General features: G+C 42.6%; 4 protein-coding genes across 9 annotated transcripts; 2 read left to right on the forward strand and 2 right to left on the reverse strand.

Moving 5' to 3' along the window:
* Positions 1-3,297: 3,297 nt before the first annotated feature.
* robo4 (roundabout, axon guidance receptor, homolog 4 (Drosophila)) lies at positions 3,298-24,421 on the reverse strand. Of its 3 annotated transcripts, none has more exons than XM_036525848.1 (19): positions 24,073-24,421; positions 16,360-16,686; positions 15,037-15,194; positions 14,098-14,218; positions 13,869-14,007; positions 13,149-13,276; positions 12,938-13,053; positions 12,303-12,534; positions 11,937-12,058; positions 10,979-11,150; positions 10,255-10,443; positions 9,595-9,637; positions 8,932-9,047; positions 8,503-8,820; positions 8,265-8,372; positions 8,004-8,142; positions 6,762-6,983; positions 5,886-6,244; positions 3,298-3,909 (listed from the first exon to the last, which is right to left on the reverse strand). In XM_036525848.1, the coding sequence occupies exons 1-19, from the start codon at positions 24,266-24,268 to the stop codon at positions 3,728-3,730; spliced, it is 3,387 nt and encodes a 1,128-aa protein (XP_036381741.1). In that variant the 5' UTR covers positions 24,269-24,421; the 3' UTR covers positions 3,298-3,727. The 3 variants fall into 3 exon arrangements, with proteins under 3 accessions (XP_036381741.1, XP_036381740.1, XP_036381742.1); XM_036525847.1 differs by having other exon boundaries at positions 10,249-10,443; XM_036525849.1 differs by lacking the exon at positions 24,073-24,421 and adding an exon at positions 20,297-20,703 and having other exon boundaries at positions 10,249-10,443.
* A 7,101-nt stretch (positions 24,422-31,522) lies between these two features.
* On the reverse strand, positions 31,523-38,023 carry tmem218 (transmembrane protein 218). The gene is made up of 4 exons (XM_036525600.1): positions 37,952-38,023; positions 35,824-35,993; positions 34,953-35,055; positions 31,523-32,056 (listed from the first exon to the last, which is right to left on the reverse strand). The coding sequence occupies exons 2-4, from the start codon at positions 35,931-35,933 to the stop codon at positions 31,922-31,924; spliced, it is 348 nt and encodes a 115-aa protein (XP_036381493.1). The 5' UTR covers positions 35,934-35,993; positions 37,952-38,023; the 3' UTR covers positions 31,523-31,921.
* A 1,016-nt stretch (positions 38,024-39,039) lies between these two features.
* Positions 39,040-103,184, forward strand: pknox2 (pbx/knotted 1 homeobox 2). Of its 3 annotated transcripts, none has more exons than XM_036525172.1 (13): positions 39,040-39,111; positions 59,073-59,156; positions 85,998-86,106; positions 87,706-87,842; positions 94,246-94,417; positions 96,546-96,731; positions 97,083-97,133; positions 98,304-98,439; positions 98,814-98,911; positions 100,349-100,468; positions 101,012-101,088; positions 101,799-101,977; positions 102,878-103,184. In XM_036525172.1, exons 3-13 carry the CDS (start codon positions 86,020-86,022, stop codon positions 103,138-103,140), a joined length of 1,506 nt encoding a protein of 501 aa, XP_036381065.1. In that variant the 5' UTR covers positions 39,040-39,111; positions 59,073-59,156; positions 85,998-86,019; the 3' UTR covers positions 103,141-103,184. The 3 variants fall into 3 exon arrangements, with proteins under 3 accessions (XP_036381065.1, XP_036381067.1, XP_036381066.1); XM_036525173.1 differs by lacking the exon at positions 39,040-39,111 and adding an exon at positions 52,706-52,768; XM_036525174.1 differs by lacking the exon at positions 97,083-97,133.
* Positions 103,185-109,600: 6,416 nt separating this feature from the next.
* Positions 109,601-114,214, forward strand: panx3 (pannexin 3). Of its 2 annotated transcripts, XM_036523014.1 has the most exons (5): positions 109,601-109,784; positions 111,309-111,451; positions 111,834-112,048; positions 112,815-113,557; positions 114,153-114,214. In XM_036523014.1, the coding sequence occupies exons 1-5, from the start codon at positions 109,601-109,603 to the stop codon at positions 114,212-114,214; spliced, it is 1,347 nt and encodes a 448-aa protein (XP_036378907.1). The 2 variants fall into 2 exon arrangements, with proteins under 2 accessions (XP_036378907.1, XP_036378906.1); XM_036523013.1 differs by lacking the exon at positions 114,153-114,214 and having other exon boundaries at positions 112,815-113,649.
* The last annotated feature ends 29,965 nt before the right edge of the window (positions 114,215-144,179 follow it).

Below are 144,179 nucleotides of genomic sequence, written 5' to 3' on the forward strand. Positions count from 1 at the left end.
CTGAACACATCACAAAGACAGCTTTCTGCTTTAGTCGTCTTCTGGCATGTTTTTTCTGGGCCCTCCAGTAGGAGTTGGTTAATATGGTCATGCTGTCTGCCTGTTGTGGTCAGACCTTGAAGTCCGTGCTAACCCAGCATTCACTGTGTAAGAAAATAAGAAAACATAAAAAATATGTAATGTCTCCTAAGCACTAATTTTCTAAGTCACACAGCGGTGGCAAGTAGGACTGGAAACCACTTTCAGAACTGTCATTTATATTTGTAATGTCCTTGTGTAGCTGTGATTATTGCATTAATAATGACTTTGGACAACCATGTGTTCTGCATGGGGTTGATACCACAAGTTCAGTGACCTCTGGGGGCCCTGGAGAGACTGGGGGGTAGAGATAGTCCTGGCACTGACCCAAAGGGGCTGTGAGGATGGCCCAGACTCCCTCCGCTATCAAGAAGAACCCCTCGTACCCATAAATCACTGACCCATTCATCAGCCAAGTGTCAGCAGGGAAATGTCCATGAAAGATCAGCCATGGCCAGAGGGCCAGGAGGAAATTCATTAAAAACAGTAGCTGCCATTGCAATTACTCTGCCATTAAGTTCCGTGTTAAATACATGCACAAGGAGGCAGAGAAATGAAATCTTGCACTGTCTCCATTTTTATTAACCCAAAAAATATGGAGAGGGGGCTTTAAATATCCAGACCTCAACTTCCTGCTTGTAAAATCTAGTGAGACAGGAAGGTGTTAGACTCTTTTTAAGAGCATGATATCATTCTCTTCTACCAAACCATGCTTTCATATACTGCAGTGCAAGTCAGCGTTACACAACCCCACGTGGGCTCATTTTAGCAGTAAAAAAGTGATTACAGCTCTCACCTCAACCCTGTGTTTCCTGGGTGCTAAAATCCCATGTCTTTGTTTTGCACATTACCAAAGTGAATCACTTCAACAGTGGCCACTACTTCCCTCTGTGATGTAGCCACACACTATTCCAATATCATTGAATTTTACAGCAATTGTCTGAAGTGTGGTTTTAAACAATGGTATTAGGGAACTCCTTTACTTTTAAGGTTATAATAGTCCAGTACTTTGACCCATATGAGTGCTAACTATTCAAAATACCATTACCAGTTGGTATTTAATAATGTTATTTATGTAGTGCTTATTGCTAGCCAGAATGTGATCAAACTTCCTTCTGGAGCGCCATTCCATTTGAGCATTGCACCTAAGTGACCCCAGGTTGGGGGATGAAGGGTTCTGACCTAAAGCCCCATTGGTTCCTACGCTTGGGTGGGGGGCAGTTCTGTATTGGTTGGAAAACACAGGGACTCCTCTGTTTTATCTGGCCTTTGCAGGATCTGGGTCAGGCCAAGTTGACAGAAGGCCTGCTCTCAAGGGCTCCCACATCAGCCCTGACACCTCACCGGCCACACAGTGCAGAGGAAATACCACCAGCCACTCTGAAGCTTCCCAGGTAGTGGTGGTTTTACTGCCATTTGTTTTCATTTTTTTCCAAGGGAGACTCATTCTCTCCCTTTAACAGTAACCTACTCAGAACAGCGGACATAAATCAGCAGTTATTCACGGCATTTGTTTTATGGGTAATTGAGTAAGCCCTGGTTTACCATGGCACAAAAACAGAGGCTGTCTCTGTTTATGAAGGAGTTACTGGGAGCCTTTCTGTTTCTGCACTGGTAGCTGGTGATGGCATAACCTTTTAAGAGGATGCCATCATTGAAATGGACTCTATCTGTATCCTTCTGCATCCTTCAAGTGACATGCCATTAGCTTTCTTCCTCAGGGGGTAGCTATGTTGAAGCCTCCACAAAGAAAGTTCAAGAAATGGGTCAGAAGTGCTGTTTTTAGCAACGAAACGGCAGATCTCCAGTGCATGGATAGGATTCAGTGAAATCTGCGACAATAAATGGAGTCCGACTCGACGTAATCTGGGATGAACATTGTGAGGATGCAGAAAATCCTCTTTCTTCTATGGATTTTAGTGGCGTGAAGAAATAATTATAGCATTACGAGCCTTTCATGAAGGAATTTTACAAGCCTCCCATTTGCCTCCTTCCATGAAAAAGCAGGCAAATGCCAAGGGTTGAGGCGAAACGGATTTGAAAGATCAGAACTCGATTGTTGCGCGTCTGCATAATCCCCTTGGACGAAGAGCGGCTATGGCGTAAACGCAAATAAATCGAGGCTAAGTGAAAAACCTCAGAGCGGAGGGAGAAAAGAAGAGTTGCTTAGCTCTTGCTTGATAAAGTGGGTCAGTGGATTATCAACAGGCTATAAAAAGCATGCTTTTTGGACGTGGCCTAACACAGTGGTGCAGATGCCTGTGTCTGTGTGTGTGTGTGTGTGTTGGTGGGTGGGTGGGTGTGTGTGTGCGTGCAAGCATGCGTGCGTGTGCGTGGAGGTGGGTGGGTGCTAACAGGCATCAAGGGATGTCTTTTTTGTGCTGAGCATATGGCCAAGGGGAAAGATGGAGGCAGGGGATTATGCTTCAGGACTTAACGTGTTAAGTGAGGAGGGCACTGGCATGTGATGTGTTCTCCATATTTGTTTGGACCCTTTTTGAAGTGTTTGCACCGATTTATGTGCCCTTAGCCCCAACCCCAGCCGAGGACACTGTAACATTCAGGTACAAAAAAAAACCTGGATGGTCTCTGAGATTGAGACTGACCCAGCCCATATTTACAGAAAGGAGGTCATCCTACCTCAAACGTCACAGATATATTTTATTTGCATTGGTAAGGCCACAATAGGAAAACAGCTGTTAGTTCACAGTTAAACATAATAATATTCCAAATTGAAAGCAACACTTCAGCAACACTCGCCTCCTGCAGATCAGAACATCTAATCACAGCAGGAATGAGAGAAATATTAGCCCAGTCCTACTGAGACACAATCTATTCTGGTAAAACACCTTTACAGAATTCATTACACCTCTTACTAATTTTACATTTATTTACTCAGGTTCACTATAATATAATATTAGATTTTTTTCTAGCTTGATCTTCCTTTTCCCATAAACATATGCAGTTGTCTTGGAGAGAAAACATCATAAAATATAATATAAAATACAGCTAGCTTCAGATTTCTATTCCTGATCTGTTGACCAAGTCTCATACTACTCTAATGTCAAATAAACATTACTCAGACAGTCATTGAAACAGATAATGTACCCAATTCACTTCCTGTGTACTGTAGGCAACCAAGCCTGACAGAAAATGTGTTTGAAAAGTACATGATTTTTGCAATACATTAAATAAAAGTTTTATTTACATTCTGTTGCAAGGGAATGAAAACAGGATGTTCTCTGTCTTGCTCTTATGATTTCTGTTTACCTCCCCAGGAAAAAAAAAGATCTAAGAATGCCTGATTATTAATCAAATAAAGCAGTGAGTGAACAGTGATTCTAATAAAAAGAAGCTCTCTCCAAATACTCTTTCATAATCCATTATGTTCTTTTCTTGTGTTCTTAAATCTTACTACACTTGATAAGCCCCCCAATCACCCCATATTATAAAAACTCAGGTCAGCTGGAAAGAGTAAATGGAAGAGGCAGCCCTGAGGTATTCTGGGATATGCAGTTTAGCAACAGTGTAAGCATGAGGCAGGCACATGTTGAGAGAGCGGCTCTGGGTTCTCATCACTGGAGTGCTTCTCTTTGAAAAACTGTCCTCCCCTGAGCTCCGCCCTTCTCCTATTGTCTGAGCCACGGGTTCAGGTCTCTCTGGCTTTGTCTCGCCCCGGCACTCCACGAGCCCCTCTGGAGGAACGGTACTGCGCCTCGATCTCCTCAACCCAGGCCGTGCTCCAATCCCACACCGGCAGGGGGTCGAGCTCTCCAAAACACTCCCGCGGGGGGAACAGCGCACTCAGGGGCGAAGCGGGAGGGGAGAAGTCTGATGACAACGTCAAGCAAAAAAAAAGGGAAAATAGTAAACAGTTTAATAAAAATTCATACTTTATAATGAAACATTATAGCAAGGGTTCATTTTATCTCCATACATTCTCTGGTTTGAACTGACCTCTGAAACACTGCATTTCTTGATCTTTTAACTGTGTACAGTTCTGTACTTGTTTCTGAACACTCCCAGTGGGCTGACTTTAGGACACTGTCTGAGAAGTTTCAGCTTAACGAATGACTCACACACTCATGACAAGAAAAATCCCTGATTAGTAGAAAAAGACATCCTTTTCATTCTCACACTCAGACCGTCAGCTTTGAATGTCCAAAGATGAACACGTAATTATGTATGCATCTTAATCTTCCCCTTACAAACGTCTCTTGAATATGACAGGCAATTTATGTTTTGATCCCATTTCCCTGACAGGCAAAGGAATTGAGGCATTGAGAAGATCCATTCTTCAAATCAAGAGCTTTGCAGAAAGTGATTGATTAAGAGACGCCATGAGACAGATAGCGAGCTGGCCCTTTTCCACTCGCTGAGGGACACTGCAGGTCGCCCGCCTCCTCCCTCGTCCTGTCATGGCGACAATGTGACAGGGAGAGATGGGCTGTGACCTCAATCAGACTGCTTTCTCCCACGGGTCACTTTCACAGACCACACAAGTGCCGAGCCCCGAACGGGCTGACCCCATGCCCCACCTTCCTTGCTCCCCCCAGCAGACCTAAACATCAGACCACGCCCATCTGTCTTACACATTCTCAGATGAAAGCATCCTCACGAAAGTAACACCGCTGAACAAAATGTTCGACATGTTTAGTGAGATGCAATGTGCCTTTGTTGCGTGTCATTGGGAGGGCTGGACTGCAGTAACCTGGTGGTCTAGCTGGGGGGTTTCTCTGTGAGAGAGCTCAGACATCACTGACCCCGCTCTCTTCTCAGCCCTGACATCTGCACCGGCTGAGGCAGCTGTGGGTTGCCCTAAATGAAGGGTTCAGAATTGAGGACAGATAAAAAGAAACGTAATAAGCTTATGCCTGCACTTGCGGCCGCTGGAGTGAGTGGGAGAGAGAGTGGATGGAGACATGCCACAGCAGGGACTGCAGTGGGAACGGCATCAAACGCAAAGGCCTGCACACTAGAGGTCTGCCGCCATGGAACGGCTTTCAAAAATCAGTAGAAACAAGCTAAAGAGGTCACCAAAAAAAGAGAGAATTTCACCCTGTATACAGTATGCCTGATATAAGACCGAGCATTCATCCAGACTGCAGTACAGCTGTCAGTGTTAGAGAGGGACATCCTTCTCTCTGGAGGGAACGATACTTCCATGTCTGTGAATAGATCTTTGCATTTGGTCCCACTGATAGTCCCATGTCTGTGAATAGTCCTTTGCATTTGGTCTTGACCTTTGCATTTGGTCCCAATGATACTTCCAGGTCTATGAAGAGACATTTGCATTTGCACTGGTTTGTGGAGGCTGTGAACTTTGCCCGGTGTAGAATACAATAAAAGGCTGAAATATGGACTTCCACATCACTCTAAAAGACCTATAGATGTAAAAGCCTTCGTGAATCAAGGCAAGAAGATGCAGACTATTTTGAACATATTAGACTCCTTGGAGAAACAGATCTAACAAATAAAAATGCTATAAATTAAATACAGAAAAAATACAAAGATACACCATCAAAAATAATTGGAAAAATAACTACTGAACGGTGGCCAATGATATACTGATGGAAAGAGCTTTTCTAGTCAGAACACTCCCTCTAGTGGTGATGAATAAGAAGTGAAACAGAAACTGCTAAATCTCTCATTTGCAAATTAGTAGGCACTGTATTTTTTTACACAGTAACTACTCTTGACACAAATATTCCAGTTAAATCTCTTGAAATTTAAAGTTTAAAGCTGAATATACCCTTCAAAGCACAACAAAAAAAGACGCAAAATGACAGTTACTGTTTAAATCTCACCTGAGAAAGCGGCTCCGCCCATTGACTCGGCAGCCACTGCTAGGACACGAGCAAAGTTGGCGTCGTTCATGAAGGACCCGTCAGAGGAGCTGATGAGACTGGCGCGGGCGCTGGGCATGTTGCCCTCGGAGACGGAGCCCCACCCATTCCAGAGGGAGCCCTCCCATTCGCTGCCGCAGGACGAGGGTGTGCTCCTCAGCCGGCTCCGCCTGGAGCACAGCTGCTGTGACCGCCCCGCGTCCGGCTCCTCGCTCACGTCTTCTGTGTCCAGGTCCGACGGCAGGGGCCCGCAGATGTAGCCAAATGTGGGTGTCGGCGAGAAGGGGCGGGGTATCGAGGCAGGGCTATCAGGGAGGACACTGAAAGTGCATTCAGAGAGGGCAGTGTGATCTCATCTGTGAACACTGTAAGCATTTTACACAAATACATGCCTGTAACTTTTAATTTAGTGTAACTATGGTTAGCACTGTTTCTCTGTTTGTCACCAATGTGTAAACCTCTATTCTATGCTAATAACTTGCTCTTACTAAGCTAATAATATATATCTGTTTCTTGTCTTATGCACTCTGGATAAGAGCATCTGCTAGATGAGCAGTAACTACAAACAGACGGGTGTGAAAATGAGGGAATTATCACCGTGTATCAATTTACCTTTTTTTGGATTTGTTCAGGAATTTTGTTTGATAGCCATTAAAGCTATTGGATAGAACAGAAAAATGGAAAACTACTTCCTCGACTTCCTCAAAATCCTCAAAAAGGACTGCACACAGTTTAATCTGAAAGCACCTTTATTCATAAGGCCCACTTCCTCAGGTGTAAAATGCCTGAGGAGAGCACCCCTGGGGTGGTCTCTGCACAGCTACGAATTGACCCTACCTGCGCCTGTCCACCTTGGGGCTGAGCTCCAGGTACTGCGCCACCTCCTGGGCGGACAGGGCAGTGTCTTGCTCATCGTCCACAGACATGCAGAAGGAGGCGGTGGAGAGACGGCTGTAGGAGGGGCAGCCGGCTGTGGTGGGCGGGCCATGGAGGCCGGACACAGTGCCCATGGACCGCAGGGAGCCCCCATCCACAGTCAGCTTGGTGGACCTGCTGGACCTGGGTGAGAAAGGACACAGCTCCTCAAGCCACTGCAGGCCAAAGTTCACACTCCGATCCCTACTCATGCAGCGCTGAGCCCTGCCCTCTGATGTTGAAGCCACAGGCTGCCATTTCTTGGGGTGCATAGGCACTAATAACTAAGGCTACCAATTATGGGCTTTATGATGCTGCACCCTCTCAACATTTCTGCTAACCTGCTTCACTCTTATGTGCATTTGCTTACTAACATGCACTAAGTGTTAAGGGATTGTTCTCATCCTTGACATTACTACTAAAATGAGGCTTGTTGGCCATAGTGTAATTGTAATAAATTACTACTAGTTTCTAACATTGTAAAAGGACAGTGAGAATTTGTACAATGTACCAGTATGCACATGCGAAGTGAGAGTCATGGTGGCTTCAACAGCACTTAAAAGCCAGAGTCTCTCCCTTCTATCCTGTTTAGTACAGCTGAATGGTGAGCTCCAACTACAGGACTCCGCAGTCCCATTGATCTTATCACGTGTGGCCACAGGCCACAGCTTAGGCCCCTCTCTCTCTCCCGCACCAAACCACAAGGCCGGATGGCTTCCTTTGACCACTTCCTGACTCCGATTTACCCGCAAACCACAGGCTGCCACATGGCTCTCTAATGAAGAGAGTGGGCGGTTTACAGCCCTTTCCGTAAGCATTACTATAAGCCCCTGGGCCAAAGAGGTTTCTTGCCAGGCCATTTTAGGAAAACGGTTGCCTTTCTTGCCGTTTAGCTGGGATGACGAAGCTGAGCCAGGGATCTCTGAAACTGTTGAGGGTTAGAACCTCTCAGATACTTGTGCTTATACACTTTTCACACAGTTTGAGGTGATGACACAAGGATTACGAGTCTGACGGGGTCTCCTCCATTCTACATTAATCAGCCAATAAGCTTGTGTAAGCATTTATACAGATGGATTTTCAGGTTAAGTGCCTTGCTGGAAGTTACAATAGCAGTGGCCCCCATGTGCCTGGTCAGCTTTAGGGCCAAGTAGATGCACTCACTCCTCCTCCGAACTCAAGCTGTGGGTGTCGTCCAGTGGGAGAGGGGGCGGGGTTGGCAGCACGTCAATCAAGTGTAGTGAGGCAGAGTAGTGCAGGACCCTGGGCGAGCCGAGCGGCTTGGCGCATTCTGAAAGCCCACCTGTCAGAGGGGATAGCCACACAGCAGGAAACGAGGCCCGGGTCATTAGTCTGTTCTGAGCCCAACGAGGTCCCAGAGTCATCGTCTTACACAATATCAGGAGCCGGGGGCACAAAACTTACCTGGGGGCCGCTGGCCAAACCTCGGGGCGTGAGAGCTAGGCACACTCTGAACTGCCAGCGACTGCTGCCGTGTGGGAACTAAGGGGGCGCTGTTAACAGCGTGGAGCTCTACCAAAGAAACAAGAAACACAGACACGGTCCTGAAATCCGACGCCACAGCCAAATGGGCGGAGCAACATAAAAACACAGATATGTCTATGTCTTTTTTGTTGTGTGTCAAATTCGTTCAGCTCCTCACCGCGCTTGTAATTTTTTTCCCAAGACTCCTTGATCACGCCCATGTTGGGCTGGGCAGGGAGAGCCCGTTTCCACGGCAGCACCTGCCCCTCCCTGACGATGGCGGTCTTGAAGATGGGCTGGGAGAAGCGCACGGTCTCGGACATCCGCGGGCTGCTGGTGTGGGGCGCTTTGGGGCGTCGGGCTGGGCTGTTGAAGGTCTTCAGGCCGTTTCCTGTGAGGTCGACGTAGAACGTGCCGTACACCCCACAGCTGTCGGGCACTATGGGGACAGCTGTTTCCAGCGGGCTCGGGTCCTTCTTTGCTGCAGCTGGAAGCGCTGTGATCAAGAGGACCATAAAAAATTAATTATACGGTGATCGGACTTCCGCCATGTGTGCTGGGGAGTCGGAGTGCGTCAGATTGTGAAGGTGAGTGGGCGGTGACTCACTGGTCTTCCTGAAGCCGGGGTTCTCCTGGCTCTGGGCCCAGAGGCTGTGGTATGGCTCGTTGAAGGGGGCAGACCTCCAGGCACCAGACATCCAGGGAGAATCGGGGGCAGCCATCCTACAGACACCACCCCAGAGGAGCATGTTATACCTCTACCATCACCACACGATTCAAAGTCTTTGAAAAAGAATACCTGGGAAATTCCTAGATAAGAGCATCTGCTAAATGAATAGAATTTAATATAATGTAACAGAAAGTGTTAATTTTGATACACTAAGCCTACACCAAGTCAATGGCCCATATAGAGCAGTTTTATAAATGCTTAGTACAATCGACCAAACACTGTCTACTTGTTTTATTTAGTTACAAATCACCTCAGGGGGGAATCTCTAATGGTACGTACATACAGTACTTGTTGGACATGGTCCATCCTTTCTTATGATCATCTGAATAATTTTCAGCAAGGCATCTAATTACAGTCTTTAATATATAATATACAATAAGTCAAGTATTAACTGATACAACAATTAATTTCAAGCATGTTAAACACTCATCATAATCAGCTGTAATGAGAGACAGTGCAGAACAATCTATGCATTTATGCAGTTATGCTTCCAATAAGACTCATACTGCCGAGATTACACAATGCCCTTCTACCACTTACCTGTGTTTTATAATCAGGTCTTCGCTGGCCAGTCTGTACAATCCTGTAGACACAGGAAGATAAAGCAGAGACTGCAGGTCATCTCAGGTAAACTAAACACAGTACTATCATGTTAGGGAGACAGTGTGGATGAGTATTTGGGATATTAGATCAAACAGAGCCCTGAGTGAAGTCAAGCTGTCTACCTGAGGTAATCCACTTAAACTGAAGGAGTAAAAGTCTGTCTTCACAGACTTTGCTGTAGTCTTTACTGTAGTCTACATGTGCCCCACTGGCGTAAATATCGACAGTGCAACCGGTGCAGCGCGCTGGGACCCGGAAGCTGTCAGGGGCCCACGTAGGAAGGTGATTTTTTGCTGCTTTACTATTGTGGGTGGGCCCTCTCGCACATTGTCCGTTTCACGCAGTCTTCAAAGTAACCATTCAACGATATCACTAAAATTACTTGTGTGTGTGCATGAGCATGCGCTTGTGTTTGGGGCAGGGGCAAGAAAAAATATTTGCACGGGGGCCAATCACAATTATGTTACGCTACAGATGTGCCCTGCATAGTTTACGAATACTCTGGTAGTTTGCCGTAAAATTATCTTTCAGATATTTGTAATTGCAAAATAAAAATGAATTAGGAAAAAAAACAACACATTCAGTGCTGACCTGCACCTTTGCGGTGGCTGTGTCTTAGGTGGCTGGGCCTGGTATGGCGGCGGTACAGGCAAACTGCAGTGACCATCAGAACACACCACAAGAGGGCGCCCACACTCCCAATGAACACAGGGTCCCGCACTACAGCCAGGACCTGTGCCGGGATTCCAGAGTTCCTCTGGTGAGGGGACACAGCCTGCAGGGGCTCTGAGAGAGAGACAGACAGAAAGAGGGAGAGACAGACAGAGAAACAGAGAGAGAGAGTCATTTCACACGTACAATGGACTCATTCTTCTTTTGGTTGTAGAGGCATCTCTGTAGTCCTAACAACAAAACACTTAATGTATGAGGTGTATTTCGTGTTATGATTCTTGTTTTAAGCTATGTACACCTGCAAAGGTACAACATCCCTTTTGAACATCTCACACAGTGCATATGACTGTTAGCTTTCCAAGTAACGGTTCTTTTGTGTTATGTGGTGTTGAATGATAGTCACTTATATAAAAGGTAAATCAATTATTTCAGTTACATTTTCTAGACCATCTGTGTGTTCGGTTATCCTTTTGATTTAGATTAGAAACAGATCCCCTCTGTTAGCCTGGATAGACTGGACTAACTAATAGGCTTGGTTAAGATTCAATTATGGCCTCAACATCATGATAGATCCAGTATGCATATTAGTAGGTTTGTGTTTATATACATAGCATATGTTTACACCTTGCTGGGAGGCAGTGTTACCGACCTAAAATGAGTTTGTGAGGGTCACTCTTCACACCAATGCCTGCTCCATTGACCGCTGCCACTGTAACCCAGTACTGCTTTCCCGGCTCCAGAGAACCAATCTCCAGGCTATGGGTGCCACTGCCTATGGTCCAGTTGGGTGACCGCTGGTCCCCTGACTGTAAACACCACACCTGACACAAAACAGAGATGTACAGAGAGGGACCTCAAGACCTCACAGCAGGAGAATAATCAGTAAAAAAATATCAGTAGTTCACTTTATAGTTTTTATTTAATGTGTATCCAGTTGGAGCTAGAAATTATTATACATAATACATAATTTTTATGTTCCCTGTAAAGGGTAACCACATAATTCTAAAGTTAGTTTTTAGTGCACATATTATTTTTGTTTAGATGACAGTTCTGTGTAAGTGAATGACAGTTATTTATGTATCCAATAATCCCTTTCTCAGATTCATTTGTTAGGTTTCAGGTGTTTTATAGGAATGGAATACGTAATTCTGTTCCTGGGTCATTGGTTGGCTACCTCAGGCTTTATGGTATCCTGTTGTCCTGTTGTGATCACATGCTGTTGCCCTGTTTTTGGTAATGTACATTCTACTGTCTGTGTGCATGCTGATAATTTCCCATAAGGGGTTACTGAAGTTGATAGTGTTCTGTTCTGTTCTGTTATAAAATGAGACTTGGAAAGTGCTCTGTTCGACACACCTACCACACACCAAGTCAGTGAATCACAATGCTGTATAAATGATTGGAACATGTAGCAATTCCCCTTGGTTTTTTACTCTGATAGAATCACTCAAGGTGACTTGGTAGAATGAAAACGAGCCTCTGGACCCTCTAATAACGAAACATACGGAAAGGTTCCAAAACTTTATAATGGAAAAGCTATAATGAGAATATGCCTCTAGCTGCAGTAGTAAAGTCATAATACAATCATACAAGAAGAGAACAGTTACCTGGTAACTCTGAATGATTCCGTTGTGGGCCTCATGGGGAGGAGGGTCCCAGCTGACGTGGATCGTGTCATTCCGGTCCGCAGCCATTGTCACAGCAATGCCCTGAGGAGGGGCACTGGGGACTATGGGAAAAGCAGGTGTCCACCCATCATCAGCCTGGGATCGCCAGTCAATCCAAACCCTGACTTGGCACTCACTGCTGAACCTTTCATTAATCTCACTGCCACTCTGAATGGTGGCCTTTCTATTGAAATGTGAAAACCTGATCACTTTCAAGTTTCATTCAAATATTTGCTACTGCAATAACTTCAACAACAGATTCAATCACAAACTAAGCTGTGGGATAGAAGTTTTAATATTGCTCACCTAGCTCTGGAACTCGCAGGTGTTTGGTGTTGCTCTCCCGCCCATACAAGTTACCGCCGTAGGGCCGCACTTTGAGCTCGTACTTGTACCCTCTCTTAAGAGGGCCAATCACAGCTTGGTAATGGGGCAGGGTCACTCTCTGAGCTGCCCAATCAGAGCTGGCAGGGAGAAGAGAGCGGTAGAGGACCTCAAAACCATCCAGGTGATGTGGCTGGAGGGGCGAGGACTGCAGCTGGACACACAGAAAGAAAGGCATGATGGGATACCACTATTATTAAACACATGCCAGCCATTTTCAAACCCCATCCATGAGATGGATTTTCAAACTATTCCCCTTATTTAGGCCCTTGTGACCTCTGCAAATCACTTACATAAAGATTACTTAAAATGCATATAGTGCTTGTTGTGCAAAAAAAAAAAATATCTAAGGTAACGCTGAGTGTCAGCCAGTCCACGATAATTCAATGTATATGCGTATGAATATTATAATGCAAAAACTACATGCTTATGGAGGCTCTACTTTCGTTTTATGAAGGTTGCACACATGTTGGCTATAATGTGAAGTGGTACCCATGGCATAGTCCTACCACACTGAAAATGTTGTAAAAGTTGGAAAACGAGGCCAGTGTCCATACCCTCCACTGCAGCTGTAGTCTGTTTGAGGAGGGAGACAGGATGGTCACGTTCTCCAGAGCCACGCGCATCGCAGACAGCTCTGTGTGCAGCTCCTTCTGTCCGACATTCAAGGCATCTGCAAGACAACCAATCACAGCCACTCACAGTAACTCTCTCCGATCTGCACTGCAAGGCGGCCATTTGCTTCAAGCGATCCTGCAGCTCTCTTACCCTGCACCACCAGACTGGCACTGGCAGAGGACACGCCCACCTCATTGACCGCAGTGCACGTGTACCTCCCTGTATCCTGGGCTGTCACATAGTGGATCTCAAGACTGTGGCCCGGATTCACCTCATACCTGAGGATAACATGCCAAGGAACACACTCTCAGCTACTGTAATGAATTCCAGATTCACGCACCACCTAAATAAAGCCCCTTTTATTCATTCACTTATTTATTTATTTGTTTGTTTATTTGTTACGTATTTATTACCCTTTATTAAACCAGGAAATAGTCTCAATGAAATTTAAAATCCTTTCCTAGCCAAGAAGCAACACACATAGTTACACGTACAATCCACAGTGGTAAAGAACAATGAACAATAATTTAGCAGTGAAGAAAGAAAGCAGTACTATCTTTCTGCCTGCTTGCTCTATTACAAGGACCTTGACCAAGGAATTTAATGCCAATTCTGAGGGACCTGCGATATTTCATTCTAGATAGATACTTAACCGCCCAATTTAACCAATATGTGCCTTGATGGCACCGGCTCTGCTTTGCTCCCCAACTCTGAGAGAGTTAGAGAGCAGTGGAACCCGCCGACCGCAGCCCTCAAGAAGCAGACCTGCTCAGCACTTGCATACAAATGTCCATCCGTGTATGAATTGGTCAGCAATGCAGAACCTGCACCCGAGTTTTTGTGTTTGGCGATCCGCTGTTTGTGTCTGACCTTCCATGTGGCAACGAGCCCTGTTCCCGCGTCCACTGCACCAAAGGCATGGGGTCCCCCTGCGCCTCACACAAGAATCGCACAGAGTCCCCAATCCTCGCAGTCACGTTTAGGGGCTTCCGTGTGAACACCGGCCTCGCTGCGAGAAGGTGGGGGGAACGGAGAGCTTGGTTTTACAGGGACAGTGTTAAGTCAGATACGATTGTTTAACTTGGTGTGCTTTTCTTACCTAAAACAGACAATCTGGCTGCTCTGCTCTCGCGCACCCCCACAGTGTTCGATGCCACACAGACATACACTCCAGAGTCATTCTTCTGGGTGGGAGCAATTACCAACTTCCCATTGAAAACCTGAAAAAAAAACACAGGCTACAGAGTTACAGTGCTCTCTGCTGGGAATAAACAGCGGGTACATCAAAGCCAATGCACTGTGACAACATTACAGTTAGCAGGGTCATGAAATCCCTCTTCCAGTTGGACATAAGAGACCTGAGCTACATGCATTTAAGGTATACAGCTATGCGTCACTTAACGTCCACGATACGCTCTGTGAAATTGGACGTTGTGTGAACACCATACTATACACAGCATATGGTATACTATGTACTGTACCATTACACGCCTGGCAGCACAATTGCTTTATTTCCATGAGACATGAGATACACGTGTTGCATGCGGGAAGTGTTTCACTACGTCCGCTACGTCCCGTTCTGCGATCGGGATTTTTAAACTTTATTATAACCCTTAAGGGTCTACGGACGTACATGGGAACGAACGCTGGCCGAATGGATGTTAAGCAGTACTTTAAAGCTAAAAAGTTGAGCACTTAAAGATCCTTTAGTGTGAATGTTAGATTTCTCATTTGCAATGGGCTTGCATTACTGCTGAAAGTATTGATTTTTTATACTGATATTTATATGGTTATAGTACAGCAACCCCTTCTTATCTACACTTTCAGAATCCACCTCTTATCCTTTCATTGCCAGCACATCACCATAAAGTTTCATATTCAGGGTGTCAGATATGACTATTGTTTTTTTTTCTCCCACACTAGGTAATTCATTTAAGTGTACCAGTGGGCTGTAACATTCCCTTAACATTAAAGACCACAACCATGTCTAAGTCTCATTCCACGTGTTAGTAGGTTAGGGCAGAGTGTGTGCTCTTACAGTGTAGTGCTCATCTGTGCAGTTGATGGGCACCCCGTCCTTCTTCCAGGTGACATTGGGCTCCGGATGGCCAGTGGGTGGGGTGCAATTCATGACTGCCACCTCACCCACAGCCACCTCCACATCACTCGGCTGCACTCGAAACTCATCTCGCAGAGCTAGAACACACACACACACACACACACACACACACATACAAAACAAGAACAAAGAACAAAGAATGATGATACACCACATTGCCTCTGATACCATTTCAAAACTTTTGCACACTGTAAAATTATTGATTCTGTAACCCAAACCTACACTTATGTGCTTGCTGTTATGCTTGGAATTACATAATATGTGAATTTGAAACTACCAACTCCATGCTCTTTGTCATATATGTTACCAAACAAATTACCATTCTTAATTCTATGAAATCAGTGTATTCCAGTTATATAACGCTGACTACAGCACATACAAATAGTATCTATAATAAGACACCAGGAAAATGTTTATCCATCTAGAGTCTCTTAGATGTCTTTCTCTTGGCGATCAGAGGTATTTCCTCCCATTCATTCTAAACAGCAGCATAAACCTTGACTTCCTAAAAGCATGAACTGATTCAAACAGCTAATAACCTGGTAGACTACAACTTAAAAAGCCATCGATTTGTATGGATTATTTGTACCTAGAAACTGACTTAAAAACCATGCCACAAATTCAGCATTGTTTTCTAGATTATTCTCTTTTACTATGAAGCCAGCATCATGCTCTTGACACAAAGCACTGGGTACAAACAACCAAACTCTTAGGGACGAGCCTTGAATGACTCAATCAGATCTGCTCACTCCAGTGATCTCTGGAATTCTCCAGGCCGTAGGCAAAGGAAGGGCTCTGTTTTAAGTGTAAACAGTGTGTGATTTTGAAGGTTAATTATTGGTGTTTGTCTTGGGGGGAGGATCACAAACACTGACATCTGATCCCTGTAATCTGCCAGACAATCTTTCTCTTCTTCTTGGTCTCCTGATCAGCATGCTCCAACATTTCACCTTTGTGTGCTGAGTTTCAAATATTCCTTTTCAATCACTGTGAAAGTTCTTCAGTTGAAATGTTCTGGTGTTTTCTGTGTCTGTTTGTGGGATGGGCTGGGGGGGGCGAATCTAACTGTGCTGAAAACTGCACTTGGTGAATATATGCACAAGCAAAGCCAAAGCAAATGAACCTAACTGGCAAGTGCTTCTGACTAGGCAATGCTATCATCTACAGTGAAGCACATCACAGAACTAGAATGCTTGAAAAACGAACCAACCCCCCCCCACTCCTGTTTTGGATGCACTGTACCTGCGATGTGGAGCGTAGCGTTGCGGCTCATAGCCTTGCCGGCGCTGTTCTGGGCCACGCATGTGTACACACCCTCGTGCGACTGGCCCCTCCTCCCAGGGACCACACTGAGGAAGAAGAGGCTGCCCTCCGACAGGACTATGGGCCGCGATTGGCTCTCAAGCTTGTCCATCTCCAGGGGCAGCCCGTTGCGCAGCCACTCGATGGTGGGTTCCGGCGTGCCCTCGGCCCGGCAGGACAGGGTGGCGGGGCTGCCCACCCTCACCACCACATCAGAGGGGTGGTGGACAATCCGCGGTGGGACCTCATCTGGACGCTGCCTGGAACCTGGGGCACAGTCAGCAAGAAAGAGTGACGGAGACCAGCCCAATCTGTTCCACACAATAATCCAGTTCTCTCCAGTTTTTAATGCATATTTACATTTACATTTATTTATTTAGCAGACGCTTTTATCCAAAGCGACTTACAAAAGTGCATACAGTAGGTACAGTGACAGTACGGGGACAGGATGTGTACAGTTCTACAATGAGACAGTTCTCAGCTGAGAGCAAGGTCTGTTTGAGGACGCAGTACTATCAGATTTTTACAATTACAGCCTAAAGGGCAACTAGTACGATACACACACATACGCATATGCAGTAACATTACATTACAGTTACTTAGAGGACATGCTATCCATGTACAGCTGAATGTTTAGTGAGGCATTCTGGGTTAAGTATCTTGCCCAAAGGTACAACACCATCCCACTGTGGAATCAAACCAGCAACCAGATTACATGTCCAGTTCCTTATACTATACCACACTGCTGCCAATACTCCGAATACTCTAAAAATAAATGCACACTTTTGTTGGTGAATATGTATTAAGCAAACTCTAATGGAACAACCTCCCATGGGATGAGTAAGAGTCTTCTGCACTGAAGACCACATTCTTTTGGCACAGTCAGCTTGATCCATAAGTTTCTTCATCCAAATCAGCAATAATATTACACATCTGTAATGGATTTCTTCCCTGAGATTTAAATTTTAAGTTAATCAAAGTGACAATATCCTGACTTCATATTCACATTTATGATATAGTCAATGTTCTTACTGTTGCACTTAACTTATTGGGAGCTTTTTCTTTTCACCTACAATCAATTCAGATGAATTTCAACTTTCTGTGGGTTCAAGGCTGTAGAGAAGTGACTCGAGCAAACCTTGCAGACCACGACACTTGCTGCTCCTCAGTCCTTCAAAGATGGAGCCCTATGCACGCATATCCTGTGACTGAGCCGTTCACAAAAGCAGCTTATGAGTGCAGCCGTTTGTGGGTTTACCTGTGATCTTGTTCACATTAAGACGTAGCAGAGTGCTCACTCCTCTCATACTGGCAGAATCAAAAGTACACAGTCTTACATAGTCTCTCCCCCAACATATCACAAAAGGTGACACTGTGGCATTCCTAAATCAAAACTTAAAAAGGTCTCATAAAATACAATATTGACCCTTCAGACAAGACTAATACAATTTACTCGAGGTCTTCCTTAAGACTATTCTACAGAGTGTCTAGTGAAGGTCTCAAAGATTGGATTTTTGGGCAGTCTTGTTTTCCTTTAACTTATGAGCAATTCATGTGACACTTGGCCCAAACTCAAACACAACAGAACAGTGATGATGTGAGGAAGTGAAAATATAAAAATGTACATTCTTTAGAGAGAAAAAATAGGTTAAAAAATAACCTAAATCTGTGAGTAACAATCACCTCACTGGCACACACTTTTCCAGTAAGTGACACAGACATTGTTTTCTGTCTCACCCATGCCATCAGCTCACAGACAAAGTCAGCCCAGGGCCATGAGGTGAAAAGCCCACCAAAAACAGGCTGTAAGCACTGGGGAGTGCCACTGCACATCTTTTGTTTGAACGGTCGACCATATTGAACACTGAGTGGCAGCAAAGGGGACGACACCTCCTGCAGAAATCCGGAAGCCGCACGAGTTCGGGTACGCTCCCACTCGGCAGGAAACAAAGACTCCTTGACACAAACACAATCAAATCCCCGGGAGGAAATCCGTCACCTGGGCTCAGAGTGAGGGGCCATACAGCTGCTATTAATGGACCTGGGACAATGTCCTCATTGTCGGCGAATGTCAAAACATGGCAATCAGAGGTATGTACTAGGCGTCCATGGAACAATGACCTGCAACCGATGGCTCTCAGTCACAGCAGCTTAAGGATTTTTTTTTTTTTGCCTGGGTCCTGCTGTTGAGGACTCAAGGCTGTTCCCATTTGTGATGCAGGGAAGACATTGATGTGTTTACGTTAGCAATTTTGTACCCCCCCCCCCCCCCAAAAAAAAACCCCACTTCCCCCAGCCCCCACCCCTCTTACAGCGTTCAGCATAGCTGTTTGAAACAAGAAGCCAAACACTTTTCCACTGTGTATAGTCCGAGCATTCTTTCAGGTGCCTTGTGATCTACAGACACGGCACGAGAGGGTCAATCCAAAAAGGGCAGAAGGAATACAGATGTTTGGAATGTGATAAGCCCCACATTCTTGGCACAAATCACTCTCCATAAAAAGTTCCTATTGTTTTGGAAAGCACTATTTCCTTAGCAGCAAGAACAAAACGTTGTTAAGGTCCGTAAAGATGCATAAAGCTATCCCAAAAGCAAAAGAAATCATTTATCCTAAAGAGAACACCTGTGGAAGTAGGTCATACAATGGAATATGAATATAATAAGCATAGTTTAATATTTCCCCACTAAAATATCACAATTTAATGTGAGCTTCACAAAAAGTGTCTGCAAGAGAAACTAAATTTAACACCACAAGACCAAAGGAACACCCAGCTTTTTAACTTATGATCCATAAACCAATGCTGTTTTCTCATTAGTGCCTTCTTACGGCCATACCCTTAACCTTATGTGGCAGAAGGTTGGCAGATGGCCAGCATGAAGTTACACCAAGAAAAAAACACCATAATATAATCGGTCATTTTTCAACAGTACTGGATATCGTCCGAAAACAACAAAGCAAAGCAAAGAATTACTGCTTAATGTTTATGAAAAGTGCTATATTTCCGTCGTAACAGCAAGAAAACATACTATTAATTCCCTTAACGGAATCTAAAAGCCCATTTAATGCTGATAATGAGGATAACGGTTCAATTTCATACAGATGAAAATCCATTGGCTGTTAATATGTTATGGCTTCCTAACTCTACAGACGGGGGCAAATACTATGTTTTTATTCCGAACACTGTTTGTAATCATGTTCACAGGAAGAATATACTTTTTTCAATTGGTTCTCGCCAGAAGAAAGAAAGAAAGAAAGAAAGAAAAAAAAACAGGATATGAACCGCACTGAAGCACTTGATGAATCATAAATGACGAGAATTACTGAGTCACATTAAACAGCTAATTTTTTGTATGTCTATACATCCATTTTATATTACATCTATTGATTTGTAACACCTAGGACATGAACACGTTTTCACGGCGCAGATTCCAATGTTTTGTAAAATGTAAATTACACAAAATCGCCGGGTTCATTTACAGGTCACTGACAATTAAATTACTCAAATGAAGATTAGTATTTTTGGGGTGATTTTGCTACATATGTATTCATGAAATGTATTTCTGGCATTCCAAAAATTCTAAATCAACTTGTGTGACTCGGGATCAAATATTTATCGACGGTGATATCCGAATGACTATAAAGACGTCGGTTGAGGGTTGCCCTCAAAAACCTGTTCAATATGTTGCAGTAATAAATGGGTGCAATATGTATAAATTCTCTAAAGACAACAGGAATGCCATCATAATGTTAGAAAAACACCGTTAAAATAAAAATAAATAAATAAATAAAACAGCCTAAAATACAAATCAGTAGAAGCCTCATGACTAAATTATTGAGTAAACAACTTGATAACTTGATTAACAACTTGTCCTTACCTTCAATACTGAGCAGAACTCCAAACAATACGCACAGCCTCGAGACCAGTTGCCTTGCCATAATTTATTTGCAATTAAAGCAATTAAATCTTGTTAAAGGATTGATTTACTTGACGCGTCGCACACCCATCTGTTGCCAGGCTGCTCTCCGCGACTGGTGTCGCTCGCCTCTCAAGTTGACTACAAGTTTGACGTATGTAGCTGGTTATCAGAACAAGCTGGCGAGGTCCCAAACTAAATTCCTCATCTTACTGGATTTTTCTGTCTTTACAGCTTTAATTGTAACGTTTCGCACTGCCTAATGACTACAGGCCCCATTCATTAATTAACAGATTATTCTGATTTTTTTAAAGAGAGCTACATCCGGATTTTTGAGCACTCCTCTTCGACTCTAGCGTGTGAATTATCCAAAGCCAACTGATAGTGTGCTAATGCTTCAGTGACACCCGCGCGTACCGGACCCAGGCCGCTCAAAGGCAGGAAGTCGAGGAAACGCCGCGTTTGCTTCCTTTTCAGAGCACACCAACCTCAAAGATTATCCCCTTGAAATCGCCCCAGTCAGTCAGTTAAAAGCTAGGGGCCACTTAGGCGAACGCTTTGCGGAACTATTAAGTGGAAAACTAAAACTGAAAAGAGAACAAAAAGGAAACATTAGTCCTGATTTGTTCATATACTTTGTTATAAGTCTAGGCATGTACCGAAAACGTAACGTAAATCATAATGAAATCATTTACATATTGAAGTAATGCAGTTGCTCTAATTCCATGTATGAAACGTTATGCAAGACATATGCATATGCAATATGCAATACAACTAATTATACTAATTTATTACGAATCTACCCACACGCGCCTCACACATGCACGCGTCCACACTCACAAACGGGGCTTCAAGCTTGCAGTCAAGTTAAATCTCGTAAACAGAAAAAATCCTTTGATTCATGTGTGACAGTGTTAATTTGGATCTCTTATAATAAACATTCATACTGCTCGTGTCATTTTAATGTTACTGATGTAGTTTTAATGTGAACAAATGCATTGTTGAATTTACAATGTCAGTTCCAATGTTTACACAGGACACACAAAAACAGGAAATGCCCACAGTTTTCTACTACAAAACAATAGATGGAAATGATGGGTGTAATGCATGTAAGAGTCCTTGAAACCTTCCCTCTGACAATAAAATCAATTCAATGCAATGGACATATTGGGAAAGAGGGGGTTATTGTTTTCTCTCTCAAGATAAAAACACTGTCATCAAAACTTTTTTTGGAGTAGACATAACCAAATTTACAAAAAAATGCTATTTTATCAAATAATAATATGCTCGTGCCTTTACTGATGAGATGTATCTGAGGAAATGATTTACTCAGTAGTTTTTGGATCCCAGAACATCTGCTCTCTTTAAGAGTATGTGGAGTTACTTGCTGAAAAAGAAAGTATTAGTACAGATTGACTTGAGATTAACTCTAACTCCAGTCTGCTCTTGCCACCCTCAGTTAGTGTCTGCCATTGGCCAGTATCCCATAGTAGTACATCACTCAAGGTAAAACAACCAGGAGAAGCTGGAGCACAGCTGCAAGGAGGGAAAAAGAAAAAACAGTGAAGGCTATCGGCTGCTTATCCCGATTATTTCTGCGTCTGTGCAAACAAGTGGGAGCACAGAGAGAGAAGCCCCAGTGGCAGTTCATTCTGTTTAAAAGGACACATAAATAAACTGTTGTTTAGTGAACTGTCCATTGTGTCTGTGGAAAGAGCCGGCCCCTATGGTGGACGCCAATATTGATCCAACAACTCGGGCTGGGTGGCTTCAACATCGGCCAGCTTTCAGTGACCAACAAAAGGGTATAGAGCTGCTGAAGGACGGGTCCACTAACACAGTCCATGGAGATGAAGGGGACTCAAGATGTGTGTGTGTGCGGGTGCTTGTATGTATATGTGTGTGTGTTGGGGGGGGGGGGGGGGTCATTTAAATTTAAAATCAGCTCCTTTTAAGTTTTGGGGTATGGGCTGAGGGACATGTTAGATGGGGGGACACTGAGAAACAGAGAGAAAGAGAGAAAGAGAGTGAGAGGCTGTAAGGGGTACCGTATGTGGAAATGGCTGATGTAGAACGGAATGGGTTCTTTTAAAGGGACCAAACATGGCAGGAACATCACGTGAAAAGGAGAAAAAGAACCACGTATTCAGTCTCCATTCAGTAAAGATTAATCTACCAAGGATACCACCTACTCTTCCCATTTACACTGAGGCTGCTTTTTGAATTACTTTGGGGGACGTTCATTCAATTTGGGACAGAGGTTAATCTATGAATGCAGAAGTAAAGTTTCATTTGGAACAAAGGCAACTCACCAACATGTTTACAAACCACAATAAGATGCATATGGTCCAGAATAGACAGAATCCTGACCACCGACCACAGGTTAAGCCCTGACTACTGACCACATTATTGAGCATCATTGTCTCATGGAAACTCTGAGAGTAGGGCCCTCAAATGTGGGTTTAGAGTTCAGATGAAGGGCTAAAGGTCAGAGGACATTTCTGAGCTCAATCAATCCACAATAATCTCCTATTGTTTGCCCACAACTTTAAACTCCCACCAACTCAAACACCAGTTTAAACTTCAAAGACTCAGTCTATGAATCATGGACTTTATAACCTGACAATAGGGCAATAAAAAGGATGAATAAGAACAATCTGTCATTTTCATGCAATCACACATTTGAAGTGTCCTAATGAATGTGATCTATGAAGCAAACAAGGATATAAATAAGCAGATGTATCCTAAGAAGCACCATCTTATTGAGTTGAAAAGTACGGCAAGGTATACTGAGCTTTCAGTTTCAACAATATTACAGTATCCTCAATCACTGACACATTGTCAGCCAGCTAATTTGTAACAGAAGTATTACTAATTCAAACGGAAACATCATTCAATGTACATGTGCAAAAAAGATTAATGTGCTTTGAAAGTGGAGCACTGTGATTGTAAGTGCAATTTCTGAATTTCCGCCATTGTACCCTCCTTCCAGAGATAGATTACAGTGGCACCAAGATTTCTGGACAATTCCAACATTTCTTACAAATGGTACAGCCACGCCATATCAAAATCAGCTGAGTAAATGAATCGCTTTGAGTGCTATATTGCTTGGCTATCTTATGGTCAGTGAATATTACTAAGACATTCATCCCACAGTCATCACAGCAGTCATTGTAGTCTAAGCCATGGCGCATGTAACGCCTGTCGCAATTATTTTATGATGGCAGACTTGTGATATTTTCATGACATTACAAAGGATGGTTGTAATAATAGCAACATTTCAGACTCATGAATGATCAGTCTAGCTATTGTCAACATCAGTTGTAAGAGACAAATGTAAATATAATTTAGAGATAACGCTAATTTAGAGATCACTATCAACTCCCAAAACCTCAAAATGGCATATTAATGGTTGTTTAAAATGCGTTTTACAAACCAACATGTCCACACATGTACCACCCTTCAGTCAACACTAACATGCGATTATTTTCAGCACTGGTAAAAAATTAAACTGTTAGCAAAGTGGCCTGTACGAAATAAGCAACATGATATATAACTGATTATTCTGAGTTCCATGCATGAAATTGTAACAGTCTACATGATAAGAGCATACATAAAGGCACACAAAAGTGTCCGGCACCATATCTTATGGTGCACCAACAAGTAGCCAGCAAAAGGAATCTGCGTGGCGCAGTGGAGGTCAGGACCTGAAGGATGTGGAGGTGCGCGGGACTCACCTTTCCTCCTGTGGGCCCGGTGTCTGAGGTGCGGCCGCTGGTGCGCCTCGTGGTGGCCGGCGTGTCCTCTGCCGTGTGCCCGCGCGGGCGAGGCAGTCGGCCCTGGCAGGCAGGTGCACTGGCACTGGCACCGGCGCGAACCCTCGGCCCAGGTGCACAGCCAGGACGCCCAGAGCAGCCACGTGGCGACCTGCATCTTCAGATCCTCAATCCCTCCTGCTTCCCGTGGGACTCTGCGCTTCAGCGACACTGCAAGAGCTCCATCCCCACAGCACTGAGCGCCGTCAACCCCAACGGGCAGAGCTAAACCCCACTCTTTCACTGGCAACTCCTGGACCTCCCTGTGCTAAATTATTTGGAGATTGTTATAAAGAATGTTTTTTATTCTTCTTTTGTGTTTTCTTTCCCTCCCTCTTTCTCTTTTTTTGCTCTCTCCTCTGCTTGCTCTCTCTCCCTCTCTCTCTCTCTCCCTCTCCCTCCTCTTTCTCTCTCGCTCTCTTTTTTCTTTTGGGAAAGAAGTTGAGGGAAACAATGATTGAAAAACAAGTTTCAGGCACCATGCTGTGAGTGGAGCGCAGGGACCGGGACCAAGGGTCCTGTCTCCTCCAACAACATCTGTGTCATTCATTCTGCACGGACCAGGGCGAGAAAACAAGGCCAGGGTTGGGGAATGCGCAGGGGGCTAATTCACCGAGGATCACTTCCATTTATCAGACGTCTGCTGGCCAATTGATCAAACCTCCAACAATCACAGTTTTCCCTCTAAAATAAAAAGGCACATAAAAAAATATGTCGAGACGCACCACTAGCACTTGCTTTCAAGTCACTTATTAGAGGCTAATGGGAGGATGGGCAGCTAATACATAATATGTACCAACAACCCTCACTGCATACTCTTCACGGAAATTGATATTTTCTCAAAAGAGACATGAAAGTTTCAGAAAATGTGTATTTTCATACAAAACTGACCCTCTTCACATGGCTCTGGCAGCTCATCTTCCAGACTTTTGTTGGGGGGGGGGGGGTCTTCAGCTTTTCAGATAAGGAAAGAAAACAATATCTAAAGTACTGGGGGACAGGACTGGTGGAAAAAAGGCAGACAGCAAAAAAGGGAATGTTTTCATTAGACAGAGAAGCTGCTAATTGTAAATGGTGACTGTTACAATTAGACACTTGCGTTACAATTGCCCAGCGGCAAAAAACGCAGTGTCCCTTGATGGGCAAAACTTAAAAAGAAGAAGTCCACAAAGGGCTCTTTTTCCTGTGCAATTCCATTGGTGTGAAACTGTCCCCCCCCCCACACACACACACACACACACACACACACAGGCACTCAGCACACCAACCCCCACCTACCCCCAGTACAATTAGCCAGGAGAAATTTGTAGCGGCTTGCCTTCACAGAATGAGCCCCATGCATCATCTTGGCTCGGCCATCAGAGGGAAACAAAAGTTCAAAACAGCTTGTCTTGTACTTTCTGGCGTAATGTTTTCACATCCCCATCCTGCTGCTTGGTAAAGTACGCTCCCACAGAGGTAACACGCTGGGTCTACAGGCACAACCTGATCCTTGTTTTATCCCTACAGCCACTTGGTTTGTGGACTGCACAATAGAGACTCGTGGAGCCAGCTACCCCTGCCACCCCTGATATAGATAGCACACACCCGGCTTCAAACTGACGAGGGCGGTTACTTTTTTGCCTCAGCTCATTCGAGCATGCCTTAGGGCATCAAGGTGACGGCTGATGATTGTGCACACCTCTTTAGGTGTAATAGGGCATATAGTACACACAGAAAAATAACCCAATTATGATAGTTCACTTTTTGTGTGAACTATCATAATTGCTAGAATTGACTGTCATTAACTCTGCAGTTGGGCAGGCTATTGTGTGGTACCAGCAGGTGAACATGGTTCCAACCTAGGCAAACTTCAACACACCAGGAGACCCTCACTGTTTGCGGGGGATTTGTTTCTGAGATCCCAACAATTGGGAAAATCTTTGGATATTGTATTGTACTGATTGATACCTACCTAATTCTGCAATAACAAAGGTGAACAAATAATTTGCTTCAGTCCTTTTATAAGCTGGAAAAAATTTTAGTCCTTACACTGCTATAGCATGATGTGAAAGAATCTGAAACTGGTTCTTTTAACTATTTGTGGACAAACAAGAAAAGTGAAAGGAGTGGAACATATTGAGGTAAACAAAGCAAGCAGCTGCAGCGATCCAACAAGCAATAGCAACCAAGCTGCTAAATCTCCATTTACGTATATGCTAATGCATCACAACGCAAACCTCTGTGTATGCTATCTCTTTTACAGTATCTGCTTTAAAATGAGTTTCTGCACAGTCTGGTAGTAAGGGGACAAAAAATAGCAATTCTAGTCATTTGGACTACTAATTTGTCTACCCACATACAATAAACATACTGTATGTAATATGTAAAGTAAACGTGTAGGTGTTGGTGCAGCTGTCTGTGGCCCAGAAACAGAGAGAGAAGCTGAGAACATGGTGTGAATATGCAAAATCCCAAATGAAGACTCTGCAAACTTCTGCCTCAACCAATGAACTTTTGCCATTGTTCAGCGCAAGAAAGAGAAATATGGGGATGTACACAATGAAATTCTGCGAAAGAAGTTATATCTGGTAAGGTCATATTCAACAGGAAATAGCTAGCATGATTTAACAGGCAATTTACAGAGAGCAACACAATGTAACACTGCATCTTGATTCTCATGACGCCATTGTAATTCTGCAGTACATTGTGTATGATGGAGTTCTTCACAGACTGTAAAAGCTACTCATACAAAGAGCAATGGGCAACACCAACAAGTGTCACTCCTATATTTAGCATGAGCCTGCTGCATGGTCCATGTTGAGGAATTCACTTGTTCCTGTCATACTCCAACAGCCCCCCCCCACACACACTAAATCGACACAAAACCCTTCCCTGTCGGTGTGGCCGATCCTTTGTGCCCAACGCTGTACCCCCTGCCTGGGCGTGGACGATATTCGGACAGATATCCCCCCCGATCGCTGCGGGACCCCAGTGTGGAGGCAAAGAGCCACGCTTTGCCCCGGGATGGGGCGTCAGGTTGGAGCAGCGAGGGGCTATTGGAGTCCACTCTGACCTCTAAATTGGGCCTTAATCTTCCCAACAGGAGAACATGCTTCGCCATAATCCCCTCCTGGGCGAGGGGTAGAGGCCGAGGTGCTGCCTGGCTGGGATTTTGTTCCTGGGTGTGCGAGGGGCTGACAGCACCCTCTGGCCCCACACAAAGGGGGTAATGGAGCGGGACCAGGCTGCAGTGAGAAAATCCACACTTCTCTCCCTCGAATGCATCAGCCATCGCCCTGGTAACCCACACAGACCCGTCCAGCACAACACTTCTTTCCCACAAACAGTGAGGCCTATGTTGGAGTATTTATATTTTATTGCAATAACTTTTTTGTCAAAAAAGCAAGATTTATGTTAGAGCTCTTTTTTGACGTCCCCAACTCTAGCTCTTAAATCCTATTGGGGATGGTATCAAATTGAGATAAGAAGTGGCTGCAAACTGGCTGCAAATTTCAAGGATTGCAGCCTGCAGCCCTAGAAAATCACTAGTGACTCCATGACAGCCTGGCTCAAAAATACGGAAGCTGTAAACATCTGCAAAAGACATTTTAAACTTACCATGAATTAATATTAAATGCTATTACAATCCACACTAGTTCTGGATATTCAGCTGCTATGAAACCGTGCCATGCACGGATAACAGTATGGGCAAAGTCCAAATCAATGACGGTTATTGCAATCAGGAAGTGGATTGGTTCCCTGCCCCCATAACCTCTCCTGAAAAGAGGAAGGGGTCTGATCTGGACCAAAGTGGTAGGTTGGCGGGACTATGCAGAGATGGTCTCAGATGCTCTGTGGAATGTGAAGTGAGAGCTGAGGGGATGCTGTTGCTGGTCATTTTGTCCATATGATGAAAAATAACTGGCTGGATAGTGAGGGTATGATGATGGTGGTGGTGGTGGTGGAGGGGGGGAGGGCAGGCATTCTGCTTGGCTGGATCTAAATACTGGATCTAGTTGTCTAAGGAGTCTTCCCCTTTTACTCCCCCACAAATCCCCACCAACTCCCAAACTCCCCACATCCTGGGCCGTACACGCACCTCTCCCTTCTGTTTCTCTCTCTCTCTCTCTCTCTCTCTCTCAATCTCTCCTTCGCTCCCCATCTCTTTGTATGTCCAGCTGGCCGCCCCACAAAGGCGCCCGCTCAAGATTCCCAAAGAGCAGCCCCCCCCAAAACCCACCCGCCCCCCCCGACTGCTTTGTTCTGTCGATTTTCCCACTCCCCCAAAGAGGAGAGCAAGTTTTGGAAACCAGAATTAAGAAGGGGCGAGAGAAAGTGAGAAAACAGTGTCTTTTTTTAAACATGGGGCGAAAAAAAATAAATACTGTAGCATCTGCCAGAACTGAGGACGCCACATCTTCAGCCGCCTGGACCGAGGAGGACGTGGGACTGGCAGACGCCCGGTGAGGAACAGTAAGGCCGTTGTGTGACGTGCTAGTGGTGACCACTGGCATCTGCTGCGCAAAACACCACCTCCATGTTAACTGCTGCTGATGGAGACCTTCCCCTGGCGTTTATGCGCAAAGTTGAGGAAAAACATTAAAATACATCAAAAATGAAAACCACACAATGGAACGTGTCATTCTGAAACCTTCAGTGTTCCCCCTTTGAGACGATCTCTTCGATCTCTGTTGGTCCACGGCGTGGCTATTTAAAACAAACACAGCTGAGCTCGGTTATGATAAATGTTTCATAACTGAGCACAAAGATGCATGACGTAGCACATAGATGTATATCCCCCTCATGCACCCCATTTCCCAGCCTCAGTGTAATCTGGAGTTGATCGCCATGTAAAAAGCCTTCTGTGTAGGGATGTGGGCCGGAACTAATAGGATTGGATTTGATTCATTAGTTTCTCTTTCTTCGTCCTGGTTGGAATTTCACCGCACGTCTTGCCAGGCACCCCGATATTAATGGGGGGGTGGACTTCTAGATGAAGGGCGTGGGGGTGGGGAAGTGCATGTAATTGAGCTCCCCACTTCCAAAGGCTTCACATTCGACACCCCCCCCCCAACTCCCATCCCTCACAGCATTCTGGGAATTGGCGATGATGAGACATCTCCCAGGACACGCCCCCCCAGGCTTTACTCTTCTGATACCTGAGGCCGGGACAGCCAAACACATACAAGGCCTAGGGTTGGGGGTGTACCCTTATATCTCCATAGTGAAGCTAATCCGCCCCTCACCGGTGTGTGTAGAACAGCTAGTGAGACTTTCCCACCGTATGTGAATGAATGTGAGACAGGTTTGTGGAAACAGATGCTGCTGTATGCCGTGTTTGTACTGGAATCTCAGGCCTATAAGGATTCTGTTTCAACAGGCTATCGTTTAATCCAGCGTTTCCCCAACCTCTCCTGGAGGACCCCTTGTCCTGCACGTTTTAGATCTCTCCCTGCTCCAACACAGCTGATTCAAATGATGTTACTTGTTATGAACTCCTGAAGCTGCTTAATAACAAACTGATCATTTAAATCAGCTGTGTTGGAGCAGGGAGAGATCTAAAACACGCAGGACAAGGGGTCCTCCAGGAGAGGTTTGGGAAACGCTGGCTTAATTTTTCCCCAGATAGTGATGCCAATGAGCTCTGCAACACAGTCAATTATTGTTTCTTCCTCTGTTACCAGCAAGATTCAAATATTAAAACAGAGACTTTTTGGTAAATGTACATACTGTGAGAACATACATACATACGGATAAAACAAAGGATGTAGTTTGAACAAGCTGCAGCAAATTCCTGTGAAAAGAAGGCAGACCTCTACAAATGCGCAAATCCTCTTGCTTTTAGTTGGCGAAAAAGGAACAAACATGGCGCACAGGTTTGTTGCACAACAGAATAGTCAAATTATGCTGCTTCAAGTTTTGTGCCACGGCCAGCATTTGCTCTTTGTAACTTTGCCGTATTGTGCATGTGTGGGGGAGAGACAGTCTTTCAGAGAAAGCGCCCCTGAATCCAAAATTAACATCTGAATGTGGATGAGTGCAGATGTAATTTAACGGGTTTAAATACTGGCAAATGTGACACAACACAGGATGCGTCTGGAGTTAATTAACAGTCGTCTCTATTTAGCTGTGTTGCTGTTAGGAACCTCATTCACTTCGCTCTTTCAGAAGACAATGCTACATCGAGCTGATACACCAGCAACACTTCTGCCATCACACCATTACTTACGCTAGCTTCAAGTGCTGGAGGACCCTCTGGGATCTGACAGGAACCAGACACTTATGGACTGCTGAGATAACCAACAGCAGAGTTGTGAATAGCTCTTAGAAGATAATAAATCGGTGCCATCAAAGCTGCTGGGATGCAAAGTACTCCATTGCACTGCTATGTCATTCCTTGCAACCTTATTTCTGTATAGGACTATCCTCACTTGAGGAAAATAAAGTAATTCAACCTAACCTTCACTATTGCTATTGCTGAAATCTTGGCGGTGCTACAGTGTATACCAGTGCACAGATGTTAGCAGAGAGTGCATACAGAAAGAACTAGCCATGCACCGATGATATGAGCGATGTACAGTTCAGATGTGATTTAAAAAAATTTAGCTGAGAGGCAACTCTAAGACAATACAAGCAAGACTCCCACCCTGGCACTTACTACACTGCAAAAAATAGCCCTTCAAAAATAAGAAATAAAATAATTAATACAAGGTGTTTTTTGCTAGTAATAAGTGAAAAAATCTGCCAATGGAACTAGTGGAAATACACTTAAGATTTCTTGAAAGGGATCTTAAAATTAGGTGGAAAAAAACTAATTTTGATCCATTTTTAACTGGTATTAGGAAGTGTTTTTCTGTCATGCAGTTTAAAAACCTTCTGACTTGTCAAAAAGGCTTGCTTAATTTGATATACCACTCAAAGTAAGATGTTTTCAAGACGGTTTCACCAAACAAGATATTCAAGATGCACCGTCTAAAAAAAACAAGTCCTTGTAGCTCAAGGAAATTTTGCTTGTTTGGTGACTGTGTCTTATATTGTGTAAAGTGTAAAGAGATATTTTGACTTGAAAAGAGACAAATATGCTTGGTGAGATTTGGATTTTTTGCAGTGTATAACTCCAGAGCTGAAATTGAAAATGAAATATTTTTTTTATTAAATCACATTGTTTTCCAAAACAATTTCATAAAAAATGTATAAAATAGATAAAAAGGTGTAAAACATCACAACACAATAAATAAACCAAAAGATATAAAACAACAACTGTCAGTAAGAATGTATGCAATACTGTTGTACGCAAATGTTACATATTGAAAAAAGCATACAGAGAATATTACAATTAAAACCTTCATAATTGTCAGGATCACATAGTCAATGTGACTGCCAGTGGGGTTATTAATTTCAAATAATTCAAAGAATTTCATCCTTAGACACCAGTAGCCCACCACTCTCCCTCTAATAGCAGTGGTAGAAGTATGAATAGCATATGGTTTCTGTTATGACCTCCCAACAATAAGTGACAACATAAATACATGAGTACACGAGAATGACTACCAACATAGTCTCTCTATTTACACAGCATCACATACTTTGTGAGGGTATTTTGTATAGTAATTTGTTTTTTTCTGCACGTCTATACACCATATAGCTAAGCTGAAACTGTAATGACTACCGGTAGATAGCACCTACTTTCATACAATATTCATGATTTTAAGTACTAGCATTCTTACATAAACTGAAGACCAACATGGATGAAATTTGCTTTTATTTAAAATGTCTGTATATATAGCATCTAATGAGTCCTCAAAGGCTTGGCGTATATTGGCTCCAGGAAGTGCATGGGCAGCAGCATGAAGAAGGCCACCAGAAACACCAGGCTCACCACAGACAGGAGCACATAGCGGCCGATGAAAAAGCTGTCCACAATCTGCAACACCACACAGACAGCCATTTAGAACCATGCTAAACAATAACATGATTTGAAGAGACATGACTGCCCACCACACTGATGACACTCAAACATTATTTTCCCTCTCCTTTCACGTCTTTAAAGGAGATGTATCTGACACAATATGACCACAATATTACTGAATGACAAACAATATTACTGAATGACAAACATTACTAAGTGTAATGTTTCAAGAACACCGAGATCTATTATTCATTTCCTATTACATGCTTTCTCCACTAGGTGTCAGAAGAGATCCTCTGCGATCTGCAGTATGAGGGTGGAGGTAGGAGACTCCTGCTTTCCCTCTTCATTCTTCTTGGTTCTCAAACTTTTTCATCTACATCTAGAAGGGGGAATCTAAAGAGCACCTAGGGGTGTTCTCTAAATAATTACTGCGACTTACCATATAATTATCATTTAACATTTTAATCTGACTAGAGTTTGAAATGAATTTTCTGTGGGAAAAGTCCTTGAGTATTTGAAAATTAATGCCTGGTGAGGGAAGAAAAAAACAATAATAAAAATGAATTGGACCACTCTAAGTGTACTTTAACCCCCAAGGTGCTTAAATGCAACACTCCTTAATGTACAGGGACATTCTGAAGTGACATTTACTGTAATGCATGAACAGCATGATGGAGCTCAATATGCTATAGTTAAACAAACTGGAAAACCGAATGCTGTCTTTCTCTGTGCAGTTACACACTGTTCAATCACAACGATTCAAACATCGTTATGTTAACATGCAGATTCATGTGTAGGTTCACTAATAAATATAAAGCAAAAAATTTAAACTTGTGCTTTCCCAAAAAGCAATAGAAAGGTACCTATGGTTCTGCCCTCAACCTGGTCTAGTTATTTGATTAATCAAGGTCAAATTAACAGCATTAAAATTCCTGAAATTAAACCTCAGCGTGTACCAATGTGGTTATAGAATATGATAGTTGCATGCAGTATCTTCACATTACTGGACAGCTTCTGCTTTCACAGAGTGAAAACAAATGGGTTACATAGTACATACTAAAAATATATACCATGACTGGCACCATGGCATAATGTAAGAAATGCATCAAGAAAGCAGTTCAAGTTTGGCATATGCTTCCAAATACAATCTCTACAGCTGCAATTCACATTCATATTCATATACAGTTTTTCTGAGCTTTTCCTAAACAAGATTCCAAGCTGTATATGAATTATAGTTCACTTTGCGCCTGCATCCTCTTTTGCCCATCTAAACGGGTTTCCTGCAAGCACCAGCAATGGGCGCTGTCCTCCCACAGCACAACGACTGAGAGGGAGGGAGGATGGAGAGGGGGATGGAGGGAGGGAGAGGGGGAGGGAGACAGAGAGGGGGAAAGAGGTGGGGGGGGGGGGTGCAGGATATACACTCTTTTAAAAAGGATACAGCAAGTGAAGGTTAAACTTGGACAGTTGTTGTTTTTCTGACAGCCTGTTAAGAGAACAGAGCTGGGGGAGAGGGAAAGAATACTAACCACAAACATGCTCCCAAAAGACCTCGGCCTCCGTGAGAGGGTTGACCCGAATGTGAACGTGAAAACCGACTGCTGACTAAAGACAAGGCACAACGGGGGGAGGGGGAGTGTGTGTGTGGGGGGGCGTCTCCAGCGGATGCGATGTTTTCTCGTTTAACGCATCTCACTTTTTAATTAGCCAATTAGCCAGCCAGCGAAGCACAGAGCCTGGGCCATGTTTTATTAATGTGGCATCGAACGCTGTGTTCAGGGGCCCTGTCTGAGGCTGCTCTAATTGGCACTGTGATATTTTGCTTTTGTTTAACAGTGAGAGGTTAGCCATTGCTCATCCGCCAGCAGCCAGACGTTAAGGGACACACCCCATCCATGAGAACCAATTGGTTGAGAGTGCATTCCGATTCGGGCACAGAGAGGCAGGCGCTTTTTGGCCTTGTGGTACCTCTACTTCAAGATTTACAATTATCACATTAATGAATTTGATATCATGTGCCAAACACACCAGTATCACTTGGACGATAAAGCTAAAATTGTACATGACATCAATAGCTTTGTGGAATAATGGGTTAAGTGACAATATTTCCCATGTTCCACTATGTCTGGTAGTAGTGTTCCATGGATGGATCACTCTGCCAGAAATGAATAATTAACAGTAAATAATTAAACTTTAAACACAGGACTAGCATTTGGAAAATGCTGTTTTCTGTTCAATGTGATCTATTTGTAAAATGTGTTTTTCTCAGTATGATCTACCACAATCATTTCATACTGACCGAAACTGATGCAAGTGATAGATGCATATTATTTTAACACTGGAAAAATAACATACAGATGAATGCGAAATGATCAGTCTTTTAAAGCAGATATTCTCTGAATGTCACCTAACCGTTGACGCTTTTCATTAAAAGTGGAAAATGTGAAGCGCGCGGGCTTTGTTTCCTCTGGAGCACAGTCAATCTGGCTGACTCTCCTGGCGCAAGCTTGAGGGAGATCTGCTGTGGAGGGGAGATAAAGCAGACCTGGCCTTTTTAACAAGCACACCGCCGCGTGCTTCCAGGGGGGGAAACTGGGCCCTCTGTAAAACCCACCAGAAATCTCCTGCAACGACCCACAGAGATCCTAAAGAGCTCTTAAAAATCACAGGTACCGACATGTTGCTTTCAATTTCCTGATATTCGGGGGTAAAAACACAACTATTAAAACAGTCTGCATCTTTTGTTATGGGTTTGTTCCCACTGGTGGTACCAGTCCTGCGGTGGGTGACTGGAGGACTGCACGTCCTGTTCTCTCACGCTAACATAGCATGCTGACACACATGGGGGGGGGGGCATTATGCTGCTCACTGCACTGGTGCACTGTGCATACGCCATCGCTGCACTTACCTCTACCTCTCGGATCGGAGAGGGCATCTCGGCGCTGCGAGGGAAGAACACCAGGACGAGGGTGGTGACGAGCGCCAGGAAGAACACTGGGATGACAGTGAGCCTGAGGAGAGGGGTGCGCATTGAAAACAGGGGCAAGAAACACAAATTCAAAATCACAGTAAAACGTCACGTTCTGCACCACATTGTTCGATGGCAGTAGATGCCATTGTTTGAGCAATGCTATTAAATATGTTGAGAATATTGTTTCCTAAAGAACAAGCGGAGCATCTCAAGCTGTCTTCATCCAGGTGTCCAAGCCTATTTAAAAACATCTGGTCTGGTCATTGAACCGTGGGAAATTAAATACACTTGCCTTAATTCCTAACAAGCAGTATAATGTCTTTTCCAGTCTGTGTGGCTTGTATCCATCTTGTATCACCTTGATGATTTGGAGTTTTTTCTGACAGAGTCCTCCAAAGTACTTTAGCTTTATTGCTTATACTAATTTTACTTTGGTCATTTATTAATTTAATAAAAATATTCCTAGACTTATAAACAAAAATTATAGCAACTAGTTGCACCATTATGTTAGCCAAAGTTGACCGCAATGGCTAACTGACTTTGCACAATATTTCCAGAGATGTTTGTATATAAGATAAATTGTTGTAATTCAGCCACTGGAAAAAAAAAAACATGCCTTGTCATATCTTTGCCCTTGATGACATAGCAAACAGTATTTTATCAAGGGGCTGCTAGAAATCCAAATACCACAGGTCCTGAAATCAGTGCTGTGTACTTTGTGTTAGCTTTTACAGAGTAGTTGGATTGAATATTCACCTTCTGCCTCACATAATACATGAAGAGAAACCCATTCTAAGGCTGGACTTACTTTGTTGGCCCTGTGGCTCTAGAGAAAAGAACGCCAAGCACAAGAGCCACGATCCAGATGAGGGCGATTAGAAAGACCCCGGTGCCTACGCCGAGCACTGTCCCAGCCATTCTCCCCAAATGACAACTTGAAACCAACTCGTTCCTCCACTGTTGTTGGGTGGTAGCTTCCTGCAATCGATCAGAGACTGTAGGTCACTAGGCAGCTAGCTGGCTAAAAATGTGTTTCCCTCTTGTACCTCTGCTCCAACTAGCTAGACAGGAGCCAATAAACAATGGGAGTGCATGCCTTTTTTGTGTGATCTGAGAGAAACACAAAATACAAAAAAATGGGGCAAAACAACATATCAAGGGTTTACTATTAGGCCATTTGTTTGCTACATCAACAAATTAATAACCATTTCCTGACCAGATGAGAATATGCTTGGAGCTGCACAATATGTCTGCAGCTCAGTTCTCTGACCACAAAACAAGAAGAACACCTGAAGAGTGGATTATGTTGGCACACTAATATTTCTGACAGAAGTGCAGCGTTCTGAAAAGACTATTTATTGGAAGAGTGATCCAAGCCTGGTCTAGATCACACCTGTGAAGCAGTGTGCAAAGGGTAACACCAAAGACCATGGTAGCAATATTTCCAAAATGCCATAGAATGGTATGCCATATCCAACAGCTGCACACCAGAGCGGAGACAAAATCTCATGGTTCTCCAGATCCTGATCTGCTCTATTCTCCAGCCAAAAGGAACATTTGGAGAGCTAGCCAACTTTAAATAAGTTACAAATCACTTGAGCAAATGTTCACTAGTTGTAGAGTCATGCAGGTTCTTCTCGTGCAGGTCGTTAGCTTGCAAACTAAATCTTGGATAAAACAAATGACAAAAACATATAGCTAGTGTTCTTACATTTGGCTTCAATGATTAGCGCATTTGGTATTACCAAATTTTTCTATTTTCTAGTTACTTCTTTTAAAAAAAAACTTGCAGCTAATCTGAACCGGTGTGAATGTAGCAAGGGCACTGTTTGTAGGACACTTTATTTTACATGTTAAGAGTGTTACAGGTCAGCATGGCCTTTAAAAAAACGGAAAACAAACAGAGCAGGTGGTAGATAAGCAGATAATGAGCGAATTAAGAGTGAAATAATTTAGAAATAGTTGTTCTAATGATTTATGTTGGTGTGTGGGTTTTTTTTTTTTTTTTTTTTTTTTAGATTTAGGTTATTCAGCTGTTAAACATAGCAGGCCAAACGTAGACCAACCGAAAGCTAGCTTCCTAAAATCAAAATAGAAATCACATCTGTTTATTTCGCAAGTACAGTCAGCTAACTGCTTTAATTGATTATTGCTGTTTACTACGTTGCAGTATCCTTTACAACAGCAGAAAATAACGTTTCCATTTCGACGTTACCAGACTGAAAAAAAAAACAAAAACAAAAACAAGCAGAGATTATTTTCATCGTGTTTAGAGACTTTCACATATGACCCAATCATCACCGTTCACCTGTGGTTCCCAAGCCATAGCTCACGAAACTGCATCAGTTTCTGTTTTTCTAATTAATCTTCATCTGAATGTTGAAGGCAGAACTCAAACTGGTATTTTACGTTAGCTACTATATTTGACGGCATATGCCACTGATCTTCTAAAAGACGCCGCCCCAGCGATGCGCCCACCTACACTCTAGATTGCCTGAGAGACCAGGGTGCAAAGAACACCCCGCACTAAATTTAGATCTGCAAATTTTCCATCTCGTAAAAAGCCTAGCTGGCTAGCGCCATCCATCTAGCCTGCAAACAAGTAAGTTAGCTTACTGCCCAGCGAGCCAACTAGTAAGCCAACTGGTAAGGCTAGATGCTCGAGAAAAAAACATTTTCTCGAGACTTGGCTGAGGAAATCAAGTTTTATTAACTAGCGATTTTGCTAACGTTATAATTTCCATAGCTGGCAGCGACCTAGCTGGCTGGCAGGTGAGACGACTCTTTGTAACGTTAGCTTACATTTGCTACGTAGTTAAAGTTATCTTTTTACGAAGCTAGCCACTTTGTCCCAGGTAATTTATTTCTATCACATTGTGAGGATTGTTTAAAACGTTCCTAGATAAGTATGTTGTATACAGATAGTCTACCGTTACCTGACAGTCGTTTGGCTAACCTTAACAAAATTCCTTTTTTCTCCCCAGTCGTGGTGTGTGGCTTCCTTAGTTACCGGAACCTACCAATATCGTTCAATGTAACAGGCTAAACGAAGGAGGCGAACCACCATTCACAGCAGTGGATGTTAAATGACAGCCGCTTCTGGGAGTTGTAGTGTAAAATGTTGTCTCACGTTTCCCTCTGAGTCTGATCGCACAGGTTTTCTAATGCAGCTATACATCGTGCGGTTTGCCAACGTTATGTTAATCAGGAGACTAAGTTCTTTCAGGTAAAATATGTCCGTCTCAAAGTTCTGTAAATTTATTGCAGCGAAAATTCACGTCATTGAAAATTAAATGCTTTTCAAGTCATGACGATTGTTTCTCCGTATTCACGAAGTGCCACAATTATAGCTTGCTAGCTAGTTATTTAGCTAACTAGCTAAATTAAACTACATATTAGGCTACTTTGCTAGGGACGTTGATATCGTTATAGCTAGCCTACATGCACTACATACAGATACTCGAGAATTTTGCGTAAATCGTTTTAATCTGGTAAACATATTCTAGTAGTACATATGTATTAATTTTCCTTATGATTATCCGAGCTCATTAGTTTAGACAGTAAAGCGCAGTTATATCATATTCAGACTTTTTGTCATCACTATGGATCCTGCATTTATTTTACCGCTAATTTCTCTTATTTGAGCGGAGAGGGTCTACCTTAAATTGATACTCATTTAGATTTTTAGTAGATTGGCTATTCATCACGATTACTATTTAATTGTTTTACTTCAGATTGAATTGTTAGGCTATATTTCTTAAAATATATTTTGTTGGCAACGGTGATTTTACAAAAAATTAAGCTTCATCGCTTTACAGACAAGTTAAATCAAACAGCCGAGTTTTGAAAGTCAGTTACAAATTACGTCGACAGGGGGCCAGCAGGCACCGCAAATACATCGGTTGAGAAGCACAAGACACGGGGTTTGTGGTTTTTCTGAGGGGGGGGACCGCAGGAGGTGGTGGTGGGGTGGGGGGTGAGGAGGTAGAGGGGGGAGTGGTGGGAGGGGTTTTAGATGGCAGACGTCATTCGTTGTGCAGGGGAGTATAGGCTGTGTTGTCAACCCAGTGTCAGTCTGATGAAGATTGGCATTCAGGTAAGCTGTCATTCATTTTCAATGTCAGTGCAGAGACTAGCCGAACACTACGGCGTCTTTTTTTCTTCGCTCTCATTACAAAAGGCAGGACATTATTCATACAGACAGGGCTAGGGTAGAGAGAGAGAGAGGGAGGGGGGGAGAGAGAGAGTGAGGGAGAGGGACAGAGTGAGAGAGAGGGAGGAGGGAGAGATGGGAGAGAGTGTGATAGAGGGAGGGAGGAGGAGAGGAATGAGGGATCACATTTGAAGAGATAGCTACATTTTTGTACCGATGTGAAAAGGGAATCGGCGGATTTTGCCCGATGCGGTATTTGGATTAAGAAAATGTAATGGTATTTTTGCCATCTGCTAATGAACAGATCAGACAAAGTCGTCTTCACGCTTCCTTTGAAATATAGCCTATTCTGCATCGAAAATACTTTTTAAAGCATTATTTCGTTTGAAGAGAACATCTGCGGAGACCTGTGTTTTGCCGTTGTATTGGCTAACGTTACAGCGTGCACTTGAAAGTAATCTGTTGACTACATTTATGTGCCAGTGCTATGTAGAGGCAATTATTTATTTAATTATTCATTTATTTGTTTGTTTGTTTGTTTAACGGCCTAATTAGAAGCGCAGAATGTTGATATAACCGCATCTCTCCACATCTAGTCAGGCATTGAAATGTTTTTGATTAATACATGTTTCTTGCATTATTGCAGTCTGTGCGGTCTGTTTACGCGCTTTATAATAGGCTATCTGAAATCGAAAGGGTTATAATCGCGCGCCACTTCTTTCAAGTTTAGCTCATTAGACCTCACAGTAAACAGTTCGAGCCAATGGACAGTGTATTCTGGTTAATGCCAAATACTGACTGTTACGTCCTAGGACGTAGGAAACGTGTTGGCTAATGTTGTAGTGTTCAGTATTCAAATTGTCTCTGTCTTAATGTAGGCTAATGCTTTTTCTTTTCATTAACCATGTACATTTAGTAGGCTTTTGTCGAAACCAGTTATTTTTTTATTTAATCAATAGTACCTGTTAATGATAACGTTAACAAATTGCCCTGCAAAATGAAAATCGTTTTTTGTTGGCTTGTTTGCTTGCTTTTTAAAATAGGTCCATTAATCACAAGTTTGTTGCATTTTCAGTTTCCAAGAGTAGGCTAGGTCATTCATGTCATCAGTTGAAGTCTGGGAAATAAAATCATTTTGTGGAATCAATAGCATAGGCTATGTAGGGGTAAGTCAAAGTCGTCAGTATAAGCAGGTTCCTCTTTAAAAACCAGACACAACTGTTATCCCCTCACTCAGAGTGAAATCAAACGTTTCCAATCCGCACACTGCGTTTGGTTGCCGGTTTTTTCCGTTGTAATAAAATATCAAGTTTCGTTCGAAGAGGAGCAGCATCTCATGTAGGCGCATCAACTGTGGTTTTTGAAATATTCCTCAAGTAACCGTTCGGGAACAAATGAACAAAACTCTTTGTAAAAAAAAATGCCTAGACTGCGGATCCAGACCTACCGAGTCTTACTGATTATTGCAAGAGTGTTTTTCCTTTTTTTTTTTTTTTACCTTAAACACCCTCCATTTCAAAGGACTTCAGAGATAGATAGATTAGCATTGAAGCTACCGTGTGACAGTGATAGTCTGTTACGTCTGTCTGTAGCTCACCCACAGTATTGTATACACAACTTGAGAGTTAATATAGGCCCATGTTCAGTGTCCTCTAAAATATGTCTTTTTCCATTAACTGAAATATGGTGAAGTCAGAGCTGTCTCTATGCCATAGGAAAAACAAAGATATTATGTACTAATATACCTACAGCTCCATAAATACACAATAACATGTTTATTTCAATATGTTGGAAACAATTATATTAGGCTATATCAAAGCCTATGACCAAAAGCTGAAAGAGCATCTCTTTCCAATAGTACAGCTGACAAATCCAATCTAAACATTCAACAAACACTTCTAACCCTCTTTGACACGATATTATTTCTCTTTATTACTGCATCTGGTTAAGGTGGTGGAATTGGATTTTGCTGGACTGAATGACTCTTGCTGTCAGCGGCTGGTCCGTCCCAGTGTTTGCTTTTCGCGGCTGGGGCAAATTCTGTACTCTCTCTCCAGTCCACACATTGCTGCTCTTTGTGCGGAGCTGTTCGCTTCTTGCTAACTGGTTTCTATTTCGGTTTACGCGCTCCAAAATTAGACTTTTCTCATCTGACGCCCGCAGAACTTAGTTGTTAACGGGAGGCATTTATGAGGAGCAACATTTTAATAGACTTGGAAACCTTTGACTTTCATGGATTACTGAATATGTCCGTAACCACAAACATATTTGGTGAACATTTCTCTTAATTGACCGTGCATACGTTCCGCATACAAAGACACCGATACACACTCACAAATCACGCATACACACACTCGGGCAGCATGCGCTCACTTGCATATACGCACACTGTGTCTACGTGTCTGTGCTAAACAGATTTCATCTTAGTATTGAAATATTTGAACCATGTTTAAAACATATTTATTATGGTCGAATGGAAACGAGAGATACTATGTGTCTGAATAGGTTTGGATATAACATATAGGCCTTTTGTTCAGAAAGCCTAGGTAGTTATCAGTATTTGTTTTATATAACTGTAATATGTAAATATACTCCTCACATATCCAGTTTATACAATATGTGATACTGATCAAACAGTTTAGCCGATTGATTATCATTCAAATTTGTGTTACATGTTTTATGAGGAATGTTCTTCACTTAAGTCAGTTCCTCTTTAAGGTAGTCAGGTTTAAAAAAGTTTAGTGTCTCTAGTTTAAAGTTGTGGTTTTGTACCAATTTAGTTTGGCCTTTACAGCATACATTTAGAGAAATTCTTTGCTCTTCATTCTTCTAAGCGAGCAAACTGATTGATTTGGTTTGAATGGATTTTAATGACTTAATGTCCACTTAAAATGCACAATGAATAGTTGTAATTCATTTTACATGATATAGACTCAATGTCCCCTCCAAGTATTGTTCAGAAAATCACTGTAATATGTCAAGCGAACAAACATTTTCTTTGCAATCATGAGATTGTCTGTGAACCCCCAGCACTGGATAAGTAGAGTATTTGGATAAATATATTGCAAACGATAGATATACTGCAAATGTATTATTTCAGTCAAGTCTGAGCTCTGTCTGCCAGCAACTTGCAATTTCAAGATGCACTATAATGCCCAAACACCATCTCCTGATTTTGTATCAAGTTGAACATGAACTGAAAGAGCATAAAAGAAAATAGTGTTTGATAATAAGTGATTCGTGTCTTCTGTTGTGTAACTCTTTCATTTATATTTGTTCTCACAATCATCATTTAAAAACATACTTAAAAAAACTGTAGTCCTAGTTACATGTTAAAATGCATTTTTAATAAAAAGCATACATTATATTCGCACAAGTAGGCAATACTAGAAGTTATTTTTCTTATGAAACAACCATAAGACTAACAACAGTGACACTGTTATACTACAATATGTGTATTATACATATTCTAGAATGGGTAAGATTATTTTTGATGTTGAAACACTTGAGCCTACATGGTTGTAGTGTGGCAGATAGAGATAATGCCAATTTAAATGCAAGCCCTGCTGTGATCTTAATTGGTGATTTGTGTCATGGGACAACCAGCCCAGGGGCAAAACACAAATACAAAATACCCAGGCATCATTTGCATTTTTCAATTCCCCACATTCAGGGCAAATTACTTTATGAGGTGCAATTGCATGATTCCTGCAGCTTTTTTAGTCTAATCACTAATAAGGTGACTCTGCCTGTCTCCGAATGAAGGAATTGATCAAAGTGAATGTTTTAGGTTGATTGTAGTGTATCTTTATGGCCATAGAAGTACCTGGAATGTGTCCATTTTATAACCTTGGCACTGTTTATGCGAAATAAATAAATAAATAAAATACCGTTCAATTGCCAGCTGGTAGTCATCTCCACCACCTTTGCCCAAGATTTGGCGGCCTGGGACAGACCTTGATTGTTCCGTTCTCTTTTACTCCTGTGAAGAGGCGAATCAAGTTGGAATTATTCATTAGGCCCGAGTCAGCTGGGTCCTTCCTCGAGCGCTTCAAGGTCTCGTTACAGAAACAACACGCGATGGATGTCGGAAGCGCCGAGGCTGACCGTGCCGGCGGTTCTTGTTTTCTGCAGGGCCGGTGCCCGGCGTCCTCGCTAAGCTGCGCCGATCCCGATGGCTCTCTGAGGAGCAGGGGCCCGCTGTTGCTCTTGGACTACCCCCCCCCCCCCCCCCCAAAAAAAAAAAAAAAAAAAACTGCTCCTTGAATGCTGAAACTGCCTCACATGGTAAACTCACTTTCGCCCATTCAGCAGCCTTGGCATAGCTTCCACTGCACCACCAGGGAGCTATGAAGTAGAAATAAATTGCCTGATTTATACTTTGGGTGAGCGCCGGGCGTGTTTAACGATCAGCTGCCGCGGTTGCTTTGCGCCGCGCGCGCGTGCGAGCGGGCGGCGGGGCTGCAGAGGCGGGAGTAGGTGCCGAGATATACGTTTTTGAGGATTGCGCTTTGAGGCTGAGAAAGACAAGCGTTGAAAGGAGGTGGCACCCGCATGTGACGGCAGTGGGGAAGATCGTTTGTGGTTGTGCGCTCCCGGGTTGAAACAACAGCAAGGCGCTCACTGTGCCGATACAATGTCAACAAAACACTCAAACCTAGGTGTTCTGCCAGTGTGTAGAAGTATTGCAACGTTAAAAGCTAAACGCCAGTGATTTGTGGCATGACTGACACAAATTGCCTTTTTGTATAAAAATAAAAACACGATTCTTCCGTGGGATCTGTATAACTTCACCCCAAAACAAGAAAGCCAGTGCAAGTAGTAATGCATAAGAAAACAAAGGCTGCACAGCAAGACAACAGGCGTCCTGTATCTGTTTTACCATGTAAGGTAGAATTTGCACTGCCCTGATTCCATATGGGAATGTTTAATGGAATTAATGGAGACAATGTGGGTGTGATTATAGATGATGCATTGGAGACCTTTGCCACAGATGTGCATTAAAAGTGGACATTTTCAGAGACATTTAGGGTGAGCAAATGGAAAAGGTTAACGTGTTCAACCCATTTTCGAGGGAAAAAGATGTTGGTTAGTGTGGAGTCAAGGTTAGATCAGATGCAATAACAGAACAGATATTCAGAGGACAGCTGTTAGAATTCTAGACTTGTGGAAAAGCCTGTGTGGTATGACGTAATAGATAATGTAACTTATTTTACAAAAGTACAGAGGTTTCTAATGCAAAGAAAATATGTAATAATTGTGGTCCTATGAATATAGCACATGTTGCTGCTGTGGAGCTGTATAATTTTCTTCTGCAATAAACTACACTGTACAACAATGCCTTATATTTTCTGGTATGACAATGTTGATTTGGAAAAAAAAAACAATTTTCAACAATCAACTATTATTATTCTTCTTATTATTCTTCTTATTCTTATTCTTATTCTTATTATTATTATGTCTAAAATTAACATTGTCAGGAAAAAATAATTACTTTTGCACAGGGATCAAAAGCAGAATCAAATTAGCAACATTTGATTATTAATGCTGCATCTAAAGGCCTAGAATAAGGCAGCAAAACCTTCCTGCGTCTTTGTTCTTATCTCTTGTGGAATGCTGATAATCCCCATAAATTAATACAGCTTCACTGAGAGAAATATGAAGCCCGCCTGTAAATCCTGAATTTATTATATTCGAGAGCCTGGGTAATATCTGCACAGGGTGAGGTTAAAAAATGTTTGGTTTGAACTTGACTGGAGATCAAAGCGGAGGAGAAATCCTCCCCCTACAATCTGCATATTTGTGCCCCCTCCGAAAATAAATAAACACATAAATAGAAATCAAAACCTCCCAACTCCTCTCAGTTCTCTGCTCTGCTCGTGAGAGTCCTTGAGACGTGGATTAAAACTGAGTGCTGCAGAAGGTTACAATTCAGTTGATGTGTTTTGCGATGCGCAAGGCAGTTAACACACATTTCCAGCACAATTCAGACAGCCATGGCTGCAGTTTTGTCTATCTGCTGTGAACCTTGTCCATAATGTTAAGTAACAGATTGAAGCAAGGGTTATATTATGTTTTTCCCCATTTTGCTCATATGTTTGTTATTCTAAGCCTCCACCAAACTCAAGTTATGTGATGGTGTCTAAAAGGTAATATTTAGTTACATTTGTCAGTCAGAGTTGAGGGTGCACTGGCATTGCAGTAACAGTAGATTGAACAGAGATCTCTGTCATGTGGTGTCAGATCACACGTGGAGGAATGCGAATATTGTTTCGTCAGTGGCTTCCTCAGTGGCTACTCACTTTTTTTTTTTACATATGCTTGTCTGAATGAAGATTTAGCCACTATTTATTTATTTATTTATTTATATTTGACTAAAGGTAATGGTTTCACTTGTGATTTGAAAGAAATCAAGGTTCACTGAAATCTTATCTCAGGAATGACATTTTCTGCCAAAAAGTGATAGCCCTCCAGCGTGATCTGGCACGGGTGACGTCACTCATAGGGGTCTGCTGTTTTCCAGCAACGCTTCCTGTCTGTTTCTCAGAGTATTGTGTTACTGGACATCATTGATGTAGAACATAATATTTTTGCTCTGGTTCCTCTTGGGCTTTGTGACCCACACGCCGTGTTATATTTGGGCTTCCTGTCTTACAATGGCATCATTGCCCCTTGCTGCTGCGCAGAAGGATCTTAGCGGACACAGGGTCCTGCAACAGTGCTTCCTAACGCTATCAGTACATAAACTGACTACCGGGGATAATGTACAGTACGGAGGGAATTGCTATGGTAGTAGCACAGCACAGTAATGTTACTTATTAGGCACAAATGACTCCTTAATGTCTTATCATTCCCAGATTGTAAGAGCATTACAGAGCCACATCGACGCATATAGGGAGCACATTTTATTGTCAATACATTTTTTTCTTGTGTCATTAGGTTTTTGTTTTTCATATTTCATAAAGGAGAACCTCTGTTTTAGTCTTTATATACATTTATATATATATATATATATATATATATATATATATATATATATATATATGGTATAAATATGTATGTATGTATAAAACACATTCAGACATATTGAGCCTCAGGGAGATTGTAAAGCTTGTGGCTTTCCCTGTCTGTGACACATAATTTATAGTCCCTCCTGCTGTCAGCCCTGAGAAATATGGGCCCATCTCAGCCTTGCAAACAGTCTGCTGGTGAGCTCAAGCCAGGCTCCGGTGCACACAATTTTGTTTGTTTAATTTTAAGCACTGTTAAATCATTTTCCTCGTCTGTAGTAAAGTATTTTTAATCTGCCCGTGTGCGCTCTTTCTTCTAATTAACTCCCAACTTTGAAGTATTCCCCTGGTGATGCAACCTTGCACCGAAGATTTAGGAATATAGTGTTGGATAAATATTTTCTCTTTATGCTTTCGACACCAGAAGTTTCCATCTGATTTTTGCCCAACACATGCCCACATACTAGATTTCATTTTACAATGCCATTTTGCATGAATCTGTAAGAACACCTTTGCACACTGAAGCATATGGAAATGTAAACAGAGAATGTAGCGGAGGGCGTGAGCTGTCACCCCACCTGGCCTTGAACCTGGGTGTACGGGGTACCAAACTACAGCTTTAACCACGACACCAAAGAGCCAGGTGGGATGGTGGGATGGCTTGCTGCGAGGTCATCGGAGGCGTGTCCAGTGTGTAAGCAGTATGAGGGACCCCCAGGTTAGGTTGACCCTGGTTTGATGGACCCCAGAGATGGGTGAAGCACTAGTGAGTGGGGCACCCTGGGATGGGAGAAGTACGTTGGGGGAATGCGCGAGGGATGCCTTGGTGCGTGAAGTGCATGGGCACGCTTCCCGTAGGGGAGGGCAGTGTGACAGAGTGCTGTCACTATGTTAGAGTATGCGCTCTGACTGCCAAACCAACAAGCCAGGCTCTTTGGCATTGTGGTCAAGCTGCAGGTTTAGCACTCCGTGGACCTGGGTTCGAGGCCAGGTGGGGTGACTGCTCTCGCCCTTTGCTACAGAGAATGAATTATCATTTCAGTCTCTTTTTTGTCTTGATCAAGAGATGAATTCACAGTGCTGATATGAGCAGATATACAGATAGGAGCAGGCATAGATGGACGTATTGGTTTCCATGTAGTTTATTGTGGTTGGGACCCTGGTCATGGGAAGCATTTCCAATACCACTGCTTGATTGTGCCTCAGTGATGGTCATTGCTATTGCGAGCAGGTCAGCAGAAACAACCACCTTTTTGTGGGGTGATAAGTCTTTATTAATTGATGATATTAGCTGATCTACATGACAGCTGCTCTTCACGGCCAGGTTTAGGGCTCTGAATAATAACAGTGAAAATCATTTCACAGTGCTTCCATAAGAACATGTGAAGTTCTGCGAGACATGTGCTTGCAGGGGTGGATGAGAGGTAATGCACTTCTTTTTGGCTGTGACAAATTGAAGGAAATCTTCAGTTTTTGTCTTGTTCCTAACATTACTTCTTAATGTAGGCGTGACAGTACTAATTTTGTTATTGTGTAACAAAAAGTGTAAATTAAGAGTTGTGGACAGGCATCTTTAGGGACGAACTGAATCGAGCCCTCGGCCCAAATGGCCACAGATCTTCACCTGGCCGGCCTCAAAGGTGGCTGCGTCTCTTTCTCCCACTCACACACACACACACACACACACACACGCATGCATGCTCTTTCTGTGTGCACACAGGGCCTGCAATCAGGGCCCCATGGGGTAGACCGCTTGTCAGCGCTGATTTAACCAGCGGTTACTTATAACAGCTTCACGGTGTGGTCCCACCACTTCCCACCAGCAACTGCCCTCTCCACACACCATTCCTCTTCTCTTCTCCTTCTCTCTCCGATGTTCCGGGTGGGACTGCGGCCTTTCTTGGGGAGGACATAAACCGTGGGATGGCAAAAGGATCCCAGCACGGTGGGGCTTGCAGAGCAGGGTCCAGCACGACTCGAAACACACACACCCATCCTCCAGCAGACTGCACACGAGGTGGTACAGAAGGGAGAGGCAGGGCTTTTCTTCTTGCCTTAATAACTGTGAAAGTAGTTTGGGTACGGACAAGATGTTTCCTTTTTGTAGTGTTAATAATCTGGAGTTGGATAAAAGTGCCAGTTTGAGAAATAGCCCAGCTAAACTGGAGTTTGTGTGTTGCTATGTTTTATGACTCGCATGTGTTTCACACATATGTTATAGATTGTTGTAAAGAGACACAGAGTTACTTTTCATAATGTCGTGCTTTTATCAGCATTGTTGCTATTGTAATTTTTATCAGGGGGTCAACTGTCATTATTTTTATGAGGATTTAAGGGACGTTAACTTGTTAAGTTTGTTTTTCAGTGTGATTTTCACACTTGACACTACTCACCCCATAGACATGACTCATGAATGCTCATCAAATATCAGCTATAGAACATTTGTTGACTCATTTCCCAGTACTGTGTCTTAAAGCTTAAAGTTAGAGGCAAGGGATGCCAGATTTAGGTCAGATACTGCAATAAATGTTGAGAGCTGATACCAATATGTCTACCGTTCATCATCCCTTGCTGTAAAATGAAGGCGAACAGGATTGCCTCAGAAATGGCTCACAGGCTATAGGTGGTGAGATGTGGGATTTTGGACATTAATGTTTCAATAAAATAAGCTTTCTCTCAAGTTCTGCTGGTTTACACTTTCCTGGAGCCTAATTGGACGTGCTCCAGTACAGATGAAGAAGATGAAATATTGTTTTACCCCTTTCAGGTTCTCAAATGGGTCTTTGAATTGACCAGTGGAAGCCTCCTAATTGTGAGACAAAATGAATTACTCTAGAGACTCCCTTATCTCCCATGTATTACTTATCAACTGGCATGACAACAGAATATGAGCAGAAACACCCCACAGAGATCAAACCCTATCCTGCTCGTAAAAGAAATTGGCAAGGACTAGAAGTAATGTACCCTCCTGTTATATGCGACTGGGGATTCAGAATTTCAGCAGACCGGGAGTGCTGTTTCAATCTCTGAACCAGGAAATGAAGTTATTTTTGTAGTGCACCTTGGAAACCAAATGTCACACACTAGCTGTCTTCCTCCTCTACCTCCCCTGCATCCTGTGTCCGCCATTTACCGATGCTGTCCCTTGTTTTAATGGCCTCACACAGACCTGCCCAAGGTGGTCCATACATTACTTGCAGACGTTTGCTGGATTCAGCAGTCTGTAACAGTAACTGAGTTTGTCACAGCTTCTCCCCTTCTTTTTCCCCTCCCTCAAATCTTCGGCTCAGTTTAATTTCAGTTGACACAAGAAGCAGTTATTGTTTCAGACTGTGAAGAGTAATTAGAATGTTATCATTTGGGCTCCTACAGTGAGGTTTGCTTCTTTAAACTAGCGCCGTGGTGCTCCCTCAGATTAAGAGCGTGACTGAAAATGGAGACTTGGACTGGTGTTGAGATCTGGAGAAGCAGGAATACTTTGTCTGGGTTTTCTTTTTTTTTAAGCTGTTGTTCTGGAAAAAGTCCTGCACACTGTCAAAGTTTTTTTTTTTATTTGGCCATGTGCTTTGAGTGATAACCCGGATCGGCATCACGTATTCACTGGGGTAAAAGACCCCTAGGCGGCATGAGCCCTGGCTTTTAACAGCCCTTTGCCAGCTTGGGTGCATGGGTGCCAGGATGTGCCCAAATCGTTGGCAGTCAGGCAGAGAAGGGAGAAGTGTGCATCGGTGTCGCAGGGTCACATGGCTAGACCCCACAGGGTGGGCGGCGTGGCGGAATAGACTTGCGCCTTTAGCGGCACTCCACGTTGGAGAAGCATGGACATACGATCACGTTAGACCAGTGGTTCTCAACCAGTGTGTCGCGGCACACTGGTGTGCCGTGAGGCAAAGTGAGGTGTGCCGTGGAATTTTGAGGAACCCGATCCGTTTTTATATAGGTGTGTGTGTGCGCTTATACTCTGTGAAAAGACCGATGTTTTATATTGTGCTATTAACCCTTTCGCACGTAATTTATTTTTATACTATGTAGCGCATGTGTTACGTTACATGGTTCATTATGTTTTCATTAGCGTTATTAAGCTTCTCATAGTTTTCAGTTAGCATTTGTTATATTTTTTAACGTTAAATCGCTGTTTCCTCAAAGCTAAAATTAGTTAGAATTTTTCCAATCTGGTGTTCTAATCGCACCGGTTTTAGCATACGCACTAAACGGCAAATCACACCGGTGTGACCGTACGTGCGAAAGGGTTAATGGAGTAATGTTTTGTTTTATTTTATTTATTTTATTTTAGTATGTTGCTGTTCATGATGCCGCACTATGTTGGACAAGTTCTTGCTCCGATGCGCTTTAATGCATTTTTAATAAATTATACGATTGCCTGTCTGATTTAAATCTAAACATCTGATTAAAACCTCTGCGTTAGACAGCACACTAATGGGACGGGTGTGCACAGACATAACTTCACAACACCGCCGATCACACCGAGGATTAGGCCTACCACAAATAGCCTAATAGTGACTAATAAAATGACGCATGCATCTCAGGAGCAAGAGATGGCATCACTCGAGTTAGGCTGGGGCCTGGGGGAAAGTAATCCCTGCTTTGCATCATCAGTTTGTTGTGAATGTAAAGTAGTCTGTTCTTTGTATTTGTACTGCCCTTGTCTATAGAGTTGGTATTCAACATATGACACCTCTATCAATGGGAAAAATTGATGAAGAATACAAATGTTTGTGAGTCTTCTAAAAATAAATAAAACAAAACAAGAATCAATTTACAGTGTTTTTCATTTGGTGGAAGCCTACTAGCATACATGATTATTTTATATACCTCACAATAGAGTTCAACAGTAACACCATGAGACTGCATAGTTCAAAGCTTGACAATATTTATTTCAAAAGAAGAGGTTGCATGATATTATTAAATGCTGTAGCGTTATAGATGTTTTATTACAGTTGACATTTTAAACCAGTATCCACATGGCAGCTTAAAAAAGGTGGACAGCCTTTTGGCTTCCTACTGGTGTAAAGGAGACATGAATAATTCATATCCAAAAATGGAAATATCCAGTCAATAGGGAAAAAGGCCATGATTATGACAACCGCTTCAGGACGCAAACCAAACATTTTCAGATGGCTGTCTGCAGCAGTCCAATGGCAAGGGTGGGGGGTTACACAATCTCCCTGTCCAGGACCAGAACAGTGTCTTGTGCTTTTTCAATTCCAAGAGGCAGCGCTTGCCAAAAAGACTTGCGCCTGAGACCGAGGTTGCGTGGTATTTGAAAACATCCTGTCAGAGAGATTTTCAGAATGGTGAGAGAGTGTTTCCCTCTCGTATGAGCACACCTTCGGTCAAACCCTGGGGTGGCCCGGGCTGAATAAACGCTAATTTTCCGTGTCCTATCGCAGTCCTGGGTCCCTCCGGTGCGGTGGTGAGCTGAAGGCATCCACAGCTTTCAGCAGCTGCTTGAGGTAGCGCCACTGTTCACCTCAGGAGCAGCCGGCGCTACGGCTGGTTACGGCAGCCTGCGTTGCGGCCTTAACCAGGGAATGACCCCCTCTGCCCATGCACCCACACTCTTTGGCTTTACAGTGCGGCTCAGGAGAAGAGGCCACTCTCAACTCTGTGCTAAAAGCAAGGTGTAAACAGCTGTTGCTGTGGTGTGCGGGGGTGAACGAGTATGCATGCATTTGGGCAATTGCCATCCCCACGCTAGAATGGCAAGAGCTTCAGGGGTGATGCGGGTGGCCTCTACGGATCAGGGGGCCGGCCAGGTCTGGGAACCCCCAGTAAAAGCCACGAATATAGAGGGGCTGTCGGTTTGCAGCGAAAGCAAAGGAGAAAAGAGGCCCGTGAAAAGCAGCCTGCAGTAGTGGAGATCCAGGGCAGCGCTCTCGCACCTTCTGCGTGAATCTCGCCACAAAGCCGAGCTGTTCGAACGCCGCACTCACACCTGCGCCCCCTCCCTCTCTGCGGACGGCCCGATGCAAGGGTATTTTTAAACCGTTATAGACATCTAATACAGCCGGGAACAGCTTGCCTCTCCCCTTTTCATGCTCTCTTACAGACGGTTTGTCCCTGGAAAAAAAAAATTAAAAATGACCAGGCCACGGCCCAGGGGAAGGCTTAACCCCTTCCTTCCCAGCAAGCCTGGAGAAAAAGGGGCCAGAGGTCATCCTATTCCAAGGCCGACTGCAGATGGCTGGAGGGCGAATTCCTCCCTGCTTTGACAGGAAGGTGGCCTGCCTGCCTTTGTCAAGTTTGTCATGTTTTGCTCAGTGCCCGTACTTGACGAATAAAAAAAACAATACAAACAACTTGTAGGTCTGCATGCCTGAAAGAAGGGGGGAAAAAAAAGGAAAAGAAGAGAAAACGTGGCGAATTATGAAATGGGGGCAAAGTCATGAGCCCTGCTGGAGCTGGGTCTCCCCTGCACGCGGGTGCGCCTGCACGTTTCCAGCTCGGCCAAAGTTCACGAAAGCCCGTGAGTGTCGAGGAACCTGATGAAAACTCGTGGCCTTCCCCTTCTCCCTGTGTCTCATTCCTGAAGTCCCGCAACAGGAAGCTCATGGAGCTGCAGTGTCCGGGTGAGGAATGTGTGTGTGTTTGTGTGTGTGTGTGTGTGTGTGTGTGCGCGCGAGCGCGTGCACTGTCTGGACTGGCACTGGGCCAGATCTCCCAGTTGTAAGTGAAAGAGCATATGAGCCAAGCATGTGATAGCCGTGGGGGCTGCAGCCCAGAGTCGGTCTGAAAGGCACTATATATACCCACTTCCTCAGAGCTAAACGGCGACAATGTGAAGCTGCAGACAGGCTGTGATCAATAGAAAAAAACAGATAACGCGTGTCAATAACAGATAATGAGAACTAATGCCGATAACCTAAATACAAAGATGTCGTGCCCCTGTATTCAATCATAACCAATAAGTCGCATTAAGGGGAAGTGATGTTTCAAAAAACAGACTGCCCCAGGTGAATTTGGCTCTGAATTACCCTTTTGATTGAATCCACAGGATCAAGTCCTCAAAGGGTATCTTTTTTGAACAGCAGCAGAGGCGCAATCTATATTTGGGAGTTATGTGATCCTTTCCAGCTCCAGTTTAGTCTATGTGAAGTCTGCTGAAGTAGACAGTGACACAAACACAAAGAGGATGCAACTCAGAGAGGTCATGCATTTGATACGAATACAGCTTTGACCTAGCCACTTATCCTTGTAGGTGTACACATCCGCTGTGAAAAGCCTGAATGTCTTGAAATGTCTGTCTCTGCCTTAAAACAGAGCATCTGGTCGAAGTGGTTGTTTTTGGCTGATCAATAATTGATAGCCGTTGCTCATCTCCGTTCTAAAATCTGAAAAATCCATTGCTGGTATAGCCTGCCACTAAAGCACTCTGTACCGGGAGGGGGGCTTTTTGGAGAGGATAAGAGCCGCAAGACAGGAATGGAAAAGAACAACAATATCAATCCTACCTGACTCATCCCTTCGCTCTGGAATATTTTTAGCAGCTAATTCCGTTTCCTGTTGCCTGTACAGAATCTGTGTACGAGCGAAAGGCTCTTTTTTGTTGAGACTGTGGCTGACTTCTTGGATTCAAGGTAGGGTTGTGCGATATGACCAAAATTTATTATCCCAATATAGGTCACTTCCTATCCCGATAACGATACATATCACGATATAGCTCATTTTCTGTAAATTCAATGAATAAATAGTTTATATAAAACGGCCACATGGAAAGGTCTATTTCTTATTACATTTTGAATTATATACTCGACAGATAAAAGGTACTTACTCATATTTGATTATTTTTCTCCTTTTATTTAGAACCTTTGTGCAAATTTTCAATGAACCCTTTCGCACGTAGGTGCGATTAAATTGGATTAGATTGGAAAATTCTAGCTAATTTTAGCTTTGAGGAAACAATGATTTAACGTTAAAAAATATAGCAAATGCTACCTGAAAACTGAGAAGCTTAATAATGCTAATGAGAACATAACGAACCATGTAAGGTAACACGCGCGCTACAGAGCATAAACATAAGTAGCGTGCGAAAGGGTTAAGCATGTAACAAAATATAAAATATTAATGTATAAAATATAAAAAGGTAAATATAAAACACTTTTCAGCTATAGTTCTGTGTCACGTTCACTTTCCTGCCTGCATCCGTGCAGTGTGGAAGAACGCAAAGCGTCGTCCAAACGACGAAAAATATTGCCGTAAAGTGTGTGATTTGCAACGGAATAACAGATAAAGCATAATATGAAACGACAGACATTTTTCTATCGTCACACGATATATATTGTCATATCGCACATCCCTAATTCAAGGGAATCGGTATTTCAGCAGCAAATGAAACATTCTGGTTGAAGCTAAACTAAAACCATTTTAGATTTGCTAGTTTTGCAACTTTCAGTTTCTTGATTATACCGGTGATAAAACAGTACAAAAGTGAAGTTTGTCTTGCCTGGTGCTATTTTACAGAACTTTGTTGCGGCAATAATCTTTCTATCATTTGTATGTTTCTTTTAAGATTCATTTAGGCACTAAAAGACAGATATAAAGATATGAGGAGGATTCTGTGTGTGCGTGTGTGTCTACATATCGGTGTTGTGAGTATCACTCGGGTACAAGGTGTGTGTGTCTCTGTGTTTGTGTTTCTGTGTGTGCCTCTTGGCATCGTATGGACGGTATGATTCGGGTAGAAGGAGTGTTATGTGTGTGTATGTGTTTGTGTGTGTGTGTGTATGTGTGTGTGTGTGACTGTGTAACTATAAGCATGCAGGTATGGATGGTATGACAGGTGTGAGTGTGTGTGCGCCTCTCAGCGCGTTGGTGTGGAGAATATGACTCAGGTAGGAAGCATGTTGAGTGTGCCCTGTGCTGTCTTTGGCACAGCTGCCAATGCTGTATTGGCTGCTTTGTTATTTAATGTATAGAGTAAAATGTCTTTGATGCCAAGCAGGGTCCTGTTACCCCCACAGGAATGCCCACCATTGTCCTGTGAATCCCCCCTAATTCCCTGGAATTCGCCCCTAACCCCAAACACTATGACTGGTATCAGACTGAGCTGATATATGCTCAGTTTCTACACATGAGCAGTTTTCTGTATGTGTTAATTAAAATGTTCTTATGTATATATATAGATTGGTCTGATAGTAAGAGAGTGGGAAAGCCAGTAAATGCTAATGCTACCTTTACATTCACTCAAATCAATGACACACTGAATATATCTATGATGCATAGTTGTGAATATGGTGTCCGCACATTACTCGGAGTATGGTTTCTTGCTTACTAAGACGGCAAAAGGTCTACCAATAATTAAGGGATATATTGCTTTTTGAGCAGCCCTATTTCTAGCTATAAAAACACTTGAAAATAGGGTAATCTGATTAGAAATGCATGTGCATAAATGGAAATTTAAATTTCGGATGCAGATTTACCTGTTTTTAAGGACAACCTGAATTAGACACATTTCTTGGTTTGATCTTACAGGTATTGAACTAAGCTGTACTCGTGAACAGGAAACAAGGCCATGTATTTTACCTATAATACACAACTGTACTTTTATACTGGAAAATGGTATTTAAACAGTGCCTTTATTTCATTTTGTTGGTCATTTATTTAAGTCATTTATGTAACAAATCACAAGTAACAATTTAATGAACTGTGTATTTTGTTAAAATTGTTCTTATAGATTGCTAAAATGATATCTGCTGTGATAAAAAGGATATGATTTCTCAGCATTACCTCTGCACCTGTCATTATGCCAAATTCACAATTAAGCACACATATCTAACAAAGTAGGAGCAAATTTTCTCTTGAAATCTGCTTATACATTTATACAATGCTCCCATAACAGATAAAAGGCATATAGGAGTCTGTGTGATCGTAGCTGTAAGTAATAAGCACATAACTACCTTATAACTGCTGTTTTCTATTGGAGTGAAATATCCCTTGGTGCTCTCCAAGCTTGATAAATACAACATGCAGTCCTCTCAGTCCTCTCTCCCATCTCAAACTGAATGACACTCTCCTGCCCAATTCCTGTACTGACTTCAGAGGAATACGACAGGAAGGCCTTCTGCAGTGCAAGGTTACAGAATTCACTGTGTTCTCTGGGACAGTCCAGCAATACCAGGGACTGCACACAGAATGTCTTGAGAGACTGAGAGTAAATTTGGAGGTTTTAGCGATCATGAGCGGTACAAAGACAAACGTTTTTTCTTCCTTTGTCTTGTTCACTTCTGCTGTTGAAATTCATCTCTGTTTGATATTAAGAGTTGGCCAAAACCGGAGGGCCTATTCCTGGCTTTGGCACGTGAGAAAGTGCGCGTTCCTGTTTACACAGATGATATGCGCAAGCCTTCACTTCTGAGGGTGAAAGCACACAGTGTGCGGGGTTTACCTTTAATAGAAAATTAATTGCCCTCTTTTGAGCTCGGCATTCCTGGCTTTGAAAAAGCCCTGTTCTGTCTTCTTGTGTTTTACGGAGATTAAATTATAGCACAATGTCACTTACTTTATTAGAACAGAGAGGCTATGAATATGAATCAGCCTGCCGTTGTCATGGCAACGCGAAGCCCTAAACCTCATAGCAGCTGTTGTTATCGCAGACTTTGAACAGCTGGGGGGCTATTGTTGGCAAGGGATTGTGGGAAATGAGTCCAGGCACTCCTCTTTCCTCACCCTGACCTGTGTCAGCAGAATGGGACATACTTTGTGGCTTGAATCTCCAAGGTGTTTGTGTCTTCCTCTTTCTGAGTTGTTTATGTCTGCCATTGCATCCAGCCATGCTTTTTTTTCCTTACATGTTCAAAGATTCATCATCTTCCCTGTACTGTGGCATTCAAAGTAGCAAGTAATTTGAATTTATCATAATGTTCTTGGCAGGCCGACTATGTTACCAAGACAATAGCTTACAGAAATAATGCCAAAAACTAAACAGACAAATGCGTTTCTGTTAAACTTGCTTGTGTGATCTGATTTGTTCCGTTCACTTTTCACACCTATATGGTGCATTGGCGCTGGCACAATAAACATTTTTAGCACAAAATACCCTGTGAGTCACCAGCAGTGAATAAGCGTAGTTACACAAGCAGATGCCATTTCTCATTGTTTAACAAATATCTGTGCGGTTTGTTTAATCCGGATGAATATTCAAATATGGAAAGTGAAATGCAGCTAATTCAACTGTGAGTAACATCTTGACAGATGGAAAGGGAAACACATTTTCGAATGCTTTCAGAATTCTTCGAATCCTTTATCATTTGACAATAAAACAGAGGCATAAAAGACCAAATATTACAGTGTGATAATGTCTGTAACAGTCTCAGCTGTTTATGCTGGTCTTGTGTGTTACAGTGTAGGAGATCTGTCCATGAAAATTGTGGAATGAAATGCTTCAGATGTATGAAAAATTCGGTTTTTCATACATTTAAAGTCCCAGTCCGGTAGTTGGAATATTCAGCTTGAGAGATTTTTCGACAGCTAAATTCCTTAGGAGGTGAGATCCATCTGGAAGCCCTTACATCTCCCACCCTGGGGAGTCACTGTGTCAGACCTGATATTTCAAAACCTGACTACGGATATTAGGCAGAAATGTTAATTCTCGCAATCTCAGACACTGTTCAGTGTAATCAAAACACGTTGACTAATTCCACCCCTGTGAACCACACTGCCTCAAAAAACGCAAACAGAGGGAACCAGCTGGTCAGGACTGTCGAGGCAGCATTTTGAATTTCCTAATGAATTTTCGTTGTGCTTGTGTGGAGTCCTAGAGGGTAGTACCTTGTCGAGCTTATTGCAATACTTTTAACAGTTCAAATGAAGCTGTAGCAAGACCAGAACTGAAAGAATGCAGCGTGGTGTTGGAATCCATGATCTGAGTAGTCACATCCAATATTCAGAAAATTAATAAAGTTAGAAAGCGACTTGAGAGGAGTTTTTTCTTCTTCCCACTGTTCGATTTAATGAAGAATTCCTAGACGGTGGGAGTGTGCTGCCATCAAATCCTGACAGTCTGAGCTGACCCGCCTGCCGAGCGGCAAGAGAAAGAGAAAGACAGGGGGGTCCCCCCGACCTGCGAGGCCTAGTGTTTTTGTAGGGGCCGGCCGTGCAGGCAGAGCGGGACGATGCGGTGGGCTGGTGATCCAGGAATGCTAATGCTTCCTCTGTGGTTTACGGGGAACATGGCGATTAGTCCTCCCATCCCCCGGGGGGAGCCGGTCTGGTGCGGACGGCTCTAATTCACTTAGACATCAACAGGAAGGCCAGGCCTGTCTCCTGGGGGCCCTGGACTTTCAGGGCCTGGCTGCAGACGAAGGCGACCGCTGGCCCTGGGACTCAGGGAAGGCTGTTGGATGGATTACAGAGAGCTTAAATGTTTTCTTTGTAACTGGGAGAAACCTGAGAAACATCCCCCCACGAACCTCCCACCTTCTTGCTGTGACCCCGGCAAAGCTGGACCTGCGGACGCCGCGGCATCCGTCCCACCCTCACTCAGATCCCTCTGTTCTCCTCTACCCTCTCCACACACACACAGCCTCCATTGAACCGCACCAGCGTCATGCACACTGACTCTCACAGTTGAAGCACACTATCTTGTTACTGCCCTAACTGTGGCTCTGTGAGCCCTTGGGATTGACGGGAAGCACACAAAGCGTCCAGGGGAAAAAGAAAAAGGGAAAGTTGCAATTCTTTACCAACACCGTGCTTTCGCTGCCAAACACGAAGGCTGTGAATAGCCATAGCCCTGGATAACTAACAGGGATCACCTCCAGCGATCGCTAAATGTGAAATCCGACCTCATGTTGTAGATTGTGTGTTTTAAGAGAAGATGAGCAAGGTGAATGACACAGCACAAAGCTTGACTGTAACTCATCTCTTATTTGGTAGAGCGCAGAGAAGGGGAGAGGACGACAAACTGCGAGGAAAACAAAGGCCAACATTGAAAGCTGTGTTGCTGAGGACAAACCAACTGTAAGTTGAAAAGTGCTCTTTTGCCATTCTCTCTGACATCGCCGAAGTTTAGAGAACATCCGTCATGTTCCAGGTGAAGGCTGGTTGATTCAAAAGTAATAATAATATTGTTTGTTCCAGCAGACATTTGCTCCCACTGATGTCTGTAACGAATGAGGCTGTACGTGTTGATGAAAATGTGTGCAATGATTTCCACCAATCACATAATATCAATGGCCCACACTCACACAGCCGATGCCTAAGGGATGGTATGCCTGTAACTTTGATGCACAACACGGCGGAGGTGCAGTATGTTACGGTATTTTCTATTCCAGATGAAAAATTGCGCACAGATGAAGAGAGACTTCGTTCAAAATGACGGACTACTTGACAATACAATTTTGTAATGTCCTGCAGAGAGGCTGGCTCTTTGATTTCATAAAATGGGCCAGTTAACTGGATGGGCGTCAGAACAGCCAGGAAAAAAAAAAAAAACCGTGCAGTCCTTCCAGTGATCAAGTGAAAATGCAAATAAGTCTCTTTGTGCTGTGTTAGTTAATTCATATTGTTTAGTTTGTCGTTTGATGTTTGTTTTAATGGCATTCAGGTCTGAGGCACTGTTTGCGTCTATAATGGATCTGTGGCACAGGAGACAGCTAACTGCAGAGTGGGAGGAGCTAGTTAGTGGGGGTATCGCCGTATGGGGTTGGGCGGGTGGGTAGGAGGGGGTAAGTGAGACAAGCGAGGCCAGCACCGTGACTGTGAAATGACAGGAAGTGTGCGTGTGGGGGTGGTTAATTGTCGCATTGCTGGGGACAGTAAGAGAGGTGGGCTCCTTTAATTGAACGCGAGAGAGAGCAGCTGGGTATTCTGAGCCATTTCCCTCCCGGCGGCATGCGAGCGGCCGCCTCTATATCTTCCCCCGGCCTTAATCGCTCCTACCTCCTGCCTTTCCCAGGGCCCTGCCGAGTATTGTTTTACGGTTAATTTCGTTAGCCCTAACGAGATTTTGCTAATTAAATCTCTTCCTAGCTGGAAACCGCTCTCTCCTGTTGGGGTAGAGTGATTGTTTGTAGATCTTTTTAGACAAATAAACATTCTGGCTGGAAGGCCACGGGGAGAGCGGATCGAAGGGAGGCCACGGCTCGGCTAATGCTTGCCGCTCCTCCCATTTCACATATAGCAGCCCGCCACCATTTACCTCAGCCCTCGGGTTTTCACCTCCAATACTGCCTGTGATATAAAGCTGCCATCCACACCCTCCCACTGTCTTCCCTTAAAGACTTTTTTGGTAAAGTCTCCTCTAAGCCTGGTTAGTGACTCCCCCGTCCGCACTAAGCGTCGTTAAAATGCCCTCCCGTTTCCCTGTCCTCAGTAAGCAATCAATGTCCATCACACTAAGGTCCTGATAAAAATCACACAGTGGTCTGTGAATCCATATCGACAAAAGCTGATAAGAGAATCTACACTGCACTGGTATGCATTTAATTACAATACCCTTAAGGGTTGCCATGGAGATAAATTCAGTTTTACACTTCTGTTAATATAGCATACATTACAGTTATTCTTTGTTGTCAGTACTTTGCATTTGTCCATAGAAAATACAGATTATAAAACCCTATTCGACTGAACTTTCTTTAATAAATATTCACGTAATAACATTTTCTAATTAGTCAGGTCTGTTATAACAGCTTCATAATTATTTAAGTCAGGGTATGGGCACTGAAGACAAATACAGGTTGTTGGTATTTGAGGAAGCGGAGGCAGGTGTGGCCTTCACACTGAAAGGAGTGTGCGGCGTGCTGACAGCAAGGAGTGGCTGTGCCATTGTGGGCAGTCCCGGGAGACCCGTGTGCCATTGTGGGAGCTGACCTCCTGCTTCCTGCTCGAAAGGGTGAATACCCAGCACCAGCGCTGTGAGCTCCCTCTCGACCCCCTCTCCTTTTTTCCCTGCCCTCCAGCCTCTGCTGTGGCATTGTGGGAAATGTGCCCAGTCCTTCACAGTGCCCCCGGCGCCCCCTCTTCTGATCAGATTTCTACCACCTGTTGCTCGGCTTAGGAGGGATGGAGGGAGGGGAGATGACTGGATGTCTGGTACTCTCCCCCTTACAAAAAAGCAGAGAGCATTTTCTGCTGTCTGCTTCTTTTTAACTCCTCTTCCTCAGCCTCTAACTTTGCTGTTGATTTCAAAATACTTTTTGAAAGTTCTCCCAGTTCTAGCCATTATAGGATACTGCAACCAGTCACTCATTAGTTGGTTACACAACAATACTGCTGGCCTGTTACCAGGAGTTGTTCTGAGAGAACTGTCAATGCTTATAACTGAAACTATTTGAAATGGTTCATTATTTCTGATTGGGGGAGGGGGGGGGGGTCATATTTTTAATAAAATCTAGGCAAGTTCTAGTTCTCAGCTTTCTACCTTCTAGCTCTACATTTGTTGGTTTTGCGATTGCCTTTACAATTAATACATTTTGAAGTTCAATTTAACAATTTAAAGTTGTTTTGAAGACAGTGCAATAAATGCATTTTAATAATACACCATTAACATTAAAGATTGTTTGTTATGAGGATTAATACAGCGGTACATATTTTTATGCAGCATTAAGCTGTCATAACATGGAAAGGGGGTGGAATTCACATATGGCTTTTTCAATTAATCTCTTTAAGCATGTAAGGAGAATTTGCAATTATTGGGTCATCGCTAATAATGTGTTCGCAAGTGTTATGCAACTGCGTCTTTAATAGCAAAGGTATATGGCTCTCAGATGGAAATTTAAATACGTTTGTGCAGTCATTTATTTTAACATTGCACAACGCTGTTTCTTTTGAACAGATTTAATATTTTAGCGGTTCTAGAAGTTTTCACACATAACACAAAACTGATCCAATTAAACTAAACTCCCGCACTGGCAGTGAGTAGCCTGTTATTTTTACTACTATCATTTCACAGCCTCCGTTTTTTAATGATGAGTCGTGAATTTCAGTGTGCGTGTTTTGTAGTTAAGTTTTTAGTAGTTTTAGTTTTTCACATATTTCTTGTACATTTCAGTAACAACTGAACTGATAACATTTATGTATGAAACAACAAATGTATCCCTTGTTATTCTCTTCTTACAAAGTAAATTGTGGTTGGTTTGAATAGAGACGCAGGAGTTTAGCTCAGTATCATCTTTCTCTCCAACACTACACCCCCCCCAAGCCTTAACACTCATCCCCAACACCCCCATCTCCTCATTGAGTCTTTACCTCACCAAACACAATTCTAATTATGTTGATTTAGCTTAGCAGCCCCCTCCCGTCTCAATGGAAGCTTATTAGTTTGAATATTTTTATTTATTCCCATTTCTTGGAGTCCCTGTCGGCATTTCCAATTACTCTCGCCGCTCGGCTGTAATTGCCTCCATGCTAATGGCCGCCAGACAATCGTGCTAAATGAGGTGAGGCCGAGAGGCTGCGAGCCCGACTTCATTAAGAGCTAATGGGATTTTATTGGGCGACTGAAGACCCAGCTCATCAAAAAGGAAGATGGAGGGAAAACAACACAGATGGGGGGGGGGGGGGGGGGGGGGGGGGGGGGGGGGGGGGGGGGGGGGTCTTCTATAGGCTGCCATTTTTTATTATTTTATTTATGTAATAAAAACAAAGCAAAACCCTTCTTGAATCAAATCACATAAAATGATGAACACAGAGGGAGACTGAGATTTAGGCTTCTTTTTTTTCAATCTAACCATGATGTACTTAGTCCTTTACAGTTTGCCATTTATTTGTTTTTGGTTTCTCATACATTTTGTCATCATTCTCAAATGCCAAAGTGTTGATTGAGGCATTTTTTCATTTGACAAACAAAAAACCAGTATTGCAGTCCTAAATTTACAGCTATGGACAATGGGCATTGTGATTCAACTGAACGTCAACATGGGTTAGCATGTACAGTATTGTACATTTGATTTATGTCTGAGTGGAACTGTGTCCGTATAGTGACAAGTAAATCTATCTTCCCTAAAAAGCTGTATCTGACTCAATACTAACTATTTTTGGACATTAAATTGAGAGCTGATATAACATTGCAACAATTTTCTGCATGCTTTTGTCTTTGGCATTGAGTGACTTTCATAAATAAGTTATTTTTCATTGAGCTAAAATAAATGTTGATTGAAAAGGATACCTTTTAATGAAGCCTCCACTGAAGACAAAAGATTTGGTAATTTGTTTTCTTTAACACTGCAAATTGATCTTGGTCTCCTTCTGTCAAAAAATGTCAATCCTGTGATGATGCCTGTGAAATAGACCCTTAATTCTGTTAAGATTAGCAAAGAGTTTGCCTTTGCAGTCAGTGAGGTGTTGGTACCCTCATTAACCCAGTTTTCTTTGTCAGGTATTGATAAGAAACAACCAGCAGTGAAACCCTTTTTATTTTGTGAATATATTTTTCATTTTGTTTTCCTCTTTGTAAACTGTTTCCTTGTGAAATTGTTTTTTTTTCCTGGAAGTTTTTTTTTCCCCAGTTTCTCCCTATAGCAGCGTTTCCCAAACCTCTCCTGGAGGACCACTTGTCCTGCATGTTTTAGATCTCTCCCTACTCCAACATAGCTGGTTTAAATGATCAGTTTGATATTAAGCAGCTTCAGGAGCTCATAACAAGTTGACTATGGACTGAATCATTATTGGTAGGTAGTTTACCCCCCCCCCCCTTTTGATTAGAAGGGTGTGGCTCTGGTCTCATATACCTTTGGCTGGGAGTAGGAGGGCTTACAGAATGCATGATTCCATTTCCATATTCATATTTATTTGCCTGCAATGCCCGGAGAATAATCAGAACATGTCAGTGTATTTTGGGTAATCTGCATCTGTGAAGTATCAAGGTTGGCGGATAGTCAAGTTGACAGGAATATTTTTTCAGGCCTACCATTCCCTTCCAGGGTGTCCCCCCCCCCCCCCCCCCCCCCGCCAACCTCATTGTCCTTTATTATTAGAATAGCTCTTCATCTTCAACTGTGGCAGCTCTCCTGTACTCAAAAACTCCAGAAAGACTCTGTACCAGGGACTATCACAGCACACATCACTCGCCTTGGTAAAGATCCTTGGCAGTGTTCAGACAAGCGCATGTGAGGGGATTTTCCCAATTTTAGAGAAAATGGTGGAGTCTTTAAGGAATTATTAGATTGTACAAACTCTTCATTGCTCATACTTTAATTCTCCCTGCGATCTAAATGCAGAGACGGTCTGCCTGCCGTTTGATTCAGCTCAATGGCCTCATTGGCACAGCCTCTGAGAGGCCCTGCCAAAAGCTATTACATGCAGCATAAAGCAAAGTGTCCACCTGCAGGAGAAATTATAAGAGACCTGTGACAGACATTGTGAGGGGAAAATCAGTTTTCGGATCTAAAAGTAAATGGCTACAGTTTCGAGAGATCCTTTTACAAAGTGCAGTGATCAGAAAACCAGACTGCTCAAAGTTTGGAGCCGAATGAATCATGTATTATTCAGAAAGAAAATGGCTTAATGCCATTTTAACATTGATTTGATAGTGGTCCAGAAATATGAGGAGATGATCCTTTCTTTATAAAGCAGACTCCCAGTCCAGGTCTACTCTTTCTTTTCTTTGTTTGCTATTAACTCTTACAGGTACTGTAAATACTTAACTGTGAAGCACAAGCCTCTTCTATTTGAAGGAAGTGGATATCCTAGTTTAGGTTCAGCAAGCAGGTATAAATCCATGATTGTCACATCTTCTGATGTCAGAAAGGGTTAAGGTGACATAGCATGACATGGTTAGTGATAGTAACCCATGTATGCCTCGCAAAATGAAAATGAAATTAAACTGAATCACGGGATGGATCCTCTACTTTATAAAGCCCCCTCTTCTAGAATCCTGGCACCTGTTGTTGTCAGGGTATTTGTCTAAACTGCTGTGCGCCAGTCTGTGTTGTGTTTGTCCATCCGCGTGTGTGTGTGTTCGCTGATGGTGGCTACAGGCAGCCACGATGGAGGCCCTTGCCGAGGCCTGGTCCCGGAGTAACAGCTGTACTGCAGCTGCCAGTGGCTCATGCTGGGGAAGAGCAGCACAGCCCTCCAGGGTCAGAGCTGTGGTATGTCGGTTTCCGTGGCAACCGGCGGAGGGCCTGCGCTCCCAGAACAATCCCGCCACTCAGCGCGGGACTCTCCGTTCTGAGCTCAACGCAGGGGAATGTGGCCACTCTCTCCTAATGGGAAAAGAGCAAAAGGGGAGAGCGAGAGAAAGCGAGAAAGAGAAGGGAGATGGAGAGAGGCCGGCATGGGCGTGACAAAACAGCAGTTGTCATGTAAGCCCCCCACCCACCCCTCCTCTGCCCCCCTGCCCTGTTTCTTTCACCCCCCCCCCCCCCCCCCCCCCCCCCCGCCACCTCCATGTTCCCCACAGGGAAGGCCTCTTGAGTCAGCCTTATCTCCAGACTGCAGAACTGGCAGCCAGCGTTTTGGGGAGTAAAAGTGACTTAATGGACTTCTCTTCCTTATTTGGTGCTTTGTTGTGTCCGCTTTCATGCAGTACTCCTCCGACTGGAGTGCTGTCTTACTGGCCAAAATGACTTTTAAGCTAGTGAATGACTTTGCTGATTCAGGCATATGCATAGTTTTTTTGGAAGCATTTTAATGAGAAATGAGTCAAGTTAATGAGAAAGTTGTCACCAATTGTAAAATAGATGCTGTTTCTTAGGAAACCAGGATATTCAGTATTACAGGAGATTTCACTAGAAATATTTATTTTTGACTATCAGTTGATAATAACATTTCTCTTCATTGTAAGTAAGTCCATAGTAAGTAACTAAGTAGCATGTACAACAGAAATGCTTGCAAGTAAGCACAGCTGTTTACAGAATGGGATTCATCAGTCGTTGGATCACACAATGTTTTTAAAGTTAGAGGGCTCATGTAGGAAGGGTGAATTCCCACCCTCGATCCTTCTGCACAGAAACTTCACTCCAAATTTCTTTTCTTTTTTTTTCAGTTATTGAGATATATAACAGTAACGTGTACACCCATCATCACAATTCAGAAATGAAGCAAAATGTAATTCAATAAACTGAATTACAAATATGAGTGAATATGAATCAAGTATGAGTGATAGGTCATTGTATGATTTATTTGTTTGACAGATGACAATCACAAAGGGAAAAATGAAAACTAATAACAAAAAATATATAGCTATAAATGAAACCAAAGAAATAAAGCTATAACTGTACCAAATTAGTGTTGGTAGGAATGTGTTACCTTTCATACTGTATAGAACAGTGAGTAGCTTTAAGGAAAAGACCAGGTTTTAGGTCATTCCAAGCCACACAATTTCACCATCTTTACCTCCTTAATAAGTAAGAGTCAAAGGAAGGTTTGAAAGAAAAAATAATAAGGACAAATCAGGAAAGAAATAATTTTAGCAACTGTCCAAACTGAGATGCACATGCAAAGTATTTTGTCCAAACATTCAGTGAAATAGAGACAGAAAAGAAGGGGGGTGCACAGTTGGGTTTCCATGGAAACAGGATTCCTGTGAAAAGGTCACTAGCAGAGGCAGCTTCAGGAAGGCAGCTAGAGGATTATTGGGGGATTTGGCGATGAACAAAAATCATTCTACTCTCCTTTTATTTCCCCATGAAGGAGGTGTGGGAGGGTGGGTGGGTGGCTGATGATGAAGAACGCGGAAATGATTTGAATGGAGCGATTGCGTTGCTCCGAAACGGCGGGGACCGCTTATTTCCGCCGTTAGTCCTCCTCCTTTATTTTTTTCTTTTGAAGTGGGAGTGAAAAGAGCGAGAGCGGCCCGCCACGCTCGCGCCCTGCTTTGTGCTGGCCGCTGATACGCGGCCCAGAACCCCCCCCCCCCCCACAATCGCTCCTGCTTCCCCTTCTCTCCCCTCCCTCTCAAGTCACTTTAATTAAGTCGGTCTCACTGGCGTAGCTGCCAGAGATAATTGGAGTAGGGGTTCGGATGCCATTCGCTGTAAATGTCGCCCGTTTCCCTTTTCCCTCTCTGTTTTTTTTTTCCCCCGCTCGTCTTTTGCGTGCTACCCTCGTATGTGTTTTCGGCCCGCGCGTTACACAGATTATGTAAAGACTGTGTCGTTGCAAGTGTTGTAGTGAGGACAAAAATCGTTGATGGGATGTACTGGTATCTCCTTAACAGAAGGTTCTTGGTCCGGTCACCAGCATACTGAGAGCTTGGCCTTCACAGAGCCAGTGGTGCAGTATATGAAGGAGGTGAATGTAAGGTGTGTAACACACTCACTATTGCGTGTCCATGTACAGGACATGCTTTCTCAGAGGGGAGGTCTGATGCGACATCCAGAAGAAAGCACTTTAAATCCAATATCATTTTTCATACAGAGGCAATGTGTAATTCGCAGGGTGTCAGTTGGTGGCATCATCTAACTGTAAACCTAAAAATGTGTGTGCGTTTTTGTGGAGAGAGTGTGTGAAGGGGGAGAATCGGTGGAGACTCAGAGGAGACACACACCCCAAAACTATGAGACACTAACCCCAAAACACTCTCCAGAAATGACAAAATCTCCAAGCAGGAAGATGCTGGATATGGGGCATGAGTGTAGAACAGGTTAGGAAACAGTATTTGTGTCCAGCACCAGCAGATTACATATTTAAATCCCACAAAGCACTGCTCTTGTACATTTGAGCAAGGGACTTTAACCTTAATTGATTTAGTAAATATTCAGCCGTTTTAAAAGGTAATATGTAACATATGAACATATGAGCTATGCAACTTGCTGAGGATGAGGGCATCAGCTAAGCAAATAAATAGTGAACTCTGATGTAATGCATACTTCCCTCAGTGTAGAGTCGTAGTCATGCATTTCGTTATAAAGGAGGTTTGCCTTAGTGCCAGAACATCTGTCCATGAGTTGCCAGTGTGACATACATGCAAGGAACAACCTGAAAAGTTACAAACAGCTGCGTAAACATGCATACACCATAGACACTTGGCAGACGGCAAAAAAAAAGTTCTGCTGAAATGAGTGGTTGAGGTGGTTACATTACAGATTGACACGCAGCAGGCTACAAGCTGACTTACTGCAGACTCACATACACACACATGCCCACTCCGGACACACACACACACACACACACACACACACACACACACACACACACACACACACACACACACACACACACACACACACACACACACACTTGTTTCTCCCGCCTCCCTGCTGCTACCTGCGTATGTTCACTTATCTTGGGGGAGGCTGTCATCTTATGCTTCTGGCCTGATGGGACTGGACAGACATGCGGTGCTCCTGTTCAAATCCTTACAGGGAAGAGACATGTATATCTTGCCTCATTATGTCTTTGTGGAGCAGAATCACTGTCCTGCCTGTCTGAAGTGCAGGTACGCTATGGAAAGACGGAAATGCTTCAGACAGGCGAGCGTAGTAAAAACAATGTCACACAAAATTTCCAGTCACGCACGGGCGCACACACACACACACACACACACACGAACCTCAAACCGATCTTCACGCTGGAGAAAACCACGTGTGCACTACAAGAGTGATGCCCTCACAGCACAGACAGACCCGTGATCGCCCACTGTAGGAGACTTCAGGAGGGCTGAGCCCACCGCTGCGTCAGGTCAAATGTGACTTAGGCTTCTTAAAATCAAAGTGTGCCTCTGACAGTACATATGTTATAGCTGTCATGGTAGTATTACGCTTCCACACAAGAATCATACAGCCCGTGCCATTTTGGAAGGGGTCCATGGGCTGATTTTGAGAGGCTACTGAATAGCTTCATACCATCGTACGGCAGAAATCACCGCGTGAAATGACAGAAATTATACCCAGCTGGGCAAACGAGCAGTAGGAAATAAGCCGTGTGGCGAAAGTGGGGGCCCTGTAGAAAACACCATTGACTGCATTGGACTGCAACTGTATTTACTAAACCCCGTGAAAACCTCCTGTTGCTGAGGAAGACGTCTTAGCTCCACGATAGAACCCTTAGCCCATTAGTAAAACACATCCTTCAGACTGCAGGTGCCGCTGGGACTCAGAGAAGGAATCTGATTATTAAAGGAAAAAAAAGTTTCCCCCTCACATCGAAACTGGCCCGTCCAGTGGGATAGAAGGAAAACAAATGAGTTCATGGCAGAGCCGGTGTACATCGTCTGCTTGGAGAAAGCTTCATGATGCTCTCCCAAAGTTAAAGCAGATGCGCAAGGTGTCACAGGGGTTTGAAAGAAAATATGTTTTTTTTTTTTTTGGTCAGTAGTCTTACATGTGAAATGCTTGTTTGTTTTAGTGTGCTTTAAAAAAGATTAATAATAGGTAACGGTGCTGATGACTGTGAGAATCATCAGCAGTGAACTACAGGGAGTAGACAGAATAACAGAAACGCTAAATGAGAAAGAACTTGTATTTTTTAATAACTATTGCAGTTGAAAATGAGTCTATGCATGTGTTTCATGTTCATGTCCAGCATGTTTCTGCAGTATGAGACGTTTTAAAATGAACGCTTTAATACATTTATTAAGCCACATGAGAGACCTAAGGGGTCTTGAAAGAGGTGAAAGAGTTGGTGCCCAAAGAAACAGCGAAATTATTTAACATGTCAAGAGCAACAGTGTCAAAAATCATGATGGTGTGCGCCAAATGGAAAAACCTGCATCAGGAAAGAGTAACAGTGGTTGCATGTTTAAACTAATCGACAAGGATAAGAGGGTAGTTGTTGAAAAACCTGAAGCAGTGGCCTTGAAATGACCACAGAAATGAATCTACACATCTGTGATCCAATCTTAACAAAAACTGTATGAGTATGTATGAGCTTCACAAAGCATGAATGGGTAGGGCTGCCGTTTGGAAACTGCTTGTAACCAAGGGCAATGCAGAACATCACATAGCTCGGTGTAATGAGCAGAACACTTGGAACACCTGGGGAATAAAGTAACGTTATCTGATGATTCATTTTTTACACTCATTCCTGCATCTGGATGGGTTTATGTTTGGAGAAATCCAAAGGAAGCCTTCAACCCACATTGTCTATTCCCAATTGTTAAACATGGTGGTGGATCTATTATGGTCTGGGTAGCCATCTTGGGGAGTCATTAGGTCCTTTTTATTACTTTGTATTTTAGAATTATGGCCAAGGAATACAGAGCCGTTGTAGGTGACTAGGTACACCCAATGGTGCAAACATTGCTTCCTTAAGATGTTCCCATATTCCAAGATGACAACACCACCATGCTCACTTCAAAATGTATTCAAGAACGGTTTCTTGAACACCACAATGAAGTCAAACATTTTCCATTTCCTATCACAAGATATAAACATCATGGAATATTTATGGGATGTTCTGGAATGTAGAGTGTGGAGTAGATTTCCACCTCCATCATCTTTCAAAGAACTGGAAGCTTTCCTTACTGAAGAATGGTCAAATATCCCACTATAAACAGTTCTAAACTTTTATAACTTCTTCTTATTGTTAATATTGTTAGTAATATTCATATATTGTTTGGTGTTTCATTATTTTGTTTACCGCCTGTAGTTTTTTCAGTGTATTTTTCAGTATTGTATAATACATACATAAATATTTTTATATAATATCCTTGTTTTATATTATTACCCTCAATGTTATTATTCACTGAGATGCCCTGAGTTAAGGAGAAATTGTGCTGATCATTTAACCCATTCTTTCTGGGTTTTTTTGAGTGAATTAATAATGATATGAGTAGATATTTGATGACACTATAACAAGATGTTTGTATACTTGAGATGAAGCAAGTCATGTGATATTGGAAATGGAGGTGCTCTTTGTGTTGCTGTGCTGTGAGAGCCGCGGCCCCCTCCTGGCAAGGGGAGAGGGGACAGAGCTGGCTCGTGCGGGCGCTGCGGGAGTGTTTAAGTGTCGGGGCGACCCCGGCAGGCCGGTCCTCCATCAATCACACAGCCCCGGGCCGTGCTGTTGAAAGCGGCTGGGCTCGGCCACCCATCCAGGCGGCCGCTCAGGGGAGATCCGGTGTCCCCGCGGTTCTAATGCGCTCCAGATGCAGGGCCGGCGGGGCCGGAGCTCGGGAGGGGGAGGGCAGAGGCGGCACGGGGGAACCTCCCGGAGTGGAGTGCGGAACCGAAACGCGCTCTGCCAGCTGCCGGTCACTGATCGGATCGCCCTGGGGGCAGCGGTGCAAACTAGCCGGTGGGAGCTTTACCCCGCCTGGTCAGGTAACAACCTGACCGTGTGAGTGGGCCACTGACTGCAGGTGAAGATGGACAATGTCTCCCTGGGTGATGGCGTCTGCAAAGCAAATACCGTTTGTGCTGGGAAGTGGGAGGGCAGGAACAAAACTGTACTTCACAGGTCTCAAATGTAGCTTCCAATCTGTTTAAACTGCATGGTAGAGATCTGTAAGGAACTCAGCTGACAGACCTGCAGTGGTCCACCCTTCCTCCATAACCTGTGAATGACTGTTGACATCCCAATGGAGAATTGAGACATCATTGGAATCGCTGCCAAAATGGCTCTGAAAATCTTCTTTGAATTATTTCTGCACCTCTCTTTAACCATCTCTCTGTTCTGCTCCTTTCTGTCTTTCTCTCGCTTGTCTTTCTCCTGTCACTTCTGTTCCAGTCAGTCTTGTTCTTGCTCTTTTCTCTCCCCCTCTTCTCCTCTCCGTGGCTCTGTCTCTCTCCGCATCACTCTTCCACACGTTCTCCCTGTGGCATTTGGGAGGAAATTTAATATCGGATTGTTTGGTGTTTCCGAGGGTTTCATTCAGCCCGAGTCTCGCCTTAACACAAAGACAAACAGCAGCAGACGAAGCCAAGAACAGCAAACACGCCGGCCAGCTCTCTCCCCTTTCTTTTCATTTCAAGGGGGCAGTTCGATTTTTTTATTGTCTGCCCTCCCCCCCCCGACACACACCCCCCCCCTTTATTTTTTGTTTTCTATTTCTTCCTGTGTGGTATTATCCGCATCACTCCCGGCTCTGCCCACCCCACGGTCCCTTATTCCATTTTTGGTAGAGACCTGCCCCCCCCCCCCGCCCCCCAAGAGTGCTCCCCCCAGTAATAATGGTGGCACAATTACCTGTTTGTTTGAGGAAATCACGCGGGGTTTGGCGTAGTGATATCGTAATTAAAATGCCTGTTGGGGACAGCCGACTGTGCTTGAGGAAACAAGATACATCAATTTATGTGTTTGCTTACTACAGTAGGTGCCGGTCTATTTTCGCCCTGAAAAAATCTATTGAGAACAGAGATTAAATGAAAGGCTTGTGGAAATGATCCATGCCTGTTTGTTTCTCCCGTTTTTAAGGAACAGGGCACTTTCTGATTGCATGACTGCCACCAAAGATTATGTGCAGTTAACGGAACCTTTTTTTTTTTTTGTTCATATTTGATTTATTTATTGGTACAGTTAAAAGTATATAAATTACCCACTTTTTATGTCAAACGGTTCATGTCTTGACTATTATGGCAGTTCACATCTTGACTAAAGCTATTTAAACATTTTCTGATAGATATATTGACAAAGAAAACCTGGCTGGGGCATGGTTTTACAAAACTGAAACGCATGCTTCCATGTTCAACATAATGATCAAGTGGCAACTGTGCCTGTCAGCCCATTGGCCTTGACTGTGAGTATACCCAAAGAACTGCCACACACAGAACTGCTCGATCACTGGATCCTCACCACCCCTCTGTTATAATTCCCCAGTGTCCTAATGCACCTGTTAGCTCCCGCTTACTTGGCATTCTGTGATTCCCCAGTCACAAGACAGGCGCATTAAAACAACCCCACACATTTGTATTCTAATGTGTTTGACTTATGCTGTGTGGTTTATTAGTACTTATTATTGTTTTCTTTTTTCACCCATTGATACAGCTGGGTTTTCCAACAGAGTGATTGAGGTGACACAGGATGAGAATCCTTTGCCCCAGCCATTGCACGGCACACTGTAATTGTTTTCCCCGTCACTGCCCGGCCATTGCCACCCCAACTCGGGTCCCATGCTCGTTTTGGCCTATGTGACAGCGCTGCCATCTCCGTGCAGCACCCTTTTGAAATGGAACCCCAACTCTTCATTAGGAATCTGCTGCCAATCAAGGCTGCCCGCGTCTCCCGACCACTAATCCCTCTTCTCATTAACCCCCCGTTGCTCTCCTCAAATATTCGCTTTGCTGTCTGCGAGGATGGAGCGGAGCAGAGCCCCCCCTCTGAATGCAGATTGCAGCTGTTTTTTTTTTTAACTCCCGCCAGGCACGGGCATGCAGGCCCCGCTCCTAGGGTGCCCAAGATAGTGCCCGAGCCTCTCTCCACCTCGCCCCACAGAAAGGGCCAGTGTGTTACAATGGTACCTACCATCTCCCACTGACACCACCATTAGAACACCCACAATTTATTAACATTTTTCAAATACCTGTACTTGCTTCCGCTGAATTTCTCTGCCTTCCAAAAGCCATTGGAAGGCAGAGAAATTCGGCATTACTAAGTCTGCCCAACCCATTTTTCCCCCTAGGTACATGGTGGTTGCTCCCCACACGAGGATACAGAAGTATCCATTTAAAAAGCAGACAGATAGAATAGGAGATAAAGGGATGATGTTCTCTGCGTATCTCTGAGGAACATGGGAACCGGTAGAGAGGGTGTGCGGGAGCGATTTGATGGCGATCTTTAGAAGATTGCTTCTCTCTCTGTTGCTCAGGAGTTCTGATTTCGGTGAAATGACTGCCTTCAATATTCAGATTTTAATCAGCTGAGCGGTGAATGAGTCCACTGTACTATAGGAAAACCAGCTTTCTGTGCTTGAGTTGGACATTTGTAAAGAGACTACAGCTACACATCTAGACCCAGCCAAACAGGATGTATACGGGAGACAGACCCGGCGCCAGAGACAAATTCACGGACGGGCATTACATTTCAGCCTCATTGCATAATAACATTAATCATCTTTCAAATTAACATTAGATTCCTACGCGTCTAACCACGTTATCAACAGTTTTTACTTGATCTTGAACCAGATAAATCCGAGACGTAGCCTATGGACAACCACCATTGTGCAGAATCACGTATAGGCCTAGACAAAAAAAAAAAAAACGAGGAAGAATTAATGAATGACGCAATACAACAGAGGAGTTGTATGAAAGCATCCTACTATTGGACCTAGCCTACTGAAGCAGTCTAAACACAAGTTTTATTTATTTATTTATTCGTTGTTATAGACTATAGCTATAGGCCTATCTTTTTCTTACATTTTGGTTTTTAAAAGGAAGGGACTTTATAAAACAGTCAAATGTAAGCAACTCATCTCCAACAAGTTTAAACACAAAAAATAATGTAAAACTAGGTATACTCAAAGTGCTATTTTCCGTTGTATATAACTATATGTTTTATTTTAAGGGTTTTTAGGGTTTAAGGATTTTAAGGACTGTAGCCTGCGTAAAAAAAAAAATTGACTAGGCTGCAAGCCTACTCACCATTACTGACGTTGAGAGACAGAGTGAAATCTTCTTAAAACACTATCCTTCCACTCCTCCCTGAACTTTTTGGTTAGGTCCTTTTCAAATGCCAACTTAATTAAATTGGCCTTGTATCAATGAAGCATGTAAGGTTGTTCTTTAGTGTGGAAAAAGAGTTCTCACAGAGTGCCATGCTTGCACCAAAGGTCAAAGCATGTTTGAGCGCCGTCATCACGCTTGGCATTGTTTCGTGAGGTTTCTGGAGGTGTTGTAGAACTGTCCATCATTGTCCATTTAACTCCGTCGGATGGAGATGAGTCCTTCATTTGCACGCTTAGGAAGTGGTGAGCCACTGTGTATGCAGACTCCACAATGAGTGTATCAGTAAGGTCCAGTAGAGGTTTCAGTTCAGACACATCCAAGAAAGTAGAATCCTCTGGGTCCAGAGATCTGAGCACATCCGTCAGCATACAATTGCGCTCCCCAAAGCGCTCCTTCATTTCCCCACAAACTGCATCAATACAACTGAAATACATCCTGCGTAGCTCTGTTTCATCCCTGAGATCTTCGCGTATAATACTTTCTTCAACTACATACATAGCAAAGTGAAAGTAAATACATAGTGTTTAGTGTGCGTTGTCTCTTATTTGGCATTATTGCATCCTTGCAACGCTTCAAGAGTGTCACAAATTCTGTCTCAGAGCAGAGATTTTCAATACACCTACGTACTGAATTTACAAGTTGCACACCTGTTAGCAGATCCATGTCTTCTGCCTGTAGCATCATATTAGTGGGGTCAAGATATGATAAGATTTTGTGCACCATCTCAGCAATGAACCTAAAGCTGGGTTCAGACATGGCCCGTAGTAAACCTGCTGCTTCAACTCACACATCTGCTCCATAGGCTGGAGTGCTGTTGATTTCTTGGAGCAGTGTGGCTGGGTCATCAAATGATCGCAGAATAACTGAGACCGTGCCAAAATGACCAGTCCAACGTTGGTTTAGGAGGCGCTTCAATGTCTCTCCCTTGTAGAGAATGGCAACGGTAGGCTTTCTGCAGAATTTGTAGAGCGTGTTATACACAGTGAAAAAGTCACTATGTGCTCCGTGACCAAAGTGCTCACAATCTCTATCAAACTGTTTTGAATGTCATGACTAGTATATCTAGCATTGTGTGGGATAGTCTGTGCTATCTGGGCCAACACAGCATCTTTCCACAAAGTATACTTTGGACAAAAATGATTCACATCCATCTTCAGCCATACAATCAAAAGCATTATGCTCACCTCTAAAAGGTAGCTGGTTCACTGCAAGGAACTCGACGACATCGATTATTGATGACAAGTAGTATCTATTGCGTTGCAACTGTTCTGCAACTGTGATTTCTGTACCGGTCTGAATCCGTCTCTCCTTGTCCCTCCACACAGCTTCACATTTACATTTACATTTATTCATTTGGCAGACGCTTTTATCCAAAGCGACTTACATAGGTTACAGTTCTTTACAATGTTATCCATTTATACAGCTGGATATTTACTGAGGCAACTGTGGGTTAAGTACCTTGTCCAAGGGTACAACAGCAGTGTCTCACAAATCTAGTGTTCTTCTGATGCTGAATGTTTATTAAGTCCTTTCCCAGTTTCCAGTGCATGCTTCCAGTCACAAAATCCTCTAATCGTAAATGTGGTGTCTGTGGCAGAGGAGGACGCTCGCAACTTTCTGCATGGGTAGCAGAATGCAGTATCTTCATGAGCAGAGTATTCCAGCCAGTCTCTGCTTCCATACCAGGAGCTGTTGAAGAATCTTTTTTTTTTTGCCTGAGAAAAGACATGCAGGAAAGTTACTTGGTTGGGTTTCTCAACACCGAGATCCCCTGGTGCTGCTGCCTGTGACGCCCCTTGCTTGAGGTTATGGCCTTGGCAAGTGATATTAGATCTACTAGCATCGCTGCAATGGCTAGCCTCGGCAGTTGGATCAGCCTCTTCCGAACTGCTACACCCTGGGCTTTCGCCTAATGGTGCCTTGCCACTCTCTCCTGCCAACCTTGGAAAAAAATATTGTGCAAACAAGCAAGGACTGGTGGTTGGTGGGAAGTGGGGTTGGTAAGGAGGCTCGTCCAGACGGGCACTAGTGACTCCCAGAGTGGGCCAGGCCCCCCAATTGCGCCAGGACTGACAGGAGATCTGTGATTTACTGGGCAGATTAAGCAACTACAGAGTTGACCAATGATTTGAATTCATGTAATTAATGAGCCTAATGACAATTTGATTGTGGAGTGATTTCAATATAGAATAGATCTTTTTATAAGATGTTGAGTATTATGTTCATTTTGCACAGGGAATTCAAATCCAGAAGTGAATGGAACGTTTTTTGAGCTAGCAGGGAAACTCTCTCCTCCTGATCTGCCTGGTCTATAAATAAGTAATACATGATTAACAGACCCAATATGTGAATTATTATAAGTGGTTTGATGTGTAGACAAGTGGCTATAAAACTGTGAGTCATAGAGCCACATACTGGTTAAGAAACTGGATGTATGACCAGAAGGATTCAGGTTCAGATCCTACCTGAATCTGTACTACTCTTCTATGGTGCGCAGATTGAATTAGCCCACTGTTGGATGGCTGCCTACTTATATAAACATGGTTAAACCTGACGTAGTAAAGCTGTGAAAGGTCCTGAAACTGTAACTCAAACCTGACCAGGCTTGAGCCCGACCAAAACCTTTCCTATTCCAAAAAAAAAAACAAAAACAAAGATAGGTTCCGTCTTTGTTGGGAAAACTTAACTATACGGTAAAATGATACAACTAACCAAATACAAATGGGAAAATTCAGTTCAACAGTTCAAAACGAAATTTTTTTTTCTGAAAATGGAGGGCAAAATAGTTGAAAACAAGGTATTGCTGTCTAAATAAATAAATAAATAATTTAAGCAATACTGCTTTCGGAGTTAGCCTTAAAACTTGAATTCCCTATGTATGTATGTATGTATGTATGTTGTTCATTAAAAACACGTTATTAGCGAAGATTTTAGAAAGCAGTGCATTCAAAACTGACATCCAGGAACCGACCGGTTCGAACCCAACATGTTTCGTCGGGTCCCAACGGGTCCGGGTCGGGTTACACTTATGATGTAAGCTGTGTCGCTGTGTCGGTGGGGTGAACATAAACTCGACGTCCTCCGACGCCTGCTACCGCAATGACACACGCACACTCTGCGTAATTCATGTCAGCCTTTTTGATTTTTTTTTTTTTTTTTTGTTCTTGAACGAAAAATACTTCAGGGGTGCTATGCGTCGCCACTTTTGTTGACTTAAAAATACTTAATCGATCGGTAGTGTATTAGACGAGCAACAATATTTTCTGTTGAAATTATATATGCAGTCTGACATGTAGAAGCGCATTCAAAACACGCGGATTCCTTTGGTTGTCTTCCTCTTCACATATATGCGTAGTGCGTACGATTCGAATGTAATGGTAATAAATGCTTTTAGCCATGCAAATTAGTCAATTTGCATACGAACCACAAGGCTTTGGGGAATTATGAATTTTCACTGCGGTAAATTGGAGCCACCTCTGTTTTAGCGAAGTCTTCTAATTTTAAAAAGCAGGGCGAACGCAATCAAATCCGAATGCGCTGTGTTCAGTCATTTACAAAGATACAAAGAAAACAAGATTTTGTGTTAGATTTGGTGGCTGGTTTAGCACTTTTTATTTTTTTTTACAAAGTTGTGTATTTCCATTCTTTTTTTCTAGTTAAGTATTATAAATATTAAAATACAAGACATGTATGAATGTTATGTTTTAATGGAACCTATCAAGTAACGTTTTGTTAAGTAATGATATTGCTGAATATATCCACACAAAATGATGTTCTACCGTATTATTTAGCAGTGCGCACTGTAAGTATGCTATACAAGGTGCATCAAGCTGTAGATTTTGGGTTAGTTTTTGCTATGTTCATTTCACGTCCCTATGGAAAGAAGAGTAGCGATACTGCACTCTGTGCCTGAGATGTACAGTGTTTACAGTGGGCTACCGCTGTTATATCCTTGAGGAAGACACCACGTAAATATGGTCCAATATCAAAAACGCTGGTGGTGCTTAAATGAGCTGCTGAATTTAAAGCGGTGGGCAGCACAGGGTCGCCCGGGATCAGACCGCCTTCGCTGTAAATAAATAATATTAAGCTGAAAGCAGTAATGAACAGTGGATGTGGAGATGCGGTGTGAGGGGGACTCTGCTCTCTCCGGTGCTGCGGGTTAATGAGCTGATCTGGGATCAGGGGGAAGGCCCTGTGCTCCTGCACGCTCACCGCGCCCCGGGGCGGTGTGGCCCGCGGTTGACTGCCAGGCTCGTTCGCCTCTGGCTGTGATGCAACCTTTCCCCCTTTATTAGTTTCGTTACAGCCCAGCGGTCCCTCGCTGCACAGGGAGCGTCACAAGTCCCCCTTGTTTCCCGCTCACACGAGTTAAGCACGGAGTGTCTGAAACTCACGTATTTACCGAGAAATATATATTCAGATTCCCTGATTTATTTATTCCTTTGTAAATGCCACCAGTCAGGACATTAAGATTCATGGTGGTTGGAATTTTTCATATGGTCGTGGATAATATTATTCATTGCATTTCCAGTTCATTCCTGCAATTTGCGAACTTCCAAGCAGGAAAGAGTGGATGCAGGATGGATTAATAGGCTTGTTAAATCCTAAAAAACGCGCGTTTTGGCCTGAGCATATTTCCCAGCAGCATATTTCCCAGTTTCCCAGTATTTATAGTGTGAACACAGAGAGGAAAGACTTCTGTCTCAGTATTACCCGCAATTGTGACACCCCAGTCATGTTAAATATTTTTCTAGCTCATCAACTTGAAATCTATTCAAAATTCAAGTTTGTGTTATGAGGGTAAAAGAAGTTGTCTAAAACCAAATAGCTGAGAGTGTATTGTAGACATATTAATGATGTAATATGCGTATGAAATATATTTGTATTCAGGCAAAAAAGCAAAAAAAAAAAAAACAAAAAACAAAAAAAACTATAACATGGTTTGGATTTGGAAGATAACCACAGAGCTAGCTGGTATTATCTGTACCATCAATACCAGGCCTTGATATGGAGCCAGTGTAAGCAAGTTGACCATCAGGGTATCACTGTATGATATGCTGACATTTTATCAATAAATGAGCCCCAGAATATTTGTCTCATATTCTACCAAAACAGACGCCTTTGTCTGTCTTCCAATCTGTCATTTTAATATGGATAGCATATGGATTATTTGCATGTGCTGCAATACATAAATATGGTCACATTTTTCTCTCCCCAGACACAAGCTGTTCAAATTTTCAATAGGATCTCTTCTTTTTTTACTGCTATAGCTTAAAGAAATGTAAGAAAAGATCTATTTAGGTTTTATTCTTTCAGCCTCCGTTCGTTTGATGGCAAAATGCTTTCATTCGTTGTTTGTGCAAACGATGAAAGAAATTCTCCTTTTGTCTTGAAGGCAGTGGTAATTAACTTGGTTGATGAATGTTCATGGAGATACAAAACTTTGTCCAAATCCTTGGGAACAAAAATAGACTAACACAGATCAGAAAGGAGCTGTGTTTTCCCACTGGAGACAGCAGTTTGTGTGCTGAGAAGTATGAGAGAGGAACAGAAAGAGATAGGGGTGGAGAGGCAGAGATGGAGGAAGCAAACGACACGTAGAGAGGAAGGGAAGCAGAGGTAGGGAGTGAGATGGAGGGAGATGGGAGAAATAAGTGTTTACCTCTACACTCCATCAATAGCCTCATCCCCCCAGGCACTTGTATAAATTATCCCTCGTTATCAGACGTCTTAACGATTGCGGTCAGAGGTCGCCTTAGGAATTATCGATGGCGAGTTTAGCCTTTCAAGAGGAAGGAGTCGGGCGATACACCTGTGAGGTGCGAGATCAATCCAAAACCTAATGGCGGTGCTTCATGTCCCCGTCCCACAGCAAGCCCGCAGAACGTGTCACCACTCTCTTCCCCCGCCCAGCCTCTTCCAAAACGCACAGTGCTCTCAAACCCCACAGAAAACAAATGGGTGCTTTAATTTCATACTGCACAGAGCAAATTGCCTCTTTTTTTTTACAGAGAGTTATATGTCAGGGATCATTATCCTTGTGTGTTACTGGAAACCGTTATTATCAATGAAAAAGTCACTGGGGTACAGCTAACTCCAAGACCATAACAACATGCAATAAACACTATGTCCCTCTGATGTGAAGTACTATTTCCAGATGTCTTTCCAGCAGCCTTTATTATCCTTTGCCAATATCAAAAACAGAAAACTTACAGTATGTCTCTGAATATGGTTAGGATATTCCTGGGTTTAGACAAGCATGTCATGGGACCTTTTCTCTGTGTTGTTGGATGCTGAGGATGGTGCAAAATTCATTGCATTTTGTGGGTTTAATTGCCTCTTCTTAGAATATGTAACATACCTGGACTTCCCCTGTGCACAGTGTATAACGCTGACCTTGCCTAAAATACTAATGTAGCTTATACTTTCTCCACTCCTATGTTGTCATGACTGTAAATGTGAAAGCACTGCAGTGTTCTCTCTGATCTTGATTGTTTTTCTAATCAAATCAAACCACAGTCCATCGTGCCCCCCTGTTTCTGAATGCCGTGCGCACCTTAGGTCTGTCCTTTGGTAAATGAGTGCTTTTTTAATCAAATTTTCTCATCCAAAAATGGACTGATATAATGAAGTGATTAGCAGAGTGTGTTAGGGGTGATAAGTACATGTGCTTTCCATTTCCAGTCTGGTCTATCTTCAAGCAGGCATATTAACAGTGCAGAGAGAAATGACTCCTTGGGTCACCGTGACAAGCCGGAGAATAGGATCTGTGCAAACAAAGTGGATCTGTCACTGCGTGTTTAAATGTATAGCCACACCGCCTGTCCTGCCATTACTTCGCAGGGGAGACCATTGGGAGCAGGGATATTACAGGTCTGATTATCCAGCAGCATTGCTGTTGCTGCCTGTGGATTTTGTGTTTGCGTGTACAAGTGTGTGTGTGTGTGTGTGTGTGTGTGTGTGTGTGTGTGTGTGTGAGTGAATGTGTGTGAGTGTATGTGTGAGTGTGTGTGGGGGTGTGTGTGTGTGTGAATGTATGTGTTTTTTTGTAAAGACTGTACGTGTTTGCATTTGTAAGCGTGTGTCTATGTGTGTGTGTATTTGTTGGGGTGCTTGCCTGTGTGCATGAATGTCTCTGTGTGTGGATGTGTGTTTGTACAGACCATATGCCTGTTTTTAAGTGTGTGTGCGTGTATGTATTTTGTCCGTCTCAAAGTCAAAAAGTCAAAGATGCCAAGGTGCAAAGAACAGTGCAGTGAAATGATGGTCAGCAGCAGGGCAGACTGTGCAAAACAGAAAAAATATAATTTACTCACAATCACAATTCACAATAGAAATAATGTTTTAAAAATATAAAAAGAAATAACTTAAGGAAGATATCAAACACAATAGAAAAATGTGCAAGACATAGAAAAATGTGCAAAACGAAGTTAGACTCCAGTATGAGCTGCATTTAGTGTTCTGATGGCCTGGGGGAAGAAGCTCCTATGGAGCCTCTCAGTATTGGAAATTGCGAAAACTAGGACAAAAATCAAACAAATGCACAGTCGGACCGGAGCTGCCGCGACGGCGACCGAACACGGCAGCGCCATCTTTGTATCTTTGCCATCTCTGCGCATTGGATGCGTGTTTGTGTGTATGTGGGTATGCCTATGATGTTACATGTAAAACACGTAACTGCACGGCACTTGTGGTTTTAGGTACAGCATTTCTCATGGAAGCAAGACTTTAGAGGCCTCCTAAAATACTGCACAGTAATTGGAATCACCTTATCTTAGTCTCATCAATTAATATGCAATTTTCCATTTAATTACCAACTCACACACCAAATTTGCAATTAAAATGAAGACCGATTACACTGAAGATGGCTTTTAACTGAAAACAATATGGAATAAGCAGCCTCTGTCTGTAATCAGGATACAGGTCACATACACAAACTCCTCACTTTGTACAATTCTGAATATCTTCCACACATCTCCCTGAAGTTGAATGGGAGCTATTTGGAAGAAGTGCTCATGGTGTTGACACTAAGATTACCATAGTGTGTTTTGTTGTGATCCTAAAATAGACCATGATTTTGGTCTATTAGATGGTCTCAACCTTTTCCGCGGTCAAGTTGCTGAGCTCTGGGATGAGGTCAGCGGCGACGCACACCTCCTGTCTGAGACAGAGGAACTTCTCCTGTGTCACTTCTTGTCCTCTTAGTGTTCGACCCACCAGTCGTGGATCACTCCGAGCCTCAACCTCCCTCGTTCTCAGTGTATCTTTCTCCGCCGCACTCTTTGTTTTTCTTTCTCACTCTCACACTGTTGCACCCTAATCTCGTTCTGTTGCTCTTTCCCTCCCTCTCTCTCTCTCTCTCTCTCCTGCGTTTGCTGTCCTGCGCTGGCTTGTAGCCGCTCTATTGCTCACTTGCTCTCGTGTTCGGCATCTCGCTTTGTCTCTCGCTCACCCGGTTGCTCTCTCGTGATCTCTCACTCTCCCCCGCTGTCTCTCATTCTTTCGTTCTCTCCGTCTCTGTCTCTTTCTCCCTGCACACGTTGGGAACACCATTTTGGCATTGGCCTCAGACTGCATGAGCAGTCTGTGTCGCTTGGAGATGTTGTCCCTGTCAGCTGAACGGTCAAAGACCCCTCCTCCAAAGCTACCATTATAGATGACACTCAGTGAAGATCCAGCCATGTGACTTCTTTATGACATTCTTTCATAAAGTGGGTGTTTCTGAGTGTCAAGCACAGACCAAGATCATAGTTTGCAGCAATGTGTCTTTCATAGGTGACCAAACGTGCACCATCACTTATGGCTTAAAGGGTTAGCTCAGTCTAGTTTAGAGAGACCTTGCAGATCATGTTTCCATGGGTCTGTTGTCTCTCTATGACAGAGAGGGGTGAAAGGTCAGAGGTGAAGGTCAGTGGGATTAGGGTCAGCTGCACTGGTGTTGGCTCTCCTGTGTAAGCAAGAACAAAGCCAGGATGGAGCACTGAACGAGAGCAACTCACTGGACCGTGCTGTGGGTCTGCAGTGTCCAGAGCTCCTGATCTCTCCTTGATTGGGTTTGTAAGGTTTACTGGGAGGGAGCTGCAGTATGCAAAGGGCACCATTCAAATTCAGAGTGAATTCAAATTCAGATTTTTCTTTTTTAGCTCTGGTTGCCAACCCATAGAAGGCAAACATTTTCAGTGAATTAATAAACAATCAATAAAATAGTCCTTATAGATCAAATGGGGCTCCCAAGTTTTTCAATGAGAACACTGAAATGTTTTAATTTCATCTACATTACTTCATTGAAAATTATTGTGGAATTATTGTGATTACAATGGTCTAACTTTTCAATTCCATGATGTCCATGGTGTATTTAAATGCACTTCGTATACAAGTCATAGTTAGAAACAAAGCCTCTTATTCTGGTTAGGTTTATGTTTTGGGCCATGCATTTCATTTTGATGTACTGGCACTAGAATATGATGTTTATATGACTATATAGCATATTTGCACAAGCAGCACAACAAGAATTCACAGACATATACTAGTGGTAGAGTATGCAAGTAAGTCTGTAAATACATTTAATATGCATATTCGGGTTCAGTAAATTGGTAAATAATGCAGAGAAAGGTTAGTAATTGAATAAAGGATGTACAGACATGTTGATAAGTGGTAGAGTATGCAAATTTGGTAAATAGGGCCCAGACAGGTCAGTAAGTAGATGAAATATGTACAGACAGGTTGGAAAGTGGATAAAGTACGTGCGGACAGGTTGATAAGAGGGTAAAGTACGTGCAGACAGGTCGGTAAGAGGGTAAAGTACGTGCAAACAGGTCGGTAAGTGGGTAAAGTACGTGCAGACAGGTCGGTAAGTGGATAAAGTACATGCAGACAGGTTGGTAAGTGGATAAAGTACATGCAGACAGGTTGGTAAGAGGGTAAAGTACATGCAGACAGGTTGGTAAGTGCGTAAAGGATGTGCAGACAGGTCGGTAAGTGGGTAAAGGATGTGCAGACAGGTTGGTAAGTGGATAAAGTACATGCAGACAGGTTGGTAAGTGGATAAAGTACATGCAGACAGGTCGGTAAGAGGGTAAAGTACGTGCAGACAGGTTGGTAAGAGGGTAAAGTACATGCAGACAGGTCGGTAAGTGGGTAAAGTACATGCAGACAGTATTTGTCCGTGTTGTCTCCCCTGAACTCCCAGGACAGTGTCTCCAGGCCTATTATATTCACAGACACCCCCAGCGGTGCTTGACCCTCTGGGACCGCCTGCTGCTGTGCTGCTCTGCCGAATGTCAATTAGCTGAATGACAACAGTTTTAATGAGCTCCTGATTGGCTCTGCAGTGTAATCATCCAATCACCCTTTAACTGCTGCATTAACCTGTCGAGAGCTGTTTTTGTTCCTCCAACACTTCGTTGCCACTGATATGTCTGGTTATTTCCAGCCCTCAGCCTCATCTGACAAACAGTATTCAGTATTTCAATACTATTCTGTGTTCACAGAATACCCCTTACATTAGCCTGAATACATACACCTTTCATTATGTTAACATGCCTCTCCAAAGTTTTTCTGGGCTTTGTATTGCGTTAAATCTAATGTTTTATTTTTTTACTTTTATGTTGACTTTCCAATCACTTTTACTGCTTCTACAAAAGTAAGAAAAGTAAGAAACCAATATGTGGACATTTTAGTTATCTTTTTGATTTCAGCATTCTGTTGCCTGTTCTTGATGAATAGTATACATATGTTTATACTATAAAGTATGTAATATAAATGTTTAATTTTAGAGATTTGCCATCTGAAATATAGTATTAAGTTTCTCTAACTTTTTACGCACTGTTAAATCACAGCATCCCCTGGTGGCTGGTCCTGAAAATCAGGGAAGAGATGCACAATGCTTTGTTTTCCTGCATTGACTGCATTAGGTGTGTTTTATGTCCAGGACAATGGATGACATTAATGTCTAGACAGTTTCCAGTCCTACCCCACTTATTATTGTTTCACTGTAGAAGGGTGCAGATGATTGCCAAAACTTTGGTTTATTGTACATCCGTCATCTTCAGGTTATATTCTTGTGGATTTTGTTGCAAAATGTTTATTTGATTTTGCTACAGTTAAGTGTTTGACATATTAGAATACTTAAAAACAATGTTAATTTGGGTTGCTTGTGGGATGACAAGAGGAAGCGAAATGCTTCACATCTATTTGCATCTCTTATCTAATATATTTTGTAGTTATGCTCGTATGTTATTGCATTACTGCTAAACCAAATGTAGTAAAACCATGCATAAAACCATTCTGTGATTTTTTATTTTTTTCCCTCCAGGGTCTCAATGTGAAGCTGTCCCATGATGCAACATGTGTCCCCAGCACCAGCACTGACAATGATGGCCACTCAGAGTGTTCCTCCACCAACATACCAGGAGAGTCAACAGGTGACTGCTTGCTAGCTAAGAGGCCTCACTGCTTCAGGTCTGAAGGATGACAGGCATAAAAATTGTAGTGATCTATGAATTGTACTGCTGAATTGTATTGATCTTTTTTTTTAAAGGAAAAAATCATTTAATTTTGAGGATGACATTGACTGCTTAAAGCACTGAATTCAGTTAAGACGTGCCTGAACAAAGATTTGCTCTGTGTCTGAAAGCGGGACGTTCACCTCTGCACCTCAAACGTTTCAAGAATCAAGAAGAACTTTATTGTCATTGTGCGAGCACAACGAAATTGCATTTGATAGACAGTGTGACGTATGCCGTCAGCAGCAGAAGAGTGCTGCCTTGCCTGTATCACTCAGCGCTTCACTTTCAATTTCCTCAGCTATCTTGCATTTCTAGCTATGCAAAGTGAGGCAGGTTTGCTGGAGCACCTCCCCCCTGTCTGTGTGAGCGTCTCCTTCCGCCTCAGGGATTAGTGCTGGGGGGGAGGACTCTTGAGCAGCAGGAAGTGCAGATCAGAGCTAGTTAAGTGTGAAGAAGCTAATTTACTTCTCATTTGGAGCTGGGATTAAGACCTGAAGCTTCCTCCTCAGACTAAAGCAGGGGGGGGAGGGGCCTCGTTTCCAGAGACACAGCACGAACACGGAGTGAGAGCTGATATTGCTGTGCAGCAGGAATCAGAGCTCAGGTCCACATACGACCAGTTGCGGTGTCAAGTCAGGGCCCTGTCATTGCAGTTTACCATCCATATCCATTTACCATCCGTATCACAATGTGCTATGCAATTCATGTGGTGTAACAGTTATTTATTATTACTGTCTCCGTTACTGAAATGCATTAATAATTTAAAAAAATAGCAGACGCCTATTGTATATACACCCTTCAATATGATGAAGTGAGTATGTAAGCCATAATGAAGCACTTTAGAGCATCACACTATAGTGTGGTATCTGCCCAAGTTCTGGCTGTAAGCTCTGAATGTCAGTGGAATGTGTATTGCCCTCTCAGATTGGGTTGATCTGCAGAGTGCATGAGCAGAGAATGCTTCAGTAAACCTACATATAGAGTGGCGCTCTCATTGAGCGCAGTATCTGCAACATTCTCAAATCAACATTAGCATGTATGAGTCATGCTTGTTTCTGGTCTCCTCTGCTGACAACCCTGGTAATTTCCTGAAAAACTATTGCTTTCAGCGTCTGCTTTTTTTTTTTCTTTTTGAAAAGCATAACAGAAAAAATTGATTACTGCACACTGTAGGGTAACCTCTCCCCTCCAGGAAGAATGAGGAACCTTAATCCTTACTGGCTTCAAAGTGATGCAAAGAGGAAGCATGCAAAATTTGGAAGAAATCTGATAAGGCATTCCTGCAAAGAGGAAGCAGGGGAGAGGAGGGGACATGGGATGCTATCTCCGGTATGAAGACAGTGTGGATGAGGCCGTTCTGAAAAGAAAGGCCTGTTTACTTTGACAGTTTTCTGTGAAGTTCAACATGCATCAGATAGCCTTTGCATATTTCCATGGTGCTGGTTCAATCTCAGATGGGTTTCATGTAGCATTCCTTAGTCGGTTTTTTTTTACATTCTTGGTTTCTTGACCCAGATGACGGGCACCGCTCAACAGAACTCCAAGGCACAGCCGGTTCACATCCCAGCATCCTCGGCTGCAGGGGCCACTCCAGTCAGTGTGACCCTTGACCCCCAGGCCCAGCTGGAGTCTGACAAGCGTGCTGTTTACAGGTAAAGACTTGACCTCTCTGCACGTTTCACACTGGGCCTTGCGATCCCACACTCCTCGGCTTCAGCAGATTAGGAGTGCGCCTGTTATTTCACACCACCTTTCCCCCGTCCTTCGTAACAGTGAGTGTATTTTTCAGAATTATGTATGGTCCTAAAACGATGAGCAGATGTAGCTGGATTTTCACTGACTGAAATCAGTCACAGACTATAACTGGAGAGCTTGGTTTGCTGGTGTTTTAAGCCTCAATAGTTTGAAAAGTAGTAATTTGCAGTGACATGGTCATAGGTTCCAATCCTGGACAAGAGACAGCTCTTGTACCTCTGAGCAAAGCACCTACCATGAATTTCATGACTAAATATATCCATCTGTGTTTTTGGGAAATGTGTAAAATCTAGGCTACTGTGTGTAAGATTCTCTGGATGATCTGTAAAACAGACCAAAAATGAAATGAGTAAAATATTCAAATTCAATACAGCTATAAAGATTGTAGAGACACCTTGTAAAAGTTTTAAAATGTTTCACCTGTGCAAAATCATGTCGTTTTCTGTTTTCGGTCTAGCTAGAGATGAAAATTTGTCCTCTGTTTTGGCTCGGCGGTTTCAAATTGGCTGACACCTCGCGCTCAGTTCTCGACTCGTCTTCCTTCGCCTCCTTGTCTTTGTGCGATTACCCATGTCTCCCGCCCGCTCCTGTCGTATCCCGTGGCTCGGCTCACCCCCAAGGCAAGCGCTGTGAAGGCCTCGCCAGGCCTGGGGCTGGATTTCTGCGCTCCTCTGAGATACGGGGCCGTCTTTGATGTGCGCAGCCAGCCTAAGGGTGCCTGCGGGCGGTGAAAAGCACAGCGTCAGCCCAGACCCGCTCCGCCTGCTACGACCGCTCCCTCTTCCCGGGGCGGCTGCGCGCCTCCTCTTTGCAGTTAGGAGCAACCAAACCAAGAATGAGGCTTTTTGATAAAATTCGGTGTTTTTTTTTGGCCTGTATTTTTTCACAGTTTGCGACACACTTTAAGTGCTCAAAATATCCAGAGGTGAATGAGATCGCTGTCGGCCGTTGCCTATGAACCGCAGCAGATTGCATGGCACAGCTGCTTCAGAAAGGCGATAAGTTGAAGCTCATATTCGTGATCACGTTTTTCGATCCATGGAGGGTTTTCCTGATTTCTTTCTTTAGATTTGATTCAGACGTTCAGCAAATAAGACACACTTAGCCGGGTTCAGTAAGGGACATACGTTCTGTGCGTATGGACAGTGTGATTACAGCTGTAGTTTGGATTTTTATGAAATTTTTGGCTCTGTAGCACTCCATCTCTGGGCCTCAGTGTTATTCTTTCTGCACAATTCCAGGATGGGAAGTTCGAAAGTGTTGAGAACAGCACTTTGTGTCCTCGTAGCACTTTGATTTAAAGGAGGCGCCTGTATCCTCTTTAACAATTATGCCTGCACCAGTTGTTTTTCTAATTGCCAGGATTGTGACTTAGTGCCGAGTTGTATCCTCTGTTCTCTGAGCCTAGTTGCTTAATTATTAACAACGGAATCAATGCATGGTACCGTAATTACCCCTAACGAGGTGCCGCACTCCCAATAAAGTATGCTTGAATTCATCTTGTCTTATTAGAGTGCAGGTAGGGGGTCTATTTTTCCTCTCGCTATGATGAAGACAGTACTGTTTAGGAGAATCATTTTGAATACGTTGCATATTCAAAATGTCTCACTGGTGGCAGAGCAGGTTTAAAACAAATGATCACTGGTGCTGTACCCCTGAAGAACTGTGTACTGTATAATGGTACAGGGGACATTCGTAGGGTATAGCGGATAATGCATTTCAGTCACAAACAAAGTGCCATAAACCAAGTGTGCATGAAGCCAGACATTTCAAGTAATTTGAATTGTAAATCAGACTGTTCCCTCGAAGCAACTTGTCCCTGTCTGTGATCTCTTCACACACATCTATCGGCCCTAAGAAAGACAGTTGCAGCTGCAGTCGGTCGTGATTCAGGTGCCATATTTTAATTTTTTATGTTATTCTCTGTTTGTGGCCAATCATTGTTATTATTATTATTATTAGTAGTAGTAATAGGAGTAGCAGTAGTAGTAGTATCACTGAAAGTATTGTGTTCATTTCTCCTCCCTGCTCACTGCTGAAACAGAAACCCTGATGGACCAGAATATTTGCATTGAGACAGGATTTTGGACTCAGAGTGAACAGGCATGCTGACAGTCATTGAGCTCCAGTCGATCTTGGAATTCAGTGCCATGACGCTGGACACAGGGGGCATTCATAAAGTAAAGCTTTAGAGACACAGCAGAGGTGCTGCAAGCCCATATCACGCACTGTGGGGGGACTTTTAATTTGGCAGAGCACGGGAGATAGAGTCAGCCTACGCGAGCCTCCGTGATGCACCATAAACTCTGTGTACGTTTGCCGCTGTGAAACTCTTCTGGTAATTCCATCCCCACTTCCAAATGGCTCTCATTCTTGGAGGATATGTTGCTTGCCACTCTTTTAAAAGGCATTATTAGTTTAAGGATCATGTTTGTCAAAATGTCAGTGGTAAATGGCCCTTGGTGATATAGTATGATTTGTGTGTTTATTCTGTTTGTCAGTTTGTCACATACATAAAACCCCTTCAATACAGTCATGAACTCTCATGAAATGACTGTAGTTCTCTGTCATTTTGGAGAAAGGACATATTGTGTTTTCTTTTTGTCATTTTAAAGAAGACTTTGACCTGAAGTCAAAACACGGAATCATTGCTTAAGTCATTCATTTAAGTAAATGCTTTTTCCTGGCTGTCAACACCGATGGTTTACCTAAATGGTCATTTAGTGAACAGGTCAAGAACATGCTGATAATTTGAACTAGCAATATGTATGGTCTTTTTTGTATGAAAATCACATTTTCAAATGAAATTAACATCTGAAACTGACACCAAAATCTACTGTTGCTCACATCAGGGGCTGGATGAAAAGAGACAAAATGCACAATACCTTAACATGGTGTTTGTGAAAGTTTTGACATACCAGGAAGGCAAAGATGATTACATAAACATAATAAAAGCTATAGAATGAAAGGGCGGGTGTTTGGATGAGGCAGAAAACTGAGAGCCCGAATGCAGTCGGAGACCAGGTGAGCACACTGCGGTGGATGAAGCGGGCTGTAAACTCCTTACATTTTTTGCGTCAAAGACACCAAATAAAAGCAAGTCATCAGATCCTGTCGTCGTCCCCCCAAGCCAAGGTGCTGAAATGTGCAAATCCTCCATGTGATTGGCCAGGATCGCTCAAGGTTCCACATAGTAATGAAATCAAAGTGGCCGGACAAAATGTTTTGGACTCGGCGGCGCCTGGGCTTGAAGCATGCAGATGTAACAAAGTAGCGCACGCACACACACACAGACACACACACATACACTATAAGTGAGTGAATCAAAAGAGAGGGCTCATTGTGATGCAGCGACAGGCCTCGCCGGAAGCGTGATTCGTGGTTGTGCGCTCTCTCTGTGAGGGGCAAGCTCCCAACATGTAGCCTGGGGGGGAAAGCCAGCGCCAGGGGTAGCGCGGCAGGGGTCACAGAAAAGCAGGTTCTAATAAACGGAGCAGGCATGTAGCGGGCTGGATTAGGAGGTGCAAACACACGCGTACTGCTTCCTAGCCCCCCCCCCCCCCCCCCCAAACTCGCTGTGTGGGCTGTCAAAAACCGTACAGTGTGGAGCAGCTTTTCCTTTGACAGACGCATAAAGATGGGCAGAACTCTGTTTTCCTCACATTGCCGGGCAGCCAGCGAATTTGCGATGCTTGCTCGAACTGTATAAAACATCTGGGCTTGTGAGGAGAAAAAAAAAAGATAAAAATGCCTTGATTTAGCACTTCATCCTAGTTTTACCCATTGCATTTCTCTTAAGAGATAGAGGGCATTTCCATTCCTCTTACTCTGATTCATGGAGAAGTGTTATTTTGTGCTCTCCAGGATAGGAATATCTGTGGGCCGCCTCTCAGCTCCCTCCTTGGCCTGTAAATCTCACTTTATGGGGTCTTTAATGACCCCCCAGTCAGTCGTTCCAGTCCTCCGCAGTGCAGATATTCCCAGTTCCTCCTCTCACCACTAGGGGCACTAAAGCACCAGCTTGTACTTTTCAGCAATGGGAGTTCAATTTGACTATTCATTCACTTCTACTTTTTCATAGTGGATCAGCAGATGTGCCCATCTACACCAGAAACAAAAGTATATCTTCTTAAAAACTTGATCACAAATATTGCTGATTTGGTTGGGAAGCATTTTGTTGTGGTTGAGCATTTTAGTTGAATATCAAAACCTGCTCTCTTCATTTATTTTTTTTTCTAGTGCCCTTACATCAGAAGGTCCTTAACATCTGAGAAATATTTCAGTGGTGCACAATAGAAAACTATCAGATTCCCTCACTGAATGCCATTGTATATTTATTTGTGTTGAGGGACAGGATGATGGCACAATAAAAATTTTTTAAATTTATTTTCCTTTTCTATTTTTGTCTGAGACGCTATAACATATAATGTTAGACTGCCTGCTACAGACATAAATATGTGCTTGATATGAGAAACCACGGTCATAGCTGTTCTTATGAAAATAGGGCAAATAAGAACACATTTTAATATGTAGGCATTTGCTGCATTCCGTGTACTTAGAATCTACAGTAACTGCCCTATACTGCAGCTAAAAACCGTGCACAGTGGACTGGAAGTTTCTGTCCACGGCACTTCCCATCCGAACCTCTAAGCCCAGTCTAGCCATCCTCATGAAGCAAAGACGGAGTCCATTCGCTGAGGTCGGGAATAAACAGCGTTAAGCTTTTCATTTTCAACGGTTCGGGCAGCGCATTTTCAAAGGTTAACAGATTAGCTTCGCCCTTGGTGGCTGCATTCAGGCTCTTATCCGTCTGTAAAAAAAACGGTGAGGATTTAAAGTTTCGGAGAAGGTCGCGGTGCTGGGGAAGGAGAGGGAGGCTGGAGGATATGAAGCAAGTCCTTCAGCCATACGTCGCTGTGAATGCTGCGCGGCCCCTTCTCCTCATGCCCAAATGAATATCTGTGTCACATTTCGAGACAGGAGAAGGTGTGAATTCCAGGTTCAAACAGGCAACACGCTACCCGTTGTTTGGGTTATGTTAAAATGTTTTAAAATCAGTTGGTTTTAGATATCGTGGCTGGGTAAAATCTACGTTTTATCCGATCCCTCACCAATACAAATGAAAGCAATGAATTGTCTTTTTTGTTTTCTTACTTTTTATCCACAGAGATGCACTTCTCCCTTGGCTGGGGCGCGTTGTTTATTGCTTTTAGATTTTGTGTATTTTCACGCCTCCGTGTGGGCGCGGGTACGGGGGGCCCAATAACGGCGGTGTTTACCCTCTGATGAGGCCCGTGAATCCCAGAAGTGCGGCTGTGTTGTGTCTCCATGACGCCGGCCCGCCAGACTGCCGGCTGCTGTGTACCCAGCGCTGCTGCAAAAATATGACCCTGCAAGAGTCCAGGCCTCGTTATGAGGAGCAAATAACCGTCCCAGAGCTGGAGACTCCAAATATCGCTCAGCACACACACAGGGCAGCCTCGGGCAGCTGGAATTAAGGCTTATATCAAGTTTCAGTTTATGATTAACTCTCAGAAATGCTTTATTCTTTTTTTAATTGCTGCTAAAATGCTGTATGAGTTTGTTTTCGGCTTTACGCGAAAGCAGTTTTTCATTTTATGATCCGTAGTTAGGCTGCTAAATGAACGCAGTGAAAACCACAGAGAGGTCATAATCTATAGCAGGCATGTCACGGCAGTGATTCAGAGCCTGGGCGGGCAGGCAGCCGCAGTGGCTTCCCGTCTCCTGGTGGGGGCGCTGACGAGGAGGAGCGGGAGTCTCACTCAGCCCCAGGACTCCGGAATCCGAAGGGACTGCAGATCGGAGCTCCTCACAGCCCGCCTGTTTAGTATTCCTCTCACGCGCCCTGAAGGGAGCCGCATTAAATTGGGATCAGGCAGATTAGAGTCTAATATACCGGGCTATTAAAGGCTGCAAATGAGAGCGATGGGTTACAGCCAGGCTGGGGCCCGCTTGCTGAATCCCAGGGTTCCCGTATGCTACGCACACTACCTCCTCCTCCCCCCACATCCCCCCCCCCCATCCACACACAACCCCCAAAATGGACAGAGATTGGAAGGAAAAGGGCTATTTATGGTGGGACTTCGTGTGTTCTCCACTGATGGAGGTGAATACTCACATTGTTGTTTGAAATGGTAGTCATGTCACTCTTCAACGATTACAGGATTACAGTGGAAAGGGCAGGAGATGGCCAGGTAGGTAGGCATCCAGAGTCCTACTGAGATGAGTGGATCAGTGTTCGGCAGGCTGAGCTTTCCTCTTTTGTCACCCCCCCCCCAGACACCCCCTCTTCCCGCTGCTCGCCCTGCTATTTGAGAAGTGCGAGCAGGCCACGCAGGGCTCGGAGTGCATCACCTCCGCCAGCTTTGACGTCGACATCGAGAACTTCGTCCACCAGCAGGAGCAGGACCACAAGCCTTTCTTCAGTGAGGACCCCGAGCTGGACAACCTGGTCAGTCCTTCCTTCCGTTTTGCCCAGTGGCTCGGTTCACACCCCCCCCTGCTGGTGGAGGTGGGGACCACCACGGCTCCTTGCCAAACCAAGCTCCTTGGCCGCTCCGGCGCAGAACTCCCTAACTGACCCCCAGGGTGCTCTGAGCCCACTGAACATCAGCAAGGAACTCTGGCGTAAAGGAGACCAGAAGGCCAGACGCATTAGCCATCATTAAGGAGCAGGGCCACATGCTCTCTTTCTTTCCCTTCTTCTGCCCCTCGCGTACCCCTCTCCCCAAGCCCTCCTCACTGCGTGACAGCTAGCTGTAATTAGAAATTAGGGGAGGGAGTGAAAAAAAAAAGGTCAGCGTTCATCATTATGGGGGCGCTCGGCCGACAAGTGGTGAGCAGTCAATTAACTCTGCATCTGTGTGCTTTACGAGGCGGTGGTCACGGGCAGCCTCCGTGCACCGTAACTCTTGGCCAGGACAGATATACTGTGCGCCTGGGCGCTGGAGAGAGATGGCACGGGGCCCTGATTAAATGAGCTGCAGTAATTGGCAGATTTATCCCCTCCTTGGCGAAGCAGTTTTCCGCCCATTCTGGTGCCCTTGAGGGCTGACTTTGAGAGCGCTCCGTGGGCGAAAGCAGAGGGTCGGCTCAAAAGGGAGCCGCTGATTAGAAGCACTCGGCCTTCGCCGGGCTCAAATCCCGCCAGAATGTCACAGCACCGCCCCGAGTGAAGGGTCAGGATCAGAGACACTTCAGAGGGGGAATGTCAGAAACAACCTGTTCCGGCCCACGTACAGATAACGAGAAATAATACATGCACGTGTGTGAATGGGAAAGTGCATGAGCGAGGCGTGAAAGGCTGATGTCTCAAGATAAACATAAGAAACATAAAAATTGTATGCATACTTAAAAAATGATATGCATACTGGAGAAATGATACCGGGTACAGAGAAAGAGAGAGAAAAAAAGAGAGCGAGAGATACAGACAGACTGACAGACAGATAGGTGTGCTTACAAAGCAAGATTGTACTTGGGCTACTTGTGGGTAAACTCTCAATTGTAACCCTGCAAACAGGGTTTTGTATAAGCATCCCACAAGTACAGAGTCCATACAATGTACACAGGGCAGATTTAATGTGATAGTCATTATGAAAATCCAGAAAGGACCAATTACATTTTGTAAAATAATGTGGGTGACTCCCACGCTTGTCATTGTCCTGAAGCTTACTTCACCGCCTCTAACACCATGCAGACACAGGACCATACATCCCAATACAGTTTAACACAAAGTAAATGACATAGTCTGTTGGAATGCCCACACAAAAGCACAACGTAAAATAAAGAGCTGTCTGGCCCAGAAAGGAGAATACAATGTGGCAGACTATTTGACAGCAGTGAAAGTTAAAAAAATACAACAAAGTACAGAGTCAGTGAGCGCGGTCCAGTCGTAGAGACCAGCCGACACTGGCAGACATGGTTGCCCAGTGAGGACTGGCTGGCCCCACACTGCCAAGTCCAAGTGGTAGAGACAGAATTGCATTTCCTAACCACATGTGAAATGTATACTAAGACATAACAGAGTTATTTTCCCAAAATAAATACGATCTGTCCACTGTTCATAAGCCTCTCAGACATAAAAAAAAACTTCCAGTCCTTCTTGGAGACAAGAGAAATGTGCAATGCTGGTGTCACAGTTGTATTACTGCCACAGTCTGAGAGACAATGAGTGACACAGAGGCAACCGTTTATTTTATTTGAATTAAGTTGCATTTTAGATTGAGAGAGGCAGTGCAAAGAAATTGTCTATAGATTGGTAAATGATGAAAAGATGCCATTCTTCTTTCATTTAATAAAGCTTGCTGTGCCTGGCTGTCCCATGTCAATGAGAATATTATCTACTGGACTCCATAAATACTTAAGGCTGAGACTGTTACATCCCACATTACCATCTATTAAGCAAAACATTAAGCACACCCAAACCATGTTTTGGATGACTAAATCCTGAGAGAGATTCAGGGAATAGTATGGGTTAGCTGTCTCTGAGGTTCCTAGGTATAGTGCTGATGGTATGCTCTCTTGATAGCCCCTTGTGAAGAATCACAGGCAGAGACACTAGCGCCCCACTGTCTCCTCAGATGGTGAAGGCCATCCAGGTCTTGCGGATCCACTTGCTGGAGTTGGAGAAGGTCAATGAGCTCTGCAAGGACTTTTGCAACCGCTACATCACCTGCCTCAAGACCAAGATGCACAGCGACAACCTGCTGAGGAACGACCTGGGCGGCCCCTACTCCCCCACGCACACCTCCCTCGGCCTACAGCAGGTGAGGCAGCGCCTTGCTTGAGGTGAATTTCAGTATCTGTTGAATATTGGTGTTGTCTCTCTTACCATAAAATTCTTATACCTCCATACCTGCACAGCTTCACCTGTATATGGCAGCTGTCAATGTAGCGCAATAGCCACCGATATTGTAATTGGTTAGAGCACCAGGCCTTGCTGAGAGACTGTAACCTGCTGCTCCTCATGTCTTTTGGATATGGTATGCACTGTTAAGGTGAGCGCACACATCTGTGATGCGTACACTGTTGAGTTATTCCCTGTTGAGTCAGACAGAGGCATGTGGAGTCAGTTATTTGTTTGTTGTCTCTTTTCTCTTGTCTTATGAACATCCTAGCTGCTCTTTGACCCCACCTCCTCAACAGTCCAGACTCTTAAAGGCTCTCTGGTAGGTCAGAAGAAATAAAGGGCGGGGTTTTGAACAAGCAAAGCTAATGTTCTTTGTGTACATTCAGACAGACAGAACTGACGGACTGACTGACAACCTTGTGAATCTTTCCCCTTACCCCCAAATTGCAGTACATTTCCATGGTGACCAGGCACATCTGTTTGGCAGTGTATGATAAATGCATGAAGTTACAAAAATAATAATATCGGAGGGGAGTGAGGAGAGGAGAGAAAGAAGGAAAGAGAGAGAGAGAGCGAGAGAGAGACTTTGCCTTTCATAGAAGGGAGAGAAGGATGGGGAGGGGGGTGAGAGAGAAAATGGAGGCCGGCTGATGAGTTTTGGTGCCCTGGCATGTTGAGGTACACATTTAATTTTTAATAAGTAATTTTCCGGAAAATAACGAGGGGGAAGTTAATGAGATGGAAATCCTGCCCGGTGTCCGTGCACAGGGAGACTTTATTTCCCATCTTTCTCGAGGCTCCCGCGAGCTGACGGAGAGCTGATAATCAGAGTGGGTTTACAGCCGTGATGCGTGGGTCACTCCAAAGGTGAGCGCAGGTGGGAGGACAACCTGCTCTGAGTGTCTGCTCTCATCTCCTCTCCTCTGACTGGCCTCTTTCCTCTCTCCCTCTTTCCTTTCTCCTATCCATTGAGTGTCTAGCACCAAGCTTTAGCTGGAACAACAAAAATTAGCTGGACCCTAACCATGTAACATGTAAGCCTGTTTGGTTAAATCATAGAATCGAAGGGTCAGTGTACCAGTCTTTTTTGGCGGCCGTGATTAGCTGGGATTTGGTAACATCTGGAACTCAAAACTGCACCTCCATAGAACAGATTCAGGGAGTAATTGCTTTTGGCCACCAGGTGTCAGGTCTGTTACAGTCAAGAGAAGCTCAGTAACTCTCCTCTGCTGAGACAGCCCTCAGCAAACTAGAGCTAATGACATATTGTTGTGGGTGATTCTGTTCGTACAAGTTCATTTTAGGTCGGTCTATTTTCTAGTGTTCAGCATTTCTGCTAGTGTGCAGACAGTAATCCTGTGATGGGAGTGTTGTTTATGAAGGGTGTTTTCAGCATGAGGCATTCTGGGAGCTTCTTCACTTGTCCCTCAGGTACAGCACACTGGGGTCTAAGGAGGTGTTTTGCCCTCCCTCTCTGTGCTCCCTCCAGGACGTCCTGCAGAGCTCCACCCCGTCCATGACAGCAGTCTCCAGCTCTGTCAACCCCTCAGGCATTGTGGTCCCAGCCGGCACCCTGCAGCAAGGCAATGTCGCCATGACCACCATCAACTCACAAGTGGTATCAGGTAGGCTGTCTCTCTTTAAAATGGGGTTATGGAGTGCTGTGGAGTAGTGGTGACATTTGGTATGCCGTCTAAAGCAAGCAGCTTTTAGAGGAGCTTGTTTTAGAGGACTATCACTCTCAGAACCAGACCATTTGGGTACAAAAGCATATATATTACAGTACTCCAATCAAGTACTTAAGTGCTTCTGTTATCAACAAAATATGGCCTGGACCTGGCTTATGAAATGTTGATTAGTGTCCATATGGCTGCCAAAATTGTGTGATTAGTTCCATTAGATTACTTAGGAAATAGGAGAGCCTATTTATATCTGCTGGATTTCACACTCGCAGAAATGTACCCAGACTCCTTTGTGATTGTACTGTTCTGTCGTCCAGGTGGGACGTTGTATCAGCCGGTTACCATGGTGACGTCACAGGGACAGGTGTTAACTCAGGCTTTGCCCCAAGGGACCATCCAGATCCAAAATGCACAGGTGAGAGACCAGCTTTGCCCTGAGACACACAGAGAGGAGCCGCTTGGAGACATCAAGCGTAGCTTTTGTTGCTGAAGAAGGCTATGCCCCTGTTCAGCACAAGGGTGAGGCTAATGAACAGTGACAGAGGCAAGGCCAGCAGAGAGCGTGTCCCATGGCAGTGGGCAGGGCCCCGGCTCAGACCAGGGCAACAGTTGCGAGAAGCGGAGGCTGTCATAGATGAAGCAGTCACAATGTCGGGCAAGTAATCCCGTGTTTGACAGACAGCAGTGGCCTCAGCGAATACCCAGGACCCAGCCAGGACTGCGCTCTACACGTGGGCTGGGAATAGAGCACAGCCTGCAGCTACGTCCCTGACAAGCGCCTGGTAATGATACCCCGGCTCTGTGCTGCCAATTAATTCAGCCTGCTTCCTGGAACACGCATTCCCAGGGCTGAGGGAGGTGGGGGGAGGGATTTCCACGTGACACCCAGCTGCAATGGTAATGAGGGCTGTTTTTATGTGTGATTATTATTTATTTATTTTACAATCAGCAGGGAGCCCTCTTTCAGAACTTGCCTCACCAGTGTCTGCATGAAATTAATTGCATTTATTCTTAAAATTGAATTTTATTTATTTATTTACGACTTATTTTCCCCCTTTCAGAATGTGCTTGGAACATTCGCTGTTTTTTCAGAAGCTGCCATATTTTCAGTCTTCAAACGATGTGTGTTGTTGTAGTCACAGATGGATTATTAAAAATGTATGATTTTTTTCCTCTTACATAAAATACTTCTCTCAGCACACGTCCTGTATACAGAAATTGTTTCTGATTTATCGACAAAGGACAAATACCTCCAATTAGGAAGCAAGTTATCTCTGCCATGATCGTCACTTTGAACTCACACCTAATATTGTCACAGAAAGATACGATGGTGTTCCGTGACGCTGTTATTATCTTTGGGAAATACGCAATGGCATGCAAATCCAAAATGGTGTATGATCATATGGCTTTAAAAACAGACTTGATGTGAGCTGCTTGTGCCGGTATGGACGGTACTGTTGAAGTGGTTTCCTGCTGTGTTGGAATTAAGGCAGAAAGGTGACAAGTCCTTGTGTGCTGCAAACAGCAGTCCCTGGACAGAGTCCTGCAAAGCGTTCCTCACACTCCAGATGTAATTTCATTTAGTTTAAAAGTCGTCTTTTTAGAGTGTCAGCGAACTGAATAAAATAATTACTTAGGAAGGACTGTTAAGTCATACTGTCACCATCTGTTTTGAATATAGAAAGGCCACAGGCCTGCATTACTGTACACTTTCAAATGTTAGTATCAACACAGGAAGAAGGATGTGTTGCTATGGTGATGTAGGGCCTCGTCACCAGAGAAATGGAGCCCACCTTGCACTCCGTTGTCACCGTGGCAACGCTAATGCCTTTTTTCCCTCCTCTGCTCCCAGGTAAACCTGGACCTCTCCTCTCTCCTGGACAATGATGACAAGAAGTCGAAAAACAAGAGGGGCGTCCTTCCGAAGCACGCCACCAACATCATGCGCTCCTGGCTGTTCCAGCACCTCATGGTGAGGCGACAGAAGTGATGTGGGGGGGTGTGGGTGGGGACGCTCGTAGGTGTTGAGTTTGGTCCATCTGGGGATTTGGACCAGCTTCTCCAACTGCGCACCAGGACACCACGGTCTTTGCCATTTTTTTTAAAATAGCCCCAAATATAACACGTGCAGTGGAGTTTAACTTATCAATGTTGTGAAAAGGGTGGTGTTTAAGTTTGGTGTTTCAAGTTGAGGTTTCTCAGCCCTTTAGTTAACCCAGTTTACTCAGTTCATCTTAGGTGACACAGTTGCATTTTAAGACCAGCTGCATTTTGTGCTGTGTTATGTTACATTGCATTACAATATTGTCATTTAGCAGATGCTCTTATCCAGAGTGGCTTACAAAGGTTAGTTTTTTTTCATGTTAGGCATTTTTACAGCTGGATATTTACTTACTTATTTAGGTTTAGTAAAGACTGAGGCCTCCGCCTTACCCTGACAGCAGGGCTGATTTGCAGGCTGCTGGAGGAGTTTTTCAAAAATATGTTTTCCTCTCCAAACCTCATTCATCGTCAGCATCCTTACCCCACGGAGGACGAGAAGAGGCAGATTGCGGCTCAAACGAATCTCACTCTACTACAGGTCAACAACTGGTAGGTATCACTCAAAAAAACGTATATGGACCTCAGTTAAAAGCTGAAGGGAGATACTTATTTTATGTGAAGAAGGATTTTTAAAATTATCCCAGACAAGCACAAGTATGATTGTTGCTTTTGCTGTTGTATTTTTTGCTTACCTGTGAAGTCCTTTTTTATAACCAGTATTGCATTCATAGCAGTTTGGCTCCACCTACTGGTTAGATAAGTGCTCTGACATTTACTCATGCTGTGTAAGTGACGCTTTTGTCTGGTCATTTCTTGGCTGCCCTGAAATCTCAAATTGTACAGCCTCTAAAGTGTTTGATAGCGAACTCTGGTGTGAAAGTATGCTGGGTGTCTAACTGACGAAAGGGGTGTAAGAGTGTGCGTGAGAATCTTTCTTCTTCTCTCTCTCCTTCTTTTTCACTCTTCCTATCTCCTGTTCTCTCTCTCCCCCTCCCTCTCTCTTGCTCTCTCCTCCTAATTTCTCTTTCTCCTTCCTCCTCCTCCCTCTCTCCCTCCCCCTCTCTCTGCTCTATTTTTTCCTCATGTTCTTGCTTCCCTCCCTTCCTCTCCACTCTATTTTTCTTTCTCCTCACTCCGCCTCCCTTTCTCATCTTTCTTTCTTTCTCTGCCTGTCTTTATCATACTTTTCTCTCTCTGCCCTCTTTCCTCATCTTTCTCTCTCTCTCTCTCTACCATGTTCCTTCCTTTTCTCTCTGTAGGTTCATTAACGCCCGCAGGCGAATCCTCCAGCCCATGTTAGATGCCAGTAACCCTGATCCAGCTCCCAAGGCTAAGAAGATGAAGTCTCAGCACCGTCCAACCCAGCGCTTCTGGCCCGACTCCATTGTGGCCGGTGTCCTTCAGACACATGGAGCCCACTCCACCAACAATTCTGACAGTCAGTCACCTCCTATACTTACAGCCTTTAGTTCCATTTTGCTCCATGTTACTGTCACTCCCAGTTCTCTGTTATTGTCTCTCCCAGTTCTCAGTTATTGTCACTCCCAGTCTCCAGTTACCGTCACTCCCAGTCTCCAGTTACTGTCTCTCCCAGTCTCTCCCAGTCTCCAGTTACTCTCTCTCCCAGTTCTCTGTTATTGTCACTCCCAGTCTCCAGTTACTGTCTCTCCCAGTCTCCAGTTACTCTCTCTCCCAGTTCTCAGTTATTGTCACTCCCAGTCTCCAGTTACTGTCTCTCCCAGTCTCCAGTTACTCTCTCTCCCAGTTCTCAGTTATTGTCACTCCCAGTCTCCAGTTACTGTCTCTCCCAGTCTCCAGTTATTGTCACTCCCAGTTTTCAGTTATTGTCTCTCCCAGTTTTCACTTACTCTCTCTCCCAGTCTCCAGTTATTGTCACTCCCAGTTTTCAGTTACTCTCTCTCCCAGTTCTCAGTTATTGTCACTCCCAGTCTCCAGTTACTGTCACTCCCAGTTTTCAGTTATTGTCTCTCCCAGTTTTCACTTACTATCTCTCCCAGTCTCCAGTTACTGTCTCTCCCAGTTCTCAGTCATTGTCACTCCCAGTTTTCAGTTATTGTCTCTTCTTGTTTTCACTTACTATCTCTCCCAGTCTCCAATTACCATCTCACCCATTCTCTGATTACTACCGCTCCCAGTTTCCAGTTTCTGTTTCCCAGTTAAAGTTGCACCTAATCCCAGTCGCTCTGATGAAACTGCGCCGCCCCGTCTCATACGCACTGATCTGGTGGGGGTGCTGTGGCACTTTGTGTTGTCTGTAGCTGTGTGTGCCAGGCTGGGCCTGACCCATCTCTGCCCTTCTGTCACGTCTGTCCCCCAGGCTCCCTGGCGATGGACAGCCTTCAGCCGCTGTCCTCGGACTCAGCCACTCTGGCCATGCAGCAGGCCATGCTGGGGGGAGCGGAGGACTCCATGGACGGCACAGAGGAGGAAGAGGAAGAGGAGGAGGAGGAGGAGGAGGAAGAGGAGGAGGGGATGGAGGAGGAAGAGGAGGAGGAGGAGGGGAGGGGCGAGAGAGGGAGGCGGCTGCACGGTCCAGGTGTGAGGGACCTGGCCCTGGATCACGGCGAGGGCCTGGAGTGACGGGAGAGGAGGAGGAGGAGCAGGAGGAAGAGGACAAGCCCCCCCCCCCCAATGCATACCCATTGCCATGGAAACAAAGCACGTTCAGATTCGACCAGGGGCACTCCACCCTGGTGCCACTGCCATTCTCCCCCGCGGCCGACACCCCACAGAACCCGTGCAAAAATGAACCTTTAAACTACAGCAGAGAACTGGTGCAGCGGAGCACAGCAGGAGTTGTGGATTTCAATGATTGCAGTAAAGTTTTGTTTCTCCACTAGAACCGGGGTATTTTGAGTTTGTCAAACCCTCCTTGATTGTGTGTGTTTAAACACATGGAAGCACATGCTGTGTTTGCAGCTACCATAATGAGATTAGGAAAATAATAATAATAATGATAATAATAATAATATAACATTCAGTTATGTATGGAGGTCATTAATGTGAACAAGTTGTTGAGGGTGGCAAGCAGCTGAAATTCCCTGGAACGTTCATGCCATAGTTTACTGGAATGACTCATTGCTTCTCAGGTCAAACTCATTCTGCTCTTATTCAGCTGTTGTCTCATCAATAGATCCACAGAAACTCTGCATTGTCACAAATGGATGTTTTCTTAGAAGCATGATTTATAATAGTTCATTATTATTACTGTCAAGGACAACAAAAAATTCAGAAGGACAGCACAACGTTTGTATATTTGACCTTTCGAGCCAGTAGGCAGCTGCTCGCTTGAAAGGTCTATGAATGCGAGTGTACTTAATCAATTTTGTCTAGCTTTTGAAGGGACACTGTACATGTTGAACTCACCAGAAAGTGTAAGAGTAATAGATATTTTGCATTCTGTTAACTGTTTGGCTGGGTGACAGAACTGCGTTGAGAGTAAGCGATCCACACTCACTAAGCTGGAACGGTGCAATCAGCCGTCAGATCAAGTACATCTCACTTCTGAAAGAGATCCAAGCACCAGCCACATAGAAGGATTCTGTGCCTGCATCTCAGGCCCAACAAACCTCGTAAACATAAATGCGAAGAAAAAAAAAGCAGAAAAAAGGTGGACAGGCACTCTCTGTGAACGCTCCTCTTCTCAGCCCACCGGACTGGGAGAATTGACTTCAACAGGAAACGTCTGACAGGAAGAGCAGAGACTTACAAACGATCACAAGATTGGCTCTCGTCTAGAACAAATAATGGACTCTGAAAGGGTTCTGTCAATTTTATGTGAGGGATTTACAAACTGTGAAGGATATTTCTGGCCTTTTTTGTGCTGAACAATCATCGAAAAATCGAATTACCCTTCTTTGATGTGACATTCAGAAGCGGGAAAAAAAAAAAGAAAATCTGTTCTTGGATGTTCATTGAAATTGTTCTCTGTGAAGTCTGTTCCTCATAATTGTTTTATTGATCTCAACTTGCTTTTTGAAATTTTCTTTCCAAAGCAAGTTATAAATAGGGACAATTTTTTTTTGTTTGTACACATTGTTGGCATAACCTATTGTGTTTCAATAGAATGTTTTTTATTATTAAAAAAGAAATTAATCTGTTGCTTCGGATGTTCTTTATAAGTCAAGCACGCAAGACTGGACATGCCATAGAGTGTGTTGTGCATTTGTTCTGATGTTTGGTGGTATCAAACTGACAGAAAGTGCTATGTAAATGTATTGTATAATTACAGAGAGTTCTGTGAGGCAAGCAATGCAAGCTGTATGGATTCACATGAATATTTTTTTGAAGCTCACCACACTCAGCATGGCTGTATAAGACTCAGAAGGCCCTGCTCAGGGTGATGTACTGTATCTGTACCATGCCAGGCACAAGTAATTATTACAAACCACAGATATACACTATCTACTGTACTTCAGCAATCACTATGCAAACCACAACAGTGGGGTGAAGTGATATGCATTTTTGTTCACTAATGGTCAAAAAGAGTTTACGTCCCTCTGGCCCTGAGCTCTTTACAGGGCCAGCACCAACTCCTTTCATTTAGAAGGGGGGGGGGGGGGGTGGTGGCTGGCATCAGTTCTTGATAACGGACACAGTAGTCTATGTTGTTCTGATCCGCCAAAGCTGCAGCCTCCATGCAGTGCTCCAGTTTGTTCCCACACGATTGTCATCCATTGGTCGTCCTGCCCCGTCATCCGTTAGCTCAGCCCCTACAGCGTATTGGACCAGTGTGGCTCTCCCAAATGAAGACGGATGGTGTTGTGTGGCCCGACATGATTAAAATGAGGCCATCGTCAAGATTGGCAGGAAGAGTTTGGCAAAGCTTAACAGCTTTCCCACGAGCGCCCCTTGCAGATTACAAGTCCTGCTTCTCCGCTACGGCTTCCTCGTTGCGCAGCACTCTCTAATCTTGGCCATTCGCAAACAGGAGGTCACATTTTCTTAATTACGCGCCCATTAATAAGCCGATTAAGCCCGCAACTCTCTTGCCATTTTTATTACATTTATTGCATATTCTAATTCCTTTTGATGCCAACACTTTATGGATTATGTGATTTTCATTTGTTTAGTTATTTGGCAACACTGCACTCTAGGAGTTCTTAGCAGAGATAGAAGGCAGCTTCGTAAGCACTGCATTAGGCATTTAGAAGTCTTTTCAGTGTACATTAGGCTATTTAGAAGTATCTGTGTACATCTGCGTCTGCCTGTTACAACTGATATAAAGTGTCGCAGGTCATGACACACTAAGATGTCAGGCAGCTTCTGTGGCATTATGATGCTACTGGTAACGGGTGGCTGTGAAAGTTTACAAAGGAACATGATTTATTTCTTTTCAATGTTGAAACCTTAGAGTAAAAGGATGTTTTTTGTGTGTATGTTGTTAACTACATTGCTATAGCACAGTAGGATAGGTATTCATGCTGAACCCGTTTATTTGGTTTGATATGTACAGTCCTTTTATGATTTCCTAAACTACCTCAGACTACGTAACCCTTGTACAATGGCCAGAATGTAATTCTCCACCTCTCTGAATGTCTGTAGATGGTAGCAATTTGTGTCCACATTGCGCTTTACTGTTACTCATTCTTCAAATACCACTCTTGATCAGACTACAAACTCTAAGCAAAGGTCTACTCTACCTTTTTTTACACTAAGTTGGTTTGTCTCTTAGAACTGTAACTGACATAAATGTTAACAGTGCACTTGCTACATAGTAACAGGGTAATAGGGTAATAGTAATTCATAGTGCCCAGCTTCATAGTGCATTGTGGCGAATACTTTCATCTAATGGCATTAAACAGAAAAAGTAATATTGTTCACAGATAATGAATTTTATTCCAGAAAACTCATTTTTATTCACATCCATTTGGTTAGTATTTTCTCAAATACTTCTCTGGAATGGATTAGGCTGACAATTTCTTTAGTCCTTTATGACATTCTGGCAGTACGGTTGGGGGGAATTTTTTTTACCAGTCCTCCCAGCAGAATTGCATTAAATCCTTCAAATCTTTTGATGTTTATTTGTGAATTGCTATTTGTGAATTTCACGAATGTTGAATTGGATTCAGGTCTGGAACCTTTTGGTTATGAGCCCTACACTGCCACCATGTCCATGTTCATACTGCTTGTCAGCAGAAGAACCAGGTTCCTGGCAAACATGTCCCAGTTTGTATTGGAGGTTCCAAGTCTTAACACGGACTCTAGGACTTGTGGATGCAAAATGACCACACAATCTGCATATTTCACAGCAGTCTTTTTCCCCACAGAAAATTCACCTTTTGTGTGCGAAATATAATAGCATATTTTAAAAGCCCAATTGTCATTTCACCTGAGCAATGCCACACTCATGCAACTGACTTCAGATGGTACTTTTTGACACTTTGTATCCCCAAGATGCCTGTTTTGGAGGTATCTGTTACCTTTGAATTTATTTTTTCTTCCTGGCCTACTTGTCTCACAGCCTGTGGTAGCCAGCTATACTTGCATCCCCTTCCTGTCAAGATTACCACAATACCAACAAGTGAAAGTACACCAGAAAACATAAATTGAGCTTTTTGTGAAATTTCATATAGCCATTTTCCAGCTGGTGAGGTCAATAACTGAGGTCAATAACCATGTGCCTGCAGTCTCGGGAGATACAATATCTCTGACCTTAACCATGACAATGCATGGTGCTAGTTTATTCCTTCTGTGTACTTCCTCCTTTTATATCCTTGGAATTACCCGAAGCCTTTGGGTTTCTGTATATAGTTCCAGACACTTCCTTAAAGCAGAGCTTTGAATAAATGTGACCCTCCTGTTTTCTGGAATGAAATGTATTATTTGTAACAATATGAATCTACTTTCTGTAATGCTATGAAGGCTGAGACATAACATTTAAAATATATTTAGAAGAAAAATTATTTAATAACAATAAAATGAATACATTTTAACAAGACAGTACATGGTGTACATTTTTAGGATATCAACCTGTTGATGTTTTGAAGGCTTTTTTGGAAATTGAGAAATCCCCCTAAAAACCATCATATTGAGTTATAAATCAGGTGTCATTCATCAGCAGTCACATGTTTGATAGGGGAATACCACAGGCTGACATCAGAACATGAAAACATCATGGAATGATGCTGGAATGGGTTTGCTTTTCAATGTGAATACTTAATAAGCTGTGTAGAATGGAGAAATACATTAGCATGTTCAGTTTTTCAGTGAAGTGGCCCTTGAATGAATGTGTCGTGTCCTATGCGGTACACGTGAAGGCATAATATGCATGAACAATGTTTTGCCAACAATCGTTGGCAGCTGGCACAGTATGTCAACAAATATATTATGGAAGACATAAACGTGAAAATTTGCTCATATCCATTACTTGAAGAGGGCAAAGCATACTGTGATCAGATTGCAGAAACATTATAGAGCAGTTGTAGGTTGAAGCGCTGGTTACAGTACGAAATATAATGTACCATAAATATAATGTGTTCTTACAGGGCAAGAAAACAGCAGCAGTAACCTCATTCACAACCAATAGAAGCAGCATAATATTTTGCTATGGCTAAATCAGCTTAAGAATCACAGAGCTAATGATAGACACCTAAAGAGACTTTAAGTAATATGGGCACAGAGAGGAATGCTGTGTTGGCTCTCAGTGCACCTTTAACCAGGGAGGTCTGCCACAGGGAACTGAAAAGAAGAAGCTGACCATTTTGACGGCCTTTATCATTTCCCCCTGCTGAAATGCCAAGGTTATGGCACAGAGCATGCTGCAGGAGCCAGGAGAATGGGGTACTGTGGAAGGTAGAGGCAGCTTGAGGGTGGGAGCTGCAGGTCTCAAAGCCTAGCAGTGCTGTAATTGCAGCGACGGGGACTTCACTGTAATTCTCCGACTGCATCTGAGCAGCAGGTCTGCCCAAGGGCTGGAGCCGCGGTGTGTAAAAATAGGAGGGAAATGACAGAATTGGGAAAAGCCACAAGTGCTGGTGCCCTGTTTGAAGCGGGTGGGTGCCACCGCGCTGATGAGCATGTCGGGGACCCCGGCCAGGCGGCAGGGCTTTGCTCCCTCGTCACCACGCAGTCTGGTCCCTCCGGTGCCGACCCGCAGCCATCTGGGCCTGGCTGCGCGCACATCCCCTCTAATTATGCTCAGGCCCGGCCCAGTCCGGGCTTTCTTTGAGGAAGGGCTTCCTGGACTACTTAAAGCCCTCGCCAGCATCAGCCGAGCCTTCAGTTTGACCATTTCAGCACTGGACTGAGATTCTGCAGGCTGCTGGCAGGCACAGGACAATCAAAGGTACCATGGGAATCACCTCTATGTTTATTACATCGTAAACAATGTGTAAATGGTCAATATGAATGGATAGCCATTTACTTCCAAATTCATAGCAGTATCATTCCTATGATTTAGATACGATGTGACATAAATTATGCATGACATATGTATCGATTACCATGTGCTAATCTGAGGTGTTATGCGATACCTGTTCTTGGAAGACAGAACTTTTAGTGAGATTATGATCAATGACGTGTGTTAGAGGACAGGAGGATGTAAGCAAGCTCTGATATCTGTAATTTGATTTTGGATGAGATGGCTTGGAGGCTGCGGTGGGTTAATTTTTTATGTATTCAGATTTGCTAGAAAGGTGAAGGAATAATTAGTGTAATTTTGAAATGAGCACCTTGATAAGTTGTGTGATAGCACATAGATGTGTAATTGATAGAGATGTGCTATTTTGCATTGGGGATCATGAGAGAGCAAATTCTGAAAATCTATGCATCCAATTAACGGAACTCATTTCACACAGGGTTTTGAAACAGTTTGACACTGAAATCAGGTTATGGATCTAAATTGTTGGAACCAAATTACACTTGAGTGTGTATGTGTGTGTGTGTGTGTACAGCATTGGCTGAACCTTAGTTATTACAAGTTCAAAATTCAAATTCCACTGTTAATTCTTAATTCTCTTTTATTACAGTGGGCAAATCTTTAAGATGTAGTTCTGTTTTTCTTTCTGTGTCCCTCCCCTGGCATCCTCCAGCCGTCAGGATGTCCATTGCTAACACGGCCGCCCAGGCCATGCTATCAGATGCCCTGCTCCGAGAGGGCGCAGGGGACAACCGGACACGCTCCCTGGAGCTGGAGCTGCCCCTCGACAGGGTCATCAAGTTCATCTCTGTCGGTCTGCCCCTTCTGCTTGTTTCCATGGCGTTTGCCAGGGAGATCTCTTTGGGTAAGCTTCCTGCCTCTCGGCCCAGCCATTCATGAAAGAGTCGTGGGAATTAAAGGGGTGCCTTTCTGTGGCCAATCAATGCCCAAACTTGGGTCTTAATTACTTTATGGGTGTCACTGTTTGGACAGGGACCTCAATGGGTATCAATCCGCTGCTGGTTAAGAGGTATCTCTGAGTCCTTCAGTTCAGTTGAGCTCCAGGACAAGGAGCCCACATCTCTGCATGCACTGCACTGGGATCAGTCCTTACAAATGCCTCTGGGTGGGGCAGTGATTAAGAATGTTGTGGGGGGCCTGACAGCAGGGTATAATTAAAACCAGCCTGAGTACTATCTGTAATCTTCTTGGGGTAAAACGGGTGGATCTTTTAATTAAGGGTGGTATGATTAATGACACTTTTTGGGCTCCCTCCTATCGCTCTGTTTGTTTATGTATCCTGTTAGGTCTAGCATTTGATCACAAGCTCCTGACTCCACTTCAGAGATTTGCACTGTTACAGCAACAGCTGGGGGAAGTTTAGCGTGTGAACACTGAATAGATGTGGCATATGGGGTTGCATAATCATGTCAACAGACACGTTAATGAACAGCAATGACAATAAGCAATGATAAAACAGCAAGTATGTAGGAGAGAATGTTTTATTGGCCAGACTGCTGTTGCCTGTCAGTCACCAGGGGGAGGAAGCTTTCTGTCTCTCTTGATGCATTATATCTTGCATGTGTGTGTAAATATAGTGCTCTAAGGGAAAGGACACAGTGGAGAGCAGAGTCTTTAATGGCAGTGGGTGTGGACACTTTGCTTGTACTGTAAGCAAATTGTGGGTTTGGTGTAATTCTTGGACGGGGTTGTCGTTGATTAAGCTGCCCATAAAAATAGGGCTCTTGTTAGCATCTGAGGGTTTCTCCCAGTTTCCTTGGAAGGGGAAGGCACACCCGCCCGCCCGCCCAGCTCGCCTGATTCTGATGGTAGAGGACTAGAAGGGTGTGACCGGTTTGTCTCTGTGGTTTCACCATCTGCATGGTGTACAGTTAGCCAATTCCAGAAAAAGAACCATGCGTTCAGATCCATCTAGGGTGGGTCAATGAAAAATTGAACCTAGGGAAAGGGTTTGGTTGGACTTCGTAAGTATTCATAAATAAGCCTGGTACAGACCTTTCACTTGGTGCATGCTGGTTATGTGCTTGCAACACTCTCTTTAGGATAGTTCACTCTTTCAATAAAAATTTAAAGCCAGAACGAGGCACATGGTTTAAATGATGAAAGTTGAATGACAAGGTCTAATGTTTTTTTGGGGGGAGGATGACTTTGGTTCCCTTCAGCTGACACCCTTTTAAAAACACCTGGCACTTCAAAAAGAATCATATACTATAGAAAAAAAAAAAACAAAGAAATCTGGCTATATTTCCCTTTAATGAGTGATGAGGAAACTGCATGTTGTGTTTTACTGCTGAGCTCCCAATGCAATGTGAACAAGCTTTCATCAGCTTTGCAGCTCTAAGTGCGCTGCTTGTGTTTGTTACTTCAGGTCCACAGATCAGCTGTTTTCCTCCAAACAACTTCACCGCCAAGCAGGCCAGCTACGTGGACACATACTGCTGGGACTCGCTCATGCACCATGAGTTTGACAGTGATGGAAACTTTGAGGAGCGCTCGCTGTGGGTCCACAAAGTAAGCGCTAACCACTGCAGCCTAACCACCACTTCACCATAAGACAGTGCTTTAACTCAGCCAAGTCTTTTTCCTCCTCCTGAATTCAAGCATTGTCATTTTAGCTTAAAGCTTTGAGGATAACAATCACATTGTAAATCTGGCATAATCTTTGAATAGATTCCAAATGGTAAAAAAAACTGAAATATTTTATATATAGTCAGTATGATTCTGTACAATGCTACTTTAAAAGGAAAAAAAAAGTATTCAACAGCCAGTCTAAAACAAAACATGTATTTGTAAATCTGGGTATAAAAAGCAAAGTTTTGCTGGGCTCCTGTCTAAAATCACATTACAATAATTACATGTTGCGCCATGTGCTCTACCATCCCACTCCATTCAGATGTTCCCATACTCCCTACTGGCCATGGCGGTGATGATGTACCTGCCGGCTCTGATCTGGCGTTACCTGGTGACTCCCTACCTGGGTTCAGACCTGCTCTTCATCATCGATGAGCTGGACAAGTCCTACAACCGCTCAGTCCGGCTGGCCCAAAGCATCCTGGAGCTTCAGCAGCAAGCTCCCGACCAGATGGAGTTCCAAGCCGAGCTGCAGAGGTCAGAGACTTGAGGCTTTAGCCAGGGTTTGTTCTGCTGTTTGACAAAAAACCTGTCCAAGTGCATTGTTTGTGTCCCGCCACACGAATGCACTTAGAAATAAACAAAAACATAACCAGACAGACACTCCATATTGTACATGCTGTATCTCTGCCACCCTTAACAATGCCAAAGCTGAGCCCTGCAATTCTGCAATTCTACAATTCAGCCATTTCTTCCCTGTCCCCATAAGCAATCACGCCTTCAGGTTTCGTCCAAAGCGGCCCATATTTTTTAGTCACCCTTGTTCACACAGACATACAGACTATGCGTGTTTTTGGCTCAAAACTCACACATAAAATGTTTTACAACATACAAGCCTGATTCTGAAATAACCAAGCTTGTTTCATAGAACCAAATGTTTTTGAGTTTTAAATGCTGTGTGTATCTTTTTACACAAAAAGTGCATCTCGCAGATGATGGCTTACCGTACTTGTTGTTTCAGTGGATAGTCCCTCCATTCCACTTCAGTTATTATTAAATCAGTTCATTATGGGGTCACTTTTAATGTCTGAAACATTATGGTGGAGAGCACATGAGCTAACATTTGAATCAAAACATTTGTTGTATACCTAGTTACCAAAATCACATCTCAGCACAAGAGAAAATAAGACACTTTTTAGGCAAGAACCTGAGATCATAATAATGTCTAGTTTTGTTTATAGCTTGTTGTTTTAAGAGGAGAAATCCTAAATGAATTTGACTGAAACGGCATTGAATTCCACAGAGCTAAGCGGAAACGCTACTTTGAGTACCCCCTGCTGGAGAGATACATGCAGTGCAAGCACCACTCCTACTTCCTGGTCAGCATGCTGTTCTTGCGCGGCTTCCTGCTGCTGGTCTTCATGTCGGCCTCCTGCCTCTACCTGGTCTACTTCCACCTGTCGGCCTTCCTCCAGGACGAGTTCAGCTGCTTTGTGAGGACGGGCTTGCTGCGGGACCAGCCCTGGGTGCCCGAGCTGGTGCAGTGCAAAATGACCGGCCTGCTGGTCTTCCAGGTCATCAGTGTGGCCAACGGCGCCATCTACGTCCTGCTGGCCCCCATCATCATCTTCAGCCTGCTGCGCCTCTTCTGCTGGGACACCACCTTCCTGTCCCTCTACGAGGTGCTGCCCTCGCTGGGCCTCATCAGCGGGCACAAGCTGGGCTGCCCCCTCAACGACCTCAACGTGCTCCTCCTCTTCCTGCGTGCCAACGTCTCCCAGCTGCGCTCCTACGGCCGGCTGCGGGCCATGTGCTCGCTGGCGCCCGCTCAGCTGGGGCGGGGCCGGGGCAAGGGTGGGCGGGGCGGGTCTGAGGAGGCGGAGGAAGCGGCCGAGGAGAGGGAGGAGCTGGAGGAGGAAATACGGGAAGCAAGGGAGGAGGGCAAATACAACCTGGTGGATATCATGACCGTCGTGGGTGGGGCCAGAGTCAGCGGCGTGAACTGCGTGGACCACAGGCCCCTGGTAGAGGAAAATTTGAGTCTTGGTACCGTAACCCTCATCTATGTCCTCAAACGTATAATACTGTTGGGCATTTTTGTTTATATCATATGGGATGTTCAAAAAATCATCAAATGACCCATCAGTCACACAATATTATATTTCCACATTACTTCACTTAGTAATTTAAGACCACTGTGAACTGTGATTAAGAAAGTATGACGTAAAATATTATTTATATGGCAACTTATGATACTTGTCATTAACATATATATGTATATATATATGTGTGTATAAATATCGTCTGTCCTTCATACAGTATTACCTTGTATTGCATGACAGGAAATAAAATAATACTATGTAGCCAACATTCATAGTTTTCTCTCAGTTTTAGAAATGCTTATATTTATCAAGAAAACACTGTCTAAATACACAGTTTTCTATTTCTACATTTGAATTTAAATATTATGTAACATAAACAGAGTGATGTAATATAAATGTACCTTGATGGCAGTTAAAAGGAGAGGGGGGCAAGTATTTCTAATTCTAAAAGAGGCTTGAAGGAAATGGCATTGGTAAATGACATTAAGCATAAACTGCCAGTCCTCACACCCCTAACTTCACTCTCTGTCTTTTCACAGAGCACTGTAACCACCAGGGGTACCATGAATTGAAGGAGACACCGTCATGTAGATATGCCTAGACCCACCCCCCCCCCCCCCCCACCAATGGACTGACCCAGCAAAGGGAGGTGGTGTGTGGCAGGGTAGCTGAAATGTCAATAGGACCAAATCGCTTCACCCAGGGGGTGCAGATGAGGACTAAACATTTCCCAAAAGCCTCCCTTAGAATTAAAATCCTGGGGGAAGTAATGACAATATACATTTCATTTTTCTTACGGTTGTGGAGCCACCCTATTCCCACTTGAATCTTTTCTATCTTATGAAAGACTTACTTGATGTTTTTTATATATATGTAACCATGTGAAATAAAGATGTATTAAGCTCTTCTTAAGGACACTGTGAAATACTAAGCTTTCTTTCAGGAGTTATGAAGGTGCATATTTTCTTTCTTAACACCAACACCCCAACACCCATTGCTTGTTTATTCACTAAAATACACCAAGGAAAGGTTGAATGATAAAATGAAGAGTATTACAATAAAAGTGCCAAAATTGTCTAGTTTGTCTTTTAACATATTGGAATATGGCATGTTGCATCAGTTTGGAATTCTGTCATTCCAATTAACAAAACATTCTGCATAAGAATGAAAAAGAAACTTGCAAAATTCCTTACTCAAAGTGTGACATGCTATAGCTGTTAGACTGAATGGACCAGAGACTACACTCCATTATTTATTCACACATTGAACACTGTGCACCTCATGCATGCACCAGTGTATAGCCAGACCTACTGGAGAAAATAATGCACACCATCAATGCAATATTTCAGTCACCAGAGGGCACTCTTAACATGTAGTTGCCGATGTACATTCAGGGCCAAGGTGAATATTTACAAAATGTTTGAAAGAAACAAGTGGCAATCAGCAAAATAACAGTGGGTTCTTTCCGCGGGTCCCGAGGGTTGTCTCTATGACCCAAAGTGAAAAACAGGTGAGAAATGTTATAAGAGTATTTAGAATGTCTCATTTTAAAGGCGACTGCCCGCGTCTCTGTCCCATGCTGATCCTCTGAATTAAACCTAAAAACCTCATTCACACCTGCACCTCAGTGCAGACAGAGGGGCAAGACAATGCACAATTCATAAGCTGTATTCACAGCCTCCATTCTGGCTCTGTTTAAACTGCTGTCACCTCTGCCTCATATCACCTCCAGTCCTTCACCATGCCTCCCTCATGGCCCTCTTACTGAATGCTGACCCCACCCTGGCCTGGATGTGATTAAGGGCTCAGAGTGGGCTTTTATCAGAACCTGCTAAATGGCAGGGGAGAAATACACACTCTGCTAGAATATAAAAATATCAACACCCACAAATCCAAATCCAAAAACAACCTAGTACAAACCAGCAGTTTCAAAGTCTTATTTATCATTAGTTTCATGACTGCTTACTCAGATGTGTGTTTCGTATTAGATATAAAGGAAGCACTTCCCTTCATACAATTTATATATTTAATGCAAGAAGTAGTAAATTTGTTCATGGATTGTTTCTATTTAATTACAGCAAGATACTGTAAACCTTAATGAGCATATAACAGCATGTCTACATCATGTAATACATACATGTGTAATGCAATGCTTATTTATGTAATGCGTAAGCCTCCAAATATTCTGCAACAGTTCCGGGTCTAGATGATTTAACCTAATGTAAATATAGGAAAATCAATGGCTTAGTATGATTATGATTATGATTATGTTTATATTTTTGTTATTGTGATACTTTTGTGTAATGATAAAGCCATTAACAATGCATTATAAATCAGGCAAAATAAACAATGTGATAAAAAAGTATGGCAGATAGAATAACTAGCGCAAAGCAAAGCTTTTTCTTTCAGAATTCAAGAGAAGTAAAGAGTAAATTGCCTCCTCTAGTGGCCAGAACTAGCAGACAACTAAGCCAAATGGATATGCAGGTAATCTTGGATCTGTGAATAGCAACGATTCTATTATGAAACGATCTTCAATCTTCAATGGAAATAGTTGTCCAAGCCCCGAGTCCCATGGCACGTGCACAGATTAGGTGTTTGCAGAATGGACCGACTTTCAGGTTAATTTCAATCCATTATGTTCGATATATTTTCTCCTTCATGTTACACTTGGTCAAAATGAATTCTGAGCTTTTAGCCATGACAGCACAGCAGAGCTATGCACAAACCTCAGCAGTCTCTTATTAACTGCAATAGATGAAAAACCTGTCTCCTCTTACACACAAAGTCCAGAAATGGACATGAAGCAGGTCTCTTGCACTCTATTCTATTCTACGATATTCAACACACCACAAGACTGGGTCTTGACCCCGATGGCCAGATTGGAGTAAAGCATTATTACAAATTAACTGCTGTGCAGCAAGGACCGACACCACTCACGGTGTGTCCTACTGCACCCCTGCCCGCCAGACCTCTGTATTTTCCTGACCAAGGGCCACTATGCATCTCCCAGGTGCCTGGGGTATGAGGTGCGTGGAATATTGCTCATAGACGAAAAGTTACCTGTGTTACCGTTCAGCCTGTTTTCCCGCAGTCAGCACACTGCGCGGCTGGGTCAACAGTCTGGCAAATTAGTCAAGAGGGGAAGCTGCAGTGGGGAAAAACAAGATGTATAACATCCAAGGAGGCCATCTCATTGCGTTCCGCTGCAAAAACTGCAGAGAGGAGACGTATTACCCTCACCTGCAGAACTGAGCACAGCAAAATTGGGAAGAGCTGCATCTGCTAGTGCAAGGGAAATTTCATTGGGTGATCTCTGCTGGAGCACTAAACACCAGCACAAAAATTGGGACTTCGGTGATCTTGTAACCAACTGCATAGGGGCAGCAAACCAGCATGCTCACTTGCACAGAGTTCTCATTCATAACACAGCGGACACAGCCAGCTGGGGATGCAAGGGAACAAGAAGGGAATTCCACAGGGAATTCGATACAAGGTCAAGCCACTCTGGCTGTCTGTAAAAGAGAGGAGGCCACCGATGAAGGCTTCAACCACATCCGGGCAACAGAACCTGGCAAAGGTCAAAGGTGAGATTCAACATGTCACTGCACAAATATCTTCCAAACAGACACCCTTCAGAAGTGCCCGGAAGGTGGGCGCCCCTCGAGTAGGGTGGGCTGCCGTTTCCAGGGAAGGGAGGTCCACTCACACAGATGTAAACCAATAAAATTGCATCCACGATCAAATGGGTCAAACGCGATATCAACAGGGGATGGCCAGGGACTCCATCTCTGTGACAAACAAAGAAATCCAGAAAAATCATTCACCCGAATGACTCCGATATGAGTCACGTCACTGCAAGGCTTAGCCAGGGTGTTATTTACACAGTCTGGCAACCTCCAGGGATGCGCCTCTGATACCAAGGGTTTCAATACAAAGGAATACAAGAACCCTCAGGAGACGGGCCAGATTTGGAAGGAAAGAGCTGAAGTTTCCATCTCCAAACACTGTAAGAGGAGGGAAAGAAACTCAATAACTTGCATTACAGATGCCACAGAAGGTGAAAGGTTCATCTTGAACGGGAGCAATTTTAGATTCAGCCCAGCTAGAGGCTGAAGCGGAAGCTCTCTAAGAGCATATGGAATGATTTCCAGATCCCACGAATCTCATCCTCCCACGTCTCCGATGAGCTTGAAAGGGTGCCTAGCAACCGAGATACTATATTTGCTGTATGTCTCATTGAAAAGACCAGCTTTCAGGCATAATGCTGAATGGAAGTTGAATGAGGGAGAAACTGATGGTAGCCTTGCAGTCTCCAGTCAACTGAAATTTGATAGTATGGTCACTATGCGTGGAGACAAGCCATTCCATCACCTAAAATAATAAGAGCATGCACCATTAAAGACAGCAGAGAATGAGCAGGTGGTTGTCAGGTGGGGTCTTGCCACATTTAAAGCTTTCCCTTTAATTGCTTGCTGGCATAGCCTATTATTGTAAGTAACTGAAAACATAGTCCAGAAATTAGGACATAAAGCTGCAAGATCATTCATTCAGGCTTGTTTCAGTAGTGTTCTGCATTGAGTGTATCCTTGTAAAATTGCCACCCTCTGATCTTGAATGATCTGATCTGATCTGAGTGATCTTTTGATCCCTACATCTCTGATGACACCAGATTTAGCAAATACATAATAATTTACCACAATAACAGTTTGATGAATATATTGTATACATTCACTAAACAATATTACCAATTCTACGTAATGCACAACTGAATGTTCTGGCTTCTTTCAAAATTTCATCTTCATCATCAAATCATCTTATCAGTGGCTTATGTTACTGGTCAGTATGAATGCACTGGTACTGCCAACGCACCACTAATAAAAGCAGATGAAACACATTACGAATAAACAAAATAAATGAATAAATAAATGAACAAATCAAGCATCTGTTCACACACTGACACGAGTCCACAGAGGTAACCAACTACTCGCCCTCAGAAGCCACACACCTGTATTTAAGCAGTTAATTGGTTACAAATGTGACCCCATAGCCAATGACTTCCTTCATTCGCATATGCCACATACACATGATTCCAGTTACTGTCTGAAATTAAATTAACAACATAGACCTGCTATGGATATGTCTGCCAGTGGAAACTGAGGATCCTTGCAATTATTCCACTTCACAGCCATTCATTACCATACAATAAAAAACATCATGATACTGATTACTTTACATCCTTTCTAGAGTCAGTGCAGTCACCTGCCATTCACAACTGTTTGATGGATATGCGCTGATCCTTCATTGTCAGTAATTACATTAGTGTTGGCTTGCATTACCTTGGGATTTGTTCAATGGTCTTCCTTAGATGGGCAGTGGAGAACTGGTTTCCATTGTACAAAGGCAAAGGTGTTCTTCAGAGCCAATTAAAAATAATGGCATGGATTCAAATATCACATGTACACAATTATGCCAAATGCTGGACCTTTGTTACATAAAAACGATTCATTAAACCTCTGCTCAATTGCAGTACGCGGGGATATTGGAAAAATACATATTCTAAAAGCAATCTGAAAGTGACCTTTCACATCAAGTCTGTCAGTGTGAAAGGGGGAACATGACGTTTTAGATGCACTTTAATAGGTTGACAAATTTATTAGGTTATTAAAATCCATTTCATTTTCACACCTCAGACCAAGTCATGGATTCACCCAGGTTTAATTACATTATACATATCAATGTGATTGTACTATTGTAATAGGTAGACAGACAGACAGATAGATAGAATTATGAATATATAAAAATGTTTTGCAAGCAATAGTGGCCTTTGAGAGTATGCAGTTATGGTAGACTGAAGGCTGTCTATGCTAACTTCCCACCAGAGGGTAGCATTGAGTCGAAAGTAACCAGGAGAGGTTGCATAGTAAAGATGCTTTTAAAAGAATCCAATACTGCCATCGTTATTTCTAAAACTCACACAAGACAAATCATTGAAATAAGACATACTGTAAATAACTGTCTTAAAATATCTTTCAGCAATAGGGCTGGCAGCCAGATTACAAAATCCCGAGGAACCAAGATGTTATCAGTGGGGCCAAAAAAGTCAAAACCACAATGTTTCATGGCAACAATAAAATTAGAAATTCTCAACAATGTTTGTTTTATAAAGCGCCAAAAAGAGGACCAACCTGCCAAATGGTTTCTAACAACATACAAATCACTTGGGATACACAAAAATGATATTTTCTGCTAAGCATCAACCCCATCTTCTTATTGTAACTTAATATGAATGTTTTGTTCAGTCGATGATGACGAATTATTTATTATTATTTATTATGCTAGCTGGCTTTTTAGTCCCTTAAGTCAGTTTGAAACACCGGCCATTCGACCAATAAAAGACCAGCCAGCGCTGACATCGGTGGTTAATACAGACCGTCCTTAAGCCAGTTTATCACACTCTGTAAATGTAATTTTGTTTTCTGATAGGAAAGATTACCCAAATAGATTACCGTTTAGCTTCCACCTTCGATTGCTCTCTCAAATGTTCTTTGAAGGCTCCCTTTGTAAATATGGGTGCCGAGGTGATCTGCACCGCAATCCACATTAAATTCTCTAATTCGAAACGGGTCACTTCTAACAAGTATTGACTGTAATGTGCCAGAGGGGCCCGCCTGGAGACTCCCTGGACCGACGTAGATGATTATCCAATCAGTAAGTCAATTATCCGCCCACATGCAGACACTCTCATTTCCCTTAGGTATAAGGGAGGGCAGGAATATCAAAACATTGCCTTGGCAGTGCGGCTTGGTGTGGCGTTTTCTCCAGCCTCCAGTTTTGTCTGACAATAATCTGTGTTAGCGAGTGCTGGCATCGCAGGTGGTCTCGTTCATGTCCAATTAAGACAACTGTCGGATCTGTTGTGGGAGAGCGGCAGTAATGGGATCCCTAGTGATGAATACCGCCTTCATGTTGAGCAACAATTAAATAGCCCGAGCAATGTTTACCCCTCTCCTGCGCGATAGCTTGTAATGGCCTCTTAATCCAGTGAAAGGCGAGTAAAACATTGAGGGAGTGCAGTTGCACACCAGCGTTGGTCGTGCGCCATTGATTACAGCAGACAAATGTCGTTACGACTGAAAATGGGAAGAAAATTCCGTCCATCGTGCCGAAACGCAGGGTACCGCTCAGAGCGGCAGTCCCAGACAAATCAATATTACTTCCCCTGTTTTTTGTGGATTGTTAAATGAAGACAGATGCCCAAATTAGAGAGTGGTGGAAACTGAATTTACTCCACCTCTCAAACTACTCTGCCTTTTTCAAAGAGTAATGGCACAAGTTTTTTTCTCAATGCAGAAGGCAGCAATCCCGCTTCGAAACATACGAAATGTTGCCTGAGACAAACTGACATAGCTTTCGAAATATTTCTCCACGGATGAAGGAAATTTATCAAGCTGCAACAGTGTCGCAGGAGTGCATACCATTTGCTATGGATTTACTGTTATGTATTGGGTTGAATTGCGAGCAGACTTTGCTGTCAGTCGGTTTCACATGAATATCTGTGTTGGATGAAATACATTACATTATTTCCTTCTTATATTGCTTTTATATTCTATATTGTTTGATTAGGTGACTGAATTTGTGACCACAGAATGGTGCTTAATCTAATTTACTTTAGCTTAATGAGAGATACTTAAGAAGGTTCTTATGCTATATGACAGAAATGGTAGGATCAGTGTAGTGTAATCTGAAAGATTATATTTTTAGGTTTATTCAGGTAAAGTCTGCATATGTGCCTACCCTTTATGATAGTGGAAGAGCTAATGGAAGATGGAGAAAGAAATAAGGATGGACCTCACAGCAATTTCCTATTTATTACATTTTCATCAAGTAGCAGTTGTAGCAGTGTTGTAATGCTATCTTATTTTAGCTCTTCAGCCAAGGAACTGCATCAATCATTTAAGCATACTGAGAGAGGCAGGGTTCATATTTTAAAGTTTTATTATTTTCATATTTATATTATGCTCATGCACAAATTTAACAGCCAAACTGTCCACTGATTTTACTCACAAAAATCATATAACATTCCAGTTTAGAATGAAAAATAATGCAAAAAATAATGCTGTAAAACTAAAACCCCATTTTTACACAATGATGAACATTTAATTTGATTAAAAGGGGCTGAAATAGACCTTTATTAAATTCTTAACTGAGCACAAAAAGTTTTTTGTTCAAGTAATATTTTTGTCAACAGTAGAATGCTGCATTTCTATGACATTACCAAGGTCAATAAAGTACAGTTTAGCATGTTTTTACCGTATGTAAAAGTTGCAGGCAAATTTATTACCATCAGGCCATTTTGACAATAACTTTCATGCAGTTGAACTTAATAATTAAAGGTTCCAGGAGCAAGGCAGACATAATGACACTGTGTGCCACAAAAAAAAGTCAATATCAGATAGCTAATCTCTTAAACTAAAATATCTTAAACGTTGCTGCTCTGATGGTTTAGCACAGAGCATTGCTGGTGACCCCACTCATCCATCGCACGCTCTCTTCAGTCCCCTTCCATCGGGGAGGAGATTCAGAAGCCTCCAGGCCCGTACCTCAAGGTTGAGGGACAGCTTCATCCACCAGGCTGTTAGGAAGTTGAACTCTCTTCCCTCCCTCAGCCATCTGCTCCAACACAGAACTGAAACCGAACCGAACCGAACCGAAAGGTTGCCGGTTCGATCCCCGCTGGGACACTGCTGCTGTACCCTTGGGCAAGGTACTTAACCCACAGTTGCCTCAGTAAATATCCAGCTGTATAAATGGATAACATTGTAAAGAACTGTAAACTATGTAAGTCGCTTTGGATAAAAGCGTCTGCCAAATGTATAAATGTAAATGTAAATGTAAACTTTGAACCCCCCCCCAATACTGAAGCCTGGACTATTCTCCACCCATTCCTACTCCCAACATTAATCACACACAAACTCACACAGATCTGCACAGTCACTTTACTTATATAACAGTCTACATCATATCCTGTGGAATGTATATTTATATTTTTATATTTCTACACCTACCATGTGCCTTGATGCCCTTGCTGTAAATATTTGTAGCTTGTTCTGTCTCTAATGTCACACATTTTATTTATGTCTGTGTGTGTTTATTGTATATCTGTGAAAATTCTTGTTCTTGTCTCTCAGTGTCACTGTGTTATGTTGAACTGTTGTATTGTCACCGTGGGCCTGAGAGAAACACAATTTCAATCCTCTGTATGTCCTGTGCATATTGGAAAATTGACAATAAAGTTGACTTTGACTTAATAACTTAAGAACATTACAATAGTGACAGCAGCTGTTTAGCCCAAATTGACTAATCATTTTTCTCATGTACAGAACACATATCATATATAAGCAGGAACTTTATTCTGTGTGCATTGCTATGTTTCTGTCCCTTAACAAATGTAGAAGAAACCACATTGTTCTGTCTGCTCTGTGTTGTAAAAATCACCCCACCTCTCAGTCTGGTAAAGGAGGTTCCTGCAGTAGCTACTTGTACACAATATGCAGAAAGTGATACTTCCTTTTCTATAGTGTAATGCAAGACATATAAAAACTAAACCACTAAAAAATTTCACACTCAGAAACAGAACATGACCAGCAAATTACAGTGCACTTGAATAAGTGCAGTCAGCATGAGTGTTCAATATGCAAGAACTGTGTCACACCTGCATAGATACAGAGAAGATAGATTGGAGGCAACATTCCACCCTGAATGAATGCACACATCATAAACCCGATGGTCTATAAAATTAAAGAAATTTCCATGATAGAACATAGACTATTCTTGTCCAATATTAATACTTAGCTAGGATACACCTGGCAGTTATTATACACCTGGCAGAGTGGAGAACCAGATTTATGGTTTTGGTCCACTGAAAAAGAGACACCAAGATCATAATATCACACTGGGTTGAAGATCAACTTTTATTAGTTCCCTTTTGTTTGTATGTAGCCATACATCAACTGTACTGGGTGCTCAGTATGATATCATATTATTTTAGTTATTAATATTGTCAATGTTATGTTACTGGACTGCTTGGAGTTGTATGCATATAAAACATGGTGAATGCAACATGCCCACATGACTATACAAATGGCTTTTTGGGACAAGTGCCCTCTAAGTTCTGGATTCAGATTTGAAAAAAAAAATCCTTAAATCCTGTTCCTTTCCAGTCCAGTGGTAATATTTTCATCCCTGCAATATGCTGTTTATTGATAGTGGATTTTGAATGAAGCCAGTGGATTTAACTTTTCTGTGTGTATTACAGATTTGATAGTGTCTCCAAAATGCTTGCTTGAATCTAGTAATTCAGACTATGAATGCATGAATATTAAGGTCTTTCAAGGCTGCAATTTCAAGCCTGCCGGTGGGTATCGACTTTCATAAATATAAATTTAAGCTTTGTGCAAGGTTTTAATCCCCGGCTTGTTCGGAGCAAACCAGGTCAAACATGTAGCATCCGTGAACAGTGTGATAAAAAGCAAACCACTGCATGTAGCCTCTGACTTCTTAACTGTAGCATGTTTTTACAGCATTGAAATCACTCAACAATCTCAGTATTTCAAGAAAAAACCCCTCTATATGCTATTATATAAAGACACCACACCCTATTAAGATTTATTAAAATGTGATAAGTGAGGAGTTTTAATAATTTATTTTTAGAGTTTGGTCCTGTGAGATTTTCACATAAAAATCTTAAGCCTATATACACAAAATGGTATTTACAGGTGTAAAAACCTCTTCTGTACAAATAAATAATACATGTAAACTTGTCAATTATTAATACAGTTCCTCATATTCACCATCAGGGAGTAGTGTAACACTTGGAAAGAGCTTTTTGCAGCAGATACTGACATAATGAGGGGCAAAATACATGGCCACAGAGACACTCGGTGCAAAGATGTGCATTTACCTGTAACAGTCTATCTAACTCTGTATGGCGTTCTGGCTGCCTATCACTCTAACTATACGCACACACACAATCACAATCTCACACACACACACACACACACACACACAAATATATATATATATATATATATATATATATATATATATATATATATATATGTATGTATGTATACATATACATATATGTGTGTATATATACATACGTATATATGTGTGTATACCGTGTTCCTCTGTACACATTATAAAAGCAATTATTTAAAACACCCTGACTTTGCTCTGTGCAATACTATTAGAATTGAAGTATAATAATACTATGTAACAATAACACAGAGTAAATACACAGGAATACCTGTATAGCTTCAGTAAATATGATTATGTTTTCTCTCACAGGAACCTTCCCTATTGGAAATATCTAACCAGAGCTGCTCTGCTGGTTCTTAGTGTTTCAGTTACATGAGATGCAAACAGGGGGCAGTATTGCTTCAAAATAATTTGCTGCACAGAAGCAAAATGTTGTCAAAACAGTGACCCAAATAGACTAATTGCATTTGCTGCATTATTCATTGCAAATTCTGGATGAGCAGTTATCAGAGATGGAACGTCTTTGTAATTGGCCACCTGGAAAGATGATACCTGACGCTTTCACTTCAATCTCAAAAACATAACAATTGATTGCATTACTAACTCTAAACACATTGAGTAAAGTGCACTGAAATGTTTGAGTAAAACAGACATGTATTCATGGCTGCATGGCTCAGTGTAGTTTAGCCAAAAAATGTGGCAGTGCACAGATGCAGTACATTATTTGGAAGAGTTAAGCAAATATTGTCACAGTTGGTTTGACAATGTGGCAGTTGAGTTTACATTGCCAATGACTCTAATTACATCTGAATGTTTTTCACCAAGTCTCAATTAGCAGGATTTTCATAATAATCCATAAAACAATGTGAATGCAATAAAAAGGGGACCTGGGGAATGAGATACAAATGATCTGGGTGATATTGTCAATGGCGAGACAAATGTGGACTCATAAGAGGATTCAGGCCCAACTTTCAAATAAAAAATAGAGAGCAGATTAAAAATGAATACCTCCACTGGCCCAGAACTGGTGTGATGTAATCAGCATCACAGACAGCTCATGCACTTACTGTTAAATATGATGGCACATAGCTTGTGATTTCAAATACAAAAGTCATATTCGTCCACAATGGACATATCTATTTCTATCATAGATTCTGGTTTTGCCATCAACCCTTTTATGTACATCTACACAATAAGAAATAAATGCATTCCAACAGTAAATAACACAATTCATTACAGACAGACAACTGAACAACTGCGAACAAGTTTTAATATGAACCATTGACAAATATGTTAGTGGTATTGATGGACAGTACAGGTGTTTGGACTCTTTGGAAAAGTGGGCATTTCTTTATGGGAATTCATGGGAATTGTTTCAGTACACAAGGGAGAAAAGTGATTTTTAATTAATGTTTTTAATCCAAGCCCTGTGTCGGTCCAGCAATGTCTTATTTTTGCGAAACACATCCAGAACCATACACATGTTATATATATATATATATATATATATATATATACATATATATATATATATATATATATATATATACATACATATATATATATATATATATATATATATATATATATATATATACATACATATATATATATATATATATATATATATACAAGGATTACATACATTCACACCCCTGTTGTTAATATTTTGTAAATCCTCCTCCTCCACAGGACACCCCCTGTTGTGTTTTATGAGATTCTGGCAATTATTAAGGGAATTTTTTTTTTTTTTTACCATTCCTCCCAGCAGAATTCTTCTTGGTCCTTTAGTTCTTTTGGTTTTCATTTATGCATTGATTACCTTAGTTTAAACTGCACCATTTTGATTAAACTTAGGTCTGTAAATTGAGACATCCAATTTTTTATATGCTATAAATGGTTATATAATAGATCATGTATAAAGTCCTTTAATGCCAAGACTGGCTGTTTTCCAATACCAAGGCAAAGACAAGGATAAACATGGAGCTGCTTGTACATAACACTGTATAGTAGCAATTTTTCAAATGATATATAGCTCCGTTCACACTGAAGCTAAGTTCGGTTACAGGGTCCCCTTTCTGCACTTAGTAAGGTCACACAGGAACATTACATTTGTGAAAGGTATAAAAGGTAGTCATAGAATGGTTACAAAATGAACAACTGTGCACATCTCATTGGTGTGCCACGCAGAATGTTTGCTCAGCTTTAAGTGTATTGCTCACTAGCAACACACTTAACAGCAATAGCATTAGCAGCCTCTTTAATTGTTCTGGGAAGTTAACAGATGCTCTCTACAATGACTTTTTTATATTTTTGACACAGAACAGCAAACTTTCAAAACAATCTTCATGTTTTTTTTTTTTTTTTTAACTTTGAATTCTGACAAGTATTGTACATCTTAAAACCCCTTCTTGTCCAGTTTAGGTCAGTCCATGAAAATCAGGCTTCCCATTGAATTCTGTGAGAATAAGGTAATAATCTACTTGTATAGAGCTTGTCCTGCAGGACCTTATGATGACCAATGTATCCAAGTTTAGACACCTCATGGAAACCAATCATATGTTTATGAACCCCCAGCAAGTTGTATGTGAGTAGTGAGTTAAGATGACTGCATGAAGTCGAGAATAATTTATCTGGAGGATGGTGTTTTTAGCATTGTTTTATTCTTGTTATATTGGAAAATTGAGAAATTGGTGTGTGTCAGCTAAGATTTGAATCTTGTTTTGTTTTTTTTTTTTTTGTTTTTTGCTGTTTTATTTTTGTAACTTAATTGATGGCTTCACTCACTCCTAGTTAGTTAGCTATTTTAGGTAGCAGAATAATAATAGAAAATTAGCTAGCAGAATAATGATAGCTATAGAATTGGCTTTTAGAGTGTATGATGAAGGCAAAGATTCTCATAGTAAGGGCAACTACAAGGAGTTAGTTAAAATAATTGTCCGGTATGATGAAGTTCTGGCTGAAACTCTCAAATTTGCCTCCATTTTGCTGTGGTGTTAGAAATAGCAGATAGATGAAACTACTGACATTACCTATCATGCTTAGCTCTTCATCATCCTATGTTATGTAGATTTACAGGGGATCATTCAAAAACATTTCCTTTGTTGTTTTTATGTTTTGGATGGTCGCAATACTTAGTGTTTACTTTTCTGGAATGCTTTATTTGTCTTTATGCCTTATATGCGATATTTGTTTTCATTGGCAGCAGGACAGCATTCAATTCAGAGGAGACACAATGTGCTGAAGTATGAGACAGACAGTTACTCCATCTCCAGAGCAGGGCATACAGAACTCTTATTTCTCCATAGGGAAATGGTAAACTGCTTAACAAATCCTCAGACTGCCGTGGCTGAGGAGTATAAGATATTTTGTGGCTAGAGGAAGAGCTGAATCCTGCGTTACTGTTCTCCTTTGTCTTTGGTGGAAGGGTTTTTTCCTTGCTACTGTGACCATGGCCTTGCTTGTGTGGATGTTAAGCTTTTCAAGAAATATGGGGAAATGTTTATGCGAGTGAATTACATTTGATTTGAACTGTAAGCTGTAATGTACAATGTACAATGTAAACTGTATTACATTGTATTTGTTCCTGAACTGAATTAGGAGTAATATCCTGTCCCCAGAAGTCATGAAAACTAAGAAGTTAGAGTGATCATATTTAATATTTAATTCACTTATACAGACAGATAGATAGATACATCATCTGTAGAAGACTATCCGGCCAATATTTGCATTTTTTACATTTAAACATTAGTAGGTAAGGATTTTGATATGGCAGATTTTATTTTTCATGTTTAATGGGTGCCCTTAGCACTCCCTCCAGTGGCACTATCATCCTTCTTCCTGCTGAGTGAGATGACACGGATGGTGAAACTTAGTTAACCCTACATATGTCTAAATATATTTGTTTTACTTTTTAATATGAATATTACAGAGAATATTAAACTGCATCGTTGTTGCGTTTTAACTGTGTTGCTTAGCACTGCAGAAAATCAAGTTGCCACCATCTGCAAGTCCTCCTTTCAACCCAGGACCCAGACACTCTGTCACCAGCCCTCTTTTAATTATCCTGTGCTATCCACCTTCACCCCACTCACAAACACAGAGACCTCAGACCTCCAGATGTGTCATCACCAGCCAGCTAGCTATTCTCTACCATGTCCATTTCATATACCGTTTTCAAAATAGTGGTAGTGTGACCTTTTTGGAGTACCATTCACATCTAAAGCATACTATGCTAACACTAATAGCACCGCTTGCTTGAAGGTTCGACAACAGGGAATACAACTGTTTTGCCACTTACATCTATACATACATAAAAACTACTACTTCAAACTACTGGCCCTAACTGTATCTTTTCTATTTTTATATCATTTTAATTTTGTTGTACAATAATGTGCAATGACAATAAAGGCATTCTGATTCTGATTCTGAATTTTGCCCATAAGCTAATTTCCAAATAAGACATCAGACAATCCAATTACATTACATACACAGAGTATAGGGTTGTCAGGACTGTCAGAGATATAGAAATATAATACAGTTTATAAAATGGAATGAAGTATGCTTTTTATGTTTCATTTGGTTTTCTATGCAACAGTCCATGAACAGCTAAAATCATTTTGCTAGGCAGGAACATCTGAACATGAATATGAAGAATAATCCAAATGCAGTGGTGTAGTGGGCATATAACAAACTGCTGGTCATGCCACCCTTGACAGAGCAGCTTGTGCCTGAGCACAACCTGTTATGAGTCTCTTTATGCTTTCAGATCAAGTCATGTATAGTGTATACCTTCACCATAATGTTCATGCGTGTCTGGGGTTCAAGAACTTTTGTAAGTCGCTTTGGATAAAAGCGTCTGCTAAATAAATGTAAATGTAAATGTAAACCAGCAACCCTTGAACTATACTCTCAACCGCAACAAGTACCAAAGCAAAGCCTTGAAAGGACAGACCAAATTAAAATGACATATGGACATGGACATGTACATGGACTATGAGATAAGAAATTGTAAATCATGGAGCTTAACACACATGGACTAATATCTAATTTCAGAAAACTTGCAGGGAGAAAGAATCCTGAATTCTCATCATTGTAGCTATACAGTGTAGTATCATTTGATGAGAAGTGTGGGACAGCTGTGAAGAAGAGGCATTGCATGTTCTGCCAGCTGGAAAAGAGCGCTAGTGTCAACAAGCAGAAATTTGTCCAAGCAACGTACTCCTAAAGCCAGGCTGAGAAGGAGGCCAGGAATTACAACACAAAATTTGAAATGGAGCTTGCTGATTGTGCCATTAGCAGTAAGAAATGGTGGAAGCTTGTCAGCTCTCTTTCTGCAAGAGTGCATGGGAAAACGTAGCGGTGTTCTGTGAGGATTTCACAAACCATCTTGAAGATGCAAAATATCCTCCACCATACATCAAGCAATCCACCACTTGTTCCATTGAGAACATTATCAAGCCCATGGACATCCACAGACTCCTAATGCATCTCAAGCCAGACTAAGCTACAGACTCAGATCAGATCTCCAGAATTCTCAAAGAACACAGGGCTTAACTTGTGAGCCCTCTGTGTTGCCTTTTCCTTTGTTACTTCGCAAGTGGTATATTCCCAAGATAAAGGCCTTATGAAGGAATAAAGTATTGCTCCATATGCCTGCTTAGCATCTTTAGCAAGGTTATGCACGCAGCAATCACCCAACAATCCAATACTGCATGTTCAACAACAACCTGATTTCTTGTTTTCAGTTTGGATTCAGACTTAATCAAAGCACAGCAGCTCTGAGAAGCAGCCTGTCCTAAAAGTAAAAAAACAACTCCCTGTACATGGATGAAGTCTGTATTGTAGCTCTGCAGCCTTTAACAAAGTGTGGTACAATGGACTACGTTCTAAACTAGTCCATTGCTGGGGATGTTGGGAGGGCTTTGCACATGGCTGCAAAGCTACCTTTGGGACATATCCAGAGATGTCTTGTCTGGAAAGCTTCTTTTTCATCTTTGTTGATGAAATGATTGCTGTCTGTGAGAGTGAGGTGTATCTGCATGCCGACGATTCAAACTTCCATGCTCCAGCACAATCACCGGAAGATTTTAGTGCAGTACCCACCAACCTCAACAAGAATCTTGAAAAATGAAAGCTTAGGCTGACAAATGAATGACCACATTTCAACCAACTAAGTGCAGGACCATGACACTATCTAGGAAGGGAATTCCACCTAAGCTGGATCTGCACTTTGGCGACTGTTAGTTAGCATCAATGCACCAGCTAGAGATCCTTGGAATTACCATCAACAGCAAGATAACACGGTCAGATACTGTAATTTCTATCAGAGCAGGGCAGAGACTTGGCATAATGAAAAAAAGTCGGCAACAAACATGGCACCACAAGCCAAGCCACCGTCTGCGGTGTGGTGGAGAGCGGCTCACTGTCTTTGATGAATGCCTCACTAAATTACCTCAGCCTCCTCAGCAACATCAAAAGGAAAGCATCAAAAGTAATTGGAGCCAATGAGACCACTGCCCAATCTCAACTCACCATTCTCAGCTTGCATCAGGTTGCAATAGGTTGCTGCTGTTAGTGTTTTGCGCAAAATGTATGCGCAACAATACCCTACAGACCTCCAAGCCATGCTTCTGTCAGCAGCTGAGTTTGCATACCTGGAGTGGGATGGGGGGCAGGGTCCATGGGTCTAAGCCTGTGAAGTGAATGAGGCACACTTTTTTTAATCACCTACTAGCAGGTCAAGCAGGATAAAACTGGCCGCCTGGGGAGAGTTAGTGGGAGTGCATTTAGGGCTTGCAGCTGACTCCCTGACAGAGAAGGTGGGACTTTCCTGTGTTATTTTCAGTTGTCTCTGTGCTTGTGGTAAATGTTTTGTGTTAGCTGTCACTGAAGGAAGGGCGAGTGCTACCTGGAGGTGCAAGATCAAAGAACCATGGAGAAATGTAAGAGCAGAGGACTGAGAACCCATGCTTGGAGAGCCAGACCAGCTGGGGGCGACTGGAGCATATTGTTGAGGAAGGCGTCCCCATCTGGAAAAAGAAGGAAGTGTTGACTCACAGTGACAGTGTGTGTGTCTATGATGCTGAGGAACGGAGCCAGCTGCGGACTCTTTTTTCTAACTTTGAGGGTGTGTCTGTCCTGGGGATGTGGCACAGGCCAGATGACCATCCATTACCCTGTGGTGGGAGGGAGCATGGAGAAGAGTGAAGTGTGCTGTGTGCTTATTGTCATGTTTATGTTCGCGGAGGGTATCTCAGAGCAGGATGTGGGTGTCCGGCACAGTCATAGATGGGCCAGAAGGGGGGTGTATGGTTAGGGCGTCAGCCTTCCATTTGTCATCTCTGTTTATATTTGATGAATTGTTGTGGAGCTACCTTCGCTTTTACCTACCTGTCCTGTATTTTGTGTTGGGGAAGGGGGAAGGCTGTGGGGTGGTCTGTGGTTTGTGAAACTTCCAACCCCATATGAAAAGCACCGTGCCATTCATCTTTGGATAACTATGCCAAGCTATGCACTTTCTCCTCCATTTGCCTCAGCTTGTTCATTGGAAAGAAATCTCATATACTCAGCTGTTTGGACATAGAACAGCTTTCCAGAGCACATTATTGGCAGCATCACAAACAGTGACCTCCAGGACTTCAAATGGCGAGTGTGCGAACACCTCCTAACTTCAACTCACTAGGGTCAGGACAATATTTGATTCTTTGAGGTGCAGCGAGTCATGGTTGCCTGAACAGATTCATTCATCAAACAATTAAATAATAATAAATAATTTCTCAAAACAAAATTGACAAATCACAAACACAAAGGAAAATGGCCTTGTAGACAGTGCCTTAGTTACAGTATCCTTTAAAAAGGTCATTTAGGGGTGCAATGATGCATTTTTGAGAGGACAATAGGAAATGTTGAAGTGTGGTATAATGGCTAATTGGGTAATATCAAAAAGGCTCTCAGCATAGTTTATATACTGCATATTATAATAAATCAACCTGAAATCAGGATTATGTAACAGAATATGAATAAATTTGTCATTATGCAAGGCATTCACTTATTTACATAAAGCATAATTTCTTCTCTTAGAGCAATCAGCAGGTGCTTAGCATAAATGCAATGGTTATCAATAGTTGACTAGTTTGAATAAATGCAATCAAAAAGATCATTTCACAATGACTTCAAAATGTTCATTCCTACTCTTTTTGAATATTCCTCAACTTTCATTGTGCCCTGGAAGAATTTTATCTTGCTCGTTAATAAATTACAACCCTCAAAGCCTTGACAAATATTACAAAGTCATTAATTCCAGCCATGGGAAATGAATTTTAATAGATTTTTCAGATGATCAATTACCCCATGTAATAGGGTATTGTTTTATGGTTCATTCCAAAAAGCCACGACATTAATCTAAATCAATAGCCCCTTAGTGTGACTTGCAGAAGTGATCAGTGCTTTTGTTAGTCATCCTGTTAATTCCTCTTATTCTCTTCGCCGATAACTTGGGCAGAGCAAAGGTAGGACTTTCAGATTGGGGAGATTTATGGGGCTTTATTTAAGATCCTTACTCAGCAATATATGCCCCACACAGATTATTTTTCATCTTCTCATATATGTGGCCATGAATGTTAAATTCACTCCGCCTTAAGAACAAAGTTTAATGAAAAAAGTTATATATTTGTTTATCCATGGAGACAGATATTAAATATTAACATTTGCTATGCATAATCTAATACAGGCTCTGTTGAGCTTCAGACATCTCTTTACTGCAGCAAAGAAGAGTTTTCATACATAGTGTATTGGTGTTAAACAGGGATCTGCAGACAAAATATCTTGCAGTGAAAACATGGTCCTACTCTTGTATCAGACCAGCGGAACCTCTCATCACATTCTGAAAACTCATATCACCTGTACAGTCTCTTCCCTAGTGAGATTCTCTCTTCACTTCTGAGGTGGAAAACAAACAAAGGTCCCTTCAGATGCAGATGTTGCATGCCCAATTATAGCTTTTTTGTCTAACTAGCTTCATTTGATTTACATGCAGTTAAATTGTAACTGCTGCTAAAAAACAAGCACATCTCAGCTGATTCATTGCAAATGCTAAACACGTCTTTGCATCCAAATCACGTCATTGCAAACAATATTGCCTATCAAACATACTCAAGGGATTCATTGGCTCACATATTTAAGAAACTTTCCTTTTTAGTATGTGCACATTTGTTTTGCATAAGAAATGCAATCTGTGGTTCCCAGGTGACAATATACTGAAGTGACTGCAGAGATTGTCAGTTATGGTACATTAGGTATTTCACTGCGGGGAATTTCCACAGAGCACTGGAAAAATCTATTAGCAATTTTCGTTTATACAAAGAGACTCATGCGTGGACAAATAAAAGCTTTTCTCTTTGGTTTTCCGTCTGCTAATGTTACATTTGTCTAGAAGACAGGCTGTGTAGTGCAACTTGCATACCCTATATTTTTTCACATTGTACATGTATACAGCTGAGCATAATTGCTCAAGTAAGGTTAAGTAGCTTGCTCAAGGGTACAGAAACACCCACCTAGAGTTTGAGCCTGTAACCCTGTTTACCAGAGAAGTACCGTTGCCACACTGCTGCCAGCTGTATGCAAGTTGAAAATATTCTAAGTGTAGTCCCATCATACATTACTGTAGGCCATTTCTATTTGAGATTTAATTACAGGGTGAGAGACTGTGCTGTGATCCAATTTGTGATCCTGGTATTTTTCTCCATGTAGCTGAATGCATAATATCAATATGCTAATTATACTCTTCACATAGTTACAGTGGCACGCCACCAATTTTAGTGTTTGATGGGTTATTCTTAAGAGTGAAGGAAATTCAAAGTTGTCGGATGTTGAAAACGAAAAAAAAAAATGGAAAATGGAAATAATGTTGGCTGTATGACTTGAAGCTATACTTCCAAACCCTATTACACACAGAATTGTCTAATAAACACTTGACGTATTGTATTGCTCAAACAGAATGCTTCTATGAAAGCTCTCAGATGGCGAAATAACACACAGAACAGTATGGCGTATAGGATGTCTGGCGGTTGAATAAATACAGATGCCTTGTAGTGTGTGCGTTGATCCGCTAACCTTGTGTGGAGGTTGAAACGAGATAATATTCCTCTCTGTGTGCCTGTGAAGTCTTTTAACCTATTTGTGCAAATGTGAATATACGTGTGTATGTGTCCGCACATGTGCTCGTGTGCAAGTTCATACATGTGGATGCAGGTGATGCAAGAGATCAAGGCTTTAAAGGTGACAGTGTGACAGGTTGCAGAGTGAAAGTTATTTTTTAAGCAAGATGCTCTACCACTGTCTCTGTCATTACCACTTCAGTCCCATAGAACAAAGGTCATTCTAATCATTAAGCCTCACACCCAATTCCTGCTCCCTAGTTATGTTGGTGCTAAGCAGACATTTAAAGTCAAAGCACAGTCAATAATTACATCAATTGTTCACTGTGTGGACAAATAACATGTACCAGTGTTGTGTCCAAAGAAAGAAAATTACAGCTGACAACTGAGTTAATTTAGCTACATCAGATATTAACCTGTTTTGTAATTACTGCAGATTTTCATGTATCTGTCATTTCACTGGCTTAGAGCAGCCTTATTGTTTGACCCCAAAATCTTTATGTAATATATAATATATGAATATATAAGCTTTGTGTGGGGAAAAAAAGATGATGTGGCTGATGTCACATGTCATTTATAAAAATATGAACATGTTCTGACTTTACAGACCAATCATATTTACAAATTACTAACTGAGAAGTACCAAAAATTCATAACATGTGACCTGTCCCTAACTACTTCCCTTAGACATCTACAAAATCTTGTATTGGATCCTATGGTCACATTGTTTTACCAAAAAACATCTTCCTAACAAACCTGATGAAGTGTCACATGAGGATGTAGCATTCTCAATTATGCCATGCACAGTGGTGTGAGAGCATACTTAAAACACTGAACATCAATTGTTAGTAGTAGTAGTTACCTGTTTTTAATGGCAAAATTTTACATTTTCCTTGCAGGCACCCTTATTTAGAGTGACTTACCTAGCTCAAAAAACATTAGTTTCTGTGACTGGATATTTTCAGAAGCAATTCGAGTAAAACATCTTGTTTAAGGGCATAACAGCAGTGCCCCCTGACAGCATGCTCTCTTGACTCTTAGTCTGGTTTTTCAGATGTGCAGACATGCACACATCCAAACAGGTTATACAAATCCTCTCCAAATTCACAATTATGTAACATGAAATAAATCTCACATTTCAGATGGCAGGGATCCTTTATATTGTTGGTTCTCCATAATTACAGCCAATTTATTTTACTTCCAATTATTTTTTGACAAGGATTGATGTAAGATCATCTTATTAAAATAATTGCTGTGATGAAAATGAAATCACTTTTCTGATATTGCACCATTCAGCACATACCATATGGTAGGATGTCTTTTTCAGACTTCTACTGCAAACTCTGTGACAAATGTCATATGCATATTTTTATACCCACTTTCAGGGATGGAAGTAACAAATTACAATTACTCTTGTTACTGTAACAAAGTTGATTTTTTGTGTACTTATACTTTTTGAGTATTTTTAAAAAACTGTAATTTTACTTTTACTTAAGTATGTTTATGTTGAGGCATTTTACTTCGCTACAATTTAAATTGCCTCCCTTAAAGAGGAAAAAAAAATCTCAATGAACTACGTGCCAGGAAATGACGTGATCTCCTACGCCAAGACAGAAACTAACGTCCTATAAATGTCTCTGATGGAGATTGGTGCATTATTGCGCCAGGCCAGTGTTTACTACGGTGGCCCTGAAGTGCAAAACACAACAGCAAATCAAAAATCACAACCGCAAATAAAAAAAACACACCAGCGAAATAAACATCACGACCGCAAATCAAAAAACACAACAGCAAATCAAAAATCACAACGGCAAATAAAAAATCACTACAGCAAATCAAAAATCACAACAACAAATCATCAAACACAATGACATTCATTTCTACCGGAAGTCTTCTGTCTCAATGTTTTCTTAGCGGGAAGAAAGGTTAGTTCCATTTCTTATCCTCTTAGGACAGGGTTCGGCAACCTTTACCATCTATAGAGCCATTTTTGGCCAGAAAGAAAAAAAAAATCTGTCTGGATAATCTGTACAAAAATCCAAAAATACGCGCAAAAATACAAAACTGATCAAATTCAGGTTTGTGTCTGCGCTTGTCTTAATACATGGGCCTGTAGATGCATGTCTGGTAAATGTTTGAAGCCGTTGCAGTTTCCTTGATGTGATTATGGTATGGATAGGACTTCTCACAACCAAGTATGTGGGCATTTTTATGTTATATCTTTAGATACAGTAAGTCTAGGTCCACAGTAGTTGGAGCTCCTCAGTCCAACAACTGAGTTTCGAACGGAGGTTCTCACTGCTCGCTGCTAACCCCTTAAGGCCAGTGTCGTTACCAGTTGAGCTAAAGGCAATGTTAGCCCCTCGGCAACAACGCTGTTTAAGGAGGTTTCGGCGGAGTGACATAGCTGCTGCAACCGCTCGGCTACCTGCTACCCGCTGCCTATGGCTTTACGCAGGACTCACACAAGCTATTACTTCAGCTCTGATACACCTACAACAATGATAGCAAATGTAAAAAAAAAAAAAAAAATGTTATTCACTTCCATATTTTTTTTGACAAAGCTATGGAGCCTCTAGAGAGGGGCTACAGAGCCGCGGGTTGCCGGCCCCTGTCTTAGGTGAATTTTCTCTCCCGCTGTATGCCTCCAATCAGTGACATTCTTGGGAACTAAGTAACTTTTACTCAAAGTACATTTTAAATAAGTTACTTTTTACTTTTATCTGAGTGGATTTTTACACAAGTAATTTTACCTTTTCTTTAGGACAATTTCACCATAGTAACAGTACTTTTATTTGAGTAAAATAATTTAGTACTCTTTACACCTCTGGCCACTTTATACACCTCTACTTGCAGTTGCATCTTTTTCCTGAAATAGCAGTTTATAAATGTTTCTTATCTAAGGGACAGGGGGCTAGTGGTGTCTCAAGAATTTTGCAAATGGTGGCTGGGAACGGGTTTCTTTCCCTGTGAGATGTCTAGCAGTACATCATGCACAAGATACATTACTTTATGTACACAATGGCAATAAAAAAATACAAACCCAATTAACATTTTACAGGCTTAAATGTTTATTTTAAGGGATACTGTCAATTTGTGTACTGATAATCCAATCCTTTACTTTCTTTAACCCTAAGAGCCATGCCTTACTTATACTGTTTTAGGAGGTTTAGGACTTCCCTCAGTTTTAGGCAGATTACTCAGGATCTGTAATAACTAATTACACATCATATATAGATATTTTCATTGTCTAATGTCATGGTGCGGCCAGGAGTCCTGACCATGACATGAGGAAGGACATTTTCTGGAGATAGTAGTGGGTGTGTTGACAGGGGTTACTTGTTTTGCCCCTCTCAAGCACCCCGTGACTCATCAGATGACTGAAGAGTGCTTGGATGATGCCAGTGAAGTTGTACCCATCCTCCAATTGGCCCTTAGCTTAATGTATCATACTGGCAAATGTTGCAGTGTAAAAAATGGTTGCTGTGGAGTGCATGAGTGTGAGTGTACACCCCAACACCCCTGCATTAGTACAGTCATTATTTTGGTGAGACAAATACTGTGTTTCCAATTGTCAGTTTCTAAATAGAGCTGCATAAAGAGGGAACAGCATAGAACATTATTGGAAGACTTATAAGGTGAAATAATGAATCATATTATGTCAAATACAAATTAAATACAGGGGCACTACAGGGGTAATACAACACACAAATTGATTTTACTTTCTTTGTATCTATATCAGTAGACAATTCATTAATGAGGAAACAATCATGAAGCCAACTAGGCAAGAAAGTTATAATATGCCCTAGAGTTCCAAAAAGGAAGGCTACATAATTTACATGACCAGCACATGTAAACAGGTAACACAAATGGTGTTGTAGAATGATGAAACTAGACTCTAGCATCAAAATGCCAAACAAACAAAACAAAGTAGCCAGCAGTAATGAGAAATAGCTGTGACGAGTAATATCTACAACTGTAGCTAGCTATACCCATGCATTCCTGAATGAGTCCAGCATCAGTAATAACTTTTAAAGACTGCTTGCGTGCTGGTTCCCTTATTGTAGCCTAACTGCAGCTTGCCTTCATCATGCTGATATAAACTGATCATGCTGATAGTAGCAGAAGATACAGTATATGTAAAAAATGATTTTCATGCTAGTCTTGAATATGGCCCCTTGTCCAGTGTCTCTCAAAGTGTGATCTGTGGTCTAGAGTGCATCAGCTCTTTCAGATTTAAAACAAAGATATCATTTATGTGCATTCATTATGTCACATAGTTGTTCCACCGTCGCCTTGCCTTGCCTTGACTGCTGAAATGTGACTGTACCTTTTGATTTGACTAAGGGTGAGAGGAATGGTAATATGGGGGTGCTGTAGCCATAAGAGTAGGTATTCTGCATACAGGCTTATTCTACAAGTAGTTGTTGATGGTTCATTTCCTGCAGTCTGGGGCTTTTGATGTATGGTTGAGAATAATGGTTACACGAATACAGCAAACAATAATGGTGAGAGGTGATGTCGTTGACATGTTGCTATTGGAGTATAAATGGAACAAAAAATGATAGCATTTGTTGTGTTGGAAGCAGTTATATACATATATACATATTTTGATGTAATTCAGAGTTTCTGCTAAAGTGAAATTGGGAAAGGGTTGAAAAGAGCAATGGGCACTTGATACTGTGGAATATGGAGACTTCAACAATGGGTGTTCTCAGTTTTTTGTCTAAAAGATTACGTTAAAAATTCAACAATTGTTGCCTGATGATTGCTGTTTGGATGGTTGGTTTTGACAGGTTGTTATCCTGCAGGTAATGCTTTACAGATTGTTTTTAAATTTACATTTAGGAAAATTAGGGGCAGTAGCAAGAGCATAGTATGGGGTCTCTCTGTTGCAGGATTAGTGGAAATGGAAAACCACTTAACACCCTGTGATATGTATTATAATGTTTTATGTATGTATGTGCATATATATGTGTATATATAGAGATGTAGAACCCACAATTTTCATGACTGAAGAAGGTCCCATCTAAGGTTAAAAATGATGATTAAAACTAAGGGCATAAACAGTTTTAGAAGTGGCCACTCGAACATGAAATTGAATAAGCCTAGCTTAAATTAAAAGTTCAGTTCATTGCTTTCTTTCTGAGATCATTTTACTGAAACCTTCATAAAACGTAAACAAAAAGTCTGGCTTCCGATAACTGTTTGTTTCTTTGATACAAACATTAGGTTTCAAAATACATTCATGCTTGGCTCATTTCTTGTTGATAGAGTCAACAACTGTATAAATATTTCACATGGTTGATAGCTTAGGCAATTGTGTATGTGGCCATGTAATAGTTTATTTGATTTAGAAAATGAAAAACAGAAGTGAGAACACACTATGGTAATTAACCATACAAGCAGGTTTTGAAGATTGAGACAACATATTTCCCACCCCATGACCATCCTTCAGTGTGCCCATAAAGTACCCACAATGCCTCAGCATGCTTCCCTCTTCAAAACCCATTAAGAAAGTGAAACAAAAACAGATTCACTTTGCTCATCTACAGACAGTATTTTGTTGATTCCCTCCCAGACCCCACCCCTGCCAAAACCCATTTCAACCAGGGTCTGTAATATTTCACTGTGTAACAGACCTAGCTGTCCAGGTGGGCCTGAGTGGGTGAGGCGCATTTCCACCTATGGAAACAATCTCTGGCAGGCTTTATTAAGGCACTTTGGCCTCTAAAGCAGCACAGCAGCTACCCCATTCATCCACACAGCGGTAGCCCTATACTGTCTTAATAACACAGCAGTGCAGTATCTACATTTGCTTTTATAGGTAGAGAGAAAGGGGCTCCAAGAAAATTTAGGGAAGCCTTCTGGATTTTTCTCCGAAAGTGTATATCCTTGAGGTATGAGTGAAGATTTATTGTAATTTTGTCTGGTATTTCAAATACCTCTGCTTGTGGTGTTTTCTTCTGAACAACGCTCCTAACAGTCCCTAATGGGCAATGTATTGGACCAGCTCATCTGACCACATTGACAGCAGCAATAAATTTGATTGTTGAAAGAAATTTATCTTTACATCCTTAATTACTGAAATATGAACTGATTTATTATTGCATCTATTTGACTGCAGTCAATGAAAATGTACTGCAAAGTAGGGAGTAATACAATACTTTATGGCCTTCTCATGGCTGAGAGTAAGGTGAACGGGCTGGATTGGAAATGTAATTTTTGCAGATTTAGGCAACCAGATCTCTACCTATTGCTCAAAGTCATTAGAATAGAAGGTGACATGTCAAAATGAGGACAAATGCACTGAAGTCATACTTTAGAATGGCCATTACTTTGTGGTGTGCCATTTGCATTCCTTTATAATGTGAGCAACTTGTATCAGAAAACAAATGGACTGGATGATTTGGAAAAGTAATAACAAATGAACATTGTTTCATGAATGCTTTTTGTTCTACTCATTTTATTAACTAGCTTTTAGTGCTTATTTGCTTTTGTAGATTGTCTGTCCTCTAGATTGGGATTAGAGGTGATGCCCAAGTATCTTGATCAGTCTTCCTGATCTTGTTAGATGTGTGAAAATTGCCTGTCATGGCACAAGGTGTTAAGCCACACCCAGAGGTCACAAATTATGGATTTTGCATAACTTTTGAAGGCATTGCCCAACCTCATTTAGCACACGGAGTACTAATATTGACATATGTGAGAACTGCCTTTCATTGTTCTAGGTCACAAGCCCAGTGTCCTACACTGTCTCTGGATTCACTCATGAGTCATCATCACTCACCATTTGTGGTTACCTCTAGTCGGGCCTGTGCTAATAAAGGACATTGGATAGTCAGAAAAAGGCTTGTAAAGAAGACATAGATGAGGTCTGAATTTGTTGATTGGGTGTTTTGAAGAGGAAATTAACTGGGCCACTACCAAAAATGGAATGCGGTGTTTACACATGCTAACTGTAAACGAACCAAGCCAAAACAGGTGAGAGTAAAATGCACTAAGTTCATCAAGGTCTTGCACTTAAGCAGCACAACTAAGAGCATTTTTTTCCCCTTGGCACTTGTATTTAAAACCTGAAGTCTTTCAGTGTCTTAAAAGCTTAAATGGAGCACAGTTGTTGGGAGAATACATATCCACATGGGGTGTCTTTGAACTATCAATCATTGCGGTTTGATGCTCATGCATTTAAACCTCTTGCACCTCCCAACCCCAGAAAAGAAGAGCCACAAAAAGAACTGTGCAGCATTCCTAAGGACACGGTGACATCAGACGCTCCAAAAATATTTTTTCGCTTTTGGAGTGCTGACTAAAGGCACCTGCTATGAATGCAAAGCTAGTCGGCTGCCGCGGGTCCATCGTGCACAGCAAATATTGCACGCACCTTGGCATCCACATCAGATCCTCCAGATCCACTTTGGAATCGCAAGTGTTCCAGCTCGGTCGAAATCAAAGTAACCTCACCGATATCCGTGAGGCTTGTTGCTAACGGCGACCCTTTCTTCTAAAGTCAACGCATCTCCCCACCTCATCGGAATTCCTGAACCGCACCTGGCACGCCTTTGTAGTTTACTTTGACAGCACCACAAGCACTGGCCCTGTTTGTGTGCGGCGTCTCAAAGAGCCGTGGAAGTTCTGTCTGTCTACATGTGGGTTTCTCCTCATTGTTGACTCTGTCAGAACCTGTGTGACTCTGCCACAGCGGAGCCCTACCCTTCTACTGCAGGTGCACGAATCTCTGGAAAAAAAATTCTCAAAATAGGTGGAAGTCAGACAAAGTGACTTGATATTTGGAGGGAACAAGTGGGGAAGGTAGTAGGTGGAGTAATTATTTAATCAGCGCACAATACGCCTTAATCCTCTTAGATGGATTAATAGTCTCAGTTCTAGCATTTACTCTTTGAGGAGAAGGAGATTTACATTATATTATTTATTTTCTTATTATTGTTTGGCCTTATCCAGGGCAACATTCATAGCTTATGTTTTACATATTATTATCCATTTATACAGCTGGACTTTATTCCATTGCAATTCATGTTAGGTACTTTGCTCAAGGACACAACAGCAATCCCTTGCTTGCGATTCAGTCTCATAACCTTCTTGTAACATGTACAGATCTGTAATCACTATTGTATGCCACACTGTTGCTCCAAGCGCTTTTTTCTTTTGCAGCTTTTAGTAACTAATTACTTTGAGTCATGGGTTAAGAGCAATATTACCAAGAAATATGAAAATTCTATTTTGTGAATGACTCCACATTTCTGCATGTGAGATTAGTCTGAAATGAGACGTTTTCTGACACCGGCCACCATATGAAATTGTACAGATTTCCACATTCCAATGAAATTTGATATGCAATAGCTTTGAGTAATGAAACTAAGAGTTTCAAGCAAGTGCACCATGAGAATAAGCCCCTAGAGGTTGCAAGGTTGTCAATGACAACAGAAAAAGACAACCAAACAAGCCAGTTTAATGGTCAAAAAAATGAACTTGGCGATATTTTTTATTCATTCTGATGAAGATCTAATGCATTTTTTGGACAATTTGTTTTCCTGTGTGATGCACCTTCTCTCCTTTCGATATCTTGACCTCCGTCTTGCCATCTTCAAGTGATCCCTTCCTTCCTTAATCTCCTGATCTCCTTCAGCTTGATACCTCTCTGGCCATGTTCTCAACAAAATCTTCTTAAGGAAATCCTCCATCACTGCCAGAGTCCCAATAATATACAGACAAATCCCACTCTTGCTGGGTGTGCCTGTAGTACTGTAGCTGCAGTCCCATAATCAGACCCCCACATCAAACTCTAGCAAATCAAAAGGCCAGCTGGTATGCCTGTTAAGCACATTACAGAATGGATTAGGTAATGCACCCTTGTAAAATATCCCAGCTCTCTTGTTTTCCTATTTTTGTTCATAGCATTAATCTATTTTGCCTCATAGCTCTCCTTATTGTTTTAATTTAATTTCTTGCTTACTTACAGAACTACTTGCTTGCTAGCAAGATGCATGACTGTCTTCATTTCTCCCTGTATAGGCAGCAGGCATGATGATTTTGTTTTCAAATTGCCATGCAAGTTTTTTGGTACATTAAAAATTTTACATTGTTTCTGCAGATTCTAGCTGAATTTTTCCGTGCAAGTCTGTATATGACCAGTCTGTTATGACTAAGGGCTGGAATTAGGATGGATTTGAATGATGAACCTGTTGCAGTAGCTCTACTGTTCATTTACATATACCTGAGACTTTTTTATGGTCAGGACAAGACAAACTGGGCAAGAACCCTTTCATGGTCAGTTACCATGGAAATAAACCTTTCAGTCTATTATTCTGTGAAACTGCTAGGAGACAAGAATTAAAAAAAAAAAAA

The sequence above is a fragment of the Megalops cyprinoides genome, chromosome 3 (assembly GCF_013368585.1).
Source record: "Megalops cyprinoides isolate fMegCyp1 chromosome 3, fMegCyp1.pri, whole genome shotgun sequence".
Lineage (NCBI taxonomy): Eukaryota > Metazoa > Chordata > Actinopteri > Elopiformes > Megalopidae > Megalops > Megalops cyprinoides.

Excerpts from the sequence above, each read along its gene's own strand:
- robo4 (XM_036525847.1), bottom strand. The coding sequence starts at position 24,268 with ATGCAGGTCGCCACGTGGCTGCTCTGGGCGTCCTGGCTGTGCACCTGG. Across the intron at positions 9,638-10,248 it reads CAGCCACCGCAAAGGTGCAG|GATTGTACAGACTGGCCAGC; the intron begins GTCAGCACTGAA and ends CTGTGTCTACAG. Across the intron at positions 3,910-5,885 it reads GGGCGGAGCCGCTTTCTCAG|ACTTCTCCCCTCCCGCTTCG; the intron begins GTGAGATTTAAA and ends CGTTGTCATCAG.
- tmem218 (XM_036525600.1), bottom strand. The coding sequence starts at position 35,933 with ATGGCTGGGACAGTGCTCGGCGTAGGCACCGGGGTCTTTCTAATCGCC. Across the intron at positions 35,056-35,823 it reads AGAGCCACAGGGCCAACAAA|GCTCACTGTCATCCCAGTGT; the intron begins GTAAGTCCAGCC and ends CCCTCTCCTCAG. Across the intron at positions 32,057-34,952 it reads CTCCGATCCGAGAGGTAGAG|ATTGTGGACAGCTTTTTCAT; the intron begins GTAAGTGCAGCG and ends GTGGTGTTGCAG.
- pknox2 (XM_036525172.1), top strand. The coding sequence starts at position 86,020 with ATGATGCAACATGTGTCCCCAGCACCAGCACTGACAATGATGGCCACT. Across the intron at positions 100,469-101,011 it reads GGCTGTTCCAGCACCTCATG|CATCCTTACCCCACGGAGGA; the intron begins GTGAGGCGACAG and ends ATTCATCGTCAG. Across the intron at positions 101,978-102,877 it reads CTCCACCAACAATTCTGACA|GCTCCCTGGCGATGGACAGC; the intron begins GTCAGTCACCTC and ends TCTGTCCCCCAG.
- panx3 (XM_036523013.1), top strand. The coding sequence starts at position 109,601 with ATGTCCATTGCTAACACGGCCGCCCAGGCCATGCTATCAGATGCCCTG. Across the intron at positions 109,785-111,308 it reads TGCCAGGGAGATCTCTTTGG|GTCCACAGATCAGCTGTTTT; the intron begins GTAAGCTTCCTG and ends TTGTTACTTCAG. Across the intron at positions 112,049-112,814 it reads TTCCAAGCCGAGCTGCAGAG|AGCTAAGCGGAAACGCTACT; the intron begins GTCAGAGACTTG and ends TGAATTCCACAG.